Below are 141,748 nucleotides of genomic sequence, written 5' to 3' on the forward strand. Positions count from 1 at the left end.
CCGGGGCTTCTGGACGCAGCCTTATCTGGGTTTGCGTCCCAGCCCTGTCACCCACCAGCAATGCAACCCCACGGCAACCCCCCCAGCACACACTGCTGCTCCTTCTTCCCTGTGACCCAGGTAGCAGCAGTCCCTGCCCCACGGGAACACATGCACAAAAGGCATTCAGCCACAGGACTGGAGAGCAGAGGACCTGGATAAATGTGAACGAATAAGAATAATAAATAATGCGGAGCCATCGAGGGGTTTTGAAGCTGGGAAGTGACAAGGTCAAATCTGTATTTTAGAAAGACCCCGCTGGAGGAGGAGTAGCCTTGGGGAGAAACTAAAAGGTCGTGCACTTCTCGAGGTATTTCTCTGAAGTCTGTGGGAAGTTTGTAGTGTCAGGTTAAGGATTTTATTGGTTCCATGTTTGGTTTTTGATTCGGCTGCTTCCTCGGGTCCTCACACGTCGGATGCCGGTCTTACTGGCGGGGCTGCTGAGTTGGGTCTATCTGGGGCTCTGAGGTGTATTTCAGGGATGAAATGAAGGGGCAGGAAAAGAAAATACAGAAAAATAAATAAGTAACTGGGGGGGGGGGGTTTCGGGGAGGGAGAGGGGTGGCCCGGTGGCACCCCCGCCCCACCCCGTTCAGAAGATGCTGCAGCAGGGTGAGGGGTGCTGGCCGAACCAGGAAAGGGCCGGGAAAGTGACTCCTCGTGAGATTTCCTGGTCGGCATCCAGGGATGACCTGCCACTGGGATCCACACGGGTGAGCTGCCCTCACACCCCTCACGGCCTCATCAGGGAAAGCTTCCATTTAGGAACGGCATGGACCCATCTTGTAGGAGACTCCTGGGCCCACGCTGAGCCCCGGTGGGGTTAGAACTGGGTGAGACGCAGCAGTGGTAATAGCACTCACGGAGGCTGTATTGTGTTCTCACTCGCCATCCGGCCGCACGGCTCTCTGATGAGACGGACGCTGTTATCTGTCCCATGACACCGAGGAGACGGGGGCTCGGGGAACGCTGTTTGCCAGAGGCCTCTTGGAGGAGACGCCCACCTGCTTTTCCATCCTACTCTAGGGACCCCGGCCTGTGTGGAGCCCTTCGCGGGGCCTCCCCCATGAAGCCCCAGGGAGGCTGTTTTTTCTCTGCCAGTCACTCAGGCACAAAGTAGAGAGCGCCCAGGGGAGCAGGTGGCCTCCCCTTCCAGCACTCTGCTAGCCTGCTGTGTGACCTTGGGCAAGTGCCTTCCCTTTCTGAACCTTGACGGCCTCCTCCTCAGTCATGTGACTCAGCGTCCAGTCTTGGTAGAGGGTTGGGGGGGTTGGAGGTCTCGCTGGCTCCCGCCTGCCTTGGGCCTAGCACATAGTAGGCGCTCCACAGAGGCCCGAGCCCTCTTCCAGGGCTTCCCTGTCAGGGCCGATTATGTCCATGGAATCCACACTGTGAAAATAAACATGAACTCAAGTGGCCCCGGTCTCCGTGGCAGCCAAGGGGAAGCTGGGTCCCCAGCCTGTGTCTGTTCTGGGCAAGAACAAAAGTTTCCCTGTGAAGTTGCCCCCACCCCCGCTTCCCTTCTGGAGCCAGCTGGGATGGGAGGACGGGCGGGGGGAGGGGGCCCCGCCAAGAGCAGCCCAAGAGCCCAGCTGCCTGTCAAAACCCAGTCTCCCTCCCCCGCCCAAGCCCATCCCAACACACACCCCCACCCTCCAGGGGTGGCTCAGGTAGGTGAAGGGCCCCTAAACTCAGGAGCCCTAGGGGCAGAAAGCTGAGTCTGGTTAAGGATTTGAGGAAGAGAAGGTTCCCAGGGGTGGTCCTAGGTACAGAATGTGTGACACTATAGAGTCCAGGGATGCAGGTGGGAGAAGCTGCCCGGTTACTCTTGCACCGACCGCCATCCGGTCCATGCCTCTTACAGCCCTTTACCCCCTACCCGAGCCTCTCAGCTCAGAGCCTCTCCCAACCAGGGGGAAATGGCCAGTTCTGGAGGACTCGGCCGAACCAGCACAGAACTTGGCATCAGAGAGAAATGGCACAGATTCTGGCTCCATCATAACCTGCAGTGAGACCTTGGGCCGGGAAGGTGCTCTCTGAACCACCGTCTCTGCCTCTGCATCACAGAATGGATTGGGGCCGAGCGGCAGCCGCGTCCAAGTTCAGTGACACGCCTCTGCTCAGCAGCTGTTGTGCCCACCGGGGACCAGGCAGCGTCGTTGGGTGGACCTGGAGCTCACCCACCGGGGGGTCAGACGTGTGACATGAGACAGCCTGGGAGAACATGGGAGCGGGGTGCCAGGAGGAGCAGAGGGCCCGGGAGAGAGGGAAAAGAGACAGACTGAACCCAGGGCCAGAGGAGCAGAGGGTGACTTGGACAGGATATGGCTGCTGTCAGTGTCCAAGCAGCAATCCTAACACCCACGTGGACACAGCTCTCCTAACAATGGGATTGCTCCCTGAGGCGGGGGAAGAACTGTGTGGAAGGAAGCTTCACTTCACTCTGCTCCTTCCTGGGCCCAGGCAGCGCTGCTGCAGGGCCCCCTAGCCAAACAAAAGCCGGAGGAACAACCTCCCTTTCCTTTCCAAGGTCATCAGGGCGGGAGAAGTCCACAGGGAGCAGCATCTCTGCGTGGCCAGGGGCCATGGGGGAGAACTCTGCTCAGCAGGGCTATGACATAGGTGAGGGAGGGGGAGGAGATGTCAAATGACAACCAGGACTTGCATGAATTGTATCTCAATAATGCTGTTGAAGAAAACATAATTGTGATCGCTCATTCCTAGTTTATAGAAAGACAAGTGATTTGGGTTTTAGAAAATATATATTTATTTATTTATTTTTGACTGCACTGGGTCTTCGTTGCTCCGAGTGGGCTTTCTCTAGTTGCAGTACATGGCCTTCAGTTGTTGCAGAGCGTGGGCTCAGTAGTCGTAGCTCATGGTCTTAGTTGCCCCTCCGCATGTGGGATCTTCTGGGACCAGGGATCGAACCCATGTGCCCTGCAATGGCAAGTGGATTCTTAACCACTGGCCCACCAGGGAAGTCCTGATTTTTGTATTTTGATGTAGTATCTTGCAACCTTACTAAACTCACTTATTAGTTTTAGCAGCATTTTTTGTAGATGACACTGGATTCTTCTACATAGATGATCATGTCATCTGCAAGTAAATCAATGCTATGTTTTCTTTTCAAAATAAAATGACAACCAGGACTTACCTGTGGGTGCACATTCCACACCCCTCGGGGTCTCCCTGAAACACCTCGAAGGATAGGGCCCTGCAAGGTACAAGGTCTCCTGAGTGAAGAGACTGATGCTGAGAACTAGCAAGATCCTGGTTAATGTCATCCTAGGCTGATGAAATCAGTTTCCGAGATCATGGTCTCTGCCCTCTAGGGGTATCATGAGAACTCATGATGTCAGAGCTGTAAAAGCGTCTGATGCAGAGAAGACTGGGAGCCCACAGAACTGGGATCCTTGCCATCTGGAAAAGAAAGTCATGTGTTTGATAACATTACTGTGGGCTCAGTGTTTGTATCCCCACCCAGATTCTATGTTAAAGCCCAATCCCCAACATGATGGTATTTGGAGTTGGGACTTTGTGGGGAGGTGATTAGATCATGAGGGTTCCACCCTTCCAAATGGGATTAGTGTCCACAAAAGAGAGACCCCAGAGAGCTCCTTCGCCCCTGCCCCCACGTGAGGACACAGGTGGCTATAAATCAGGAACAGAATCCCATCCCCAGACACCAAATCCACTGATCTTGGACTTCTCAGCCTACAGAACTGTAAGAAATAAATTTCTGTTGTTTATAAGCCACCCAGACTCTGTTATAGCAGCCCCCGAACACTAAGACATGTTTTAATCAAAAACTAAACATTCCAATAAAAATTACAAGGTAGGTTTTCAAATCTGCAAAATTTTTGATTGTGCGATCTTAGTCTTAGAAACTGATTATAAGAAAATTATGAAATGCACAAAAATACAGGTTAATTAGTTGACAGATGATGGAAAATGCTATCACAGCATCAATTTCTACAAAAATGATTTGGAGATAATCTGAATATTCAACAACAATATAGAATGCTATGCAGCTGTGCTGCTCAGATATAACTTTGTGATGCATTTGATTTCTGAGTGCAATAGGTTACAATACAGTATTAGAGAAAAATCTCATTTTGCTTTATATATGTGCATGCTAAGTCGCTTCAATTGTGTCCAACTCTTTGTGATGCTATGGACCATAGCCTGCCAGGCTACTCTGTCCATGGGATTCTCCAGGCAGGAAAACTGGAGTGGGTAGTCACTTCTCCAGGGGATCTTCCCGACCCAGGGATCAAACCCGTGTCTCTTCCGTCTCCTGCATTGGCAGGCGGATTCTTTACCACTAGTGCCACCTGGGAAGACTTCATATATGTCACTAAGAGTCAGACACGACTGAGCGACTTCACTTTCACTTTTCACTTTCATGCATTGAGAAGGAAATGGCAACCCACTCCAGTGTTCTTGCCTGGAGAATCCCAGGGACGGGGGAGCCTGGTGGGCTGCCGTCTATGGGGTCGCACAGAGTCGGACACGACTGAAGCGACTTAGCAGAAGCAGCAGCAGCAGTCTCAGTTCAGTCACTCAGTCGTATCTGACTCTTTGCAACCCCATGTACTTTATATATGTGTATGCATATACACACATATATATGAAATGTCCGGAAGAAAAATATTTAGCTGATTATTCCTAAGAGATAAAATTAGGAATAATGGAATAATGTACACTTTTTTCCTCTGGTATTTTTTGCTTTTTCTGAATTTTCTTGCTTTTCTACAAAATTATAATGACAACAGTATAAACAACTACCATTTATTGAGCATGTACTTTGTTCCACACTGCACTGAGGGCTTTCTATATGTTTCCTTACTTAATCCTTACAACAATTCTGAGAGACAGGTACTAATCTTTACTAGGAAGGGTTCTTTCAATTGAAAGTGACAAAATACCCAACTCAAAAGGGCTTCCCAGGTGGCTCAGTGGGCAAAGAGTCCACCTGCCCATGCAGGAGACACAGGACTCAAACTGGTTTAAGCCAAGAAAGAGGATCAATTCACTTGGAAGTGTCAAGTGTCAATGGAAAAATCATGATTGACTTCAAGCAGGGACTCAAATGTTTCCCACAACTGGTGTCTCTTGGCTCTGCTCCCCTGAAGCACACTCCCATTTGGGAGCAAGATGGCTTTGTAGCAGGGACCAGTCACACCCTCACAACTGCAAGGCTTTATGGAAAAGAAGTGGTTGACTAAAGCCCTAAGGAATACTCCATTGGAATGGCATGGGTCCACATGACCACCCACCAACCCATCTCTGTGGCCAGGTGATGGGTGCACTGAGTGGCTTAAGCCCAGGTCACATGCCCGAGAGAGTGAAATCATAGTTCAGGGTAGAACAGAATTGGTTTTCTCAAAGCAAAAGCACAAACAGAGTAGCAGGTGGATGGGAGGGGGAAAAGCTTTTCACTGCAACCATCATCTCCAACTTACTAAAGAAGAAACTGCAGCTCAGAGATGGGAACTAGTTTGTTCAAAATGGTACAGATAGGGGAATTCTCTGGTGGTCTGGTTAGGACCCTACACTTCCACTGTAGGAGGCACAGGTCTAGAAACTAAGATACCCCAATCCCACAAGCCACCCACATGGCAAAAAAAAAAAAAAAAAAAATCTCAAAATGACACAGATAGTAAGTAAGGAGGCAGGGACTCATTATCTAGTTCCAAAGACAGGAAACTTAGTTACTATGCGATATTGCCTTCCAGGATTACTCGCGTAGTATTTTGGTGAATTTAGAAACAAAAGAAAGTCATAATTCCCACATCAGTGGGTTTAGGGTGCCTGGCTGCTTAAGGTCAGGGTGGGGTCAGGGCACAGCTGAGACACATGTGCCCCAATGCTTCCTTCCAAGATGGCGATCATCCAGTTGCTTCACATCCTTCCATCAAGACGAGCTGTCAGAACAACCCTGACACCAGAGAATGGCCAGTGCAGGTTGGGAAAAAAGAGAAGACCCTCCAAACACAAGTTATAATAATAATATCTGATATTTATTGATGGCTTATCCTGGGCCAGGCATTGTGCTCTTGTGTCCTCGTGACCCCTAGTGGACGCAGGAGCAGGTGCTGCCCTGGGTTACAGATGAGGGAACTGAAGCACAGAGAGGTGAAGCTCCTTACTGAGATCACACAGCCATCTCAGGAGGACCCAGCTGAGAGTCTGACTCCGGAGCCAGCCCCTAATCACACACTCTGATGCCAGCATCATAGCTCCTCACCAGCCAGGAAAGAATTTTAGTGGTACCTGCAGAGATCAGAACTGTAGAGAGTGAATGTGCTGATAACATAACGCTGAGCCATATAGGAGCCAAGTAAGGCTGATGTCTCCAGCTGATTTCTTGAGGCATTTCCCTGGGCCTTTGTGGGAGAAAGGTTGTGCAGTCAAGGCTGAGGCCCGGTACCCTGCTTAGAAACCTGCTTAATAGTCTTCCCATTATGATATCCACCTTAGTCTTGAGTTTATAATTATTTTATGTGGTAAAGGAAATCGTCACTGGTGAAAATAAATCCAACCTCTAAGTAGACCCTTAAGTCTGAAAAGATGTTCAATTAAGAAAATGTTCATGATACACTGTTAGTGATTTTTTTAATGCAAACCACAGAGCTATTTACATATATAGAAAAGATCCAAATGTTGTTTCTTAAACAAAGATATCCATACATAAAAAAGACCAAAGGAATAAACAGAAAGACTAACTCCAGGGGCTAGTATTATGGATTATTTTTATATTCTCATTTATGCTGTCTATATTTTCTATAATTTTCTAATAGTAATAAAGTATATTATACCCATAATTTAAAAGTTATTAAATTTTTAACAAAGTTTTCTGAGTATAAGTGACATAAGACTTCCATAACAACCTCAAGCTTTGTTCTTTCAACCTCCTTTATTTATTTATTCATTCAACAAACATCACTGGCTTCTGCTGTGTGGGGTTCTCGCTTCGAGTGGTGCAGACAGAGTCCCTTGAGGCGCTCCCTGTGCAGTGGGTGGAATGACAGACAAATGCTCAGACACGAATGATGCCCTAGGTGTGAGCCTCATGAGGACAGGAGCCTGCCTAGTTCATCTCTGTGTCTCAGCACCTGGGATGGAGTCTGAAACAGAGTTAGGAGCTTTGGAAATTCTCACAAACAAATGGGGGAAGTCAGGGAGACAAGAGTTCAAATCCTAGTTCATTAAGTTCCAGTTTCCATTTCTGCAAAATAGGGGGATAACAACTACCTCCTGGGATTGTTTGAGGGCTCCACTAACATGCAGGCATCTTTTTATACAAAACTGGAAATAACAGTGGGCCCTCAACAAAGAACAGAAATAATGTATTTCTAGTTGGATGGATTCTGACAGTGTACAAATTCTGCAAACAGCCGACTCATTGGAGAAGACCCTGATGCTGCGAAAGACTGAGGGCAGGAGGAGAAGAGGGCAACAAAGGATGAGATGGTCATATGGCATCACTGATTCAAGGGACCTGAACTTGGGCAAACTCCAGGAGACAGGGAGGAACAGGGAACTAGCATGCCGCAGCTCATGGGATATTGAAGAGTCAGACACAACTTGGCAACTGAACACCACCAACAACAACACGAAGTCCGGGGTCAGCAAGTATCTGGAACTTGGGAAGAAATTGGGTTTAAAATTTGGAGAAGAGTGTGTAGACTATACTCTTATTTATCTAAGAAAAGAGGAGGCATTGTATTTTTAAATGAGAGGATAAACTAAAAACTTGAAGCAGCAAAAGTTACCGAACAGGAGAGGAACAGCATAGAGAAGCAGAGATGGAAGGTAGACTACGTGTAACATCGCATGATTTGTGGACCTGACTTGGAAACCAGGCAAATATTTTACATAATCATGTGTTAAATGTTTAGAAAAGGAATTCCAAATAACAAAAGCAAAGCAAAGAAACAAAAAGCTAACTTATGGCAAGTTGGTGATAAAGCCATGGAGAGGAATTGTTCCAAATAACTAAAACACAGTACTTTGGACTGTCCATCCCTAATAAGATATTCCCTGAAGGCAAAGCAAAAATAAACTGCAAAAGACAAAAACACAGTAATTGCACTGTGGGTGGTACTGTATTCTCATCTGAGAGCGTCATCTGGAATGCTCATGTGTGCTCACTTGTGTCTGACTGTTTGAGACCCCATGGACTGTAGCCCACCAGGGTCCTCTGTCCATGGAACTTTCCAGGCAAGAATACTGGAGTGGGCTGTCGTTTCCTACTCCAGGGGATCTTCCTGACCCAGGGATCGAACCTACACTCTCTTGTTTCTCCTGCATTGGCAGGCAGACTCTTTACCACTAGAGCCACCAGGAAAGTCCATTATGTGGAATAGGATTCAGCAAACGAGTGCATCTTTCTCTGGGAACTGGGGAGAAAGGACAGGCAGCATGGGGAAAAGGATATGCAGATGTAAAATGAATGAGGCTAAGTAAAAACACTGCAGCCCTGACTTTGAATGAGAAGTGTCAATCTGAATTCATATTTTGAAAATAAATTAATGGATCTTATTTAACTTACATGCAGAGTACATTATGAGAAACGCTGGTCTGGAAGAAGCACAAGCTGGAATCAAGATCGCTGGGAGAAATATCAATAACCTCAGATATGCAGATGACACCACCCTTATGGCAGAAAGTGAAGAGGAACTAAAAAGCCTCTTGACGAAAGTGAAAGAGGAGAGTGAAAAAGTCGGCTTAAAACTCAACATTCAGAAAACGAAGATCATGGCATCTGGTCCTTCATGGGAAATAGATGGGGAAACAGTGGAAACAGTGTCAGAGTTTATTTTTCTGGGCTCCAAAATCACTGCAGATGGTGACTGCAGCCATGAAATTAAAAGATGCTTACTCCTTGGAAGGAAAGTTATGACCAACCTAGAGAGCATATTGAAAAGCAGAGACATCACTTTGCCAACAAAGGTCCGTCTAGTCAAGGCTATGCTTTTTCCAGTGGTCATGTATGGATGTGAGAGTTGGACTGTGAAGAAGGCTGAGCACTGAAGAATTGATGCTTTTGAACTGTGGTGTTGGAGAAGACTCTTGAGAGTCCCTTGGACTACAAGGAGATCCAACCAGTCCATTCTAAAGGAGATCAGCCCTGGGTGTTCTTTGGAAGGAATGATGCTAAAGCTGAAACTCCAGTACTTTGGCCACCTCATGCGAAGAGTTGACTCATTGGAAAAGACTCTGATGCTGGGAGGGATTGGGGGCAGGAGGAGAAGGGGACGACAGAGGATGAGATGGCTGGATGGCATCACTGACTCAATGGACGTGAGTTTGAGTGAACTCCGGGAGTTGGTCATGGACAGGGAGGCCTGGTGTGCTGTGATTCATGGGGTCGCAAAGAGTTGGACACGACTGAGTGACTGAACTGAACTGATTTTTTTTTTTAGCAATTTTAGGGTTACAGAAAAATTGAGCAGAAAGTACAAGAGTTCCCATATACCGCTGCATCTCTCCCTCCTCCCAATGAACCCCATTATTAACATGAGTGGGGTACACTTGCTACAGTTGATGAGCCAATATTGATGCATAATTATGATCCAAGGTCCATAGTTGATATTAGGGCTCACTCTAGGTGCTGCACTTTTTTTTAAAGAATCATTTATTGTTTTTTAATCAGAAATATTTTATTTATTTATTTATGGCTATGTTGAGTCTTTGTTGCCATGCAGGCTTTTCTCCAGTTGTGGTCCATGGGCTTCTCACTGCAGCGGCTTCTCTTGCTGCCGTGCGTGGGCTCAGTAATTGCAGCATATGGGTTTAGTTGCCCCAAGGCATGTGGGATCTTCCTGGACCAGAGATCAAACCCATGTCTCCTGCACTGGCAGGTAGGTTCTTAACCATTGGACCACCAGGGAAGTCCCTAGGCGCTGCACATTTTAAGGATTTTGACAAATGTATAATGACACATATCCATCATTGTAGAATCATTCAGAATAGTTTCAATGCCCTAAAAATGCCCTGTGTTCTGCCTATTTATCCCTCTTTCCACCAGCTCCTGGCAACCACAGATCTAGTTGTCTCCACGGTTTTGCCTTTTCCAAAATATCAGATAGTTGGAATCATACGGTGTGTAGCCTTTTCAGATTGACTTCTTTCACCTAGCAATATGCATTTAAGGCTCCTTTATGTCTTTCCATGGCTTGATACCTTATTATTTTTTTTTTTTTAGCACTGAATAGCATTCCATTGTGTGGATGTACTACAGTTTGTTTATCCATTCACCTTCTAAAGGACACCTTTGTTGTTTCCAAGTTTTGGCAGTTATGACTCACAATGTATTCTACCTGTAAAAAACAAATGTATTTCCTAGCTCTGTCTACTGAAAATGCCCAGAAACAATGACTAGCCCAGTGGTGCTAAGCATTACTTAAACCTTGACTGTAGTCTCTAAATGCCACTCCCCACTCAAAGAAACCAGGGTTCCTTGGAGAAATGGTTGATTTCTGGTCTGGGCAGAAAATGTCCAAGGCAAATCCGGGAAACTAGGGTATCTTGCTGTTCCAGAAAGCAAGAAAGTATCAGAGCCTACTAAGGTCAAAAGGCTGCAGGAGCAAACCTGAAGAGCTTCACTCTGGCCGAGGGGGAATCGTTTGAGTATCTTAAGAATAATCATTGCAGGGGATTAAAACACACCAAGTAACATTCAATTTCTATGTTTGTAATGATTCTAAAACAAAAAACTCCATTAAAAAATAACTTCAAGGATGTCAGGAAGCCAACTTATTATTTGAACACTGTTAAAGAGTCAAGTATTTTGTACTATCTGCATTATATGTATGAAGGATATTGTATTGTACCTCGGGGTAACTAAAGAGTTGAAGAAGAAAGTTTCTCTTTTACAAGCCTTCTAGCTAATAAATGAAGAAGGAAGACATAATTAGAATATCATCCTTTGGCAATCCTTAATTAAAGAATGAACTTGGGCAGTGAACCTCCATGAACTGCTAACTTCACAGAAACAGAGATCACAAGATATTATGGGCCACCTGATGAAAGGATGCAATAGCTCCTGTGAAGTATTGTGGCCAAAAATCGAACCTGAATCTGACCAAGCCTTAGATCTAATTACAGGAAATACAGAGGACAGAGGAACACGTTAAAGGACCCCACAGGAATACAATCCAGATTGAAGGAAAGTCTACAGGACAAACAACCAGGTTCCTTCAACAAATAAATGACAAGGGCAGAGAGGGAGGGAAGGGGGATGCGGAGGAGACTACAGATTAAAAGGGACTTAAGAGACAGATATGGTCTTTTTCACAAGGTGCAAAAAAACATTTATGAGACAGTCCAGGAAATGTAAACAATGGCTAGATATGTGTGATGATGATGATAATTTCTCTAGCTGTGATAGTGGTATTATGGCTATAATCTCTTTTTTTAAAAAGATTTTTTTATTTTTAGACATTTTGTTTTATGGAGTATAGCTGACTAACAATGTTGTGATAGCTTCAGACGCACAGCAGAGTGCACACATACACATGTGTTGTACACACAAACATACACGTATCCATTCTCCCCCATACTCCTCTCCCATCCAGGCTGCCACATAATATGCAGCAGAGTTTCCTGTGCTATACAGTAGGTCCTTGTTGGTTATCCATTTTTTTTTAACTTCTTATTTTGTCTTGGGTGTTCTTGCCTGGAGAATCCCAGGGATGGGGGAGCCTGGTGGGCTGCCATCTATGGGGTCGCAGAGAGTCAGACACGACTGAAGCGACTTAGAAGGAGGAGGATAGCTGCTTAGTGGGCTTCCCTGGTGGCTCAGTGGTAAAGAACCCGCCTGAATGCAGGAGATGCAGGAGACCCAGTTTCAATCCTTGGGTCGGGAAGATCCCCTGGAGGAGGGCATGGACACCCACTCCAGTATTCTTGCCAGGAGAATCTCATGGAGAGAGGAGCCTGGTGGGCTACAGTCCATAGGGTCACAAAGAGTCAGGCATGACTGAGCATGCCCGCATGCATGCACACATAGCCAATTTGTACACCCATGGCTGATTCGTGTCACTGTATGGCAAAAACCACCACCATATTGTAAAGTAATTAGCCTCCAATTAAAATAAATAAAAAACAATGTTGTGACGTTATGAGTTTCAGGTGAACAGCGAAGGGACTCAGCCATACATATACATGTAACCATTCTCCTCCAAACCCCCCTCCCATCCAGGCTGCCACATAATATGGAGCAGAGTTTCCTGTGCTATACAGTAGGTCCATGTACTATCTGGTAGGTCCCTGATGGTTATCCTTTTAAATATAGCAGTGTATACACGTCCATCCCAAACTCCCTATCTCTTCCCACCACCCTCCCCCCCATAACAATGAGTTCATTCTCTGAGTCGGTGAGTCTGTTTCTGTTTTGTAAATAAGTTCATTTGTATCATTTTTTTTTTAGATTCTGCATATAAGGGATATCATAGGATATTTCTCTTTCTCTGTCTGACTTATTTCACTCAGCATGACAGTGTTCTAGGTCCATCCACGTTGCTGTAAATGGTATTATTTCATTCTTTTTAATGGCTGAGTAATATTCTGTTGTATGTAAGAACAACATCTTCCTTATCCATTCCTCTGTCAAAGAAAAATTTTCTTATCTTTTAGAAGGATATAGCCAAATTGCTATGGTTGAGATGTTAAAGGGTCTTGGAATTGCTTCAAAATAGCCCACTGGGATAGAGGAACTGGGGTAGAATATGGATAAAACAAGACTGGGCATGAGTTATAATTGTTGAAGCTGGGTGATAGGTATATTATTCTCTTGACTTTTATGTATGCTTGAAATTTTCCATAATAAAAAAACAAGCTTACCAAAAATAAAAATATTAGCTCCTTCTAACAAAATAAGAGGTAACCCAGAGTCTCCTGTGCCTCTGATGTTTTTATGTTGTCACCTCTTTGTGTGAAACTGACCTGAATGGTAACTTTCTTCTCTTTTATCTTCCAAGTGTCTGATGGTGAGTTGGTTCTAACCTGCCTGAGCAGAAGTGAGGAAGAACCTCCTGTGATGCCCCCTTCCTGTATCAGCCTGCACCCTGGGGGCAGACCACCAACCAGCAGGCAGAAGGAACCAAGCCAAGGGTGGGTCCCAGCCCTGCAGCCAACTCTGCATGAGTGAGATAGGAGGACTTTAACTCCCACCAGTACCTGAACGGGCTCCCCTCTGGGTCACCTACAGTGCTGGGCACTCACAGCCTGGCACAGGATGGATAAAAGCAGAATCGTGTAGTGATTAAGAGCTCAGGTTCTGAAAGACACAGGTTCAAATCCCAGCTCTCCCAGCATGTGTCTTCACCTGCCTGAGCCTCAATTTCTCCATCTGTAGATAGGGAACAATATGAGCCCCTTCCTCGTAAGGCTGGTGTGTGGATTCCATGTGAGAATGTGTGTGAAGCAATGAACTCAGTGCCAGGCTGGAGTAACAAATGGTGGTTATTTCTGCTGCTACTATCATTGTCAGTATTTTATAATAATTATTCTATAGGTAGAATATAAAGTAAGGCTTTCCCCCCGTCCAATTCCTTATATTTGCCTCTTTCCAAAGCATGGTGTATTTTGGGTCATTCTCTCAAGTATTTCATTTGACCAACAGCGTGTTGTTTGGGGAAGACACATTGGCCTGAAATGACCTCACTGGGTGCTCATTTTGGGTGTTAATTGCAGTAAGCTGACAAATGGGTTAAAGGAGATAAAGTCATTTCGTGTAGCTTTAGAATTTCTCCCGGGAGTGTGGCCTGGCATACATAGGGGTTGGATACTGTTGCAAACAAGCCTTTTACAATTCACTTTACGATGCAATATAGCAGCTCTGCAGATTATGAATTTGTACCTACAAGGAGAGTAAGTATAACCTAGTGCCATAATATGTGGCCAATCAGTATTTGTGGCTGGCATAATTACTACACCAAGCATGAATTTGTCTGTCAAGCAACTTAGAGAAGTAAAGAGAGGTGCTCTGGAAAGTGATGCTGGACATTTTGAAAGGTGGCTTTGTAATGACAAAGGTCACAGACTCAAAAATGCAGGTGTGGCACAGGCAACAAAAGCAAAAATAGGTAAACTGAACCTCAAAATTGAAAATTTCTGTGTATCGAAGGACTTGAATCAACAGAGTAAAATGCAACCCACTGGATGTGAGAAATATTTGCAAATCATATATTTGATAAGGGGTTAATATCCAGAATATATTAGGAGGAGAAGGAGGAGACAGAGGATGAGATGGTTGGACGGCATCACTGACTCAACAGACAGCAAGCTCAAGGATATAGTGGAGGACAGAAGAGCCTGGTGTGCTGCAGTCCATGGGGTCACAAAAACTCAGACACAACTGAGCAACTGAACAACAACTCCACAACAACCAAGATCCCCACCAAACATGAGGAAAAGACCTGATAGACATTTCTCCAAAGCAGATATACAAATGACCAATGAGCTCATGAAAAAACGCTTAGCATGGCTATTCGTTGTTATCACTGTTCAGTCGCACTATTTATTAGGGACACGTAAATCAAAAGTACCAGGATACCACCTCACATCCATTAGGATACTACTATCAAAAATGGACGACATGGAGAAATTGGAACCCTGGTGCACTGCTGGTGGGAATGTCAAATGGTGCAGCCACTGTGGAAACCAGCATGGCGGTTCCTAAAAATAATAATAATAGAATCACCATATGATACAGCAATTCCAATTCTGGGTCTATACTCAAAAGAATTGAAAGTGGGAATTTGAAGAGATATTTGTATACTCATGTTCATAGCCACATTATTCACCTTAGCAAAGAGGTGGAAGCAACTCAAGACAAATGAGAAATGGATAAACAAAATGTGGCATATATATGCACAATGGAATATCATTCAGTCTTAGGAAGGGATTTCTGACACATGCTATAACACAGATGAGCCTCAAGGGCATTATGTTAAGTGGAATAAGCCATTCGTAAATGGACAAATATGTATGATTCCACCTAATGAGATACCTACTGCTGCTAAGTCACTTCAGTCGTGTCCGACTCTGCGCGACCCCATAGACGGCAGCCCACCAGGCTCCCCCGTCCCTGGGATTCTCCAGGCAAGAACACTGGAGTGGGTTGCCATTTCCTTCTCCAATGCATGAAAGTGAAAAAGTGAAAGTGAAGTCGCTCAGTCATGTCCGACTCTTAGCGACCCCATGGACTGCAGCCCACCAGGCTCCGTCCATGGGATTTTCCAGGCAAGAGTACTGGAGTGGGGTGCCACTGCCTTCTCTGAATGAGATACCTAGAAGAGTCAAATTCATAAAAGACAGAATGTTGAATGGTGGTTGCCAAGGGAGTCAGAGAAGGAAAGAAGAAGAGATTATTGTTTGATGTGGACAGAGTTTCAGTTCTGCAATGAAGAGCTCTGGAAAAGGCTGATGGCTCCACAGGCAATGTGAATACACTTAAGGCCACTGCACACAAAGATAGTGAAATGGTAAGTTGTCACACAATTAAAAACAATTTAAAAAAGGAAGAAAGTCAAGTGAAGAGTCTGAAATTACACTATGTCACCAACTGTAAAAAAAAGCAATATTTATATGTACTATCGCTTCTTAACCCATTTACTAGGTTACTGCTATAAACATCCAAAATTATAATAAAATTTTTGATTATAATTTTACAGATAATACCCAACTCATAATATTAATATTTTAAGTAGCCATTTGAAAGTTTCATTGTCTTGAGCTCCTATACTTAAATTGGCCAAAAACATTGGAGGGTAATCCTCTCATTAGGCAAATGTGGAAGAAGTGGAAGCAGTGATGAATTTTATTTTCTTGGGCTCCAAAATCACTGCAGACAGTGACTGCAGCCATGAAATTAAAAGATGCTTGCTCCTTGGAAGAAAATCTATGACAAACATAGAGAGCATTTTAAAAAGCAGAGACATTACTTTGTCAACAAAAGTCCATATAGTCAAGCCTATGACTTCTCCAGTACTCATGTATGGATGTGAGAGTTGGACCTTAAAGGAAGTTGAGCACCGAAGAACTGATGCTTTCAAATGTGGTACTGGAGAAGATCCTTGAGAGTCCCTTGGACTGCGAGGAAATCCAAGCAGTCACTCCTAAAGGAAATCAACCCTGAATATTCATCGGAAGGACTGATGCTAAAGCTGAAGTTCCAATACTTTGGCCATCTGAGGCAAAGGGCTGACTCATTAGAAAAGACCCTGATGCTGGGAAAGATTGAAGGCAGGAGGAGAAGGGGATGACAGAGGATGAGATGGTTACATAGCATCACCGACTCAATGAACATAAATCCAAGCAAACTCAGGGAGATAGTGAAGGACAGGAAAGCCTGGTGTGCTGCAGTCCATGGGGCTGCAAAGAGTCGGACATGACTGAGCAACTGGACCACAACAAGTGTGCTCACCGTTCCTCTTCGCGTGTTCAGGACACAGTGGAACCATCTCCCGTCACTGCTGTTCCCTCAACCTGGCTCTCCTTGGGCAGCCTGGACTGTTCTGGGCTCCCATATAGACTAGAACCTGGAGCTCAGGGCCCCAAAACTCCCACAAAGCCTCTGTCTCCCCCGTGGGGAGCTTCCTAAACACAGAAAACATTTATTGTCTAAAATGCTCGTGTTTGTGTTATGCTTCTTAATGTTCCTTTATTAAAAAGAAATGAGTTTCTGAAAGAAATGGTTGGAAACAGATTTTTTAAATTGCTGTTGTGCCCTAACACCCTGAAAATACAGTTTTCCTTTTGGGGGGTCCCCTCTGGGCTGTCACCCTCCAATTGCCCCCACAATGAGCTCCTTCCATGGGAATCTGGCTTCTGCTCAGCAGTGGCAGACAAAGGCCTGAGGCCCCACGGGTGAAATCCGATGGTCATCACCATGCACGGGGTGCTTATGAAGGGACCAGGCTCCTGGCTACCTCTTCTCGTCCCCTTGCACTGTGTGAGACACCACCGCACCCCTAGGAGTTGCCTCTGTGGTCGCCATCGAGAAGCCTTAGGTAGGGACACTCCCCGACAGTTCAGTGGTTAGGACTCCGTGCTTCCACTGCAGGGGTGATGGATTCGATCTCAGGTTGTGGAATGAAGATCCTGCATACTATTTGGCCAGAGAACAAAAACAAAGCCAATATCTAACCTATGTAACCAAAAGATCTCATTAAACAAACCCCACTTGGAAAAATAAAAATAAAAGAGTCCCCAGGTATATCAACTATGTGTGCTAAGTTGCTTCGGTCATGTCCGAGTCTTTGGGACACCATGGACTGTAGCCCGTCAGGCTCCTCTGTCCATGGGATTCTCCAGGCAAGAATACTGGAGTGGGTGGCCAAGCCCTCCTTCAGGTAATCTTCCCCATCCAGGGATCAAACCTGTCTCTTATGGTTCCTGTGGTGGCAGGCAGGTTCTTTACCCCTAGTGCCACCTAGGAAGCCCATATCAACTATGAAGTGAAGTGAAGTGGAGTCGCTCAGTCGTGTCCAACTCTTTGCGACCCCATGGACTGTAGCCCACCAGGCTCCTCCATCCATGGAATTTTCTAGGCAAGAGTACTGGAGTGGGTTGCCATTTCCTTCTCCAGGGGATCTTCCCGACCCAGGGATCGAACCTGGGTCTCCCGCATTGCGGGCAGAGGCTTTACTGTCTGAGCTACCAGGGAATCAACTATAGTGAAGTTCAAGTAGCTCAGTCGTGTCCAACTCTTTGCGACCCCATGGACTTAGTCCATGGAATTCTCCAGGCCAGAATACTGGAGTGGGTAGCCTTTCCCTTCTCCAGGGCATCTTCCCTACCCGGGAATAGAACCCAGGTCTCCCACATTGCAGGTGGGTTCTTTACCAGCTGAGCCACAAGGCAAGCCCAAGAATACTGGAGCGGGTAGACTATCCCTTCTCCAGTGGATCTTCTCAACCTAGGAATCGAATCGGGGTCTCCTGCATCACAGGTGGACTCTTTACCAACTGAGCTATGAGGAAAGCCCCATATCATCTATACCTCAATCTTAAAAGTACTTTTTAATTTAAAAAAGAAAAAAAAGAATTCTAGAAACAGAGAACAGCCTCTCCTTACCTCACCATCTTCCACCCCCATCCTCAGGCCTTTAAGCTCCTCCCCACCCCCAGCTCTGCTGCTGCAGTCTCCCCAGACCATCCCACCCTCCCCTAGAACCTAGCAAGCCCAGGTCTCCATTCGCATGTTTTCCAGCCTGGCCTGTGAGTCCAGGTTTTCTTCTCCCACATCCTTAGGGCTCCCCGGCAGAGGGAAGGGCGGTGAAAAGGGACAAACTGGGGCAATTATTCAGTGCAATCAGCCTCATCTCATGCCATGAGAAGTGATTTCTTGCCTTGAGTCCTCAGCTGGTCTATGTGGGAGACATGTATCTTCAACCACTGAGCAAGCACAATATGGCCCGTGTTATATTTCAAGAGCCCTTGTCCCCTCCCCATCGTACAGATCCCCTTCCACCCCCATCCACCGAGGAAGTCCTCCCCGTCTCTCCTTCCTGAGACCGTGGGACTGTTGAAGAGTGGGGAAGACAGATAACCCATCGCCCCGTGATGAAGAAATACACATTGCTGAAAACACGTAAGAGGAAGACCTGAGCTAGTCCAAGAAGTGAAGGAAGACTTCTGGGAGGTGGTGACATTTACACTGAGTCCAAAAGGATGAATAGGAGTAAGCTAGGAAAACGGAATGGAGAAAGCCTGCCAGGCAAAGGGAACAGCCTGTTCAGAGCCTGCAGGCAGGACAGAGTAGGGCTGTCTGAGAAGCTGAAATAAGGCCAAAAGTTTTGGAGAGTAATGCAGAGTGGAGGGGAAGGAGGTAGGGCTGAGGCCAGGGGGTGGACACAGGCCAAGAAGCCTTAGAGCCCATTGGGAGGATTCTAGTCGTGGAGGATTTTCCTAGGTTTGGAAAGCCTGAATTGCCAAGCTCTTCCAGGGAGAATAACTGCCGGGCAGATTATGTGGGCTGAAGTGAAGGTGGAGGCCAGGGTGCCAGGTTGCAATTCTCTGGCTTTTCTGTGCACTGGAAACAGTTGCAGGGCTGTCTGGATGCCACAGAGTTCAACAACACACCAGCTTGCCACCCTTCTGGGGCGGCCCAGCACCCACAAGTGGCAGTGTAAGGGCAGTGGCTACTGCCCTGGTTCTACCACTCAGTAACCATGAGCAAGGCATTTCCCTACTCTGGGCCTCGCTTTCCTCATCTGTATAATGGGTATCCGTGCCAGCTACCTCACAGGCTTATTTTAGGATGTCATGAGATCACAGGGCCTTCCTAGGTGGCACTAGTGGTAAAGAACCTGCCTGGCAATGCAGGAGACATAGGAGACGTGGGTTTGATCCCTGGGTCGGGAAGATCCCCTGAAGAAGGGCATGGCAACCCATTTCAGTATTCTTGCCTGGAGAGTCCCATGGACAGAGGAGCCTGGTGAGCTACAGTCCATAGGGTTGCAAAGAGTCAGACATGACTGAAGCAACTTAGCATGCACACAGGCACGCATAAGATCACAGATGTTAGAGACTTCACAAAAGCCTGGAATGGTCATCAATACAGGTTAGTTGCTATCATCATTACTATTACTGTTATTATTGGTGTTTGCAGCCTGTCCCAACTCCTAAAACACTGTTTCATCTGTTGGTTGCTGGATGGTTTCAGGGACAGACACCGCCAAGGCCCAGCACTGCAATGCTCTACTTTTTTGCATAAAAGTGCATTTTGCATTCAGAAGAGCCCCTCCTTCCACAGAGGGTCCAGCGGGGTTGCTCGGGGGACACATTCCAGAAAGAATAACTCTGTGTAACATGAAACCCTGAATCTGGAAACACAACCTCTATGGGAAATTAGAGGATAAGGTCTGCTCTGCGGACCGCCCAACCTCATTCCATACAAAAGGGATATTGAAACCCAAAGGCCTCGTCACTTGGCCTCTCGCTTATGGTCTCACCCTTCATCACAGCCAGAAAGATCTTCCTAAAAAACAAACTTGACTGTGGCATGATGTTGTTCAAGCCCTCCCATGGCTCCCTGCTGCCCTCGGATTCAAGTCCACACTCCTCGTCGTGACCTAGGATGTCCTGCGGTCAGACTCCTGTCCACACCTGCAGCCACGGCCTTCCTCTGACCCAGCCATTCGGGCATCCAATGGATCGAGTTCTTTCCCACCTCAGGACCTTTGCATATCCAGTGACATTCTTGCCCCCCCTTCTAACAGGCCACCTCCAATTCTTCCAGACTCAAAAGCCCATAGGTCTTGTTGAACCTCCAAATAGTAATGAAAAGTAGTAATACTATCCCCATTTCCTAGATGAAGAAACTGAGGTCCAATGAAGTATCACATGGCTCCTGAAACTAAGCCTCAGACTAAGTCAGGCAAACTCCAGAAACCTTTGTGCACCCAAGAGGACGTACCTGGGTGCACCTCCATCGTAACAGGAGAGTGGAGGGGACCAGATAAGAGGGTTGAGCCAGTGTGGCACAAAGGCATACCACTCACACATTCGTAGTTCAAGGCAAGAAATGTGACCTCTTTGAACCTCAGTTTTCTCATCTGTAAAGTGGGGCTAAATAACATCACGTACCTCATAGGCACCTTGTGAATCTTAGGGAACAACATACAGAAAGTGCCTGGCATGTGCTGGATACTCAGTGACTGGCACAATGCCGCCCTCCCTGGCTGCATCTGGGAGGCTGCACCCGTCCAGACCAGCCCTTCCCAGACTAGACTTGCATCCCTCGAGGTTAGGCTGCTGGGGCCTGGGAACCATCCCTGCCCTGTTTTCTGTTTTGGGTTTTGTGTTTCCCAGCGTTTCCTTTGGAAAAAGTCCAGCTTCCTCCCTGCTGGAAGGAGGCAGAGGGGGATTGTTCACGCCTGGGCCGGGATGCCCAGGGGAGCCATGTGGGGAGGCGACAAGAGCCTGAGGTTTGGGGTCTGGCCAATCCAGGTTCGAATCCAAGATCTGACACTTAGAATGCTGTGTGACCCCGGGCAAGTGACCTCATCTCTCTGAGGTGCTGATTTCCTCACCTGTTAAAAGGTCTCATGATTTCTACCTCAGAGGATATTGGATATGGATGGAGGGACTAGGATAAGACTCTGGATCCACTTCCCCAGTGTACATACAGTAATTCCTTTGGGGGAAGGGGCTGAAGAGCAGGGGAGAAGCCACAGGTTTTATAGCAGGAGTCACCAATTCATACACTCCCTGACAAACTGAAGGGGATGGGTGTGTAGGGGTTAATTAGGGGCTGGGGGAGGGCACAATTCAGCTGCAGATTATCAACACCCCACTGGAATAAGGATCCAAGATAAGCAGACCTCTGGATTATCAGGAGAAAAATCCCTATTTTCATGCAAAACCCCATGATTAAAGTATGGTTAAGATGTACATACTCTATGATTCTGCACATATAAAATTCAAAACCAGACAAAACTCATGTATGATGATAGAAACCAGATAGCAGTTTCCTTCATGAAGGGGGTGGGCAGTGCCTGGGAGTAGGGCTGCGGAGACATTCTGCATAGCCAGAACATTTCCTCTCTTGATTAGGGTCTTGGGGGCATAAGTGTGTCCCCTTCATAATTTTATGCATTGTGCACTTCTCTGTATGTTTTTGTTGTTGCTGTTTAGTCACTAAGTCGTGTCTGACTCTTTTGAGACCCCATGGACTGTAGCCCACCAGGCTCCTCTATCCATGGGATTTCCCAGGCAAGAGTACTGGAGTAGGTTTGTCACTTCCTTCTCCAGTGGATCTTCCTGACCCACGGATCAAACCCAAATCTCCTGCTTGGCTGGCAGATTCTTCACCCCTGAGCCATATCATACGTCAATAAAAATGCTAAAATAATTTGAGAACAAATAAATCAAGACGACAGGGCTGGGAGGAGAGACAGCCAGCATGAACCAAACCTGAGCGCACCTGCAGGCCTCTCAGGCACCAGGTGGACACCTGAGACAGGGACACAGATGCTTCTAGCCCCTGACCCCCTGACCTGGCTCCTGGCCTTTAGGGAGCTCCCCTGCTTCCCCGGGCCACACAGGAGGAATGCCCATTCTGCTTCACCCTGCTCACCTTGTGCTGAGAAGGCTGGGGAGCCACATGCCCATTCAACCTGCCTCTCCACCGGATTCCGCTGAGCTCAAATTCCAGAGAAGTAGGTCTACCCTGCCACTTGGATGATAACATGATACGTGAAAAACTTACCCTTATTTTTTATTCATTTTTCTTCACCAAGAATATCCAGAGGACAGTAATCAAAAGGCAGGCAGATTCTGTTTCCAAAAAAAGCCTTCCTAGAATCTGTGCTTCACCCAACCCGCCTCCTAGCCCAGGGCAACTCCATGCAGCAAACCCAAAGGCCGCAAAACTTATTTGGTGGCATCCCCGGTTCCTATGAGCCCTCAGCAGAGGGTGGTGGTCTGCAGGGGGACGGCCTTGGCTCTGCCCCTCTGCCTGGGCCGGATATCTTGGTTTTATTTTTATTTTCACTCTCGTTCTTTTCTGAGGGCCAACAGAAGACGCACACGCCTCCTATATAAAGCGGCACTAGCCAAAACAAATGCACATCAAATGCATTTATTTGCACAGACACTCATAAAAACTTTACTAGACACCAAATAATTACAGGAAGAGGCAAACCTCCAGCTCTGCCGATTCCCCGCTTTTGAAGTGGATTTAAGATAAAGATCAAATAGGCTGGGCGCTGGCCCCTGCATCACACCCAGCCCCCCTTCCCCAGTCACGGACCCTCGGGGTGGAGACCAATGAACTTTCTTGCTTTTGTGAATTTGTGTCCAATTCATATAAAATGTCTTTCTGCGAGTTATTCTTAAGTGTCCTAATGGGGGTTTTATGGCTCGAAATATGGTCCTGGGCCTTTTCTTTGTTCTGGCTCAGGTCCTCCGTCAGGGAAGCCCCGGTTCTATAGGAGCCGCTGAAATACCCCAGCCTGTCCATTTGGCAAGAAATGCAAAGATTCTTGAGGAAAGTGCCTTTTAGGAAATAAATATAAATGGCACCTTGGGAGTCCCACACGGACAGCTTCGACGCATTGGGCTGAAGCCCCTAATTCTGTTGCTGTCTGAAAAACCCCTCAGCCTGGGCTCCACAGCCAAAGCAAGAAGTGAAGGCTGAGACTGTGCTGGGCTGTCTGGGCACTGCCTGGGTGGGGGGCAGGGGGTCTCCTGGACCCAGCCCACAGCTGCCTGGACCTGAGTTTCACCTCCCCTAAAGGAAGATAGATTGTTGAGCTCAGCATGCGTTTGGGCAGGAAGGGGGCAGCTGCAGTCTCCCCTAAGTCCTGGGGACTCTCTTTCCTCCAGACATCTGAGTGGAGACGCACTATGTGCCAGGCACTGTGGTGAGCGCTTGTAGTCCATTCTCCCAACGGCCCTGCAGGAATTCAGGCTATTACGCCCACTTTACAGATGAGGAAGTTGCAGTACAGAGCGAGGGGAGGGCCTTCTGGAGGTCCTGAACCAGATCTGGGGGGACTTCCTGAGACCTGCTCTTCACCCCGGTTCTAACCCACTGCTTGGCCAGTGAGAGATCTCAGCCCTGAGCCACCTGACTGGGGCACTGTCCCTCTCCAGCCCTGAGGGCTCAAAACAGCCTTTCGATCTGCAATCCTGAGTCAGGATCTCCTGACCCACCAAGGAGAAATCTCATGACTAGTGACCCAGACCTTGTGCTGAAAAGTCATGAGTCTGTGGCCAGAGACCCCCACCAGCTGGTTGAGGATGGTGCTGGGGCTGGATGGTCCCCACATTGCACATGGACACACACCCGCACACAGCCTCGGAGCCACACACACTGTGCCTCACCAGCAAGTTCTGACTAAAGTCTTGTCCCCTGCCACCTCAGTCTAGAAAACCCCAGATGGGAGAGTGAGGCCTGCTCCCAGTCCTGAGTCAGAGGGACCCCCCACACACTTGGAAACCGCACCGCCCTCCTCCCCCAGTCATTCCTCTGGGCACCTCCACGGGACTCAGGGTCTCTGAGCTCTCCGCAGACATGGGACGACCACAGAGCCTCTTCCCTGGGCTGTGGGAAGGTGACCAGATTACTTATCACACACATGCATCTCTCTGCTAGCTGAGAAGAGACCTGAGCCTTTGACCCCTGTGTCCTGAGGGTCAAGTACAGCCGGTGATCCAAGGAGTCAAGGGTGATCACATCTGGCCCCAGAGGCCGGTACATTCAACCCCTTCAGTGCCTGCCTGCTTCACTTCCTGAGCACCCAGGTCTTCAGAGCCCAGGCTAGGTCCTGGGAGGAGCAGCCCCCAGCCTAGGTCTTGGCTGGGGGCCTCAGCTCTGGTCCAGGCTGGCTCCCCCCACATGCACACATCTGAGTATCTCAGGGGCCAGTGGCCAGCAAGCAAGGCAGGACGGGGTCTGCGTGCTCTGGCAGCCCTGACTCTACCCCTGGCTGGCAGGGTGGAATCTCAGATCCGCACAGCTCGGCGCCCGCGCCTCCAAGCTGCACGGCACCAGGCTGGGCCGCGCCCTGTCCTCCACCCCTGCCCAGGATTCTGGCTTCCAGCTGGGGCTGTAAACTGGGAGGGGACTCACGGCTGGCTCTGGTCAGAAGCACAGCTGGGGGAGAACAGACTGGGCTCCACTGCCCGGAGGGTGGGGGTCCTAGGGCCCTGCTTGTGGGCCGCTGGTAGCGCGCAGGCAGGCGGCGGGAGCACTAAGCCCTAAGGAAAGGAGCAAGGAGGTAGAGAGAAAGGCTCAGGGGAAATGAGGTGTCCGTAGAATTGGGGAGCTAAGACTCCCGCCCTACAGCTTCCATCTCAGTTCTTGCTTCTTCCCAAGCGATTCTGCACAGTCGACTGGGTCTTCCCTTAGGTGGAGAAAACCCGAAGCTGTTTCTGACACCTTAGTCCAAGCCCAGGAGGATCCCGGATCGCCAGAGGGCCCGGGGTCGCCTTGGGGAGGAATTGGCGGCTTCTGTCGGCCCATTCGAGCAAGACAGCACTCGCCAGCTACCGGCAGTATCCAACTTCAGGCCGAGGCCCCGTTTCTACAGTGCAGTCCGCCAAGTTTTCAGCAGCGGAAGCCCGTCGGGAGACGCAGGAGCCACGACTGGGCTTGAAAGAGACCTGGGGCCTCGGCGCACAGCGCGAAGGAGCCGGGACGCCACCGACTCAGCTAGGGGAGAGGGGGAGCAGAGACAAAAGGCAAGGACAGGATCCACGGGTTGATCCAGAGGGTGGGGTGGGGTGGGGAATTAATGCGCAGCAAACCGAGAGGAGGAGGAGAAGGAGATGGGAAACCAGGTTTGTGGCCTAAGCAACCCCACTCCCAGATCAGAGACAGCAGACTGCGGCCTGGGTCCAAGCCCGAATCTCAGCTGCTGCCGACAGCTCTGGGCACCCGCCTTGGCCCTGGTGGTGTGGGCTGTGAAGCCAGCAGGAGCACAGGGTGATGGGCCAAGATTCTGTGCGACCCGGGGGCCAGGTGAGCCATGTACCTGAAGGTGGGTCACCGGCTCACCCTTCTGCTTGGAGATGCGGCCTTTGACCCGCCCCGGGAATGCGACCCTGGGCACAGTCCAGACCCAACTCTGTACATCAGCCATAGAGTCCCAGAAGCTCAGAGGTCTCCATTCCGACAAAGGGGAGAAGAGAGGTGTGGAGAAGAGGCTCGGCACAGGGAAGGCGGGAGTGGGAAACAGGAAGAAGGGGATGACCTGCTGTTCCCGGAATTTGGAGTCTGGGGTGGGCCTGCAGGACCTGTGATGGAAGAGGATTCCTAAGTGATGGAAGAGGATTCCTAAGTGATGGAAGAGAATTCCTAAGTGCGCTCTGAAGGAGGAGAGGGTCTGGGCCTGGAACAAGGACCCTCTCTCCTACAAGCAGTCGCCCGACAGAGGGTGCAAGAATGCAGCGCTGCCAGCAGAGGGCAGAATGTGCCCGATCGGTCCGCCAGCCCTGAGCCCGGCTCTGCGCCCCGGGCTCTGCGCGCCCGAGCCTAGTCCACCCGGCTTCACCCGCCGCTGCCTCGCCCCCCGTCCCAGTCACCCTGCGGGGACGGTCCAGGCCCAGGCCCAGGCCCGGGCCCGGCTTCGGGAGCTCAAGGCCTGGGGTTCCAGGTTGCCCAAGGACAGGGCACCAAGGGCTTGTGGGAGAAACTCCACACCCACTTATCCGCTGTCCTGGATACAGACACACAAAGACGCCAAGAAATCAAGAAAAACACGGAGACACAAAGACATACACAACTCGGAGACTCGCGAGCACAATGAATCGTTCGGAAACTCGGAGGTACACACAGACACACAAAGGTGACACCAAGACACCAACAGAAAAGGATCCCACACACAATGCGGAGGGTGAGAGTCACACAAAGACCTTGGGACCCGCATAGCGTGACAGGCGCAGGGGCACACACAAAGACCTACAAAAACGCTAACTATACGGAGACAGAGAAGGCCCAGCAGACTCACATCCAAACACACACGGATGCGGGGATATCAGACACGGATTCAGAATCACATACTCGGAACCCAGACATTTGTAGGGACACAGAGAAATCGTATGTGCACAGAGACACGGGTGCACAAGCATGGCAGAACCTCAGAGACGGGAGCATCGAAACGCACAGACACACACACACACGCAGATACCCACCGACATACACGCAGGTATTGGGATAGGGAGGGAGCTTTCTAATCCTCCACAAAGCCGGGCTCCTCCGCGGGGCCCCGCGGCACAGGGGGCCACTTCTTACCAAGCCTCCCGCAGGCTTCAAATCCGATCCGCCCTCTCGCCTCCAGCGGGGTCAGGGGACCCGCCTCCCTTGCCCTCCGCCCCCGCCCGGCTCCGCGCCGCTGCTCCGCTCCGGGAGGGGCCCGGGCTGCCCCCAGCGGCGCGCAGGGTCAACCTGCGCCTGCCCCCGGGCCGCGTCGGCCCCCCTGCTCCCGGGCGAGCCGTGCCTCCGTGGGGACCCCGGGAGCCGAAGACACAGCCGGCCCGGGCGCGGTGCGCCGCAGCCGGACGCAGCGGCCTGCGTGCGGAGTGCGGGTGCCAGACCCGTGGGAGCCAGGCCGGGCGGGCGCCCGAGTCGGCCGCTCATTCTCGCCGGCCTCTCCTTTCCCGATGCCGAGGCCCACTCTGCCCAGACTGGCCAGGGCCCTGTCCCTGCCGGGTATGGCCTACTGACCCCCAGCAGGGTCCCTCAGCCACCCAAGGTAGCTTATATTCCAGCGATCAATCCGGTTTCCTTCGCGCTCTCCAACGCACGTCCTCCGCGACCCTGGGGCCACCACCTTCTACCCCTGCCCCTCATTGTCAATCCTGCGAGGCCAGGAATTGTCCCCACCCCTAGGCACGATCGCTTTCTCACTCCTAACCATCCTCTAAACTCTATGTCGCCTGCAGCCCGGCCTCACCTTTCTGGCCCGCCCCAGTGTTCCCATTCTTCATTCCGGGGGCATTTCTCAGATCTTCGCTCACCCGTCCACCCACTCTCTGCCACGTCTGAAGCTTTCCCGGACCCCCACCCCCAAATCTGGAGCCAAATCCCACTCCCCCCACCCCGGGCCAGGGCTTTGGCAAGTCCTGGGCCAGCAGCCCTTCCCTCCTGCCCTCCGGTCCCCGAGCTTCGATCCCCGCAGCCAGCCCTCTCCACGGAGCACACCAGATCCGGGAAGGCGCTGGCACCGGGGTGGCTGGGGTCGGGGGGCGGGTTCGGGGGGACGCCAACTCAGCCCGGTGCGACCTACCTCGGCCGACGGTCGGGGTCTCCCTCGGGCGGCCACTGCGGGTCGGCGCCGTCTCCTGGTGGAGCCGCTGCTCTCCCCGCGGTCCGTGAAGAGTCTGTCCTCTCTCAGGGCCACTCCTCTTAGCACTGAAGCTTTACAAAATATTAATAATAAAGAAGGCAAGAAGAGGGAAGAAAAAAAAAGTAAGAAAGAAAAGCTTTCATTCCCCAACTCCCAAATCAATTTTTCAAGGGGGTGGGGCAGAAGGATTTGTTTCGAAGGCGACCCAAACTTCTGCGAGGGACCCGCGGGGCGCTCGGCCTGGCCGGGGGCGCCCGGGTCCGCACTCGGGGGCCCAGCGCAGCGCAGGGAGCTCAAGCCGGGGGGCCGCGGGGAGCCCTCCCGCCGGGGGGCGGGAGGGTTGGAGAGGTGGGGGGGGGGGCAGCGACGGCACTATTTGACGTGGAGTCGCCGGCTCATCCCGGCGCAGGGATACGAGGCGCACCAATGAGTTCAAATGTCAGGAAGTTTGAGGAGCGGTGAGGCGGCTCCCGGCCGGGGTATCCCTCCGCCGCCGTCCCCACAGCTCTAAACTGAGCGGCTCCTCGGGCGCACCATGGCACTGGGGTAGCGCGGGGAGCGCGCCTGGAAGCCCGCGGCCCGCTGCGCCCCGCCCGGGACCCCGCTGCGCCGCCCGCGCGCCCCCCCCCTCAGCCTGCGGGGCCGCCCCTGCACCCCCACCCCCTCCCCCGCCCGCCGCCGCCGCCGCCGCGGCCGCCGCCGCCACCACCACCACCAGCACCGCCGCCGCCGTCTCCTCCTCCCCGCGCGGCTCCGTCCGCCGCCGCCGCTCGCCGCCGCTGCATCCCGGCTGCGGGGCTGACAGGCAGGTGACTGACAGAGGAGCCGGCGCGCGTGCCCACGAGTGCCCCGGGAGAGAGCGCGGCGCGGGCTGCAGCCGCCCCGGCCCGCCCGCACGACGCCGGGGCCCGGGGCCAGCGAGTGGCCGCTCCGCACTCGCCGGGGGCAGCCGGCGGCCCCAGCCGCAGCTCCAACCCCGCGGGGGCCGGGCCTCCCCGGCTCCCCGTCTCCCCGGCGGCGGCGGGAGGCGAGCGGGCCGGCAGGCGGGCGGGCAAACACCCTGGCCGGCGGGGCCCGCAGCGCGCCCTGCGTCCCATGGATATAGCAACAGGTCCCGAGTCGCTGGAGAGGTGCTTCCCCCGCGGGCAGACGGACTGCTCGAAGATGTTGGACGGCATCAAGATGGAGGAGCACGCCCTGCGCCCCGGGCCCGCCACTCTGGGGGTGCTGCTGGGTGAGTGCGGGGTCGGGACGCCCCGAGTGGTCTACTGGCAGGGGACAGGGGCCTCGGCCCCTGGAGGTGGACACGGGGGGTCCAGGCCAACGGATAAAGGCAATGGTGTTGCAGAACGTGGGGGTGTCGGGGACACAGAGAGAAGACTCCTGGAGTGATCACCAGAGGGACGAGAGGCACACCTAGACAGGCATCCTGAGGGGACAGAGGTACGCAGGGACACCCCCTAGGAGGAGCGAGGACAGGCACAGCTCTAGCCGCCACCTCCCATCCTCACTGGGCCGCAGTTCTAGAGCTGCCACTCGGGAGGCGAGAGGTAGGAGGCGGTGGCAGGGGTGATGGAGAAGACAAGAAGTCACCTTGGCAAGCTTGGGAGTGGTGCCGGGTCACTTGGGGAAGGGCCGTGTCTAAGAGAGAAATGTTCCCTGGGTCACCTAGATTACAGATTTGGGGGGAGATGTGGGAGAGAAGACAGCGAACGCCACCATGGGGCGTGCGCCTAAGCCCTCACCTCGCCTGTCTCGGTCCCGGCCGGCTGCCCCGCGCCGTGCTCGTTCCTCCTCTCTTGTATTACCACCGAGCGCTGGATCTCCGGAGAAGGGGAGCGCGCAGCGCCGAGCCGAGGCTCCAGGCCCGCGCGGCCTCTCGGCGCCGGAGTCCGCCGACCGGGATGAACTCACTGAGTCTGCCCGGCCCCTGGCGCGGCGGCCGGGGAGGCGCAAGCATGCGGGCGGCGCTCCCGGGCTGCCCTCGCCTTTGGGGCCGGGGGCCGCGGGCACAGCGCGATCGGGACGCTGGGCCGGGCTGGTCGGCGCTGACGGCCCGGCTCTCGCCCTGTGCGCTGCAGGCTCCGATTGCCCGCATCCCGCCGTGTGCGAGGGCTGCCAGCGGCCCATCTCCGACCGCTTCCTGATGCGAGTCAACGAGTCGTCCTGGCACGAGGAATGTTTGCAGTGCGCGGCGTGTCAGCAAGCCCTCACCACCAGCTGCTACTTCCGGGATCGGAAACTGTACTGCAAACAAGACTACCAACAGTAAGCGCCTCGCGTCCTCCTCCTTCCCCGCCGCCGCCCGGCACTCGAGCCCGGCAGCCCCTCTGCCCGGCCGTGGCCCGCGTACGCCCTGCAGCCGGCCCCGCGCGCAGCTGGGCCCGTCAACTCCAGAGAGAACTCCGCGGGTTGCGCGTCTCCCTCCAGGGCAGAACCATCCCGGCCCGGCTAACCCCGGTGGGGTGGCCGGGACCCTCCGGCAGCCCCTAGTTGCCATCTTTTTTGTTCGGGAAACCTGCGCTGGGCTGCTCCCATTGGAGTGCGTGGGACAAGGCCCTGAGCGGAGCGGAGGATACGATGCTGCGGTCGTGGGACCAGGGCCTAGCTTCACGGAGGCCTGCACTGGGGACCGAGAATTGCTTTTCAAACGAAAGCAGTGCTTTAGGGAGCCGGGCCCTAGCGGTGTGCTTCCCCAGCCCCAAGGCAGGGTTTGTGTCGGTTGGGGATTGCTGAAGCAAGGGGGTGGAGTGCCAGGGTGCTGAAGCGCGGGAGCCCTCGGGCATGCCCCCTTTCTGCCAGGCTCCCTGCTGCCGTTTCAGTCCCCGATGGAGAGAAAAGGGTGTGCACCCTCCCCAGACCGTTCCATGCGGGAATCCTGCACACATAATTATTGTTGGCTGGAGACGCTGTCTAGGAAGAGGACCTTAAGAGGTGGCAAACCACAATCTGGGCTCCCCATGGGGTGAGGAGCTGACCAAGTCAACCTTCCCCAGCAGGCCCTCTTTCTTGCAATGTGTGTATGTTGGGGAGGGCTGGCCTGCTTTGGCCTCCTGCAGCCCAAGCCTGCTCAGGGTTGGGGCCAGAGAGTGAGCTGAGCCCTACCTGCTTGGCTTTTGTTTTTAGCTGAGACTACGGATTTGTCTGGCAGGGGGCATGGGGTAGATAAAAGTAGATCCAGGTTTTTGTTTTGTTTCTTTTGACCCTCTGGGTTTTTTGCCTGGTGGTGTGATTAAGAGGGAGGCGGAGGGGAGCAACAGCAGGAAGAGGGGTGTGGGGATGCCCAGGGCAGCGACTACTGGGTGCCTGTGAGAACTTTGCAGTGACGCCCAGAAAACCATTTCTGATAGGGCTGTGGGGTGGGTAGGCTGCTCAGGTGGTGTGGCGCTCAGAAGGGGCTGTGTGTGCCCAAGCCTTTGAGAAAAGACAGGGCGGCCAGTGCTTAGTATCAATAGCAAGGGCAGCCTACCTGCTCTGCTCAGGGACTGTCCCGAAATCCACGCCCTGATGGGAAGGGGAGCAGCTTGACCGAGACCTGGAAATAGGGGGGCTGCAGGCCAGAGCCCTGGAGAGGGCATCGGGTTCTACTTCAAAAGACCCCGGCTGAGCCCTCCACTAGCACCTACTCTGTGCTCCCCTGGTCCAGGGGCCCAGCAGGACCTGCTTTTTGTGCCTTGCTCTTCCTGCCAGCTGGGGGGATCTGCAGGCAGGAACTGGGGCCCTGTCCTAAGCCGGCTCTTCTGTGGTCCCCAAAGACTGCCCCTGTCTCTGGAGCATCCCGGGTTAGGCACACTACCATTCATGGGGTTTGTGCTGTGCCCCGGACTGATATGGTTCTAGTTCCAGAAGAAGGTGAGGCCACCAGTCAGCTCAGCCACAGGCAGGCACAGAGCAGTATAAAGAAAAGGAGGAAAGTAGTTGGAGCTAGGTGCAGTCAGAGGCTTTGGGCTGGCCCCAGGGACTGGCCCCTCAGCAGGGCTCACCAGCCTCCAGTCCACATACATCCTGCTATCCTGTACCCCTCCCCTGGCTCTGCCTGCCCAAGCTCGGCTCTGGTGGTGCCACTGCCCAGGGCAGCTCAGCCTGGATAACTCAACACATGGGGGCCGGAGGCCCAGAAAACTGGAAATGAGCCTCCAAATCATTTGTGCAAGTTTCTGGGGGGGGGGGGGAAATTTTTTTTTTTTTTTTTTTTTTACGTTTTGTAAAGACTCTTTCCAGCCACTCATACCCATCTGCCCATCCTCTCCTCCCCACACTCCAGTCATTCATAGCAATTTTCTTTAAAACAAGGAGAGGGTGCTCCCCTGGTTCTTCAGAGCAGGGAATTGTAAAGTCACACAATTTGAGCTGGATGATCCTTTAAAGCTGAAAGGCCAACTCCCTGATTTTACAAAACAATTAAGCATTAGACAGCTATTGCTTTGCTGAAAGTATATTTGTTTAAAATAGAAAAAAAGGTACCTAAGAGCTTTCTCCCTCAGTGCAGCAGGGATGTGTTTGCAAGTGAATTTTGGGTCAGGGTGAATCTCCAGCGCAGAGTCTAGGTCCTGTGGGCAGCAGGCGGGCATTATTCATGCCTCTCATGGTGTCGTCCTCCCTCTGCTGTCGCCTCTTTCTTCCAATAATGCCAAGCAGGTATCTGCACTAGGCTGGCCGGTGGAGGAGGGGGCAGAAGGGGGGTTGTTATCAAGACAATTCTGGGGACAAATCCTCCGGTGGATCTCGCATCAGCTTTTCTCTGGGAGAGCAAGGGCAGAGAGGCAAGCAGGGCTCACTGGGAAGCGATGTTCTTTGCACAATAAAAATGTATTTCACGATTTATTTTTTTCTTTGAGGATCGCAGATGCATATTTATTGCATCTGTGCCTAAATGCTTTTCAGACGAGAATGCAGGCAAGTGGGCGCAGCAATGTGCCTTCTTGATTTTGTAGAGTCTTCGTCAGCGGTACAGGGAAATTAACACCCCCCCCCCAAAAAAAAAAAACTTTTGAAAACTGTTTCTTCGCCTTGAGAGGAGCTGAAGGGCTCGATCCTTGGAAAGAGGTTCCTATTTTTATTAAGCGTCTCTTCCTCCTTCCGATTTATTTTAAAGATCCGGGACACTCAGAGGCACAACGTTATTTTACGCACCACGGGGGTGATTAATTGACGTTCGGGCGCATTTAATAACGTTTGATAAAAATCCACCCGGACATCATGATCCTGCAAAGTGGAGAGCGGGCCACGGACATTTGGGCGTTTTCACGCATCACTCGAAGTCTTCTTTTTCTCAGTTACGTGTTTTTTTTGGGGGGGGGGGGGGTGTCTCCTTCAGGGGAGAAAAAAAGCATCGGATCGTTCAGCTGTGCCCCAGACTTTGGCCCCTCGGCAGCGCGAGCTCCGTTTCGGGTAGAAAATCGGGTTAGAAACCGGGAAGACCCACAACCTCCAAACACAAACACCCTCTCCTTCCTCCACCCCCAGAACACATTTAAAAATGACGTTACCAACCTCCTCGGTTTTTTTTTTTTTTTTTTTTTCTCTTTTGCCGCTTAGCCAAATAGAATTATGTAACTCTCTTTTCCTGCCGTCTGTCGCTCGTCTGGAAAGGGTTTCTATCATTCTATCCCGAGGAGATGGCGAATTCCTGGAGGAGGCTCCGGAAGGGGGGAGGGTCGTTGGCAGAGTCCAAAAATCTGTCACAAAATGGAGCCTAATCGCTTGGAAGACAGCTCCCAGATCTGGCCACCGGAGCCTCGTCGGTGTGCGGCCCGCGGGAGCCTGCGTGCGCTGTGCGCCCACCTCTGCGTCCAGGGCTGGCGGCGCGTTTTGGCTGCCAGGCCGGCCGGGCGGCCTCACCTCTCCGCCGTGGAGCCCGCGCGGTGCCCTGGGCCTTGCCTGCCCAGGTAGGATGCCCACACAGCGGCGAGAGTGGGGCAGCGAGGCTTTGCTTGAGTTTCACCAAAAAAGCTGTCTGAATCCTGGGGTGATTTTCTTTCTTTCTTTCTTTCTTTTTTAAATTTACCCCAGCTGACTGTGGCTCCAGTGCCCCAACCCCAGTCTTCCCCAGCGCATTCCTTTCCTGGGAAATGTTTACACCAGGAAGGGCCTTCCTGGGAGAGTCACCTCACCTCCCAGCACCGGGTGTGGCGCATGGGGAGAGCAAAGTCAGGCCTTAGCCTTTGCTGGCGGCTGCTTCTCCCTGCTTGGGAGGCCTCCTTTAGGAGGGCGCCAGTTACACCAGCAGCATGCCCTCCACCAGTGGGTACCCCAGCTGGCATCACTCCCAGCAGACTAGTTTCGAGCTATGACATCCCTGCCCACAGCCTGGGGTAGAGTAGTGGGTCTGTCCTGGAAACGGATTTCCTTAGAAGGAAGAGCCAGCGCTTTGCCTTACTTAAGAGACTTCTCAAATGCTCTCCCTGGACATGGAAGGGCTGAGGGGCTCCCTCTGCCAGCCCAAATCTAGGGACCCTCTGGCCCCCCGGGAGGGCACCTCCTTGATTAACCCCAGCAACTTGGCTGCAGGCAGAAGGGTAAGCAAGGGCCTTCCTGAGGCTGCAGTTCTCCGCTGCTGAACGGATGCATTATTCACAGCTGACTCCTGGCTCACCCTGTATTCCCCAGGCTCCTGGCTGGTGTAGCCTAATTTGTTTGCTGGGTTTTTCCCGAGTCGGGGAAGCAGGCTGTGAGACTCTCCTCTGGGGTATGTGAGGCTCCCTCCTGTGTGTCCTTTGGAGCCAGGCTTAGGACTACAGAGCCCCAACACCTACCTGAGCCTCTTTTGTAAAATGGGGGACATACCTACCTGGGAAGGGAGAAGTATTTTTATGAAGATTGGAGATATTGTGCCCCAAAGGACCTGGCATCTTGCCTGGCACATTGTTAATACTCTGGAAATTGTTGTTGTTGCTTTATCACCATCAGCATGGCAAGGAATGCCTTGTCTCCGAGGCCACACACCATACCACCCATGGATTCCATGCCAAAGAGAGGGCAGCTGGCATGCTAGGCTTGCCATAAGGAAGGATGAGGGACACCCCTGGGAAAACCATTCCCTTTGCCTGAGTGGGACACTGAGGCAGACCCGGGTTTACCTCCCGGCCTCAGCACTCAGCAGCTGTGTGATCTTAGCCAAGCGGCTGCCCATCTCTGAGTCAGAGGTTCTCCATCCACAGAATGGAGGTGACGATATAATTTCTCAGGGAGGTTGTGAGGATTACACCGGGTACCCGAGTAGGGGTGAGGAAGCTTCAGTAAATGTTCCATACTTCATGGGATCCAGTATCCTCTCCTGAACCTCCATAGAGGCAGAAAAGCTTCTGATTACATGAGTGAAAACAAATGCCAACTGTGCATTGTCAAGAAGGGCAGCGGGCAGCAGAGTGGGCCTGGCCTATCCTTCTTGTGGCAGGGCGGGCGGGGTGGGGGGCAGCGCGTGGAGGTTGGGCTAAATCAAAGATCTTTCCATTGAAATCTCCAGGGTCTACATATAACTTGGAAAAGCACACTCAATAATATAATTTAGTATTTGGAGAGCTGTTCATGTTCATTTGCTCTTGTGATTCAAATGACAGAAAATAAAGCTCAACCGACATCTCCCAGGCTGCAGGGGGGGATTCCGAAGAGATGGTATGTGTGGGAGATATCCAGGGATCTGTGCGTTTTTCAGGTGAGAAACACCAGCGCAGGCAGTCAGAAGGCTCTTCCAGCCCAGGGAGGTTTTTTGGTCCATAAGAGCTGGCAGTGCTTCCCCAAGGAACTTCCTCTATCCTGCAGCTGTGAGGTTTTTAAAACAGAAAAGGGAAAACACACACATACACACACAACCACCCAGTCCTACTTTGGCATTAGTTAGGCGGAGGGATGGAAGATACTCTCAGTGACATGAGTTATAACTTCCAATTTGTTGGACACCACAATCAGGCCTCAGCTTTAGGGGAGGGAAGAAAGAGGGATGGTCCACTCATCCAAGGAGTTCCTGTGAGCTGTCAGTCAACGGAGGGTGCTGGAGGACCCAAGGCCCTTGGCTTTCTGGCTGACCCAGCCCTCTCCAACCTCCAGATTCTGTGCTGATGGCAGCAGAGAGCAAAACCAAAATTATATGTATTTATTGCCACGGCAGTCAGAAGTGGGGAGGCGGTGGTACGGAGGGGAGGGCAAGGCTGAAAACCATATTTGAAAAAGTTGATTCACGAAGGCAGAGGAAGCAAAGTGGCAGACGTTTGCCATTTCATCGGCCGGCTGGTGTTCTCCATTCATGTCATAAATGTCTCCTGTCATTTGAAGCCAAAAGCAACATGATTTGGTTCCCTGGTGGCCTATAGGGTTTTTCTCCATTTTCTTTTTTTTTGCAGTAAATGTTTATTTGTTAATGATATACTTTAAACAGCCTAGCCTTGACCTCAAGTCTCCTGAAGCATCCATCTCCTCTCAGAAAAATCTTTCAAAGTTTGTGTAATTTTGAGGGGAAGGTGTAACTGACAGGGCAGTGAAGGGCCTGTGTTTGCTTTAACTACTGCGGTGTTGGGAGTGGAGGGGTATAAGGGGCCACTGTGCTCCGAATGGCAACTTTCTTGAGTTTCAGGCCTGGCTGACAGCACTTCCTCGCTGCCCTTTACCTTTGGGTCGCCTGATCAGTACAAATAAATTTCTGCAGAGGCCCTTCCTTTGTAATTCCCAGGGCAATATTGTATCCATTTCTGTTCAGCTTTTTGATTGGCAGCCGCTGGATCTGCCTGGTAGACCCTGGACCCTGAAAAGAGGTAGGGGAGTCTCAGGGTCCAGGGGACCTGTGTGCGCACACTGGGGAGGGAGGGGGCTTTGTCTCAGTCAGGAGCCAGGCCCAGACCAGGACCAAGTGTGCCGGCTGATGGCAGAGCACCTGGCTGGCCTGGCGCTTCGTGACCTGGGGACGGTGGTGGAGGGAGGGTAGGGACCCAGTTCCTGGAATCGGGTTCCAGGAGAAACAAAGATGTTTGCTTCCTGGCCAGCCATGCTGTCAGAGGTTTCCTCAGGAACTGTGAGGTGGGTGCCAGCTGGGGAGGGTGCTGAAGGCTGTCCAGAGCAACAGAGGTGCCCACCGGGGCCGGGGTGAGGAGCCCGCTGAGCAGCGCGCGCTAGGTGCAGTAAGATGAGTGAGCATGCTGGAATACCGAGCTGCCAGGGCGCCCCCCAACCCCAAATGCCTCTGCTGATGCTGCCCACCTCTGATGGCAAGCGCAGCATCGCCACCGGTCTGGAGGAGCTGGGTGTGACCGCCCTTCCCCTCTCCCACCTCTGGCTTTCAAGGGGGACTCCGTGACTGTTTGTCATGTGACTCCTGGATTGCCATAGTTACTGGGCTGCCGGGGTGTGGGCACCCGCCCGGGCCTGGAGTTGCCCAAGCCCGTGCAGACGGAGAGGAGCAGGGTGCTCTGGGGCCACCTCCTCCAAAGGGCGGCCCCTCGGAGGGGGACACAGTTTCTCAAAGGAAAGAGCAAGACGGCAGTTAAGATGGGGGCTCGAGAATGTCTTTGGCTCCCAGTAACGCAGGCCAAGGGCATTTAGGAAAGCTGATGCCTCTTCCGGAGCTTCAGTTTTCTTTCTCTGTGTAATAGGGATGATCTTTCCAATCTCACTGGGTTGCTCAGAGGAAAAGTGAAACAAACCCAAAGATGCCAGCCTACCTTCGGCATCCAGTCAATGTATGTTTCCTGCCTGCCTGCCTGGGATGGAAGCCTGAGGCGCCCTGCCCAGCAGGAATGCATTGTCTGCCTGAGTGGGAGGCCCAAGGAGCGCAGCCTCCTAAACCGACCTCCTAGAACAGCCCTGCCCACCCTCTTACTTCTCATCCGGGTCTGGACTGGTGTTTGGGGGTTTTCCCCTTGCAGAACCCCAAAGCCAGCACAGGGCTGACCATCAGAAGCTGGTCTTTGGAGGCAGGCAGTCAGCAGCCTGTGGATGGACCCCTATTACTGTGGGTGAGGCACATAAGTTCCCAGTTTTTCCCAGCAGACCCTGGCAGTTGCCAGGGTAGGTGTTACTAACACCTAATAAGGTAGGTTAGCTGTACTAACCCCAGAGCATCAGGCCACAGAAGTGCATCTGGAAGGAAAGCGACGGGTGTTTTTTGAGTGTCTAGATGGACACTCACCTTTTTTGCTGCAGCTCTGTGTATTGGTGAGAAAACCCAGGCTGGGAGAGTTAATAACTTCCCCCAAGTCCAGAGTGACTCTGTAGCAGATTCTTCCCCAGATGGGGCTAACTCCCAAAGCGGTAGGGACCCTGCACCCCTTCACTCCTGACCTTCTGGAAGCTCTACGTTCCCATCTTGGACCGTTGTGACCCTCCCTGGAGCACCCAGAGGGAGGTGGAGGAGCGGTGTCACCGCCGGAGGTTTGGAAGGGGTGGAGTTGGGTGGATCACTGCTCTCTTCCACCGGAATGCCCCAGTAAGGCCAGTCCTGGCCAGAGAAGGAAAAATAACTGCCTTTCTCGGGGCGGGAGAGCTGCCTTCAGCGCCCCCCTTCGGCGCTCAGGTGGGGCGGCTCTCAGTGGTCTCCACCCGCCTTCTCCTTCAAGCCCCCCTCTCGGAGAGTTCCTGCTCCTCGTTCTCTTTTACCCTCGAGTTGGGGCAGCGAGGTGCACGAGCTCCTCGGTTCTCCGGCTCCTCGGCTCCCGGGATCCTTGGCCGAGCCACGGGGCGCCAGCCGCGGTTGATGAATTTCGGTGTCACCAGGGGTTTAGCCCGGATTTGGGAACCGAGCGCTCTAATACGCGCACACGGTCCTGCCCTTTCTAAAGCGCAGCCCTTTCACCCAGCCGCTGATTTATGAAGGAACCCGATCCCGGGACGGGCTGGGCTGGAGCCGGGAGCCCGGGGCCCGCGCGGCAGCCTTCGGGCTCCTTCTCGTTGCGGGGGCCCTTGGCGGCTCCGGGCGTTCTCCTGGGCTGGACTCGAAGAGCCCTGCCGGGCGGGGCCTCCCGCGGCCCAGGACTTCCCTCCGAGCCACTTAAACCCCCTGGAAGGGAGCGAGGCTGGTGGAGAGAGTTCGCGTTTTCATTCGGAATTGAGCAAAGCCCTCGCCCCTCCCCAAGCCCTGCAATCGACCCCCTCGGGCAGGCCCTAAAGCGGCGAGATCGGGAGGTTTGTTTATCGAGGGAATAGAAAACTGGGGAGGGGGGGGGGAGCGTCCAAGACCTTTTTTCCCCGCCGCAGAAACATGCCAAGTCCCTCAGCTCCTGCAGGCGGCGTGGCGCCCCGATAGCCAAGTTCCCCGCGCGCCCACGCGGGGCCGACCCAGCGCCCTCCCTCCTGCGCCCCTGGCCGAAGCACGGCGGGAGAGCGGATTTTTTTTCAGATTTGGTTTGCAGGGGGGAAATGGGGTTGTATCAATCCACAAATATTTACTCTTAACAGACTTGTATCTGTGGAGATTTCTAACAAAGACAGTTTAGGGGGATTACAAAAACCCTAAACCCCGTTTTTCTCCCGGACTTGGTGCTTTAAATGCCAATTACAGGCGAGCCATATCCAACAGCAACGGGGGGGAGGCGAGCAGGGTCCGGGGAGGGAGTGGGGGGCGAGTCCAGCCATTAAATGTAACTTTTCATTATGAAAAGGCTTTCGCCGGTTTTATCTTCTAATAAGATTATGTCACGAACACAAGTACCTAGGATGGTGCTGAGTGACAGGGCTCTGTCGTTTAATCAGAGGCTGCGCCGCTCAAACTGCGGGGCCCTTTGTCCGAAGGAGTGAACGACGGAAACTTGCCGTCCTAATCCCCTTATTCATGTCAGGCAGAGAAAAGAAGCCGAGCACCTTACAACCGTGTCCCCTCCACCCCTTCCGAGGGCGGAGAGAGGAGGAGGGCTCCAGCCCTGTGCCCCCCACCCCACCCCCAGGCGCCTTTCGTTTCCCGTTGCGCTTGGGTCTCCGGAGCCCACCAGGCATTCCAGCAAAGGTGGGGGAAGGGGATGCTTTTCGGGAGCCTCAATTGTCAGCTTCTGGAAAATGGGGGCAAAGGCCCCAGGACCAGAGGATTCAAATTGGTGGGATTTTTTTTTTTTTTTTTTTGCCTCCGTTGACAGAGGACACAGGCCCTGTCAGTTGTTCCCTTTCTCCAGGAGAAGTGGCATTGGGCAGTGCACGCCCATCATCCCCTGTAAAGCAGGATTGAGAAGCTGGGAGGCCGGAGGGAGATAACCAGGCTGGGGCCCTCCGCGGGGCGGATTTCGTTGAGATCCCTGGGACTGATGTCGCCAAGCTGGTACCCCTGAGAGTCTCAGGGTTGACCGTTCGCAGCCTACTCGCTGGGCCCCTTTCTTATGAGGGCGAATTCCTTTGTTCAACCCCTGCGGAAACCTGCTTCTCCGCTGGGCCAGTGGCGCCTTTATTCTCGCCTCCGCCGCCTCCACCCCTGTCCCACAGTATGCAGATCTTTTCAGAGGCGCTCGGGCCGCCCATATCCAGCCAGGTCCACCGACCGACCGGACCCTCGACGTCGCTGCCCTGCCTGAGCTCTGGCAATCAGCTAGATTCTCCAGCCCAACAGCGGAGGCGCGGCTGCGGACTTTAGCCGCTGGCGCTCGCCTCGGGGCGCAGTGGGAAGCCGCGGGCTTACGAGAAGTCGCGGCGCACGGCTCCGGGTCGCTGCACAGGCTGAAAAACACCAAAAGCAAAACCAACACCCAGCAAATGAAACCCCCGCGCCCCCAGGGCTTCGCTCAGCGCCCCTCCAGGGGACCATGCCGGCGACCTCCCGCCTGGCTTCTAGGATCTCAGACCCAAAGCCCTAGAGTCAACGGAGCTGGTGTGGGGGTAGGGGGTGGGGGTACTTCGGAGGAATTTGTCTCTCGTATACCCAGCTCTTTGGCCTCCTTTTAAAGCTCTTAGGCTGTGCTCCGGGGCAGCCTCCCGGGGATCCCATTGCGCCCTGGGAGCGCTCTGGAGACGCCTGACTGCACGCAGTCTCCTCCCTCTCTAGCCCAGGCTCCGGGGCGTGGGGAGGATCGGGCTGAGAGCAGGGTGTCACCTCGTAAAAGCGACAGGCAAGGGCTGTTTTATGGGGAGGGAGAAGGGGCAGGAAGTGATGCTTCCATCTCTGGTCACTCTAGGACAGAGAGCCCCAAGGAGGGAGCCCCATCTGAGCAGGGGACAACCAGGGAACCCGGGCAGGGTCAAAAAACAGCCAGGGCTGCGGCTGTGAAGAAGGGCATGGGGACCGGCCAGAGCTGGGAAGGGGACCAGCGGACCTGGGAATTCGGAGCTCACCTCCCGCCGGTGCTCCGCCGCAGCCCCCTCTGCAGTGCCTGCTGCAGCCAGCAGCCAGCCCCGGCCCTTCCTCCCAGGCCGGGGGTGGGGGAGAGACTTTCTCCCTCGAAACACTTGATACCAACTTTGTTTTTTTGGCAAGAAAAATAAGCCTTGTTTGGAAAGGGGGGTTGGTGGTCGAGCGAGCAGGGGGAAGGAGCGAGCCGCCGGCGGCAGAGCAAACTTTGCGGATTAGGTTTCAGCGCCTCCGCCCCACCCCCAGCCCCGCGGCGGTGATTTGTGCGCGGGGGTCTGTGACCCTGAGAGGCATCAAACGGCCCGCGGGAACCGGCCGAGTTCAGAGGGACAGTGGGCAGAGGGGCGGCCTAAGACAACGCAGATGGTTCATATCAGCCCAGCCGGGCCAGCCTTGGGCTCGCAGCGTCTGCCCGCTAGCCTGGGCTCCTCCGGCAGGGGAGAGGCCTGGTGTCTTCCAGGGAGGCCAAGGCCTCAGCTGGTGATAGGTGGCCAGCAACGGAGCAGTCATTGACCAGCGGGTCACAGCTGAAAGAAGGCGAGGCAGCCGGTGACAGGGTTCTTCCACCAGGCAATCCTGACCACGTCCAGCTAAGGTGGGGCCTGACTTCCAGGGTAGCCTCCGAGAACTGAGTGATGCCCAAAGGAGACCCTCCCACGGCTGCCCTATGGCAGCTGGACTCATCCAGGTCATAGTGCCCCTTCTCCGGGGACCGTGAGTGGCCTTTTTCCTCTCCAGGAGGTGCCCTGTCCTCAGCCTGCCTGCTGTAATGGGTTCGGAAAGCCCTCTCCGCTGACATTCATTCACTCATTCATTCATTCTACCACTAAGGTAGACTGCCCTTCCTCTCTCTGCGGACCCTAACCCTTCTGCCTGATCTGGGCAAACTCCTTCCTCCCTCCTAGCTCTTAGGGAAACCTAAGACAGAGGCTCACTCTCAGGTTAGCCCAGAAACTAGCTTTGGGGGCTGGGCCTTGGGTGGTCAGGGTGCGAGAGGTCCTTACCCATACCAGCCTTGGCTCTGAGCCTGCTGCACCCCCACCCCAGAACTGGAGTCCTGCGCTTGGCAGTGGCATGCCCAGGCCTCCCTGCCCTGGTCTCCAGGACCTGGCTTTCTCCTTGGCCTCCAAGGACCTCAGAGGACAGGATCACACCTGCCACTGGGACCTTGGGCTGGTTTAGAGTATCCCAGCTGAGGGCCTCTTTAAGATCCTTGTAGAAATGGGAAAATGAGGCCCAGGTGTAGCCAGGTGTAGCCCAGCATCTCAGTGGTAGCAAAACAGAGTCAGGAACCTCATTCCGCTGCCTAGTTAGGGGTCTATGTGCCAACTCCACAGTTCTTTCTAGAACCCTCTTCTAAGCTCTGGCTTTATCAGTGACCTTGTCAGTTCCCCTGGGCTGAGGCCACTGAGGTGGTGGGCAGAGGTTGACCTCAGACAGACCACTGAGAAAAGGTCCTACAATTCCAGTTCGTAGAGGGGGTTAACAGGCCTCTGTGATGAAATGATTTTGCAAGCTTTCTGGATAGCATGGGGTTGTGTGGGTTTGGGAATTTTATCTTCTAAATTGGGACACCAAAGGACAAGAGCCAGGTGGCACAGTGCCACATCCCATTATCTCTCTGTCCCCCAAGTGTCCGACTCCAAGACCCCCTGGGCTTGGCCCTTCCTCTCTACAGCAGGTCACAGGGAGGCCAGCCGCCTGGCCAAGGCCACAGAGGGCCACTGGGCTGCCAGGACCTCTCGGGGCTCTGTCTCCCAAGGTCCCTGCCTCGGGGGAGCAGCCGGCTGGGTCATCTGTGCACAGAAGACACATCTGTCTTCCACATGTTGGAGGCCGAGCCGAGGACATGTGGTTTGGGACGTGTTATCTTAATCATATTTATTAACCAATCCTGAAATGTAAAAATGTTTGATATTGTTACGATTCGGAAAAGATCCCTGAATCTACATGGCAACAGATCGGGGAACCCGCCAGCGTCAGCCAGGTTTCTTTCAGCTGGGCTCAGGACACAGCTTTGGAAGTTCTCTGAGTTGTTCTAGTGTGGTGGGATCTCTGTGCTGTGAAGTAACACTTCCCGCTTTCATTTTCCCAAGCAAAGATCTGAAGCAAAATTAATTACCCGCCTTGACTGATAGTTGTTCTGTTGGAGTATGGTTCTAATCCTTATTAACATTCTCTAAAGTCAGGCATGAAATATGACTTTTGCACCACACTCTTTGGCATATGTTTTTCTTTTCCAGGATATTTTTCAGGCTATCTCTGAGCCTCGCTGCTGTTCATTATTTCTGCCATAGGTCTAAAGTTGCCGGTCCCGCACTGAGCGCAGCCAAGGGGGTGGGGAGTGGGAATGACACGTCTCCGCTCACAATGCAAATTGCTTCTGATTATTGAGCTTTGAATGTTTTCCTCCATCATGTTTTTATTAAAAACTCCAGCATATTTACGCTCAATGGTGTCTTCAATTAGGATTTTTTTTTTTTAAGCCAGGGGTTCCCCTTTCTATAGCCGTATGTAAAGAAAATAGTTGTTATGACCGCAAAATTACCGTCCAAACCTGGTTTTAGTAAATCTGGCCCTGCTTTGACAAGCCCAGTGGGCTTGGAGCTTTTTTTCCCTAAGTGTTCCAGCTGCTGGGGAAACAGACAGGGAGGAAGCCCACAGAAGCCTCTGTTCTGCAGGGTACTCGTTGCGCCTCTCAGGGGCGAACACTTCCCAAGTTTGGGAGCTGCAGAAGGGGGTCTGGCTGCAGGGGGCTGGCTGATGGGCAGACCCAGGCCAGCAGCACACAACCTCAGCAGCAACAGTACTAATCATGGCCGATGCTTGTTGAGGGGCCATGGTTTGTCAGGTTCTGCTCTAAAGGGTGGGTGTCCCAGGTGGCTAGTGGTAAAGAATCTGCCTGCAGATGCAGGAGCTGCGAGTTCGATCCCTGGGTCACGAAGATCACCTCGGGGAGGAAATGGCAGCCCACTCCAATATTCCTGCCTGGAAGCCTGTGGACAAACCCTTGGACAGAGGAGCCTGGTGGGCTGCAGGCCACAGGGCCACAAAGAGTCAGACACCTGAGCAACTGAGCGCGAACGCGTGCTCTAAGGGGTGCTCTTATCATTTATCTCGCTTTCAGATAAGGCAAGAGGCACCGAGGAGTTGAGTGACTTACCCAGGATCACACAGATAGTAAGTGGAACTGGGATTGGAGCCCAGGCATTCTGGCAGGAGAAAACTTTCAGCCATCCCATAGGAGGCAAATTCCAGCCCCTTGGGTTCTGTACCCTCGTGGTGGCCTGGCACCAAACTTCACATTATTCGTTGAATGAACACTTTATAATTCAAGGCCAGTGCTCACGGTGTGCTGCCTGTGGGAAGGGTTTCATGGGGATTCGCTCATCGAATCTTCTCACCACCCTGGGGCAGGTATTGTCATCTCCCATTTTGCAACTTTGACCTGAGAGGTGCAGTGATTTTCCCATGCAGCTTCAGGTGGCAGTGATAAAAGCTACCATGTATTCTGGGCATCTGTTATGTCCAGGCTCAGGGCTAAGCCCTCGGCACCCCACATCTTAGCAAGAGTTCTGAAAAGCTCAGTTGTTGACCCAGATTTCCAGGTGACAGACCTGGGGCTCAGAGAGGTGAAGACACATCCCCAGAGTCACACAGCCAGCATGGAGCTGCACCAGCATCTGTAGGTGCCAAGACTGGACCATTCCTCAGCCTCGAGGGGCTCGGGGTTGGGGGAGCCCTGGGACCAGCCTTCATGGTGGGTCTCACTTGGGATGAATAACTGTCCTGGCAGGAGGCAGGACATATTTTGGAACTGACCGGAGGAGCATGTCTGTGTCCAGCCTTGTGCAGAGTGGTCATGGCATCATCCCATCCTAGCCTCCCCTTGCAGATGGGGAAGGCAATCACACAGAAGCTGTGTGACTCACCCTGGGTCACACAGCTAGTGAGCAGCTAATGAGATCCCCGCTCCAGTGTTCTGGCTTTGGGGTGGTGTTTCTCAGACATTCTGACTCATCATTACTGTCATTGACATCATGCGTGACCATCCTGAGTGCCTTCTGAGTGCTTCGCAAATACACAGTGACAGCAGGGTGGTTCCCAGAGGGAGGGTGCTTTTCCCAGTGTCACCCTGCAAGATACAGCCGGCCAGGGTGTGCCCGCCTACTCAGGGACAGGGGACAGGGGAGCAGGGGCCAGCCGCTCCCTAGTGGATGAGAGAGGTGGATGGGAGCCCTGCCAGCTCTCCCAGGGCTGCCTTGACTCCTGCCCTGCCTTCCGGGCTCCGGCTGCCGGTACGGCAGCTCCGGGCAGGCTCTGTCTGCCCTTTGAAGGGGGACAGCCTCCTGAGCCTGTCACTTTGAACTGCAGAGGAGCCTGCGGTGAGGGCCTGGCGCCCTCCCACGTGCCCCCACCCGCCCACCCCTCCAGGTCTGGTTCCAGTCGGCAGGCCTGGAGCCGGAGGGGCGGGCAGGGCGACGGCCCCCCTGTGGGATGTCAGCCTGATAAGTGAGTAGCGGCAGACCCCTGGAGGAAGATGGAGCAGACCGCCCACTGGTCCAACTGTCCCACGTGGTGAGAGTTCAAGCCGGTCACCGAGGTGGCATCCTCCACAGACAGGCCCTGGTGACTGCAGAGAAACATCTCCCCAAACATCAAAGATTTAAATTAAAATAACAGTAATGATCGTAATAATAATGATAACTTACAAAAGGAAACCTCTCACCCTGGGGCACAGGGAGTATCATGGCTTCATCCACGTGCTCTGTTTGGAGATTGCTTGGCGGCAGGAAGTCAGCAGGGCTGGTAGGTAAGAGACGGGTGCACTTGGGCAGCTTGTTACCAGGAACACAGCTGGGGGCCTTTTAGTTGTTCAGCCAGGTCCTGGCTAAACTGGGCCAGGATGGGGCAGAACCACCCTACCCTCTCAGAGCTCCTGGGTAAATTGGTATGGTGGGGGTGGGACAGAGTTCAGCAGAAATCATGCTTGCACAGTCCTTATGCCTGGGAATGCTGGCCTCTTCTCTGATTTTGTGACCCCAGAACTGATTCCTTGGGAGGCCAAGAACTTCTCCAGATTCTTAGGTAGAGAGAGAAAAGATGCCAGTGCTTTGGAGCTGCAGGGTTTGGAGTTTGACCTAGGCTCTGCCACTTCCTGGCTTTGTGACCTTGGGTTAGGTGCTTTACCTGTCTGTGCCTCAGTTCCCCCGGGGCTTCCCAGGTGGCACTAGTGGTAAAGAACTCGTCTACTCATGCAGGAGACCTGGGTTCGATCCCTGGGTTGGGAAGATTCCCCTGGAGGAGGAAATGGCAACCCACTCCAGTATTCTTGCCTGCAGAATTCTATGGACAGAGGAGCCTGGAAGGCTACAGTCCACGGGGTTGCAAAGATTCAGACATGACTGAAGTGACTTAGCACGCAGGCACGCAGGCCTCAGTTCCCTCAAAGTCTGTTGAGACCCAAACACCTGCCTCAGGGTAATGATGAAATTCAAAGGCAAAAGCGGGTGAAAGGGTCAAGGTTATGTGTATGGCTTTTGCTGATATTGTTACTGATGCTCCCATAGTCCTTTGCGTTGGGTCTGAACAGGCACCTGGCTCTGGTTATATGTGTCAGGCAGGCTCTTTGCCAGGCTTCTTGGCGTGCATCGTGCCTCGGCTAGAACAGGGCATGGTGCATATAGTAGGTGTCCAGTTAGGACTGAAAGAATGTATGAAGCGATAGTTTATGGCTGGGCTGACTCACCTGGATTCCAGGCTCAGCCTCTTTCTAGCTGTGTGACCTTTGGTGAGTTCCTCAGCTACTCTGAGCCTCAGTTCCCTTGTTGCTAAAACAGGGATAATAAAAAAGCCTAGCTTCTCAGGTTGTTGTGTTAAATGAGATGATGCATACAGAGAACCATACTGGTAGATGTGAGCTTTTTTTGTTGTTGAGAACGGGCCATGAGCAGGGGTCTGGTTAATCACTCAAGACAGAGTCTGTGTGCAGGGTTATCCTGGAGGGTTTGTAGAGGGCATTCCAGGTAGGGGCACTAAGAGCAGGAACAGTAGGGGTTAAAGTGGTGGGCCGAGAACAGTGGGCTGAGACAGTGAGTCTGGCTGGAGGGATTGCCTGGGGACTGCTGGGACATGGGGCTGCAGAGTGGGGTAGGGGCCAGTAGCTATGCAATGGGGTGTGGATTTATCCTGCGGGCAGGAGGGAGCCATTGAAGGTTATTGGATGGGGGAGTGACAGGGCTGGAGAGGCACTTTATGGAGATGACATTGGCGGCGTCTGCACAGGATTGGAAACTGGAGACAGGCAGGAGGAGGCGAGGGCAGTGGCAGGGACTAGAGACAGGACAGGTTCATGCCAACTTGAGGCAGCGCTGAGGGCCAAGGGGAGGGGGTGGGGCAAAGGGAGAGTCAAGGGGGCCTGGGGCTTGGAGCTGGGGTGACTGGAAACCCCAGATTCTGAGCACTCTGGGCTGGACACAGCAAGAATGAACCACTTGGCTGGGTGCTGGCCAGATCCAGCTTCATGGGCAGGTTGACTGTTCAGTCACACTGGGCCTTCCCCTTAGAAGAGCTCTTGTACTCAGTTTAATGCTCTACCATCACCCTCTTGAAATTCTTAATGTGTTTTGAACAAGTGCCCTGTATTTGCATTTTGTGCTGGGCCCTGCAAAATTATGTAGCTGATCGCAGTCCCTGAGTCTCAGGCTCTGGGCTCTTGGAATGGAGGCCTGGGAGAGCTCAAGCTGGAACCAGGCCTGCAGGAATTAAAGAGACCTGCCTGTCTACCACAGAGCTGAGGCTTGTCCTCAGGTGGCTTCTTCCTCCTGGCTTGGCCTTCAGAGCCTTCCTAGGTCAGTTTAATGCTCTGCCATCACCCTACCTATTCTGGTATCCTCTGAGCTCAGCCACCAGCTCACCTGCTGTTCCCCACACAGACCCTTGTCCACATCCAGGTCTTACTCAGTCTGTACTGGTGGCCTCAGGCTCTGTCCCCTGGCTTCTATCGTTCTGTCTTCTCCAGGGAAAGTCCTCTGAAGGCCTGGCATAGGAGTCGTCAGTGCCACACAGTGTCCCTGGCTCTCCACCCTTCCCTCCTCCCCACTGAGGCTTGGGTCAGTCTTGCAGTGCTTCATAAACATGCAGATTCCTGCTCTAACCCTCAGGGTGACGCTGTGAATCTGCATTCCCAGCTGGTCCCCAGGGCTGCCTGTACACACTGGGGTAAGAACCTCTGCCCCAGGTAACCCCAAGCCCAGCACAGGGCCTGGTCCTGGCTAGATGCTCTGTGTACTGAGTGAATGAGCTGTGGTTGTCTCGTCCTCTTGATGTACGCAGCCTCCCTGGGGCCTGCGTGGAATGGCATTAGTGGGTGGCTCTGGGTGGTGGTGGGATGGAGCAAGTGTGGGTCTGAGGAGGGTTGAGAGAACACGTGAGCCATCCTGGGGACTGTGGCTGGGCCAGGGTTCTTCCTCTCTCCGTGAAGCCTTCTGGGTGTCGGGTATGCCCTCTAGGAGACAGAAGGTAGGCAGGACCCTTCCCCTCCCGCTCCTCCTAGAGGGCTGTCTGTTCCCGGTGTGGTTCCCTATGTGCGTAATCACTTTGTTTCTTTATACTGTATAGGCACTGAGTTAAGGACTCACGCTATTTCATTAAACCCATACAAGTGCATGAAGCAGGGTCTGTTATTATTCCCATTTCAGAGATGTGGAAACTGAGGCACAAGAAGGGAATGTCAGCTGTCCAAGGCCATACAGCGTAGCTCAGCCTTTCCACCATTTGGCCTCTGAGACATCTGATCTCCCTGTGGCTCCTGTCCATGATGTCCCAGGAGAGCAAGTGTTCAGTGAGTATTTGGGGAAGGGAGGGAGAGTAGAAGGAAGCCCAGCCTAGCCTCCCTGCCCCTATCTAACTGGAAGGACTCCTGCTCCAGGCAGGGCTGGAACCCAGGGTGAGCTGAAACGTCGCAGCCCGGTGCGTGTAGGGATGGAGAGCATGAAGAGCTCAGAGGAGAGCAGCTGGCAGGTGGGACAGGCTGTGCAGGTACATTCAGAAAACTCTGTGCTGGAGGACCAAGGCCAGGCAAGCCTCTTTGCCCAGTGGTGCCAGGGCTCTGCCAAGAGACCCGGGTGAATCCGTTCCAAAGATGGCATTCTATGGATAAAGAAGATGTGGTACCTATATACCATGGACATAGGTATGCTGCTGCTGCTGCTGCTGCTGCTAAGTTGCTTCAGTTGTGTCCGACTCTGTGTGACCCCATAGACGGCAGCCCACCAGGCTCAGCCATCCCTGGGATTCTCCAGGCAAGAACACTGGAGTGGGTTGCCATTTCCTTCTCCAATGCATGCAAGTGAAAGGTGAAAGTGAAGTCGCTCAGTTGTGTCTGACTCTTAGCGACCCCATGGATTGCAGCCTACCAGGCTCCTCTGTTCATGGGATTCTCCAGGCAAGAGTACTGGAGTGGGGTGCCATTGCCTTCTCTGGATATAGGTATATAATATAGTAATAATATAATATTACTCAGCCATTAAAAAGGAAGGAAATGCCATTTGCCACAACATGGATGGACCTAGAGATTGCCATACAGAGTGAAGTAAGTCAGACAGAGAAGGAGAAATATCGTATGACATCCCTTATATATGGAATCTAAAAAGAAATGATGCAAATGAACTTACTTACAAAATAGAAGCAGTCTCACAGACTTAGAGAATGAACTTATGGGTTGCTGGGGGAAGGACAGTCTGAAGAGATAGTTAGGGAGTTCAGGATGGATGTGTATACACTGCTATATTTAAAATGGATCAATGGAGAGGTGGCAGGAACTAAAGCTTTCAAGTCCCTGCTTCCACTGAGTTCATATTCTGATAGAAAATGCAAATAAATGTGTTAAAAGGAAAAACCAAGGAGAGTAAGGGGGACAGGAGTCCCCCTTAGTCCCCCAACAAGGACCTGCTGTGTAGCACATGGAATTTTGCTCAATGTTATGTAGCAGCCTGGATGGGAGGGGAATTTGGGGGAGAATGGATATATGTATACATGTGGCTGAGTCCCTTTGCTTTCTACTTGAAACTATCACAACATTGTTAATCACTTATACCCCAATACAAAATCAAAAGTTTGGAAAAAAACAAAAATGGCATCCCAGAATCTTGAGTGGAGCCCCCTTGATGCCAGGCCCATGTAGGGCTGGGAAGGTCTGAGGAGCAAGACAGATGCAAGTCTTGCCCTTGGGCGGCTGGGGGGTGGGGGTCATGATCCAGGAGGCAGACAGCATGGAGGAGACCCAGCTAGACGGGCCCTGAGGAACTAAGTTGGGTGGGTTCCAGCCAAGAGAAGACAGGTGCCAGGAGCAGGCCTGGCACATAGTAGGTGCTCAGAGACCTTCCCCATGACATTTCTCAGTTGTCCACCTACTGCAACAGCCCCCTTAATTGATACCCCAGAGGACAAGGCTCCAGGCCCTCCCTAAAGCCATGACTATGAGCTGCTGTCTTGAATGAGTCCTTTGATTTTTCTGAACCTCAGTTTCCTTAACTGTAAAATGGGTACAACTATTCCTCCTCTCCAGGTCACTGGAAAGATTAACCATAGGAGGATGTGAAGCTCTTAGCACAAAGCTCATCACTCAAAAATAGAGGGACTTCCTTGGTGGTCCAGTGGCTAAGACTTTGAGCTCCCCGTGCAGGGGGCCCAGGTTCAATTCCTGATCAGGGAACTAGATCCCACAAGCCACAACTAAGTATTCACATGCTGTAACTAAAGATCCTGCTGCCGCAGCAAAGATCGAAGACCCCAGATGCCACAGCTAAGACCCAGCACAGCCAAATAAATAAATATTAAAAAAAAAAAAAAAAAAGACCAAGGTATAAACGTTAAAAAAAAAATAGAACAAAGAAATGTTTCTTTTACAACTATTGTGGTGGTCATTGTTATTTTTGTTATTAATAAGAATTCGAATAAAATAAACCACAGGAAGGCCAGTCCACACCCTCTGAACCCTCCAGGGACTGACTTAGCTCCCTTTCTCCCCTCCCTCGCACCTCCTCAGGGCCAGCCTGGTCCCCCATTTCTGCCTCCACCCTTACCCCCACCCCTGCACAGGAGCAGAGGTGACTCAGCTGGCCCCCCCTTGCTTGTGCTCCAGCCTCTCAGGGACAGAGTAGGGGGTGGAGAAAGGGGGGGATGGTGGGCATCATTTAATCCTATGGGTGGAGGGCTGTGATGAGGGGAGGGTCCTTAGGGAAAGGGCATCTGGAGGAAGGGGTGGGGAATGCTGCCTGGGGAGGCGGGAAGCTTTACTAAGCGGGGAATATTTGGACAGAACTGGGAGAGGCAGGAGGGAGTGCTTTCCAGGCTCAGGGAATGGTGAGAGCCAAGGCCTGGATACGTGGAAGACTGTGGCCTGTTAGGAGAAGCAGTGTCCCCTCCTTCCGCTTCCCTTCCTGCTCTGTCCCAGGCTGTCCTTCCCTTAGATCAATGCGGTCTGGCCGATTTGATTCAAGGTCTAGCACCCACTACATGCCAGGCTCTGGCCTAGCTTGTCACATATACCTGTGAAGCCCTCTGACACACCTGACAGGTCGGTGTGATTATCATGCCCATTTTACAGATAAAGAGGCTGAGGCCCCGATGTGATAGGCAACTTGCCCAAGGCCACACAGCTGCATCACAACCAGATCTGACTGCAGCCCCTGCCCCTCCATCACCCCTCCCACTCCCCTTTTAGTGAACAGCTTGCCATCCACTTGCTCATTGCCCACACCCTCATGTCACCTGGGGCTCATACACAGAGGGTATGAACTCTTGGGACTGGGGAGATTGGGAGCAGGTATGGCGGAAGTGGACACACAGGAAGTGTGTGTCTGAAAACCCACTTGCAGGCAGAAGAGATGCTGGAGTAAGGGTGCTCCAGGGTGAGGGGACTACTTGGGCAGAGGCAGAGGCCGGCAAGCCCCGGCCATACCAATAATTCTGTGCACATAGCTGATGACACGACCCAAGCGCCCTGACCTTGGAGGTTCAAAGGAGTGAGTGTGTTTCAGAGCCTGGTGCTCCTTATCTTGGTCTCATCCCTTTCTGCCATTTAACTCAAGTTCCTTCGCCTATGAATGGGGCAATCTAAAACCCCAAATCAGGATTTTCAGCAAATGAAGAAATGGTAGCTGCTATTTTTAAAGTAGTAATAATAACAGTAATAACAATAATGATAATAATAGTAATGAAAGTCTCAGAACATTACAGCTGAGGAAATTGGAGCTCAGAGAGGTTAAGTAGCTGCTCTGAGGTCACCCAGCTAAGGAAGTGGGTGGTTTGGATTCAGGTCTGAGGGCTGTACCTCTTGGTGCTGTGGGCTGCTGCTTCCCCAGGGAAGGGAGGGGAGGTGAGCCAAGGCCTGATTTGAACCCAGGCAGTCTGAGCCAGTACCTGCCCTGTGGGCTGCCAGCCTCTTGGTGGTGGACAGAGAGGCATTTCACGCCTATGGCCCAGGAACAGGTGCAGGAGATGAGGAGTTTGGAAAAGACTCTGATGGAAGAAGCGTGGGACACTGTGGACCCTGGGGAAAGGGCTCCTCTCCAAGACTAGGGCGCGTGGAGGAGGACTTCCTGGAGGAAGAGCTGTCCACACTGAGAGCTGAGGGATTATCAAGCTAAAGAGAGGAGGGGAGCAGCTTTGGGGCATCTGGAGGCGGGCCGTGGTTGGGGTGCAGGGAGAGGTCAGATCACACAGAGTTTTGAAGGCCATGCTGGGAGTCTGGCCTTTACTCTGGGGGCCACTGGATTCAAGGCAGGAAGGATTCAAGGCAGGGCGGTGTCCTGGTCATATCTGAGTGATGAAATTCACTCTGATACTGTGGATTGCAGGGGGAGCAGAGGGAGGGCAGAGAGGAAGTTGTACACATGGAGAGGGGGCCCTGCAAGGCGTTGTTCACCTGTGCACACCTGAATGCACATGGCTGTAAGCACAGGTGGGTGCTGGCATCTGTGTCCGTGTCACGGGACTTGAGCTCCATGAGGGCCTGGCCCGCGGTGGGGACTCAGTGAGTACGTCAGCAGGCACTGGACACACCCACGTGTGTGTGCATGTACCTGGCATCCATCTGTGTAAGTCCATCAGTGACGGTGGTGTGTCCCTGTGTGTTTCCAAGGGTGTTTGTGTGTGTGCACACATGGCAGGTTGTGGGGTGGCAGCTCTGTCCAACCATGCTGTCCGGGAGAGGCCCATCCAGCCTTGGGCCGGCCCAGCCCGCGTGGATACCACCCAGTCTCAACACCCTGGCCGGAGGCTATCAGCTCCTCCTCCGCTGAGCTTTAGTGCCTTGTCATCTGAGGGGGTTATCGCTGCTGTAAATCATCCCCCGAATAGTTTAATCACCACCGAAGTACCTGCCTGGCTCCCTGCAGCTGAGCTGATGGCAGGCGGGTGGCGGGTGGCGGGCGCAGCGCTCTGGAACAGACAGCATCTGGAGAGGCAAGCCCTGAGCCTCCTTGGGGACCCTGGCTGATTCTCCCACATCTGAATGCCCGTGCATATGGAGGGCGGGCAGCAGGGAGGGACAGTGCCTGTGTCGGTGTGTGTGTCAGTGTATGTGCACATGTGTGTCCCTGCGTGGGCCGCTGTGTGCCTGGGCGTGCCGCGCTGCAGGTGTGTGTGCGCCTGACATCAATCCTCTGCCTGCAACCGAGCGTGCCTGCCTGTCACCATGTCAGTGAGCACGGGTGTCAGGATGCACACGCACATTTTTACCTGTCTGCCTGTGTCTGTGTGTGTCAGCATGGGAGGGTGTGCTGCTGCGTGTGTGTGTGGACACTAGTACTTCCATGACGGAAGGGTGTGTGCACATGTCGCGTGTGGGGAGGTCATGTGTGGGTGTGAGTGTTGGCCCCTGTAGGCTGATACGGCAGGGCCTGGGGAGGGTGGACACACGTGTCAGTGAGGGCACTGGTGTGTGCACGCCTGTGTGCACGTGTGTCTGGACACAGGGAATGGGTGTGATGGGTGGAGAAGCAGATGGCCCCTCCTGGTCTGTGACGTCCATGGCCACGGCTCAGAGAGCCCAGCCCAGGTGTGGGCAAGAATTTCCTCTCACCTTCATCATGGTCAAGAGGGTGGAGGGCGGGGTGTGATGAAGGATGAGACTCTGGGGCCGCGGGCAGCAGCGGCAGGCAAGCGCCCTCCAGACTCCCTTCCCAGGTGGGAACAGTCAGCAGCTCCTCCCCTTCCTCCTCCCCTGCCCCCTCCTCCTCTCATCTCCCTCCTCCCTCTTCTCAGGTGCTGAGCCCAGGCTTAGCTCCAGGCCAAAAGGTGTGGATACCGGGAGAGGTCAGACCCAGACCCTGGGAGGAGACAGACGCTCCCGGCTCCTCTTCCATGGCCCTGACCAGGGGTCTGCTTTGGGCCTGTGGTCAAGGACTTTCATCAGGGTGCCCAGGCTGGCGCCGCAGGGCCTGGAAGCACACAGAGAAGGGGTCACACGGCCTGTGCCCAGGCAGGGGGCAGGCGGGCAAGTTGCTAGAAGCCCAGGCAGGCCTCTGTGGGTGTCCCTGGCAGGCGGGGCACGGCAGGTGTGCACCAGCGGATGTGTCCCGGTGGGTGTGTCCTCACAAGTGTGTCCCAGCCCGTGGTTCGCCAACAGGTGTGCCCTGACAGGTGTGCCCTGCCCCCAGTTTCCCTGGGAGGAGCCAGGGGAGCCGGCTGCTGGGCCTGCAAGAGTGGCTGAGCCTCCAGGGCTCCCGGTATCACCCCCTCCCTACCCCCTCCTGCGGGGAGGCCAGGACCCTCCCGCCGCTGCTGCCCCCCGCCCCCGGCCGCCGGCGGCCTGGCCACCCCAGGGAGCTGACCCCGACCCCACTCGGCCCCCCACATCCCAGCTCAGGGGCTCACAAAGGGAGAGAAGAGAAGAGAAAAATCGCAGAGATTTGTCTTGTCTGGGGCTGACAGCGGAGCGAGTGATTGCCAGGCCCGCTTGGCAGTTTTTAATCATTTTATCTCTGTTCTCGGCTCTCCGGGGAGACAGCCAGTGCTTAGCAGTCTGCTCAGAAAGACCTCGGGGCGCGTGGCGCAGCGGCGGCTCCGAGCTCCCATTATTAGCTGTGCTCTTCGGAGCGCGCTCCGATCTCTCCCGGGGGAGCCGGTGAAAAATTAACACGGGCCGGCGGCGCGGGCGCCCGATGTAACTGTAATTACTCCATTGATATTCCTCACACAATAGCGCTGTCATCAGTCATTTACATAAACTTTCTCTCTGCGAAGACGGGCGGAGGTGCCTAATCCTATTGGGTGCTTCCACTGCATGCATTATACATGGCAGGGGGGCCCCTAGGTGCGGAGGGGAGGGGAGAGAGAGGAGGGAGGGTCGTAGGAGAGTAGAGGAAGGGACTGGGAGGGGCCGGGAGGAGAGGAGAGGAAGGGCCAGAGCCTTGGGAAAGAAGTGGAAGGCAGGGAACCAGCAGGAGAGCCGGGGACCGGATGGGCGGGGCAGTGGCCAGAGCCACAAGCCACACCCTGCAGGGGGCGGGGTCCCGGTGGGCTGGAGCCCAGTGGGGCTAGGGTCCCGCTTTGCCTGATGAGGGTCCCACTGAATCCGGAGCCCTCCCGCCAGAGTCGGGCAGACGAGGCTCTGTTGTGTCGGGGTTGGGGGAGGGAGGGAAGGTGGACCCGATCCCCCCCAGGGATCCCCAACAAAGCCTGTGCCCCGATTCGGGAACCATTCCCCACTTCCTTACCCACCGGGAGGGCCAAGCCCTAAACCCTGCTGGGCATCTGGGCTCAAGCTGGAGGCTCTTCAGCTCCTAAGGAGTTAAAAACCTCCCTGGAAATTACCCCTGTAATGACCTAATTAAAGACTTCAGGGCCACCTACTCCAGGGTGAAAGCTAATAACACCCTCCCAACAATAATAATCCTGGTGGAGCCCCCTCCCTCCACCCCGTTATTGCAGCAGCCTCAGCCCCCCTTTCCACCACCCCCACCTGACTCCCCCCTCCTCTGGTCCTGCCTGCGCAAGCTGGTGGTGTCTGGGGGCGGGCCAGGGGCTGAGCCCCCAGCTGGGCAGGGAAGGGCTCAGGATGGGACCAAGGGGAGAGGCCTGGGATAGTCAAATTTCCATTGCTGAATATTTAATGAAGCCCAGCACAGTTTATTTGGTTGGCCTGTCGATTTTTATTCTTCTGTCAATAGCTTCTCATATGTGGGGCTGTAATGATCTTTAGCAGGGCCTCTCCAGGGACGGCTGCCACTAAATGCAATTATGGATTTTATACCTCAATGTGTTTGATATTTCCACTGATCTAATTTGCAGCCTGGTAGTTTATTGTTTGGCATTTTAATGGCGTTCAAATGCTATGGGAAATTTGATTTCTTTTTATAATTCCTCCTTAACGCAGTTAATGCGGGTGGCGGGTTGGCCCAGATTTTTACAGCCCAATGTATAGAAAGAAGAGAGAAAAAAAGATCACACCCTGTATACACTTAAGGATGTGTCCATTGAAGGATGTGCTCCCTTTGAGGAGTAGGGCCCAGGTGCCTACCTGCCTTGGGGTGGAGACCTCTGTTGGCTGGTGTAGGGAGCTGGGACTGAGATGCAGGGAAGCTGGTGTGACTCATTGCTCCTACACGCAGTTCCTTGCTCCCTCTGAGCCCCATGGTCTGCTGGCCTTGTCCCGAGACCTCTGCAAGTGGCTTTCAGGTCATTGCCCTGCTCAGTTCTGAGCAGCTGCAGAGTCAGAGAGGCCAGCCCTCCCACTGCCACCAGTTTTTGTGGCCTGCATCTGAGGACAGGGGCTACACCCAGTCCTGGGCCTTTGAGACCAGGGGTGATTTTGTGACCTGCCTGTCATCGGTGTGACACGTCCTCATGGGGCCTCAGTCACATTCACCAAATGTGTCCACTTCCAAGTCCCGGGTCAGGGCGGTCCCCACTTCTGCCCCCCATGCACATCTCCTTCCTGGCCTGCTCGGGAAGGCTAAGTGTGGGGGTGTGGCCAGGATGGGCCCTGGCTGCTCCGTGTCCCAGACCTGGGTTCCTAGAGGCCGTGCTGGTTCTTTCCTAGGCTGGACTGGAACAGAGAGGAAGCCAAGGTCCACAGAGCTGGGTGGAGGACCCCCGCCTCCTTGGGGCAGCCTCCCTGAGCAGAGCCACTTTATTTCCTGACAGTGAGTCCATCTGCCAGGCTCTGGCCACGAGGGACCTTCTGCCCTTGATTAGTGGGGTATGCCCGTGGAGGACACTGGGTCGCTGTGGCCCCGCCCATGGAGGACAGCTTGGGCCAGTCCACCAGCAGTTGCTCTCGATTTTCTAAGACACCTTCTGGGGAAAAGGGTCCAGAAAGGCTCAGGAATTTCTTCCAAGTGGCCTGCCTGGAAGCGAGCGAGGCAATGGTCCACGGCAGGTAAACTGAGTTCCTGTGTCTCGGGCAGCCTGGCCTGGGGAGCAGTGAGGGAACTCAGCCTCAGGCCTTCCAGGAGGGTCTGTCTGGTATTCCTGCGGCCTGCAGACCCCATGTTCTGGTTTGGAGGATGCCCTTTCCTGGCACAAGTGGGCCTGGAGTCCAGTTGCTGGGGATGCAGAGTGAATCCGGCCGCCTTTTACCGGACACCCACTGTGTGCCGAGCAGAGTGCTGAGCACTTGGCATACGTCATCTTGTCACAGCCCCAGGAAATGCAGGTACCATTGTTATCCCCATTTCACAGAGACATAGACTGAGGCTCTAGGAATTTCACAACACCTGCCTGAGACCATAGTAATGGCGGGGCCAGAACAGGAAGCCAGATGTGAGTAGCTTCAGAGGTGATGCTCTTGACCACGTGTCTCATAGTACAGCGGTCCCCAATCATTTGGGCACCAGGGACCAGTTTCATGGGAGACAATTTTTTCCATGGACCAGGAGTGGTGGGGGGAGATGTTTAGGGATGATTCAAGACCATAACTGGCTTTCCCGGTGGCTTAGCAGTAAAGAATCCTTTTGCAATGCAGGAAACACAGGAGATGGAGATTCAATCAGTGGGTCAGAAAGATCGCCTGGAGAAGAGCATGGCAACCCACTCCAGTATTCTTGCCTGGGAAGTCCCATGGACAGAGGAGCCTGGTGGGCTGCAGTCCATATGCAGGGTCACAAAGAAACACGACTGAAGCAACGAAGCATGCATGCGCTCATAAGAGCATCGCATTTATTGTGCTCTTTTATTTCTAATTGAACACCACTGCTGATCTGACAGGAGGTGCCGGTCTGCGCCCAGAGGTTGGAGACCCCTGTATTACATTCTTCCCAGGGCCAGGCTTAGCGTGCCTGCGTAGGGAGAGATGTCACCCCCTAGCTGGGGTCCACCTCTTCCTCACCTCCTCCTCCTGCTCGTCCTCCTCAGCAGAGCTGACCCTAGTTTCTGTCCCTGTGCCTGGCTACCCCCATAACCCACAGGGCTGCTGGCTCAGGCACAGTGGGTGGGTTCTGTCTTGAGAAGTTTTGTACCTTCCGGAAAGGAATGGCTGTCCTTCCCTCCTGGGGGATTCTAACCCCCCACCTCCCCCAGGTTTCTGCTGTGTCCAGTCCATCTTCTGCACAGCTGCTGTTCACAGTACTAGCCCTGCCAGCCTCTTGGCCTCTTAAATGTAAGCCATCGCAGTAAGAGCTCACACTCATGAACCCCTACTCCGGACCAGGCCCTGGGTGAGCACTTCTCACACATTCTCGTGCAACTCCATGAGGCAGGGACCATGGTTATTTCCATTTTACAGATGAGGAAACTGAGGATTAGAGAGGACACATTCCTGTTAGGGGACTAGTATAACTCAAAGCTTCCCTCTCCAACACCCCCCACAATTAGAACAATTAATTATATTACTCCATTGCTTTCTTGTGTGTCTCATGCCACCTAATGCCATGGCAATTTGTGTTCACGTGGTGCTAGTGGTAAAGAACCCCCCTGCCAATGCAGGAGACAGAAGAGACACGGGTTTAATCCCTAGGTCTGAACAATCCCCTGGAGGAGGGCATGGCAGCCCACTCCAGTATTCTTGCCTGGGAAATCCCATGGACAGAGGAACCTGGTGGGCTTGGTCTGTGGGGTCTCAAAGAGTTGGACATGACTGAAGTGCCTTAGCATGCGTGTGTCTCCAGCCAGCCTGGGAGGCCCAACAGGCCGGGGCAGGGTCAGTCCTATTCATAGTCTGTCTGTTGCTATAACAGGGCCTGGCAACCCCCAGACACCAGAAAGCTTGTTGAACAAATGCACGAATGAACAAGTAAAGGCCCAGAGCCCGTACTCCTGACCTCTCCTTACAGGCTTTCTAAGATCTCCTGGCACCTTCAGGAGAGATCCCAGTCTGGGTACCAGGTGCCACGATTTCCCTACCCCTTAGGTCCCACTGCCAGCCCCTCAGCCCCACTCCAGATGCCCAGTTTTCACCTCCAAGCCTCACTTTCCCCAGACACTCATCTCTCCATGTGCCTCTGTGCCCGGGTCCACACCGTCCTCTCCATCAAACAGCTTCCCCTCCCTTCACCAGGCAGACTTCACTCATCCTCATCCTGCACCACCCAGCTCTGGGGCCAGCACCCGCCCCCCCCCCCCACCTGGCGGTCTCTGCAGTGCCCTGCAAGGCTGCCCTGCCTGCACCCCTGCTGCCCCAGCCCTCATCACATGGCTCTGCCAGTGTCCCCTGCTGCCCTCGCATTGCTTGGAGAGAGAGTCTCCCACGACCGCACAGGCACAGGGGAGGGTCTGCTGAATGAACGAATAAAACAGGGAAAACAAGGAGAAGGAGCACTTCTTCTGTGGGTCATCTCAGGCAACTCCCCTGCCCAGGCTGGAGGTTGACAACACATTGGCCCCCTGCTCGCCTAAAAACTCCTGCCCTGGGATGGAAGGTAAAATGGATTGAAACTCTGTTGGCCTCCAGTGTGGACAGGACACTATCAGTCAGTGATGGATAGCAGCCCCGCTTTGGCCTCACCCTGTCCTTAGAGCTGAGTGTTAAGTGGGCTCCCCCCCTTCCCAGTCCCAATCAGTAGTGAAATCAGACCTGAGTAATCTGATGTTCCACTTAGGAAAGAAAACAGGATTCCCCAGGTGGAGAGGAGGCTGAGGCCTGGTGGGCAGTGGAGGACAGCCTGCTAGCATCAGCGTCAGCCATCAGGGGCCTGATAAGATCTTCACAGCTTGTTATCCTGGGTCAGGCTGCCTTGTGTGCTTGGCTTGGGGGAGCTCTCCAGGTAGCTGGATCTGCTCTCTGTACATAACCCACCTGAGGAGGGCTGCAGGGGCTGTGTGTACGTGTGGAGACAGCTGCAAGAGAAACTGGGTCCCAAGGGTTCTGTCTGTCCCCAGAAGCACCAGCTTTTCATCCTTGAGCCTTCAACTGCATCTCATAACAGAGCCCAAGAGAAGGGGTGAATGCCCGCAGTGCGGTTCGGTGGGGTCAGTGTGAGCCTAGCTCAGTCACTCACCAGCAGTATGCCCTTGAGAAAATCACATACCCTTTCTGAACTGCAATTGCTACTCTGTAACTGGGGAGTACAATTCCTACTCCTGGGTTGTGGAGCAGACTTAGTGACATCTTGTTTAACCCTGACACAGCTAAACAAAATGTAGGTGACCAAGCCACTCATTGGCCAAATCAGGCCACTTTCAGAGTGAAAGGGGAGGTTATTAATAATTGTGTTGGAACCACAGGTATACACCAGGACCCTCCCAGGAATCCTGGGATATATGGTCACCTGTCAGTAAAATGGGCTTTCCTGGTACCTCAGCTGGTAAAGAATCTGCCTGCAATGCAGGAGACCCCAGTTCAATTCCTGGGTCGGAAAGGTCCCCTCAAGAAGGGATAGGCTACCCATTCCAGTATTCTTGCATTTCCCTCGTAGCTCAGATGGTAAAGAATCCACCTGCAATGCAGGAGACCTGGGTTCGATCCCTGGGTTGGGGATATCCTCTGGAGGAAGCCATTACAACCCACTCCAGTATTCTTGCCTGAAAAATCCCCATGGACCAAGAAGCCTGGCGAGCTACATACAGTCCATGGGGTCACCAAGAGTTGGACACAACTGAGCGACTAAGCACAACATCAGTAAAGCACTTTTCAGGGATCAGGGCCATGGTATCTCAAAGTATGCCATTAGGCTCCCATATCATTCCCTAGAGCTTATTGGCAAAGGGCTCCTGGGATCAGCTGAAAACAATACTCTGTAACAATGATGGAGCACTTAATGCATGCCAGTCACCATGCTGTCTCATGGGATAGTCACAATAACCTGATGAGATCGGTACCACTTTTATGCCCACTTTACAGATGAGGAAACTGAGGCTCAAAGGGGTCATGTGACTTGCCAAGGTCTCACAGCCAGGAAGGAGCAGGACCAGGGCCTGCAAGGAGGTCTGGTTGACTCCCAAGGTGAAAATGTGACCAGTGGACTGCACTGCCCGTGATCCCACCAGGTCTGCCCAAGCAGCCGAGGGGAGAGGAGGTTGGACTGATAAAGGGCCATCTGGAGGCCAGGTGGGAGCCATCTCGCCCTGCCAGGTAACTGGGCTGCCAGCTCTTGGGCCTGCACGGGCCTCCCCAGGCCCTCGGTGTCCTGCCAGCAGGGCATCTGCAGAGCTGGTTTCCCGGCTGGAGGGTCTCCCCCATCAGCTCAGCAGCTGTCAGGATTAAAGAATGAGATGGGGAGAGAAATCTATAAACTGCGGTTTTGAAAAACCTGTTTGTTGGGCGAGCTATTGATTGACTGGAAGGAAGCCTCCTCCCAAGTCACCATTTAAACTTAACGGGCTACAGAGGATGGTGGGTCAACCGGGTCAGGCGCAGAGAACGGGGAGGGAGGTGGTAATTTCCCCCTGCCCCAGCCTAGTCCCCTCCCCAGAATAACTTGCTTGGGTTCCCTGGGGGTAGGGATGCCCCTGCAGCCTTAGGACAGCTGTCTTTGGGGATCAGTTGTTCCCTACACAGGAGGCTCCCTGCTTCCACTGCCTACATCACAGGATGGTGCTTGACCTGGGCAGGGGTAGGGCCCTCGCTGAGACAGGGCAGGAGAAAGAGGGGCTTTGCCCTTCAGCTGAACTGAATGAGAATCCTATTGTGCCCCTCCCCAGGCCTCAGATTCCCTTTCTGTAAAATGGGACCACGACCCACCATGCAGGGCACTGGGTGACTTAGATGCGTGCCCAGCTGGGCTCAATGCGGAGGGCGAACGGTTCCAGGCGCATCTTCCTGAGTCAGGTGGAGAACGGGTAGGGGGTTTCACTTGGGATTCTCTGGATCAAGAGAGGCCCTTTCAGCAGCTGAGTTCCTCAGAATCCCTGCCAAGAGCTGACAAGGACGGGGGCTGGAGGGTTCTCCTGCCCCCCCAGCCCACCTGCTGTCAGTCACCCCCCAAAGAGGCGATCTGCCCCCCTTTCCCACCTGCCGCCAGCAGCAGCAGGCATCCGCCCTTGTTGCATTCTTCCGACTCGCTCCTGATTTGTGTTCATGTGGTTGGGTCGCCCCCCACCCCCCTGGAGGTCCTGCTGAAGAGCCTTCCTCAGATCAGGGAGGCCACCTGTCAAACAGACCTCCCCCTGCCACAACCAGCTGGCGCCTTTCTCCAGAACTAGCACCTGACCCTGGGCAGACCCCTCCCTGGCACCACCTCTGGGCCCCGTTGGCCTTGTGGAAGAACACAGGGAGGACCCTGGACCTGGATGCTGTCCTTGGGGAGCCCTTGTCTGACTGGGGAGAGGGATGGACACTGGTGACACCAAACCTGGGGTGGTCCCTGCTGTGCTTGAGGGATGTCCTGAGGCCCTGCAGGGAGCAGAACCCCTTCTAACCCAGCCCTCCCACACAGGTATACGCAGGCTGAATTTCAACCCACTCACCCCTCTCAGGAGCATCTTGTTCAGTGAACAACCTACACAAGCATACAGAGCAGCCTGGGTGATCCATGGAGGCAAAGTCCATAGGCAAGGCAATTACATAGACTCTTTGAGTCAGAGATGGCACTCCCAAGGCTGAAAGGTGGAAGAGTTGTGCTTCCCAGAGCCCTTGAACCCGCAGAGGGGAAGGCAGGGGATGGTGTTGGTGGAGAATGGCTCCAAGGGGACCTGGAGGGAAAGTGGGCTTGTCCTTGGAATCCTCAGATGCCATGGTGAAGCATTGGATTTGACTCTAGAGTCCAGAGGGGGGTTTGAGCAAGGGAGCAGTAGTGCCCAGCTGCTTCAAGGAGGGTGTGCTGATGAGGGAGGAGGGTTAGGGAAACACTAGTCCTGGGATGGGAGTCCCACGAGGGCAGGGTTTGCCCTGGCTTGTTCTGCAGGTAATACTGTCCTTGGAGCCCAATAGGCACTCGTTAAGTATTTCCTGAGAGAATTTTTGACCCAGAAGACAGCGTTAGAATCTTGGCTCAGTTCTTGTCATTTGAAGCCAAAGATTCCTGGCTTCTTGGGAGTGCTACCAGGGCAAACCATGGGGCTGAATTCTCATCTCCTTTTGAATAGAAGAAGAGACCCTCAGTTTGCTCCCCTGTGATGTGGGGTGAGGCCCCAGAGTCGAATGTGGGTGTTGAGAGGAATGTCTGAGTGCCTAGAAAAGCATAAAAGAATACTGACCCCTCTTATCTCATTTGTCCATTCTCCCACCCACTCACCCACCTGTCCATCTACCCATCTGCCCATCCATCCATCTATTTATCCATCCATCTGTTCATCCATCCATCCAATCACTCAACCACCTACCTATCCATCTACCCATCTGTCCATCTGTTTGTCCTCTGTCCATCCTTCCATCCATCCATCCATCCATCCATGCACCCACTCACCTATCCATCCATATATTATTTACTGAGAGTCCACTCTACACCAGATTCCATGTTAGACAAAGACATGGGAGTGAAATCTACATGCATAGTCTGCCCTCGTGGACTCAGTCCAGTGGGGGACACAGACAAGTCGTCAGGTGACTAGGTGTAGCAGTATCCAGTCCCATGAGGCCAGGGCCAGTATGGACATCTGTTAGGACAAGTCTCTTGGCTGCTGGGTTCCATTTTGGGGAGATGAGCAGAGTCCAGCCCTTAGAGCTGGCGTCCCCAGAATCAAACTCTTGGTCCAGTCCACACATAATTCTTGAGCTCCTCCCCTGTGCCAGACCTTGCTCTAGTGCCAGGACACTGCAGGCAAGGTCCCTGCCCTTGGAGCAGGGGGTGTGGGGCACATGCTCACGCCTTGTGCTGGTTCTGCAATTGCTGAGGTGAACTGAACAAAGTCATGGGCTACGGGGGGACACAGACAGACTGACAGCCCTGATAGCTCCAAATCAAGGTTTGGGGTTTGCTAAGAGGGCAAGCACGTTTTACTTTGCTGGATCAGAGAGGGTCTAGGTAAGAGGGAACAAATGAACTTACTCTATTGAACAAATATCGTTTTAGCTTTATTATTATCATCATCATCAAAGTATTACTATCATCACCAAAGTGATACATGCTAGGGAAAAGTCAAATATAGAATGTCTAAACAAAGAAGTGTAAGCCCTCTCCCCACCCTCTGCCCCCTCCCCTTGGAGATCAACTCCTTTAGAGGTGGGACCAGTTCCTCCAGACACTGCTCCACAGTTACATTCAGTTCTGCATGCAAGACTGGGACAGGGTAGAATCGTGCTGCACACACTCTTTGGCAACTTGCATTTGTCACTTACTGGGCAGTTCCTTTCCTGTCGGTGCCCCCTCGTCCCTGTGCGCTGGCCCAGAGTCCCTTTGCGTGCATGCATGCTTAGTCATTCAGTCGTGTCTGACTCTTGCGACCCCATGGACTGTAGCCCGCCAGGCTCCTCTGTCCATGGGATTTTTCAGGCAAGAATACTGGAGTGGGTTGCCATTTCCTCCTCTGGGGGTGGGGATCTTCCTTACTCAGGGATCAAACCTACGTCTCCTGTGTCTCCTGCATTCCAGGTAGATTCTTTACCCACTTAGCCATTGGGAAAGCTCCTAGAGTCCCTTTAACCAGCCCCTAATGATTAACAAGTGGTTTGCATCCAGTTTTCCCTATTACAAACACTGCCATGGTGAGCATCCCTGCACAACAGCTTTGCACAGTTGCAGGAGTGAATTTGGCTGTGAGTTGGGAGAGTAGGGGACCACCAGGTGGACTGGAGGGGAAAGGCAAACACCCATAAATGTGGAGAGGCTTCTACCTGGTCCGAGAACTGGTCAGTGTCTCCGGGGGGGTGCCTGGTAGGGGAGGATCCCTGATCTGACTGATCCGCTCAGAAAGCCGCATTGGGAGGAGGCAGAGCTTGGGACGCCTGCTCGGGACTCTCCAGCTTCTGCCCCTGCATGGGGATGCCAGGTTCTCAGGGAAGTCCAGAGATCTCATGCAGCCTCAGGCCTAGCCTCACAAGCCCATGCTCTGTCCTTCGGAGCGGCCAGTCCAGGGCAGTCTTGGGAATGGACTTGCTGAGTTCCTGGGGACACAGACTTCTCTCCCCAGAGAGCCAGTAGCTGCCTCCCCCTCCATCCTGCTGTCTCCAGGGAGCTGTCATCCCCATCCTCCCCTGCCTGCTCTCCTGACCCTGACAGCTCCTTGGGCGATGGGAAAGGCAGCTTTCCAGCACGTGGCCCTGACGCGGTGCTGTGTGCATTTCTGTTTTTTCCGCATGTTGTGAAATTCATAAAGCCTGGTAATGACTTCCTTGCTGTACTGGGTAAAGAGAAGGAAAGGGGGGGAAAAAATAGAAAAAGGCCCTTGAAGAAAAATGAACCATGGCAGGCATGGACTCCATTTGTAACAATATGGAAATTGATTGTTGAGTCAGAGGAATATTTTGTAGTTTGCTTAGCTGTGCTCAGCACTAATAGCCGGGAACATTAGCGAACCCAGGGAATGAGTTATGGGCACATTAAGGAGGCCTCGAGGCTCCCATGCCTCCCTCGAAGGCAGGTCCCAGCCCCCCTCGATTCTGCCCACCGCCATGGGCACTAGCTCCTTTCTCCCCTGGGAAGACCGGACAGGTCTGCGACTCCTTCTTGAGGAGGAACACAGGGCCATCTGGTAGGGTGGTGGGGGCTGGGCTTGGGTTCAAATCTGAACGCCTCTCGCTTGTTTGCTGTGTTACCTTGGGCCGCTGACTTGACCTCTCTCAGTCTTAGTTTCTTCTCATCCATAAAATGATGTTCATCATCCCTCACTTAGGGAGTGTGGGGAAAATAATGAATTTGAAGCCAGGAGCTCAGGGACGGGCAGGGCGGTGGCTCAGCCAGCCAGGGGCTCAGATGCGGAAGGGGGTGACTGTCCAGCTAAAGATGATGCTGGACTCAGTGGAGAGATGCTGAGTGGCCAGTGGAGGCCCTGGGAGGGAGCCACCAGGCTGCACAGGACCGTGAGGAGGCTGCAACCATAGCGATGGGGAGAAATCGGGTGGAGGGGGGCGTGACTTCCAGCCCCCTCTACACATCAGCAACTTCCCGATCCGGAGCTCCCTGCCAAGACAGAGCGTCAGACTTCTTGACTTCCTCACATGAGGGTCTGCAGGGCCCTGAGACACTACTGACCCTGAAGTCGTGGTCCCCACCCTGACCCATCGACCCCTCTTTACCGCCTCGGCAAGAGGCAACCGTCGTCTTGTCCTGGTGCTCAGGTCAGGCTCCTTGATGCCTCCTTCTCCCTCACCTCCTCCATCCCTGCCGTCTGCCCTCCTGACTGTCATTCAGACCTCTGCCCTTCTCCCTGTCCCCTTGGCCACCCCCGGCCCAGGCCTTCCTTCTTTCTTCCCACCCCGGACAGCTGCCTCAGCCCCTCTGCCTGCCAGCTGCTCCCCTCTGCCCCGAAGCATGCTTTTTAAAATGTCATCTGACTTTATCACTCCCTCGCTTAAAACCCAAGTCCCTTCCAGAGACCTTCTGGGAACCCCCTACAGGCATTCACCTGCTATACCTCCCTGTGTCCCCTGCCAACTCCCCTCCTGTGTATACTCTGGCACCAGGGTTCTCAAACCAGACGAGGTGTCAGAACCACCGCTCCACCCCCCACTACCCCGCCTAGGACTTGTTAAAATAACCACAAACCATAGTTTGTACAAACTACCAACAAGCTAGTGTGTTAAAACACTTCCCCAGGGTTTCTGATCCAATACATTGGGGGTGGGGCCTGAGGATTTTGCATTTCTAATAAGGTTCCAGGCCTCCAGGCTGTGGTCACTGTTCTGGAAACTTCACCCTGAGAACCACTGTTCTAGGCACATTTTGTTTTTTTTTTCAGTTGTTCTCAAACATCAGGTTCATTCTCGACTCCAAAGGTCTGCACCTGCCGTGTCTGCCAATGAGACTGTTCTTTCTTCCTCTTCTCAGACTGGTGAGCCCCAGTCCATCTTCTCTCCGTGTCCCCAGGCAGAGGTCCACCATGAGCCCCTCTTTCACAGCAGCCTTTATCCTTGTTGGTCCGCACAGCAGGAGCTCTTGTCTGACTGCCTCTGAGTCTCCAGGAGGGCCAGGCCTCAGATAACGGGCTTTCTGCTTTCTGCCCTGCTCAAGCGTCAGAGCAGCTTGTGCTAGCAGGTCAAGCACAGAACCTGGCTTCCAGGGGGACAGGCTGTGTGTGGGGGACGCGGACCCTGGTCAGCCCTCCTAGAACCCAGAGGGCGCAGAGGCCTCTGGGAAGACAAGGCCAGAGCCGCAACGCGGACCGGTCAGCTGAGAGGCAGGCAGGGCTCCGGGGGACAGCCCAGTGTTTTGTTTTAATCACGAACGAGATACTGACGTACGCCTCCCCAGGGGACAGTGAGGGGGAGACCGGCCCCGCCGGCTGTGGAGGCGCTTCTGCAAACAGTGAGGAAAACCCAAGTCAGCATCGGCGGGGGAGAGAGGGCCAGCGGTCCTGGAAAGAGAACATTCCTTACGCCAGGAAGGCAGCGGGAAAGCCCCGACACGGCCCTGCGGCGCGGCCTCCTGGCTGACTGCTCGGCTGCCCAGCGCTCGGGCCTGGCCTGGCACGCCCGAGGGGTCCCCAGAGCAGTGTGGCCGCTGGCTTCTTGAGGGGGCCCCGTTGGGAGCCACCATGCAGTTGGAAGCTGTGGCTGCAGCGAAACTTCCAGCGCATCCTTTTCCGTGGGTGCCCTGGGCGGCCCTCCGCGGGCGGGGAAACTGCTCACCATACCTATTTTAAACACCAGTGTGATGGTTTATGGCCCATCGAGGGATAATTACGGAGTGCAGAACCCGGCTTTTATGGCCCCTCCTCCCCGGGGCGCACTTAGAGAACAGTATGTGTCATGTAGCCAATTTAGATAATGATTCTGATAAAGATAAACGGAATTGTTTATTATAAGTAATTGGGTCTGCTAAGGCCCAGATGAGGTGGGGGTGGGGAGGATGCACTCAGATGTGGGGACATGGGGACAGGGGCCCGGATGGGGCTCCAGGGCGGAGACAGACCTGCTCCCCTCTCCTTGTATCTGTGCATGTCTCTCTGTCTCCCCTTCTCTGCTCTCCTTTCTTCGTCACCTCTGGGGCCTGAATGGATGGATCCTCCTCCATCTGTATCCTGGGCAGAGGCTGCTCCTGGGCAGAAATAAATCATGGGGTTTTCTGTCGAGTCAGCTGAGCAGGGAGGCACCTGGAGGGAAGGCTGGGAGGATCAGGAGAGGCTTCAGACCCGCCTTGGGCTCCAGGGCAGCCCCAGCCTGTTGGCCACAGACCCCGTGCAGGTCCCTGGACCCCTGAGGGCTACTGTCCTGCCGGCAGCTGGCAGGTGTGAAGAGAGGGTGCAGGGAACTGGGGGCAACCCGGAGCTGAGCGGCAGCGCTGTCTCAAGGGGGACAGTGGCCCCCTGGTGGGGGTCTTTGTGAAAGATAAACAAAACGAAGGCCCTTCCAGCCCAGCCCCACCCTGCAACACACACACACCTGAGACCTCTAATTATGCCGCAGCCCCGGGCAGGCCGTGGGAATGCTGCCCCTTTAACCTGCTCGCCTGACCCCTCTCCCCCAGGCCCGTCCTGGGTCTCAGTGCCTGGCTGTGTGGGGCGGGGCGGGGTGGGAGTTGGGGACGGGATCCTGAAGACCCAGCTTCTGAAAGATGAAGGCTCAGAGATTAGAGCTCAGAGAACAGGGCCGAGTTCCCCAGGTCTCTGAGATGAGGACCCACAAAGCCAGGCCCTGAGCTGAGGGTTTAACAAGCCCAGGTGCACACCCACAGGTCCGGCAGACCAGCCCCCTTAGGGGTGGGGCAGGGACCTACAAGCCAGGGTCTTAGATAGATCCCACAATGTAGTTTGAATGGGAAACTGCAGAAGCAAGGCATGAGCTTAGGGGACCCCACAAAATAGGGGAATCCTATAAACCAGGGCCCTTGAGGAAAAAAAAAAAAACAAAGCCGTAAGCCAGGGTGCCTTAAGCTTGGGGGTCCCCGAGAGCCAAGACCCTTGAGGCAGGGTCCTCACCACAGAGCCCCCCTCCCAGTGGCCCATCAGACCCAGGTGTAAGGGGCCCCAGCTAGGTTGCCCGAGGCTGCAGCTCCCCCGGATTGAAACCCAAACCGGAGGAGCGGCCTGTCACCTGCCTGTGATCCTCGCATGATTGAGAGGGGGGGCAGGGGCTGCAGGCCCGCAGGCAGCTCCTCTGCGGGGAGCAGCGGCGCAGCAGGAGTCTGAGGAAAGAGCAGGGGGATTTCTCTTTCTTCCCCTTGCGCTTATCTGATCACAGCCCAGGGGAGGGCTCCGGTTCAAAGGCAGTGTCCTTATCAGCTGGGATTTGTTTGGGGCGTGATAACTGCACCTGGCAGGGAAGCCGTCCTGCAGGTGGGAGGGGGGCGGGCAGGCAGCCTGGGAGGGTCTGGGCTTCAGGGTTGCGCGGGTCCCCATTGCTTCTCTGTGAGTGTGCACACATCTTTCCGCACCGACTCTCTGCATGAGCATGTCGGCGTGCCCTGTGCGTCTCCCTGTCTCTGTGCGTGCGCCACACGGCTGTGCTGGGTTCTGTGCACGTCTCCCGCCCATGCGTGACTTTGTGCACGCGGGTGGGCACGGTGCGGACCTGCTCTGCACAGACCACAAAAAGAAGGGGCTCAGGTCTGTGCCTGGGACCGGGCTTCCCCAGTGATGCTGGTCCTTGCCCGTCCGCACCCTCCCGTGGGAACCAGGGGGTGGGTAGGTAAGTGGCACCCCAGGTCACACAGATACAACGAGGACAGGGGGAGTGAGGAGGCACACAATGCTGAGGTGTGGCCCTGGACACGCTTATGGAGAAGAAAGAACCCCAGGGAGAGGCCAAATCAGGTGAGGGAGACGGTCCAGCCCGGGGCCAGGGAAGACTGAAGAGCGAAACCAGCTGCAGGGCCAGGGTGCCTAAAGGCAGGGACAGAGCAGGGGGCCCAAGGGTGTCATGGGGCCTGGGTCCTTTTGTGCTAGGAGTTGAGTTCGCTTGAGACCCATCCCCCATCCCAAGCCCCTGATTCCCTGGTTTGGGTTTTATTTCTTTAAAGTAGATATTTTTAAATTAATTTTTTATTTTGAGATAATCGTAGAATCACAGGCAGTTGTGAGAAATAACACGGAGCGATCCCTCGTACCCTTTACTCAGTTTCCCCCAGTGGTGACATCTGAAGTACAGCCTCTCGACTCAGAGATGGACACCAGTACCATTCCGATTTCCCCGTGTTACCTGCGTTCGAGTGAGTTCGCGGCAGTCTGATCACTAGTGCGGATTCCGAGTCCACCACCTCAGATGAAGTACAGACCGATTCTATCACAAGGACGCCACCACTGTCCTTCTGTAGCCAAATCGGTCTCCCTCCTACCCCTACCCCTAACCCCCCAGCGTTCATTGTTTTGTCTTAAAAAAATGGCCCCTCTGTCCACCAGGCTCCCGCACTGAAAAATCAGCGTATTGTCTTGGTACTTTCATCTCCACTCCTCATCCTGTGCATCCAGTCATCAAGGCCTGGACGTTCACCTGACCCCAGTCGTTTCTAGAACTCTCTCTCCCGGGTAGCTCCAACAGTAAAGAATCTGCCTGCAATGCGGGAGACCTGGGTCCGTTCCCTGGGTCGGGAAGATCCCCTGGAGGAGGGCATGGCAACCCACTCCAGTATTCTTGCCTGGAGAATCCCATGGGCAGAGGAGCCCTGTGGGCTACAGTCCATGGGGTCTCAAGGAGTCAGACATGACTGAGCGATTGACACACACCGCTTCTCTCCAACCTCCCATCACTCTCCCATCACTGCCTCGTCTCTCCATTGTACCTGGGCTCTCCTGCTCCGGGCTGGGCCCTGCCTACCCACCCACCCACAGTGGCAGCTGTAACTGGGCCCTCCTTCTCCACCACAATGTCAGCTCCATCACCACGTACCCCAGAGGTCCCGCAGCTCCACTGTTAGGATAAGAACATGAAACACTCTGGCTCTGCCCTGCCCACCTCCCAGCTGCCACTCTCTTGCACTCTGTGCTCATTCTGAGCTACTGGCCAGGCCCCCGAAATGCCACCCTCCCAAGCCCTCCCCTCTGCTGGGACCCCGTGCCCACTGCTGCCTCCTTCTCTTGGGTAACACCGCCCCTCCTGCAGGTTTCGGCTGGAGGCCCACAACCAGGGGCCTTCCCCGGCACTCCGCCTGGGTTTGCTGCCCCTCGGCTGGGGTACTGCAGCCCCCGTCCTTCGTATTGTCACAATCTGTTTACTCACTGGTCTTCCCCAGAGACGGCAAATAATTTGAAGGCAGAGCTGGTGTCTGTTGGTGCTGAGAGCCTGGTGTCTACATGGCTGGGAGCAGGCCCCCAAATCGAGCTTGTGTGAATGATCAGTGGACGGGTGGGTGGGTGGTCGTAGGTGCCCAGGTGGGGACAGACAGCCGGGGATGGTAGCCAGTGGAGGGAGAGAGTTGCTCTTGCCAAACTGTAGCCACATGTCCCAGAAGCGGGCCTTTCCCCATGACCACTCTCAGCTGGGACCTGAGTGCCAAGGCCTGAGCAGCTGTCTCTGGAGAAGGAAATACAGATTAATAAATTATTGAGTGCCTTCTGGATGCCGAGCAGGGAGTGTGCCCCAGGAAACGAAGCAGGCTGGTGGAAGAGTAGGAGCCGTTGTGACACACAGTCCTGGGTCTGTTTTTGCCTGCTGGGTGACCATGGACAAGTCCCTTCACCCTGTGAAACGGTGGGTTACGATACCGTGTGTGCAGGGCCCAGGAGGAGCCAGGGAGGCAGTGGGCACGACTGGAATAAAGCTGTGCTTTCGTAGTGGAATAGTTAACTTTTGGGGGGCTCCTAAAGATGCCCTGGCCTGGAGTCAGAGCCAGGAGGGTGTCCCCAGCTCAGCCCTGAGGACCTCTCCAGACCTGCCCTCTAGTGTCCGCATGTGGCCCCCGTTGATGGGAAGGTCTAAGTGCCCTCACTGCCCCGGACACCCAGCTGGTTCTCTTGAAGAGCAAGGTGGAACACTGATGGGTGGGGCTGAGGGGGCTACCCAGGGTGCCAGACGTTGTGGGTCCCCTCCCCAGTGCAAGGGAATTCCATCCCAGGAGAAAACACAGGCAGATGGAAGGGGGGTTCCAGGCAGGGATGACTGGCATCCCAGACAGGAATCCTGGCTTTGCCTCAGACTAGCTGAGAAGCTCTGCGCAGCAGAAGCAGCACAGAAAGAGGGGGTTTGCTATGTGTTGGGTTTTTTTTTAATTATTTGTTTTGGGGGGAAAGATTGAAGGCAGAAGGAGAAGGGGACAGCAGACGATGAGATGGTTGGATGGCATCACCGACTCAATGGACGTGAGTTTGAGCAAACTCTGGGAGATAGTGATGCACGGGGTAGCTTGGCGCACTGCAGTCCATGGGGTCACAAAGAGTCGGACACAACTTAGAGACTGAAAAACAACAAACATTCATTCATTTATTTCTGGCTGTGCTGAATCTTGGTTGCTGTGCAGTGTCTCCCCTAGTTGTGGCGAGTGGGATTGCTCTCTAGCGGCAGCACACAGACTTCTCGCTGGGGTGGCTTCTCTTGTTGGGGAGCGCGGGCTCTAGCTGAGCGAGCTTCAGTAGTTGCAGTGCATGGGCTCCCGAACTCGGGCTTAGTAGTCGTGGCACACGGCCTTAGCTGCCCCGGCAGCATGTGGGATCTTCCCGGGCCAGGGATCAAACCTGTGTCTCCTGCATTCTCAGGCAGACCCTTCACCACTGAGCCACCAGGAAAGCCTGGGTTTTGCTGTTTTGTTCACTGTTCCCTAATTCTCAGAACAGGAGCTGCTCAGAAACTATTTGTTGAATGACTGAATCAACCTTTGGGCAAATCATGTCACTTCTCTAAGCCTCAGTGGGAAATGGTTTTGCTGCTGTTTTGTCTGACAGATAATTCACATCACATAAAATCCACCATTTCAAAACATGCGATCCATGGGTTTTTAGCAGAGTCGCAAGATCGGATGCTGCCATTCCAGTCACTGAATGTGATACCGAGGGGTGAGCGATCCATAGAGTGACTGGCTTGGCCGCTCAGGGACAGGGCTGTGCCTCTTTGTTTATGATGTTTACCTGCTACTTCCTCAAAGGCGTCCAGCTTCTTAAAAGCAGTGACTCGGCTCCCTGGAGAATGCATGGGAAGTCAGTTAAGCACCCAAGCTGATACTTTCCCTAGAAGAGAATTCCACTGAGCTCTGAGCATCCTGGCAGCTGAGACAGAAGGGGAAACAGGATGGAGTAGAGAATCCCTGAGGTCTGACCACAAGAGGCTGATAAGTTCATTGGGAGAGATTTTTTTTTTCCTCTTCCTGTTAACAAACTCGGTTTTTGCAGGTGCCTTTGGCCACCTCATGCGAAGAGTTGACTCATTGGAAAAGACTCTGATGCTGGGAGGGACTGGGGGCAGGAGGAAAAGGGGACGACAGAGGATGAGATGGCCGGATGGCATCACGGACTCGATGGACGTGAGTTTGAGTGAACCCCGGGAGATGGTAATGGACAAGGGAGGCCTGGCATGCTGCGATTCATGGGGTCGCAAAGAGTCAGACATGACTGAGCAACTGAACTGAACTGAACTGTATGAGGAATGAAAAATGGGCAGGTGTCAAGCCCTCAGCCCTTGCCTGGTGCCTGCCCATCAGAGGCTCCTTCGATGAAGTGAAATACTGACCAAGCCCTCCAGAGGAGGCTGTCTACTCCCCATCACACAGTGTCAGACAAGGACGAACGGCAAGGAAACTGCTTGGAGAAGGCCTTTCTGAGGGTCATATGCCAGGGAAGGAAGGGATGTGACACTTCAGGGAACTCGAGAGACCTGGGGCAGGTAGGGCTTGGGTGCCCAACAGGAGGGTGGAGGCCTCCATGCCCTCTGCTGGTCAGGCCACTGGACTGGGCCCTGTTGCTCTGTGTTGTGGGGGATGGTCCTGGAAGTTCAGCAGCATCCTAGTCTCTACCCACAAGATGCCAATATCACCACTCCCCAGCCATGACAATCCAAGACACCTCCAGACATTGCTGAAGTCCCCTGGGGAGGTAAAATCACCCCTGGCTGATGGGGTGGACCACTGAGACGGAGGGATACCAGACTTTCTGACCTTCCCCTGTGCTGTGGCCCCATTTGGAGATGTGGTGTGCTGGTACCCAAAACTGCCCTCTGTCCTTGATCCAACTCTTGCCCATCACCTGATGGAAGAAAAAGTCACACTCTTGTGAAGTGGCATTGGCCACTTCCCAGCCACTCACCTGGCCCCATCAACTTGTATGCATTTTGGAGGGACTACTTTATTACACTTTGTTCTGAGCTTTAAAAAAAAAAAGTAAAACAAGCGCTTCCCTCACACCTCAGTGGTAAAGAATCCGCCTGCCAATGCAGGAGACGTGGGTTCGATCCCTGATCCAGGGAGATCCCACATGCCGCAGAGCAACTGAGCGCTTGCCCCACAACTACTGAGCCCATGCTCTAGAGCGCGTGCTCTGCACCAAGAGAAGCCAATGCAATGAGAAGCCCACGCCCCGCAACTAGAGAGCAGCCCCCACTCACCACAACTGGAGAAAAGCCCACACAGCAATGAAGACTCAGCACAGCCAAAAGATAAATAAATACAAAGAAAAACAAGTGGTCAAAATGAAAGCACTACTACTAGTGAGAAGAAAGCTTCTTCTCACAAAGGTAGACGTGACCATTTGACAAAGTGGACCAAAAACAGTCCGATTGTGGGAAGTCCCTGGCAGTCTGGTGGTTAGGACTTGGTGCATTCACTGCCTGGGGCTGAGGTTCGATCCCAGGTCCGCGGCGATCCCTCAGGCCATGTGGTGCAGCCAAAAAAGAGACTGTCTGATTGTGAAGGAAAATAACGACGTCAAAGAACACAGACGCGGTAGGTAGTGCCGAAGAAACACTGGAGGGCGTTTTTAAAGACTGGGTAGGTATTTGATGATACACAAAAGGCCCAGAAGAGGCAAAGCGTGCTTGGAAACCTGACCATACTTTCAGGTCTCTGCAAACAGAACTCTGCTCATCTGTGCTGCCCAGCAGGGACCTGTGGCCAGGGGCTGCCTGCCTGCAGTGGGCAGGGCTGGGGGCATGGGAGAGAGAGCGAGCCGTGGGCTTTGGATCCCAGAAGCCTCTCGAGGGAGAGCAGCAGAGTGTCCCCCTTGTGGAGCCCTTGTCACTTCACAGGGGTGTGGACACCCTGCAGCCCTGGAGCCAGAACTCTGGAAGTGGGAGGATCTTAATGCATCCATTCATTCAGCAAGCAATCAGTGAGGACACGCTGTGTGCCAGCCTCTGTGTTAGGCGTGGAACACACAGAGATGTAAGACAGCCCAGGGAGCCCCTGAGGCTGTTTGGTGAGTGCTGTGAGAGCGCCCAGGGCTGCTTATGAACTGTTAGTACAGACTGTTTTCGCTGCAAGGGGTGAGTGGGAGACTGAAACGTATCTCACACTTTTTTACCTGGTTCAGGTCCAGAAGAAGGGGTGCCACTCTCATTTAGTGTCAAGGTCCAGCATGGGCCAGCAGTGCAGAGGAGGGATGGACAAGGGGCCTTGGAGCTTCGCTTGCGGGAAGGAATGGTGGGATAGAAGAAGCCTTCTCAGAAGAGGGGGCTATAGGACCTGATATGGACGTGATAGCCTCCTTGCAGAGTCCTAGATGTGGAAGGCACGGAGGGAAAGCTCCCGTGAGCGCAAAGGTCAGGGAGGCCTGGATAAGGAGACTGTCTTATTCAGTCTCCTGAATAAGTCTCCTGTCTTATTCACCCTCCTGAGAGGGTGGCCGGGTTGTAGGAGTTGGGGGAGGGGTGAGAGGTGAGGCCAATGGGACAGGAGCCTTGAGCCTGCAAAGGGTACCACCTGCCAGGTTTGGAGTCTGGGGAGAGTGGGGAAGGGTCTACAGCCAGGGCGGGACTTGTCAGCTCGAGATCCTTTGGGCAGGGGCATTGGTGGGGGTGGGACGGGGAGGGGGGGATCTGGAAGCAAGCCAGCCTCCAGTTTGGCCTGCCCCCCTCCCACGGGCAGCCAGGCCTCCAGGGGCCTGGGGGCACCCTGCCTGTTGACCCTCTGCCCTCTCTGCCGCCCACCAGCACCCTCCCCCTGGTCCAAGTTCCCACCTCCTGATTAGATTTGGGAAGGACTAATTAGATATAATTCATTATCCCCAGAAATGAGATCAGAAATCAGGAGCTCTCCTCAGAAGAAGGTGGCCTCGCCCCTCATCCATCATGCCTCTAAGTAACCAATTTAAAGCCAGGCAGACGCACGCGGCAGCGTTATTACCTTGTCATAAATAGTTAGGGGAAGGCCCCCCGAACCAGGCAGCTTTATAAATGGTTTTTATCACATTAGTTTGCAGTTATTTGTCATCCACTTTGCTTAAGATAAATGCCGAACAAATAATCAAATTATCAAGCCAAAACCTTGGAAAGTCATTTGCATTAATTGCAGCAGGAAAGGCCAGGCATCCCAATCCAGAGAGCACCCCTGCCCCTCTCCAGCCTAGTTTGGAGAATAGGGAGCCAGCGCTTCCTGGTGGGGGTGGGAAGTCTCTACTGGGGCTGGAGACACCTAGAGGTGTGTCACGATGGACAGGCCGGCCCAACCTGGGGCTGGCAGGAGCCTTTCACAGGGCCAAGGGGCTGTGCTTCCGGGGGCTGGAGCCAGGGTGTTAGGGCGGGTCTGTTGGGGCCTCCTCTCCCTTATACACACAGAACTCACACAAATATACACAGATATACACATAGATGAGTGCAAACACATGCTGTCTCTCTCTCTCTCACACACACACACACACACACACACACACACATGCTCCTCCCTCTCCGTTGCTGGGAGCTGGTTGGTGCCTTTTGTCTGGTCCCAGAAGGGCCTTGTCACAGGCCTGAATGGACCCCCTGCCCCCGCAGAGCATGACAGCTTCAGGCGACTCGTGCCCCAGGCCTGTCTGGTTCCTGTCCTGGCCACCAGTGCTGGGCAGGTGGTGAGGAGGTTCCTGGGCCCGGACGGAACACGTCCAGGGGCGCCGACTGACCCCCTCCCAGCTGGGCCCGGAAGGCTCCCTCCAGCAGCAGCCTCTCCGTGACGAATGGTAATTTCACGCCACACCCCCCCACCCCCGGAGGCCCTCCTGCACCCCAGCTGGGCCAGGGACCGGCCAGACCTGTGGGCACCCGCCCCTCCTCCCCACCCAAGCAGGGCGGGCCCTGGCCCATCCAGCCTCCTCCACATTCAGGTCAGTGCAGGGGCCTGCTCAGTCATCTGGCTACAGATACTGGCCTGACTTCAGAGATGGTCCAGTGGGTGGGTGTCTACACTGACCTCAGAAGTCGTCTTACGTGGAGTGGTCTACACTGGCTTCAGAGGCTGTCCTCTCTGTGAACGTCTCCACTAACCTTAGAGGTTGTCTTGGTGTGGCCAAGGCAATATGAACTTTCTCTGGTCGGTGTATACCTTCTTGGAGCTGCCCAAGAGGGAATTTCTGAGGCCAGTGTAATAATAAAGCAATTAGCATGGACTCTGGAGCCAGATAGGCTGGGTCAAACCCCAGCTTGACTGCTGTGAGACTTTGGCAAGTTACGTAACCTCTCTGTGGCTCAGTTTTCTCATCTACAGTAGCGGTGTTAGTGGGTCACTCAGTCATGTCTGACTCTTTGCGACCCTATGGACTGTAGCCCTCCAGGCTCCTCTGTCCATGGGATTCTCCAGGCAGGAATACTGGAATGGGTTGCCATGCTCTTCTCCAGAGGATCTTCCCGACCCAGAGATTGAACCCGAGTCTCCTACACTGCAGGCAGATTCTTTCTGTCTGAGCCATCAGGGAAGCCCTTGATTTCTTATCTATAATCAAGTCTATAATCAAGGTAGTAGCAAGACCCAGCTCCACAGGGCACTGTGAGGGTTAATTGGGTTCGCAATTTGTAAAGCGCATGTACCGAAGTCTAGAACACAGTCAGCACCATAGCTGGGCTTGAAATCCTAGAGGTCACAGTGATCTCCTGGCTCGTGTGAGCATTCAGGTGATCCGTCTACCTGTCCCTTCTTTCCTTCATCTAATGCTCATCTTCTCTGAGCATCTCACGTGGGCTGGGGCTGCAGCTGTAACCAAGCGAGCCAGCTGTGGTCCACGCCCACTGTGCTTCTCGGGTTGGGATGGGGACACAAGCAATGAAACAGGCAGTGTCGGGGCCTTCGGTGGGTGTCATCACAGGGGACGCATAGGCAGGTGCGGTGGAGTCAAAGCAGGAGGGCTGAACCAGTTAAGGGACCCCACCGATGTCCCTGAAAACCTAAGATCTAAGATCTAGCCTCGGAAGGAGATAGCCCCGGGAACCAAGAGTCGAAAAACTTCTCCATACAGGACAATCTCTGAGGCCAGTGTAGACACCCTGACCCAAAGTGGCTTCTGAGGCCAGTGTGGACACCCCAAGCAGGGTGACCTCTGGGGGTATGGACACCCCCAGCTGGGCTCCCTTTGCAGTTCCGTTGGCTTCTCGCCAGGAGCTCGTGCAGCATCAGGGCAGGTTCTGAGCAAGGCAGCCCAGGGATGCGGCAGTCGGCTGGCAGCAGCTTCAGCGGTTGGGCAGAGGGCTGGCGGGTGGGAGGCGCTGAAGCTGAGCCGCAGCACATGGTTGCTGTCTGTTTATTGGGCAGCGGAGCAGGTTTAATGGGCCAGGCTGCAGGCTATGGAGAGGTGGCCCTGGGACGCCCATCCCTCCGCCCCGCCTGCCCCAACTCAGCTGGGCCGCCAGAGCCTGGGGCTCTGTTGGGGTCCCTGCCCACTCCTCCCTGCCCACCAGCCTGCGGTGGGGCTGCGGCCCGGCCCTGAGCAGGCACCTGGAAAAGCCAGACCCCAGTAAGAGGGGCTGGCCCATCCCTCCTAGGGGTCCCTGCAAGGTGTGGCCGTCCCAGCTGGGAGGAGGACACCTGGCCAGGTGCGACCTTTGCCCTTACCCGGGCAGGCCTGCAGCGCCCCCCAGCCCGGTGGCCTCGCAGCCCCCAGCCGCCTCAATCACTCATCTCCCCACCCTCCGAACAGCTGGTGCTTCCAGGGAAATTACCTAATGAATCAACAATGCGGGGATTGTGGAGGCAGAAGGGCTGGAAACAGGCCTCTCCCCACACTAGGCCCACTGGGCGTGGAGGGTACCTGAGGGCTCCCTGCACCCCTCGCCCACCCACAGGCGCCTCCCCCCAGCACCCTGTGGGTTAAAGAAGTCTGGAGTCAGGCAGACCTGGGTACCACCGCTAGTCTATCACTTGCCTGCTGTATGGCCTTACGAGAGTCACTTAATCTCTCTCAGTTTGTGTTTTGGTGAATGGTGTTCATTTAGTATCTTGTGTTGGGAGACTGTGATGATTGAGAGATATGGCTTAGCGGGGGCCTGGCATGAGTGACTGCTCAGGGCATGGGAGCCTAATAATAATTATAATTACTCTGCCTGGGTTGGGAAGATCCCTGGAAGAGGAAATGGCAACCCACTCCAGTATCCTTGCCCATGGACAGAGGAGCCTGGAGGGCTACAGTCCATGGGGGTCACAAAGACATGACTGAGCCGCTAAACAGCAACATACCTGCCCAGGAAATGTGCATTTATTTATAGTTACCAGTGATCTCGCCAGAGAATTCCCTTCAGCCTCACTTTCCCCAGCTGCAAAGTGGGACCAGGAGCCTCTTGGCTTGGCGTCGCAGCAGGGACTGAAATGTCCCAGCCTGCACATGGCGTCTGGCCTGGTTCCTGTCCCTGGAGACCTCCTGGCTCCCAGCCTGGGAGCACGGCGCTGGGAATTCTGCAGAACCAGTTCCCTGGTCTTGCTGCCGTGCGACTCCCACGCCCTGCCCTCAGAGGGAAGGATGCCTGCTCCCAGGGTGGGCACCATGGGGCCTGGGGAGGTACTGCGGAAGTGTGTGGGGCTGGGGCTGGGCTGGGAGCCGGGGGGCAGCCTGTTAGAGCAGGCCCTGCGCTGGGCACAGAGGGCCCATTGTTGCTGGGCCCAGCCAGGCCAGGCCCTCGAGAGTTTCGAGAAGTGTCTAGACGGGGGCAGCCCCAGGTCCTGGCCTGGCCTGCCTCTGGGCGGGGCTGTGTCACAGGGGACGGGCGGCGAGGCTGGCATCCTCAGCTCAGAGACACGGATGGAGGAGGCTGGGGTGCGGGCAGGGCTGCCCCATGGGAAGAACAAACAGGCGCAGTTCACACACTGCTGGCAAGGAGGACGGTGCTGGCTGTGGTCACCCGCTTGGGACCTGAAGAAGGGTCCTGGACCTGGGAGTCAGAAAGCCCTGGGTTCCAATCCTGGCTCTGTGGCTGTGTGACCTGGGGCCGGTAAATGCCCCTCTCTGAGACGCAGTGACCTCAAGGGAACAACATAAGGTTTAACAGCTCTGAAGTCAGAGAGACCTGGGTTCGAATCCCAGCTTTGTCACTTCCCACAGCTGTGTGCCTTTGGCAAGGGACCTTTGTGAGCCTCAGTTTCCTCATCGGTAAAGTGGGGTAATTTTTTCCTCATTTCTAGAATGGGATGAAACACATGAGATGTTGAGAAGGGTGCCTGGCAGATAATGAACGTGGAGTAAACGGCAACGACTGAAGTGTTGTTATCCTCATCACCCCAATCTGTTTTGGAGGAAAGCAGACCTGCAGATCACTTGCCAGGCAGTGCCTGGCACAGAGCCAGGCCTCACCGTTGAGAGAGCCTTCCCTGAGACCACGTGCTAGGGCCCTGATCCTCGCCTTGGCCTTGGTTGTCCTGCCTATGAAATGGGCTCATCCCTGACCAGGCCACCCACATCGCAGGGGCAGCGGGCCAGGCTGTCTGTGGGGAATTCCCCTCCCAGCCTCTCCGCCTCCCAGCATGGGCCTATTTTTAGCCTGGTGGGTAGAAGTTGCTGCTCTTATCTCTCCTGGTATTTTTGGCACGTCCTGACCAAAGGGGCTCCTCCACCCACCTGTGCCAGCAGCACCCACAGAACCTGGTCTGAATCCTGTGCCAGGGTCTTGCCTCCCACCCAGCCCAGGAGACACCAGGTGGAAGAGACACCTGTCCAGCCACCTCTCATTGGCCTCCAGCGGCCTCCAGGCCACCCACAGCTGGCCCCAGGTCTGCGGCTATGGGGGTCTTCCAGAGCCTGCCGGGCTCCCCTCCCCCCAACGCTCTGTGTGGTTTCCACGGCGATGAACACAAATCCCCCAGCCCTGCACAGAGGAGCCTTGTTTGTTTTGCCTGCATAACTCTGGAGACCATGTCACAGGCCCCAGCCCCCCCAAGTCCCCCACTCAGCCCAGCACGCTCCGGGACCCAATCAGACGGACCAGCTCGGAGTGGGGGGTAGCACATTCTTCCTCCTGTGGATCAGGGGGCTGAGCTGCATCACTTCCCGGTCCCTTCCGCACTTGGAGGCTCAAGTCCCTCGTCTGTAGAATAGGGATGTGTCACAAGATAGAACACGTGACGTGGCCTGTGGTGTTAGTCGCTCAATCGCGTCCAACTCTTTGTGACCCCATGGACTGTATCCCGCCAGACTTCCCTGTCCATGGGACTTTCCAGGCAAGACTAGTAGAATGGGTTGCCATTCCCTTCTCCAGGGGATCTATACCAGGTGCTTAATAAATGCACAAGTTGTCCAGAATTGTTCCAGTCCTTGACCAAAGTAATTTGCCTTTCTGAGCCTCAATTTCTCCACCTGGGGAGATAGGGGATAAAGATGGGGATAAAGATCTCTATCTTATTGGAGGGGATGAAGCATGACATAAAATGTTGCCCCTTCAGTGCTTAGCATGGTGCTTGTCACCGAGCAAGGGCCCGCTCTGTGAGGATGCTTTCTTGAAGCCGGTGGTGCTCCCGTGCCATTATTATTATCATCCCCAGGTTGGGGGCAGGGGGTGTTCCCACCAGGCCCTTTGGCCTCTCTGTCTTCCTCCAGCTCGGGGGCTGCCTGAGCCCAGCCCACCTACCCACCTACTCACATCCACCACCACCGCCCCCCCACCGCCCCGTCACCCCTCCCCCATAACCTGATGGGGGAGGGGCAGCTCAGCCTGGCACAGCCCATTGTTCAGTGTCCCCCTCAACCTGGGGCGGGGTGGGGTGGGGGGTTGGCGGGGGCGGGGCTGCCAGCTGTGTGGTGACATTCCGCAGCCCTCCTAACCGCTGCTCCTGACTCTGGTGGCTAAATTGAGTCTCGGTTTCCTTAAAATGACTATTTATTGCTTTAATGCAGTATTGAGTATTTACTGAGTGTTGGCAAAAAAAAAGGCTCACCCAGCTTGGGGCGGTGCGGCAGCCAGCAATGGGGCTGCTCCAGGAGGGCTGTCTGGAGAAGGGAGGCGGCCCCTCTTTTCCAGAGAAACAAAGGCCCCTTCGGTGCACCCCCCCCCCCGCCCCCACCCCCATGCTGGGCTGCAGGGGCGGGGTCGCCAAGTCTCTGATCCCCACCACCCCCTCCCCAGGTGGTGTGTGTTCAGCAGGAGTGGGCCTGCCCAACACCCCCCACCACCCATCACCAGCGTGGAGAATCGCTGGCCTTTGAACAGATCAGGCACCAGCTGCCCCCTACCTGCCCCTGGGCAGCCTGCCTCCTCTCGGGGCCAGTTCATGCCAGCCTGGGGCATCTCAGCTGTGTGCCCACACAGAGACCCCCACATGCCCAATGAGAGGGGCGTGGGCCCTCCCTGAGGGCGGCACCATTGTCTCCAGGGTTAATGCAAGCATTGACCAAAACCCAGAGGGAGCCGTGCATTGAGAGGCCGCAGTGTGCTGGTGAAACAGAGATGGGAGGAGAGGCAGCGTTTGCATCAGAGCTCACGAACCCTCCTGACAACCTGTGAGGTAGCTACTAGAGTTGTCCTATTTTACAGATGGGAAAACTGAGGTTTGCGAGACCAGATCTGAACCCTGTTCGGGCTGCTCGGCTCCCCACCTCTGTTATGACAGCCCACAGGAGGATGCCAGGGACACGGGTGGGCTCCCTAGAGGAAGTGCCCATTGAATAGTCCTGAAGGACAGAAAGCATTCAACTGACAGTCCTGGAGGGGCCCCGGGCAGGCCAAGAGGAGGAATGTGGGGAGCACAGGCGGTGAGTGAGCTGGACTGGCAGGGATTTCAGAGTGTGGAGTAGCTGTGAGAGTGAAGCCGATCAAGTGAGCGGGGCCAGATCAGGGAGAGCTTGCCTTTGTGCGGCTGGAGCCTCAGATCCACTTTGAGAAAGAGAGGAGAGGGAGAGAGAGGGCAGAAGGCTGAGGGCAAAGAAAGAAAGGACAAAAGGACAATCGGAAATGGAAAAGAGAAGTCGCTGAAGTGGCCGCGATCATGAGGACCTTAGCTCAGGTGTCTGGCCTTTTCTCTGAGCTGGCACCACTCTGGGTGCTTCACGTATTAAAAACATAGGCAGCGACTTTCCTGGTGGTGCAGTGGCTAGGACTCTGCAGGCAGTGGGCGTAGGTTCGATCTCTGATTGGGGAACTAGATCCCACATGCTGCAACAAAAAATCAAGCATGCCGCAACTAAGACCCAATGCAGCCAAATAAATATTAAAAAAAAAAAAAAAAAAAGAAAGAAAGAAAAACATGGACGGAGAGCTTGGGCTGGCCGAGGAGGACATCAGCGGCACGCTCAGACTGCGGGCTTCTGAGCATCTTGACACCCTTTGACTTTCATTCCCAAAGAGCCAAGAGGAGGCGGAGAGGGCCAGGAGGACAGTGTAAGGCCTGGCAGGGAGGGCATATGGGGACAAGGGCCCCCAGCGGTGCCACCGGAAGAGGAGTGGACCAAGGGCCTGCAGTTCTGGACCTCAGCCCTGGGAACTCAGTAGTCACCTCCAGGAGAGCTGGTCAGATGAACTGAGCTTTGGGGGAAAGACAATGGAGTTGGGGCATTTGGTTTTCTTTTTTATATTATAAAAGTTTTTCTTGCTTGATCAATAAATCCCAACCAAGCAGAGGTAAGCCAAACAAAGTGGGACGGTCCTCACCCCTTCCTCCATCCCTTTCTCAGAGGAGGTCAGCGACTGATGGGGAACATGCCAGACCTTTCCTACATGTGCGCGAGCATGTCCCGTGCACATGCAGCTGGCTTTCCTTTTTACGGGATCCATATTTTCTCCGCCCTGCTCCGCGCTTTGCCGGCTCCACTTGGCAACACGCTGAGGACATCTGCCTGTGTCAGTGCACGTGGATTTACCTCTGTCTTTGTAACCACGACCTAACAGTCCAGGGAATGGGTGAGCTTTGATTTATTAACCCATCTCCCCCACTGACAGCCCCTTGGGCTGCAGCCAGTGCTTTGCTGTCACACGCACAATACATCAGCAAACATCCTGGTTCATAGATCTTTGAGCACATGTGCCACATGACGGGAACTGGGGTGTAAACACATTGGGCAGTGCTGCCCTGGGGGCACCTTCTCCGAGCAGTCCAGGAAGCAGGTGGGTGAAGGGATCTGGAGCCCAGGGGAGGAGGAGGGGGGCCTGAAGGAGGGGTCAGTGCCACAGAACTGGAGGTGGTGGCTTGAGGGCATTTGGCATCAGTGACAATCGAAGTCAGAAAGGGACTGAACCCTGGGGGTTCTGGCATTAGAAAGCAGGTGGAGAACCAGAAACCTGCAGATGTGGGCGGGGGGATGGGGACCAAGACCATGCGCCATCAGCGTTACCAGGAAAAAGGGATGGCTAAGCATAAAAGGCAGAGGAGGGTGTCTAGCTCCTTGTATAGTCCTGGCACATAGAAGCTGCTCACAAAACACTGGCTGGTTAAAGGAATGAATGAGTGAGTGAATGAGTGAGGCCCTTAAGTCTAGAAGGCGTTGTGTTTTTATCTGAGTGGTAGTTTGGCGCAAGTGGATACAGCTGAAACCAGGCTATGTGGGGAAAGATGCAGTGGGTGTGGACAGTCTCCTTGGAGCCTGGCTGGCCAGGGATGGGGAGAGGTGGGCAGGTTGAGGAGGTGGCGGAGGGGTGGGGCTGAGTGTCCTGGCAGGTTAGGATGGGGAGGGAGAGGAAGAGATGCCGAAGAAGTTTGGGGCTCAGGGACAGGGCTCTTCTTGGGGCCAGGGACCCACAGGAACCTCAGTATTAGGGGTGCTTGGGTCTTGGACTGGGTGTGGTAGTCCCTTCCTGAGCACTGGGCTCTCAGCACTCACACTCTCCTTGTATCTTCACCAGAACCCTGCAAAGGCAGGTTACAACCTCCCATTCTACAGAGGAGGAAACTGAGTCTCTGGAGGTGAAGTCATGAGCCCAGGGTCACAAAGCTAAGATGAATCCACAACCCACGGACTCCAAAGAAGCCCCCACCTCTGTGCCCCTGACTCTCAGGGCCCTGGCCCTCCTGGGGTGATGCTTAGCAAGGAGTGATACCCCAGTGGGAGCCAGGAGCCCTTGGGGAGCCAGTTCCCTGTACCCACAGAGCGAGTTTGCATTTTTCTTCCTTTCTTAAACCACCATGGATGCTTTGTTGGGTGAAAAACCGAGATATAGTTTATCTTGTTTGCCATTTAGAAATGGAGTCAGAGATGGTGACAGGCCTGGGGTCCAGTCCAGCCAAGGGGCTGTCTAGACACCTCAAGCACTGGGCAGCCCTGGCCCCACAGGCTGAGGGCAGGGATGGGGAGGAAGAGTGTGGCTCACACAGCAGAGAAGATGGGTGGGCACCCCAGGGAGCAGACGGGCAGGAGTGAAGGGTGGAGAGGTGACCACATGTGCAAGGAGCAGCAGAAAAGCACAGCAGAGTCCCTGTGAGGGCTGAGACCTCCTGTGCCTGAGATGGGGCTGGGCCAAGGGGTGACAGATGGAGGGCAGGGAGGCCTAAACAGTGCTGGACTGAGAGGGCAGAAATGGGGATGAGGGCAGAAATCGCAAGGGTATGAGGATGGGGAAGGTTGGAACCCCGGGCAGAGAGGAGGCAGTCAGCAAGCTGGGGGGCTGGACCCACCACCAGCCTGGCCTGTGGGCCGGCCACGCCCCTCTCTGTTGGGACCGCATCCCACCCAGCATTAACCATGTAGCTGCTTTCAGGAGAGCCAAAGCTTCGTAGACATTTTCTCCTGAAAAAGAGCTTCACTTGGGCCTACAGTGTGTATTGATGTGTGCATGTGTGTGTATACCAGTATGTCTAGTGTGTCCCTGGGCACCTGTGTGAGCCGGTGTCTCTTTTTCACGTGTCTGTTCGTGTCCAATTGTTTGTCTAGCATCTCTTGTATTCTTGTGTGTTTGTGTGTGCCTGGGTTTTTGTGTCCTCTGTGTGTGTTTGTGCAAACTCTGTGTCTTCAGACGCCTGTGCATGCCTTTGTATGTTCATGCAGGGTTCCCTGTGCAAGTAGATGGCATTTCAGTCTCCTTAGGTGTGACTGTGTGTCCACATGTGTGTATCTGTAGGTACGTATGTGGGTTATGAGTGTGTGTCTCTCTCTGTGTGTCTATGTACTTGTGAAGCCATGTGGCGCTGGAGCTGGGGCTCAGCTATATGTAGGGCAGGGCAGAAAGGGAGCCCAGAGTCCCTTGGAAACCGGGTAGCCCACTTTCCTGCCCCCAGGATGACTGCCCCCAACGTCCCCAAGGCCTCCTAGACGTTGGCAGAGGTGAGGGAGGCCGGTGAAGGGGAGGATGCCAGCAGAGGAGGCTGAGGGCCAGGCTCCTGGGCACGAGACTGCTGAGCAGCACGCAGGACCCACCCAACTGACAGGGACCCCAGCCTGCTGGCTCTTCCCGGTACTGGCCACGGGGAGGTCTCCTGGATCTGAATTCCCAAGAGTACCTCTGGCCTGTGCCTCAACCTCCCGGAACGGAGGCCAGCAGAACTGACCCTCGATCTGGTGACAGCCCGCTAAGGACAGACTCCTGGAACAGCCCCGACCGCCTCCCGCAGCTAGGCACGCCTACACAATGTCTCCCCCCAGTGGGAATGTACATGCATCCGTGTCTGTACACAAGAATGGAATGTGTGAACATGCTCAGAGACCAGCCTGTAGATGCAGTGGTGTGCAGGCCTAAAAGGAGGCACGGGTTAGTGTGCATGTGAATTTGTGTGGACAGTATGTGTGTACACAGGGGTGCAGACGCTCATGTGTGTGTGTGAAGTCGTGTGTGAAGGGCAGAGTGGGGCGGATACAGATGTTCCGGTGGCTGTGAGTGGCTGGTGTGTGCATGTGTACGGATATGTGCCCATGTAGTGCCAACATACACATCCATGCTGTCAGGCTTAGGGAGGTGGATATGGTGGGGCACTGTAAACTATTGGTATATGCAACCCAGGCACGCACACAAGCGTGTGTACAGGTAGGGGTGTCTATGTGTGGAGTCCTGTGTTCCATGGTGGAAGCTGAGCTCACAGGAGACTTGTATGCACTTAGATCTCTTCTCCCTTACCAAGTTCACTGCTGCCACGGTGGTTGTCTGGTGCGGAGTGCAGGACAGACAGACAGACACATAACCAGGGGGGCATTCCAGTGGCAGAGTTGGGGGTGAGGGAGGCTCAGGCTGAGGACACCTCCCCAACAATCCCAGAGCCAGACATCCCGGGCCCACGTCCCTGCCCAGCTCACCCTCGAATTGGCAGGTTCAGCCCCACCCTGGTAAACCCAGCTCTGCTCCACCATTGCCACCAAGCCATGAGCTGGGGGAGGGGGCCACGTGCGGAAATCGACCATAAATTTCTCAAGATGCTTTAATTTTTTAAAAGCCCCACGTAGATGCTTTGCATTGCGAAAACCCACAAATATTGGCTAAATGAGGTGCGCCAGCGGAAGGCCTGGCCAGGCCCGCCGCCCTCCCCTCCCAGCAGCTGGGCCGGGGCTCAGCTGGGGCCCCTGGCCGGGCCAGTGGGGCCGAGGGGCCCATCTTTGTTCCGAGCAGGGCTCAGACTGCAGAGTGGCTGGGTAAATAGTCGCCGCAGTAATCGCAGGCTGATTCCAACTAATTAAATCCTGCGCCAAGAGCCCACTCCAGTCAGTATCCCGAGAGGCCACGAAAACACAGACACCCCAGACAGGGCTTTGCTCCAGGTCGGGTCTGCTCCTCTAATCCCGTATCTTTTGAAAGATAGGCGCGTCCCGGGATGAGGGGTCAGCGGGCCTGCCCTGCGCCGAGCGGTGGAATTTTTCAATAACCAGCAGCTGGGTCACCAGGCACACAAAGGCAGTGTAATATCCTGTGGGCTTACGCAAGGAGAGAGCTCAGGCCGCTCAGCGCCAGCTCCCTCCAGGCCCAGGGCAGTGGCCCCCCACAGCCGAAGCCCCCAGTGGGCCAGGCCTCCACTGCCCTCCCGCCAGAACAGCAGGGACAGCCTCGGTCGTAGCCTCTGCTGCCCCCGCCTTCCAAACCCGGGCTTCCAAGAAAATTCATCTTCCTTATTAAAAACCAGCCTTGATGCTCTCAGGCCCCAGCTGTAGGCTGCAAGGGGACCTGCCCAGGGCAGGGCTGTGGGGACCAGGCCCCTTCCAAGGGGGCAGTGGATGCTCCTGGCCTTGGGGGGATGCCACGCTAAGCAGGGCAAAGGTCTCCAGCTCTGGAGTCGGAAGGGTGGCGGTTCAAATCCCAGGGGGGCCTGTCGGCCTGAGGGGGGCCTGGCTCGTCCGTGCACCAGCTGGTGACCTTGAGCGAGCTGTCCCCTGGTCCCCTCTGTGAGTGGTGGCCAGGGCCCAGTGGATCTCTGTGCCTCCCCCAGCTTCAGTCTCTTCCACCCTATAATGGGGATCAGGGCCCTTCCTTCCCAGACTCTGGGGAGAAGCAGGGTTTGTGCCCCCGAGGGGCTCCCACACTGTAGAGGGCTGTCCTCGGCGGGAACACATGTGAGAGTCATTAGAAGCTGCAGAGACCCAGTTTATTTTATTTTATTTTATTTTTTCCCTTAGAGAAACAATAGTTGCCCCCTCTCCCGAGTCTGGAATGCTTTACGCCCAGGTCTGGGACCCCTCATTTAAATTGGCTGCGAAGGGACAGGCGCTGTGAGCCCCGGGAGGAGGTTGTTAGAGATGGAAGCCGGGGCCCAGGAATTTACAATCCGTTACTTGAGAGGTGTCCTGCCTTCCCCCCTCACCCCATCCAGGCCTTCACAGGCCCGGCATGTGCCGTAAAGATGTCACATTGGGTGGGGGTGCCGAGGAGGGATCTGGGGCCTGGCCTTCAGGGGTGGGGTGGGGGGTACGCAGCCTAGGACAGAGTCCCTGCGGCACCGTGTTTGGCAAGATGAGCCCGGACAAGAGCTTCCTCTCTGAGCTCTCAGTCAAGCAGGGCACAGGACACGCAGGGTAAGCGGGAGTGTGTGCTTTTATCAATCGCCCCTCCACCCCAGTAATGCCAGCTGTGTGTCAAGTGATGACCTGATGTGATGAGATCCACAGACCCCTCTCCCGGGGGCACCTCGCAACAGGGACTTGTCGGAGTCGAGCACTTCTTACTGCCCGCCTCTGCCAGGCACAGTGCCAGGAGCTCTGCTCACTTACCAAGCCAGCGGCTCTTCTTGTCCTTTGCCAAGTACACACAGACCTTCTCTCTTATTTGGGGCTCTGCAACTTTGTAGCTGAAAGGCTTGCCACAAGGCACATGGCTTCTCTGGGCCTCAGTCCGCATCTGTGAAATGGGTTGTCATTTCCCCTGCCTTACAGGATTGAGGGGAAGTGAGAGAGAATGTGTGGACGAAGCCCAGGGCCAGGCATGCACACAGGTGCTCAGCACACAGTGCTCTTGGTGCCGAGGCAGGGGGAGAGCCTGGCCCTGCGGGGCCACCTCCCAAAAGAAAGGGCACTTGAGGGGACCTGAGGCAGTGAGTAGGGCCACCAGCAGAGTAAGGGGAGGGTGTGGCATGCCGGTGGCCAGGCCCCCTGGGGACCTGCCACACCAAGTCCACTTAACAACTCACCCCTCCCCCGTCGGGAGGGTTAGCTCAAGAGCCACACGGAGCCTGATGATGAATCAGAAGTGGTGACAGGTGTGAGGGGAGAGGGAGGACCCAGGGGTCGCTGAGGCGGAGGGGCAGGCTGGTTGGGGGCGGCCTTGGGGAGCTGGAGATGCCTGTCTGGAGACCAGTTAGAGAGGTCAGCTTCTCTTGAGGCCTCTGAGGAGTCAGGGTTGGGACGCTGGGCTGGGGCTGCCTGGGAGCTGTGAGGATCAGGGCAGAGGGTGGGCTGATGTGGGGCCCAGATGCCTGGAGAGCCCGCCCTGTGGAGCCCACCCTGGGCAGACGTGTCCCCAGGTAGGCCATCTGAGGAGGCGATTCCCCAGACACACCAGCTTCTCCAAGTCTCCGGATCCTGAGAAACACTCTGGGCCAGAAAGTAGGCATTGGGCAGCATCGCCAGGAGCCTCCCGGACAGAGAGTGGGCGCCCGGGACCGAGTTCTGTGGGGCCTCGGGCTACCATTTCAGCCACCAACTCCTGGACCCCCTCCACCCAGATCAAGGACATCCTTTTCTCCTGGTCAGTTGCATTTAGGAATCTTCTCTGGGGTGGTGGGAGGAGCAGGGGTGGAGGGCTCTGTGTGTGTGTGTGTGTGTGTGTGAGTGTGACTGTGTTGGGGGAGGGAAGCAGAGTAAACAGCCATTGCCCTGCCCTCTCTGCGACTGTGGCCAGGTACACAGGCCTGTTTGGACAGCTGCCTTGTCTGTCTGTCTGTTTGGGAGATGCTGGCTGATAGATGGGGGTGGGCCGACTGTTAACCCCTAGCTGTCTGCAGTGCTCACTGCCTCCTTCCATGGGGTTCAAGCGGGGCAGAGGGTGGCTCTGGCTGCCCTGACCCCAGCTCCTCTGGAGCGTGTCTTCTGAGTCATGGAAAAGTTTAGCGGGCTCCAGGACATGGAGTCTGCCCCCTCACTCCCACCAGGGAGCCACGGGCAGAGGAAAAGGGTGTTCCCCCTCCCCAGTGGTGACCAGGGGCAGAAACTATCCAGAACCCTCCGCCTCACACCCATGCTCTCGGGGCCAGCTGCCGGGGTTCTCAGGGCTGCCTTCTCTCTACAAACACAGCCTTAGCCTGGCGCAGAGAAAGGGGGGTTCGGGGCCACCAGCAGCAGCAGGCCTGGCTAAAGTGAGAGCAGGCAGAGATGGGACGTGAGGCTGGCTGTGGGGGTCCTCAAAGCCTGCCGTGGAGGGAGATCCCAGTCCCCGTGATGAATCAGACACGCTGGCTGTTGGTACTGCGAGACCAGGGTGCCTTCAGACCTGGCGTCTTCATGCTGTCCCCCGTCCACCACTATGTGTCCCCACCCCGTCTCTTGCATCCACCATCTGGCAGGATCCATCTGGCAGGATCTGGGCAAGGAGGCCACCCCGGCCCCCTCCCACCCAGCCCAGAGCCCAGTAGGTCTCCTGCCCTACTCTCTCAGAATAATCCGCTCCCTTCTCACACTCCTGCGCCCCCGGCCGAGACCCCCTGCGCCTCTCACTGGCAGGGACCCACAATGATCCTCTTAGCTGGTCTCCCTGCTCCCACTCTGTGCTCCTCCCCGCAACTCCCCCGACCCTGGGTCCCTGCTCAGGGGCCAAAATAATCTTTTAAAAATGTAAATCGCTCCAGCCACTCCCCACTTAGCACATTTCAATGGCTTCCCATGGCTCTTGAGATTAAGACAAAAATCCTTTAAATGGCCCACAAGGCCATCAACGGGGCATGGGTTAAATAAATCAGGGTTTGCTCGTACAATAGAGTATCCAGCAGCTGTAAAAGGAGGTACTCCGGGCCAAGACTTGGACGTTCTTTCCAGCAGGTGGCGGGGGTGGGGGGACGCGGATATCAGGAGTACAGTGTGTAGTGTTTGCGTAAAAAATATAAATTTGAACCAAACTCCCAACAAGTCCTCCTTTAAAAAAAAAAAATGGAGGGAGGGGAATGATGGGCCCTACAGGGACGCATGTATTCCTTGTGTGGGATGTCTTGGGAAGGGGGCTTGACTAGAAGACTGGGCTGGTCTCTGGGGAGGGGACCTGCACTGCTAGGGACTAGGGACAGAGTGGCGGAGACTGCAGTGAACAGTCTTTTTTACATTTGAACATGAAACAGGCAAAGCACTACCTATTCAAAAATACATCCAACTATTTAAAAATAGCCCCAATTTTAAAAGTCGATGGGCTCCAAGACCCTGTTCACTGGCTCCTGCTACTCTGAAGCCTCCCGCCCTGTCTGCATCTCCGTGACTTTTATTTCTGGTTGATGCTGGTCTGTCTCTGGGCCTTTGCATGCAGTTTCCTCTGCCTCCAGGATTGTTCATCACTTCCCGTCCTCACCTGGCTGAGTCTCCTTCCTCCCTGGCTCACACCTCTGTCTTCCAGAGAGTGGCCTTCTCTGACGCACCCCCAGCCTGGGCTGGCTCTTGGACCATCGTTCAGTCTTCCTATACGCTTGCCTCGCTTCTCGGCTTGTAGGTCCGTGTGGGGCAGAACCCACTTCTGGCATGTCCACAGCTGTCCGCAGCACCCACCACTGCATCTTACACGCAGTAGGCACCACATCGGCATTTGGGGAATGGGTGAAATAGCAGGGAGAGAGGGTGTTCTTGGAATTCCAAAGAGGTAGGTGGGTGGGTGGGTGAGAGGGAGATCTAGGACGGAGAGGGTATATGTATAGGTATAGCTGATTTGGGCTTCCCTGATAGCTCAGACAGTAAACAATCTGCCTGCAATGCGGGAGACCCAGATTCGATCCCTGGATCAGGAAGATTCCCTGGAGAAGGAAATGGCCACCCACTCCAGTATTCTTGTCTGGAGAATCCCATGGACAGAGGAGCCCTGGCAGTCCCTGGGGTCGCGAAGAGTCGGACGCGACTGAGCAACTAACACATAGCTGATTTCCTTCCTTGTACAGCAGAAACTAACACAACATTGTAAAGCAAGCATACTCCAACAGAAAAATAAATTGCCAAAGCGAGGGCTGTTGCCATGGAGTTGGTAGGTGCCCCACCTGGGCCTTAAAGCAGGAGGATTTCCGCCCGACTGACAAGGTGCCTGTGCACCAAGCAGAGGGCATTCATTGCTGGGCGCAAAGCCCAGGCAGCCGAATTTCTCTCTCCCGCACCCGATTTGCCAGTTCCCAGGCTGAGCTGTGTGTGTTGGCCCAGATAACCTGCCCTCTCTGCGCCTCAGTTTACTGGCCCTTAGCTACATCCAGACGTGGTCGGGGGTCAGTCTGCAGTTCTAGGGGCGGGGCCTGCGGACCCCCAAGGGGAAGGCGTGCACACAGTCGGCGCTCGATAATTGCCGAGGGAACGGCCGAGGGCGCGGGGAAAGGGTTAAAGCCCGGTGCTTTTTAATTGTCAAATGACTGCGGGCGATTAGCGCTGGCAGCTTCCTCAATAATCGCTCTTCTCTGTACCTGCTGGGAGCTTAATTAAAAAACAAAGAGGCTCAATTTAAAGGCCATTACTATGCTAATGCGGCCGGGCGGGCGGTGATTAAGCGGCTGGGGCGGGCGGCGCGCGGCCGGGGCGGGGCGCGGGGCGATCAGTTACCCGCTAAACGGGCGGCCGGGCGGCGGGGCCGGAGCGCGGTGCGCACCGGGGCCCTGACCAGCCCGCGGCGCCCGAGCGAGCGCGGAGCCCCGGGAGCGGAGGCGGCCTCCCGGAGCCTCTTCTTCCTCCCTAGCGAGAGGCCCGGGCTGAGCGGAGGGGATGAACGCCACCCACACCCCCGAGGGCCGCCTCCCCCAGAAAAAATCTCCTCCGACCTCCTCCCGATGCCCCCTCCCCGGTCCGCTCCTTCCACCCACTTCTCAGGTCGCTCAAGCCCTTCAGCCCCGGACCGGTTCTGCCCACGCCCTGTGGCCGTGTCCAGGCCCTGCAGAGTCCAGCCGGGCTGTTGGCTGAGAGCAGGTCTCTGGCTCCCAAACGCTGAGGCCTTAGCTCTCAGGAGGGCAGGGGTGGTTACTAGCCAGACTCACCTGACATGGAGCCCTCGCTCTACACAACTAGCTGGGTCAACCTAAGGAAGGGACTCCCGCCACGAGGGGGGTCGGGAGGCACTGGGAGGCCCCTAGCAAGCAGCTCTGAGCACAGGGTGCCCAGGTTCCTGAAAGCAACAGTGGGAACAGATGCCAGGGTGTGGTTCGGAAACGACAGCAGGAGCACACAGGTGTGTGTGTGAGAGACAGAGGAGTAGGAGGGGACTCGGTCCAGACCTCAGGAGACTGGGCAGTGAGGCTCTCCGTGATTGAACTAACAACAGTGTTCTCTCTGGCTGCATCAAGAGGAGTATAGCGTAGGGAAAAGGGGAGGAGATGGCTCTTCTTGCCCCTGGAGGCCTGTGCTGAGTACTGGGCTACTGGGTACCAGCTTGATTAAGGGCTATTTTGATAAACTCAGACTTATGTCCAGAGTATAGAAAGACAGCCATCAGAGCCTGGGAGTTTAAGTGGGAGAGGGAGGTGTCAGGGGAGGGGTCATGGTCTTTGAGAGAGAAAGAGAATCGTGGGATCCCAGCTGAAGCTGGACATTCGCACCCCCTTGTAGGACACCACAAGGCTGTCTTGACCCATGGTTTTGACCTTGAGTGGGTTTTCATTGGCCACCTGGTAAAATCTGTGGTCATAAACTTTGTAAATTTTGTTGGTAACATTAAAAACCATCCTACCTGAGCCTGGGGGGAAATTTAACTTGGTAAATTAAGCAGTACAAAATACAACTGACGGCAGTGAAACAACCTGTGCTAAAAATACGTCACTGGCTACAAATTAACTGAAGAGCCAAACCCTGATAATCAGTAGGGTATAATACAAGCACAAAGCTGACAATGGAGCAAACCATTATTGAAATTTTTTCATGGGAAATAATTTATCTCAATGAAAATAATTTTAGTAAAATAAAAATGGAAATGGAAAAAGTTGTAAATTATTTAACTGCACTAGAAAGAAAATTGTTCAAAAAATTAAATTGCCTTAATGGAGTTCGTTCCGGAAAACACTTGCTCAAAGGAAGTTTATCAATGTTGTTATAACCCTAATTAAAATGTTGTGGTCTGTGTATAGAGAGTCCAAATCCTTGAGATCCAAACAATGTGGCCAGACTGTCAGCGCGGCCAGCTGTGAGGCTCTCCACTGGTATCCGGGATTTCTCCTTCCGAGACCTCTTTTCCCCTGGAATACCCTGTCCCCCATTACACCAGGAGCTCACTGAGAGGAAGTGAAATCCCCATGGATTTCTCATCCCCTAGCATGGTGCTTGGTCGTGGTGGGTATTTGGTAAATGCTTACAGAATCAACTGGCCTCCCTTGTGGCTCAGCTGGTAAAGAATCCGCCTGCAATGTGGGAGACCTGGGTTCAATCCCTGGGTTGGGAAGATCCCCTGGAGAAGGGAACGGCTACCCACTCCAGTATTCTGGCCTGGAGAATTCCATGGACTGTGTAGTCCATGGGGTTGCAAAGAGTCAGACACGATTGAGAGACTTTGACTACAGAATCAACGAGCCTTACAGTAAAGCCTTAAAAGGCAGTTTCTGCTTTCAAGAGGAGGAATTGTGACATAGGATTTGGCACAGAGTGAGTGCCTGAGTATGTGTTGGATGGATGGATGTGTGTGTATGGTTGGATGGATGGGAAATGGTCGGATAGCCCAGCAGGTGGATGGATGGGTGCATGTACGCATGGGTGCACGGATGTGTGTGGGTGGACAGACGGATGGATGGATGGATGGATGGTTGAGAGGGTGGATGGGTCAGGGATGGGTGGATAGATGGATAACTGGCTGAGAGGCTATGTGAGTGGGTGGGTGGATGGCGAGATACAAGGACGAGTAGATGGAAACAAAAGAAACCTGACCTCTCTCTTCTTTAGCCCAGCATTTAAAGCCTCTGGTTTGAGCCTTCTCCTTTCTCACCTACGCTGCAACCTTTCTGACCCACTGTCTCCCTAACCCTGAAAACGGTCTCCGTGTTCTTCTTGCCTTTGCTTATATTCAACCGCTCCATCTCAGAATGGCCTCTCTGCTCCTCTGCCACTGCCTACACAGAGCCCAGACTCTGGAATTAGACACAGTCCTGTTGCCATCCCAGCCTGCACTTGCCCCATTCAGTCTTTTGCACTCTTTGTAACCCCCTTCTCCAGGAAGACAGCCCCCCCGGTCCTGCCCCCCACCCCGCTGACCTTACACCTCCTCAGGCCCTGTCCTGGATCACTCAGCCCTTCCCAGGCACGTAGCCTTGAACCCGGCCTGTTCTGGCCACACGGGACCCTGGAGAGAAATCCAAAGGCCTCTCCATCCCATGGGGTGGGGTTTCTCATCTTGCACCTGTGTTGTTGGCCCTCTGGACCTTCGGCTCCCCCAGGCCCAGCCCAGGTCACAGGCCCACAGCTCTGAGCTGATGGAGCAAGTGCAGTGGCGGGCAGGGAGGATGAGGCTGAGGCAAGAGAGGGCCTCGAGCACAGGGAGGTCCAGGCATCAAGCAGGGAGCCCACTGTCCCAGCTTTGAACCCAGTTCTGCCAGTTCTGAGAGGTGGTGGTACCCTCTCCAAGCACCACTTTCCTCTCTTGTGAAAAGAGTGGCAGAGCCTGTGTCTAAGGGGTCTTATGGGGGAGGAGTCTGCGTGCAAATAAGGCCCAGGGCCTAGGATGTAGGAAAACACTTAATAAATCTTAGCAAGAAATAATAACAATAATAATGGCTGCTGGATTTGACAGCTAGGAGCTGGTGACTCAGTGAGAATGGGGGAAGGCAACATGGGATCAGCTCAGAGGGGTTGATGAGCAGGTGGAGAGTAAGCCATTTGGCCTGGTTCGTAGTAGGTACTCAGTGAATGTTAGGTGGATGGGTAAATAAATGAGCCATCAGATGAATGGGACTTGCCAGTGAAGGGCAGACAAGGGAGGAAAGAGCATCAAGCCAAAGGCCTGGCCTGGAGTGCACAGACCGCTGGCGCACTAGGCGCTGGCTGGAGGGCAAGCACGTGGTGGGTGGGGGGGCATGGTCAGAAGGACACGATGCTTCACCTTCCACCTGCCCTGCACCATCGACAGGCCTGGTCCCCAGAGAAGCCCCAGTGTCCCCAAATGGAAAAAAATTCCTGGGGCTTGCCCCTAGTCCCCCAGGGGTCAGAGCCCCAGAAGTGAGAAACTAGTCATCAGGTGCTGACAGTGTGTGTGTGTCTATACTGGGAGCTCCCACACGGCACCTCCAGCACGGATCTCTGTCTGAAGTCTAGATTCACACGGGCCGCTGCCCTCTGGACACGTCCACATGACGATCAGAAGGCAGCTCGGGGGTAACAGGTCCAGAACCGCACTCCTGATGCTGCCCTCCCCTACCCAGCCTCAGTCTCCATTTCATTTAGTGGCAACTCCATCCTTCTGGTTGCTCAGGCCCCCTGATCTTGGACTCACCGACACCTCTATCCTTTCTCTCACGTCCTCTCGTGTCCCTGTCTCCCTTCAAAATACATCCCAGCGAGGGCAACTTCTCAGAAACTTCCCTGGTCTCAGCCGACACCATCTTTTGCCTGGATTATTGCGATGAACTCCCAAAGCATCTCTGGGCCCCCACACAGCTGTCTGAGGAACCTGGTTAAAATGCAAATCAGATCACAACCCCTCTCTGCTCAAGACCCTCTCTCCAAAACACCGGGTGACTTGCCCTCCCCCCTCCCCCAGTGCTTCTGCACCTCCTAGCCCTTGCCCTGTTGATCACCTGTCCAGCCACATCATCTCCTTGCCTTCTCTCCAACACCTCAGGTACAGGTACAACACTCAGGCCTCAGGACCTTTGCACTTGCTGTTCCCTCTGCTGGGAACTCTTTCCCCCAGATATGTCAGGAAGGCCTGAGACTGTTCTTGCTAACCCCGCTGGCCACTGCCTTCGCTTTTCTTTGCTTCATCGTGATTCATCATTGTCACTATGTGTTATACTCTGCTAGAGATGTATCTCCTGTCTGTCCCCTCACTCTTTAAATTGGAAGCTGGGGGCGGGGTGGGGGAGGTGGATGGTTGGGAGAGACCATCACTTTGACTCACTGTGCTACCCCAGCCTCCAGACAGTGCCTGGCACGTAGTAGGTGCCAAATGAATGTGTGTGGAGCCACCGAATGTGTGCCGGCCCGGCCGGGCTGGCCCCCGGATGGTACCCCGGGCTCCCAGCTGGACCCATCCCTCCCTGCCCCTGGCCCCTGACCCCCAGCCCCGGGCTGCGGGCTCCCAACAGCGCCCCGGGCCGGGATCAAAGGGCCGTGGAGCCGGCGGCCCGCACAGCTGGGTCTGTGCGCCCGCAGGAAGCGCCGGGGCAGCCCTCGCGGCAGGCCCGGCCCCGGCGCGGCGAGGCTGCGGAGAGGCCCGCGCGCCGCCGCCGCCGCCGCCGGTCCCAGCTCCCGGCCCCGCCAAGCATTCCAGCCGCGTGATTGACGCGCGCACCGGGGACCCCGCCTGCGGCTCCCGCCGCCGCCCGCCTGGCCCGCCGCCGCCGCCGCCGCATCAAAGCAGATGTTTGCAGCTGGTTTGAGTTGGATCCCCATCAACAGGCCCCTTTTTGTCTCAAAATAAAAAACAGCTACGCCCGGAATGATAAGGACGCAGCAGGCACGTGGGGGAGATGTCAACAAGTCGGGGAGGGAGGCGGTCAGGCAACTCCTTCTGCCTGCTCTCACCCCATCAGCTCCACCGAGGGCCAGGCAGCCGCCAGCAGCTGCAGCCCGGCCCCCGAGAGTGTCCAGGGTCTTGTCCCCTCTGCTCCTATGAACACCAGCTCACCCCTGACAGACACCACAGTCCCAGGAGCCATTCTGACAGGAGTCACCTACTGAGCACTCAGCACCTGGGGCCTGTCCTGTTGCTCTGTGGCGGGTCCAACCTGGGGTCCTACACCAGCCTGTAGAGGTGTGGCACAGAGGGGTCAACACGGGGTCATGATGACCTGTGAGGCAGGGGCTGTGATCCCAGTTTTCAAACTGGAAAACAGGTTGAGACAGGAGAGGTGACGAGCCCCAAGGTCAGGCAGAGCTGGGACTGAGACTCTTCAGACCGTTCCTTCTGCCTATAGGACTGGGTTCTTTTAACTGTCGTGTCACCTTTTCCAGGAGCTCTCCTCCGGATTGGCTAGCGTGCCTTTCTATGCCCCGCTCCCAGCCTGCTGAGTGTACCCCATCAAAGCACATGTCGCTTTCTACCAGCTCCCACCGGTGGAGATTTGGTCTGACTCTGTTCCCCAAGCGTCTTGCACAAGCCTGGCACGGTCAGCCTGCTTGGGTGTGTGCTGGGTGAATCCGTGAAGGTGGGGACAGAGGGGCTTCAGTTCCAAGCGCCAAGCCTCGTGGTCCCTGGGGAGGGACTGCTTCCAGGGACTGTAGGACTTGGGCCTGGAGAGGCCCTAAGGCAGTGGTCCCTGACCTTTTTGGCAGCAGGAACCGGTTTCATAGAAGACAGTTCTTCTGCAGATTGAGGCAGGGGTTGGCGGGGGGAGGTCTCAGGATGACTAAAGTGCTTTACACGTATTGTGTGCTTTATTTGTAGTATTGCTACATCAGCTCCACCTGAGGTCATCAAGCACTAGATCCCGGAGGCTGGGGACCCCTGCTCTAAGGGAAACCAGGTTCAAAAGCTGCCTGATCCCCAGTGTGACCCTGGGTGAGGATCTCATAGAAGCACATACCTCAGGGAGAACTCAGACCCAACTATGTGATGGGGACTTCAGACTGAAGTTGAAGGGCAGAAGAGGTTCCAGAGCTGCCTTGGGCACCACATGAGACATAGACTGGGGAGAGAGAGGGGGCACACACCTCCTGAGACACCCTCTAGGCTTAGCCCTCTCACATCACCAGGTGATGGAGGGATTAACACCCGCATTTTATAGAAGAGGAAACTGAGGCTCAAAGAAGGAACGTAAATGACTCAGGGTCACATAGCTGGTGTTGGAGTCATGGGAATCCACACCTCTGAGGACAAGGCTGAGGATTGGGGGTGAGGGGTTAAAAGGACCCTTGAATGAGCAGGGGAAGGATGAGACACAGGACAGAGGGTCCAGTTGGCCCACCTTGAGTCAGGTGTCCAGGTCTGGCCCAGTCACCTGAAGGTCAGAGAAGTCATTTTATACCAGTAGGGCTTTCCCTGTGTACCATGGGTGAAGGTGCCATGCAGCGTAGGAGGTGTTACTGCAAGACTCCCAGCCTAACGGGAGGCATGCAGAGAACTTTGTTAATAAAAAATTGGGACACTGAACTCCACGGTGTGTGGTTGTGAAGGGGGCACACGAGGGCAAGTTCAACTTCTCTTGTTAGCTGGTAGTGTTCTCTGACTCCCCCAAAAGCAGAGTGTCCAATATTCCCTTGTCCTTCTGTTATTCCCTTGAAATGACTGCCCATTTCATTTCTCCCAGGGTTATTCATTCATTCGATAAATAGTCACTAACCACCAACTCAATGCCAGAGCAAAGGGTAGGGGATTGAATTAATTCCTTCTTTCTAAGAGAGTGGGGAGTTCAGACACACAGATATCTGGATCTGGAGGCATCAGGGAAGGCTTCAGAGAGGAGGTGACACTTTGAATTGTGTCTTGAAGGCTGAAGATAAGTTCAACAAGAAAAAAAAGGAAGGGTTTGAGAAAACAGGTCATAGAGTCAGATGGAATTTTAGGTGCTAAGGAGGCCAGAAGGGACTTGTGTTCAGGGAACAATGAGAAGCGTGGCAGCTAGAGCAGAGCACTGAAGGCCAGGTGTGGCAGGGTAGAGTGGGGCCTTGAATGCCATGGTTAGATCTTTGCGCTTCTCCTAAAACCGTTGGGAGCTCTTGGACTGAGAACCCAGCGAGGAGCTGCATAAACTGTAAGGTGCAGTGACGGGAGTCCAGGAATGGCCATACAGTGAGGAGGCAGAGAGTGAACTGGTGCTGGAAAGGCTTGGATAGATGATGACAGTGGTCGTGATCTGCACTTATCAAGCCTTTCTCATGTGCCCAGCTGTGACCCCACTGGACAAATGGGGTCACTGAGGCTCAGAGAGGAGAAGGGACTTGTGTGGGATTCCAGTGTGAGGAAATGACAGAACCAGGATTCCTAGCCTAGTACATGCTGTGTGGCCTCCAAGATCTGGGGATGAAGACCCATGAGGAGAGGCTGGAGGGACCCTGGGACATTAGGAAACCAGCTTTATGAGAGGTAAAAGAATCACCTGTGTTGCACGCATCTCTGCAGGTATCAATGGTTTGAAAGTGTTCGTCGCTCAATTGTGTCTGATTCTTTGTGACTCTAGGGACCATAGCCTGTCAGGCTCCTCTGTCCGTGAGATTCTCTAGGCAAGAATATTGAAGTGGGTTGCCATTCCCTTCTCCAGGGGATCTTCCTGACCCAGGGATCAAACCCCAATCTCCTGCATTGCAGGCAGATTCTCTACCATCTGAGCCATCAGGAAAGTCCATCAATGGTTTAAGAGAAATTAACAAATCAGATTTGTAACCCGTGTTCACATGCTCCCGAAAAAAAATGGTTTTTTGAGTTTTGTTTATTAGCTTTATGACTTTAATACATTGAGAATTAAACAAATAAACCCATGAAAGCTCAGAGGAGATGGAGATGTGTTGTCCTAGCCTGGGACACTTTAAGGGATGGACATCCTGAAAAGAGGAATTTCTTACTCTGCAATTACAGATGATCCTGGGGGAAGGGGATGTGTTTGCTGCAGGGGGAGATATTCAGTTTGGTTTAAGGAAAACCCATCCAGCCACCTTGGCTGGAGAATCTCATGGACAGAGGAGCCTGGAGGGCTACAGTCTATATGGTTGCACAGGGTTAGACACAACTGAAGCGACTTAGCATACACACGTGCACACACCCAGCCACACTTACTAGGTACTGGGCTTATGTCAAGTGATAAAAACTTGGAGTGTTCAGAGCCTTGAGGGCAGACAGACGTGGGCATGGCAAAGGGCCAGGGTAATTGATGAACGGAAACATTTGGATACACAGAGCAAAGAGGGAGTATATGGCGATTCTGCCATGTGACTTTGAACCTGCCCTCTGCACCTTCCTGTGCTCATCTGTGAAACAGAGATGGAAACAGTGTCTTCCTTTTAGGGTTCTGTGAAGACTTAACGGGGTGATGCAGCTAGATGTTAATTGAGATCAATGATACTAATGAGACAGCCAGAGAATGAGCCAGGAGCACTCTGTCCAGCCTCCAGACAGAAGCTGGAAGGATGGATCCAGAGCCCAGGATGGAGATGAGAGGGAGCATGGTTAGCATCTGTGTCAGGAAGCCTGCGCCCAGGAACTCCTGGGAGATCCCAGCGAGGGTAATCCAGGAGAGCATGTTGGACTCGCACAGAACAGGAGAAAGGCAGACACCAGCTGTTGTGAAATGCCTTTTAATGCCAGCAGAGGGCTGAGAACTTTACATGGGTTTAGCCCTCCCAGCAACCCCATGGGTGGGTACCATCATTCCCATTTTACAGATGAAGAAACTGAGGCTCAAAGAGGTTAAAGTGTCTTGACTAAAGTCACACAGGGAAAAGTTATGGAGACAGGAGGGAACACCAAGCTGCCCGGTTCAGCACCCGCACTTCCCCACACAGCTCCCCGCCCAGGGGGCCCTGTCTCCCCAGGGCAGGTGGGTGGGGCTCCCACAGACCAGCTTGCCCTGCCTCACAGGCTAAACGGCACACTATTGGCTGGTTCAGCAGTCATTCAGCAAACATTCACTGCTCACCTTTAGTGTGAGTGGGGACTTGGGCTCAGTGCTTAAGACACAGAGGTGGCCCTGGGGAAGGTGTACCTGGAAATACATGAAGTGTGTCTGCGACTGGAAAGGAGGAGGGGGCTTTGGGAGGAAGGGATGCCCAAGCTAAATCCTTCCAAATTAGCAGGTGTTTGCCAGGCAAAGGTTGGGAGTGGGGGGAATGGCCTTCTCGGTTGTGGGGACAGTGTGTGGAAAGGGTGGTGGTTTACGTGGAAAACAGGGAAGAGGGTTGCGTGGGTTGGCAGCAAGTGATGTGGCCACGAGTTTTTCACGAGTCTTTGTCTAGCTTTGGAGCTTCTGGATTGGGGGAGGGGCCAGGGCAGGCAGATTGGCACCAAGAGGGCACAACCGTTAGAGGGGAAGCCACAGGTAACTCTGCCTTGGCCAGAGCTTCGGAGCCACCCCACAGTGCCCTCCATCCCTGACCCCAGGACCTGCTGCATCCAGGCTTCTCAGCCCCAGTGTGGGAAGCAGAAGCACACGCATCTGGAGTCCCCAGCCCAGTGCTCTTACAGAGGAGGGAAGTGAGTGAAGTTCAGACTCGCCCAAGGTCCCAGAGCTGGGAGGGAGGGAGAGCGAGTCCAGGGCTCCAAACCCAAGGCCCTTGTTGCTTTCCCGGGCCCTCATGCCAGGCTTTGGGGCGGGAGGGGAAGGGAGGCAGGGAGGTGCGAAGCTTTTCAGCCCTAGCCATTCTGCATCTCCAGTCAATATTTGCAGCTTCCAGGCAGTGTTCACAGAGAGGCTTCCCCAGCCCCCGCTTCACTCCCTTTGTGCCCACAGCTTTAACCTGACAACTCAGTGCATTTTCACACTGAGAACCCAGCAGCGTTGTTGAGCCCATTATACAGGTAAGCGAGCTTAGAGGGAAGAAATTACTTACAAGCCAGCAAGCGGCAGAAACAGGCATTGAACCTGAGTCCATCTGATTCCACTGCCACCCGCCTCTGCTTGGGGCTGCTTCTCAATGGCTGGTTCCACCGATCCTGTGTGGTGGGAGGGATTCAGGGAGGGAGTAGGGGCTCACAGAAAGGAGGGGCTCCCGCTGGCGCCTGAGCCCCTCCCACACACGCTGTTTGTAGCTCTCACCCTGGCGTGGTAGACAAAGGCAGCCCCATAATTGGGAGCAAGTATTTCATGCATCCCCCCCGATGTTTTATTGGGTGGAAAGATGCTTGGAGACCAAACGGATGGCCCATTCCGTTTATAAAGTGTGCACGGTTTGTTTTATTTCCCGAGTTTTTGCAATCTAGATAACAGATGATGCCCCGAGTGGCTGGCGCTGCCTCCGTAATGGCGGCACCGAGCCTTTGGAGAAGTATTAATAATAGATTGTGTTGATGAGTTTGGAGAAAGTAGCAATCGACCCCCTGCTGCCAAGGCATTAGCGCGGCTGTTCTGAAGGAAGCCTGCATGGTGGCAGTGCCTGCAAATGCAGGTCACCCCCCACCGCCGCCCCCTCCCCTAGACTCAGGGCTTCTTCTCTGGGAACCACCAAAGGCGTGCCAACCTGGCCTGGGGCCCCAGCCCTGCCAGGTGGACCCAGAGGTGCCCCAGCACTTATCTGCCCATGGGCCACAGGGACCAGGCTGCAGCCCTTCATGGGGCCCCTAGGTCAGGAGGTAGAGCGTGGGGAGGAGGACAGACAGGCAGTGAGAGGGGCAAGGCAGAAGTGTCCCCCATGTCAGAGCAGCAGGTTCTGCGAACCTGGCTTCTTCCCTAGCCCCTTGGCAGAACTGGAGGACCAGCCCGGTTCCTAGGGGCCTCTGCTTAGGGCGCCATGGGCAGTTGGGTGGGTTGCACCCTGAACAAAGGTCTCCAGCCAGAGGGCCAAATTGGAGCTGACTTCGGTTCATACTCCCCTGGTGAAGCCCTGTGCTGTGTGGGCCAGTAGGGTCCTGCCTGCCTGAGCCAAGCCTTTACTTTCAGACTTTGCAGACACTGAGGCCTCCTGGTGGATCAGGTGGGCCTCCGTGGAACTAGGAGCTGACAGGGCCACGTGCCATCACTCTAATGCGGGACTCATTCATTGAGTTAAATGCTCAGTCCCCTTGAGTCCTGACAACAGCAGCCTTTGAGGAAAGTCCTGTTGACATCCCTGTTTCACAGTAGAGGGAACTAAGGCCTGAGGTGAGCATAGAGGAGGCCATCTCCCCCAGACTGGGGCATCAAAGAAGGCTTCCCAGAGGAGGTGGTGTTGGAGTTGGGCATTGCAGGATGAGTAGGAGCCTGCTGGATAGACTAGAGGTGGCTGGCAGGGGTTGCTGGGGTGTCCCCAGTTTGAGTGCCCTGGCCAGTGCCAGGGCAGCAGGCAGAGCTGGGATTGGCCTTGCCCACTGCGTCCCACCCGCTCACCGTGGGTGGTGTGGATGGCAGCCCCGGGAAGGGAGGCAGGCCGAGAGCCTCGCGTTTATGGCCGTTTCTGTTCCAGAAGAGATTAGTAGGGAATTGCAGCTGTAATCTGCGCCTGTGATGGCGGGCCATAAAGAGGGATGGGATGCGCGCAGTGCTCCCAAGGTGGCGCCCGCAGACGTGGCCCGGGGACGCGGGGAATGAAAAATGGTTTTAATTCCCTCCCAGCAGCAATAATTTGATTCTTCATAAATTTTTCCATCAAAGTGTTGTTGAGGCTGAGTTCCCACAGAGCAGGGCACGTGACAGGGATGGGGAGCCGAGAGGAGCGGTCAGTAGGTGCAGGCCGGGGCAGGGCCCTGCTCAGACCCTTGTGCTCACTCGCCAGAGTCGCGAAGACCCACCCACCCCACCCCAAGCATTGTCTCCCGAGATGAAAGATGGATCTTCTTTGTCACGGAGGGACAGGATCAGGCCCCGGACATTTACTCCCCACGTGACCCTGAGCACATGCCTGCCTCCCAGCACCTCAGTTTTCTTATCTCTAAAATGGGATTAATATTTCCTGCCTCGTAGGGTTGTTGCAAGGATGAAATGCACTTCTGTACACAGAGTGCTTGGAAGAGCAGCTGATACTGCACATGTGTTCTGTGACTATGCGTTCATGGGGGAGATTCCTAGGCTGAAATGAGAAATAAACAGGTGTGGCCGAGGCAAGGGTCAGAGGAAGAGCATGCCAGAGGGCCATGGTGATGGTGCCCTGAAGGGCTTAAGGCAGCAGCGTCCAGGAGTAGAGGGGTAAGACGGGAGGCGGGACTGTGAAGGGCCTGAAGGCCAAACTCAGAAACTTGGAGGTTCTCCTGAGGGCACGAGGGAGCCATGGATGAGTCTGGGGCAGGGAGGCAGCGTGATCACATGTGTGCTTTGGACAGACCCCTCTATTTCTCATCCTGGAGGGTGAGTCAAGGGTTGGAGAGGCGGTGAACCAGCGAGGACACTGGGGCAGCCCCTCAGGCAGACAGGGAGGGAGCCAGGCTGGGTGATGGGTTGGGCAAGGATGGGGATCACTTGGATGTGGGGGAGAGGCAGGGCCAGGGAGGAGGAGCACAGATGCTGGAGGGCTGGGGGATGGGCCCTGTGGGGTGCCAGTCCTTCCGCTCAGGGCAGGGCCCACCTGGCTCTCAGGGAAGGTGGAGGCTGGCCCTGCACTCTGCCCTCTAGTGGTCGCTGTGCCTCTGAGCAGGCAGGCTCTTGAGCTGACATCTCTGGGCAGCATGCCCAGTGCCCATCTTGGGGTCGTCAGGGGCCCTGCCAGCCAAGGGGTTGGGCTCCCACTGTCTGGCTCTGTGCCCAGGGAGGGCCTCTCCCACTTGGGCCGGGTGGCTCCGGGTGGCAGGAGGAAGAGGTGCTCCGTGGGCAGTGCCTCTGGGAGGGACCCCTGAGCCCCACCAATATGCCCTCCTTCTGTGTACCCACAGGCTCTTTGCGGCCAAGTGCAGCGGCTGCATGGAGAAGATTGCCCCCACCGAGTTCGTGATGCGGGCACTGGAGTGCGTGTACCACCTGGGCTGTTTCTGCTGCTGCGTGTGTGAACGGCAGCTACGCAAGGGCGACGAGTTTGTGCTCAAGGAGGGCCAGCTGCTGTGCAAGGGTGACTACGAGAAGGAGAAGGATCTGCTCAGCTCCGTGAGCCCCGACGAGTCTGATTCCGGTGAGCTGCGGCTGGAGCCGGGGTGGGGGACTTGGCACGCACGCCGCGGAGGGTCGCCCTGCAGGAGAAACCCGCTCCTGACCCTGGGACCCGTAGCCCACACAGACACTGCACCCACACCCACAGCCAGTGCACACATGCACGGAGGTGTTCACATGCGGCGTGCACACAGACACGTGTGCACGGCCCCCCAGGCCCACAGACGCACCTGGGCACGGTCACGCACAGGGATAGGTGCGTGTGGTCATACATGCGCACACAAGCACATAAGATGTGTGTGTGGATGCCTACGCCCGGGAATGTGAAAACACGGACACATGTCCACTAGACATGTGCTTACATGCCCAAGCACGCCAAAGCCCACACCCATGTAAACGCACATGTGTACACATGCCCTAGCACACTCGTGCAGTAAGTCTGGCTACACGTTTATCCATGTGCTACAGGTACTGTAGTTTGCACACACACGAACGCATGCCCCCTGCTCTCCCGCCCAGCAGTCCCCCTTTCCCTTGCTGTGACCCCACCACAGCCCTACCTCACAGGGGTCTCTCCCAGCACCGAGTCTGCAGGCATCTGATCCGACGCATCCTGTCTCCATCACGCCCCCCCAAGTCTTCAGCAGTGGGCAGACTGGGGTCCTCGGTAGTGGAGGGAAAGCCTCCATTTCCTGGGGTGAAGGCTCCTCTCCACCCTGCTCCAGCCTCCCAAAGACTGCCAGTTTGGAGCGTTCCTGGCAGGAGGGGCAGGGCCAACCAGGGACAAGTTCTTAAGGAGGAAAAAGTCAGGAAGCAGGCTGGCACCTGGTCATTCCTGGGGGTGGTAAAGACAGACTGGAGCAGGGGGCGTGGGGAGGAGGTGCCCTGGTCTGCCAGGCCCTTATGGGGAACCTGGAGCCCATGGCCAGAGGACCTGCCCACACAAAGGAGCCGTGTCCCTGCCAGAGCCCTAGAAGGGGGGGCATGAGCTGCCCATGCGTCTGTCCCTCTGCCCACCCCTGGGCAGGGCACCATGGTGGCCAGGCTGCCTGGGCTCCTGAGGGAGAGTGGGGTCCAGCCAGCTGCCATTGGCACATTCCTGCCAGGCCTAGGAAGGGGGTCTCGGAGGGAGGCCCCCCTCCGCAGGGACTCATGCCCGGAGGAAGATGGGCTGGGGGCAGCAGGAGGCATGGGGGGCGGGGGAGGCTCTGCTGTCTGTTTGGGGCCGGCATCTCTGAGACCCATAACTCGGGCGTGCAAGTGGGTGGGGGGTCGCTGGGTGAAGACGCATGCTTCTGCATTCAGGGGTGTGTGTGTGTCCAGACGTGTGCATGCCTGTATGTCCCTGCTTCAGAGCATACACCTGTGTGTATGTGTGTGTGAGTGCGTGTGCATGTCACAGTCATGAACACACCCGAGTGAGAACATCCAGAGTGTGTGTCTTTGTTTGTCAATCCTTAGTCCCTGGAAGCTCCTTAGAGCCTCCTCTCTGGGCCCCGATGCCCGGCTGATGCTGGGCTAGTGCCATGGGAACTGGTTTTCCTGAAGGCCAGCATGCTGGGCTGGGGTCCTCTAGGGCCTGGAGGCCACAGGCCGAGGCGGGGCCCAGGCAGGTTGGGTCAGGGGAAGCCCAGGGCCAGACTGAGCACAGCTGCCAGCTCCTCTCATCAGGAGGGCCGTGGGCCTGATGGCAGATCGGCTGCCTGTGAGCGTCAGCATAGCATTGCTCCCTTCCGTGTGCCAGCCACACATGTGCGTGCCATACATGTGCACCTGCGTACTTCTGCAGTGCCCGAACCTGTCCCCATGTGGGCCTGTCTCTCTGCCCTTCTGAACGCGTATGCATCTGAGTGGGCAGCGTGTGTCCGTGCCTGCTCACCAGGGTGCCCTCCTCTGCCTGTCTGGTCAGGAGGGCAGGTCTGGTGGCTTTGGTTCAGGTCTCCCCAGGGGGCTGGGATAAGGGCGCGAGGACCATTTGCTGAGGAAGGGAACACACCGGGCTGGGTGGGGCAGTGGGTGGATAGGAGGTGAGAGGTGAGACGAGGCAGGGCCTGTGGCCCAGGGAAGGGGGCAGTCTCTACCCTAAGGGCCCTGGGGAGTCGTGCTGGGTGTTGGCAGGAGGTGACGGGACCCCAGCAGCAGCGGGTTCCTGAGGATACGGGCTGATCCGCTGCATCGTGTCCCCCACAGTGAAGAGCGAGGATGAGGATGGGGACATGAAGCCGGCCAAGGGACAGGGCAGCCAAAGCAAGGGCAGTGGGGACGACGGGAAGGACCCGCGGAGGCCTAAGCGGCCCCGGACCATCCTCACGACGCAGCAGCGCAGAGCCTTCAAGGCCTCCTTCGAGGTCTCCTCCAAGCCCTGCCGGAAGGTGAGGGGCGGCCGGGGTGGGGCGGGGGCTGACACCCCCACACCCGCTGCCTTTCCAGACTCCTGCGGGGACCTGGGCGTTCCTGCACCTCCCCGCCCAACCCCCCGGACCTGCCACCTTCGGCGCCTGCCTACCCCCGGGCCTGACCCTTCTCCCTCTCTCTGGGCAGGTCCGAGAGACGCTGGCGGCAGAGACAGGCCTCAGCGTACGCGTGGTCCAGGTCTGGTTTCAGAACCAAAGAGCGAAGGTGAGGACCGGCCACTGGCCACCCTGCTGGGCAAGGGAGAGGGCGGGCAGGCGGAAGACTGGGGGCCTGATGAGGGTGGGGCGGGAGTGCGTGGGGGCCGAGGTGGGGCTGGCATACACCGTATCTCCTGCAGATGAAGAAGTTGGCACGGCGGCATCAGCAGCAGCAGGAGCAGCAGAACTCCCAGCGGCTGGGCCAAGGTGAGCCAAGGGCCCAGCGCGGGGCTCAGCCTGTCACAAGACTCCCAGGAAATTTCTCCCACCCCGGGGGTCAGATCTCAGGGAGCCAGTGCCTGGGAACCTGCTGAGATCCACAGACAGGCAGTGGGGACCACGGGACACAGGAGGAGGAGAAATGGCAGGGGAGGCGGCCCGGAGCGGGGACAGAATTTCCACATTCACCCTCTCTCTGTGCCAGGCACGGTCCTCACCATTCAACAGCTTCCATCTCACTTAACTCACAGATCCCTGAGAGGAGGGGCATTGTTATCGCTCATCTCACAGATGAGGAGACTGAGGCTCAGAAGACTAAGGGACTCGCGGGGATCACTCAGCTAGTAAGGGGCAAAGCTAGGCTTTGGCCCTGAGTGTAGGGCTCCTGCGTACGTGCTCAGTCGCTCAGTCGTGACTCAGCAACTGCATGGACTGTAGCCCTCCAGACTCCTCTGTCCATGAGATTCTCCAGGCAAGAATACTGGAGTGGGTTGCCATGCCCTCCTCCAGGGGATCTTCCCAACCCAGGGATCGAACCCGAGTCTCTTACTGTCTCCTGCACTGGCAGGCAGTTTCTTTACGACTGGACCACCAGGGAAGTTCCTGTTGGGCTCCTAAACCTGTGCTTTTAACACCACCACATACCCTCTTGCCCACGTAGAATTCAGCAGAAGTCTCCAGAGAAATCTCCAGAGAAAGTCTTCAGGGTGTTGAGAGTCCAGGATGGACTAAGCTTTGCCCAAATGCTGTTTCCACATCTTGGACTGGGGCTGGCCTCCCGGACCCCAACGGGACCCCATTGGAGCCTTCTAGGCCTTGGAGGGGGGCCCAGGTGTTCCCCGAGGACTGCTGGGCTGGGGTGGGGGTCGCCGCTGTCCGCTCCCATGGGAGACGAGCACCCTGAGGCAGATGCCAAGGCACTGATGGGCAGCTCAGGACTCTGAGGCCAGACCAGTGTCCCAGGCTGGACCCGGGGCTTCAGGCCGTGCGTGGCCTCAGAGCCCAGCTCTTCCTGTCCTGTCCCTGCCCCCTCTGCTGAGACAGCCCAGCCTTCGGGGGCTGCTGCCATGGCCGCGGGCATCTCAGCCCACCCCTACACTCTGTCTCGCTCTCTGGGGTTCCCAGTTGCCCCCTGGACACAGTCTCCCCAAGAATATTCCAGGTCCCCTCGAGCTCATCATAGCCTACACTGTACTTCATGCCATTGTTCCCGGGCCACATGCATACAACACCCCCTGCTGCTCCCCAACCGCACCCCCCCACCCAGTACCCACACCAGAAACCTGGGCGTCACCTCTGACCTGTCCTGTTCCACAGGCACTGCATCTGCTAAGTCACCCAGTCGGTCGGTGATTTCTTCTCCCAGGTCCCTCATGCCCCTCTCAGACTTCCCTGCATCTACCTTGATGGGGACCCAAGCCCCTCGCCCCACCTGTCTCCTCTTGATGGGCCCTGCCTCTGTCCTCCACCCTCTCAGCCTTTCTCCACAGTCCCTCCACAGCCAAGACCCTCCACTAGCTTCCTACAGCCTCATGGGACACCCTGCCCCCCACTCAGCTCGGGTCCCCAGGGAACCATCTGTCTCCCCTGGCATGACCTTCTCTTGCCCTCATGTCCAGCCCTGTGGACTGGGCTCCCTGCTCCCACCAGGCAGTTTCTCCCTTCTCTGCCTTTGCTACCCTTCAGCCTGGCATCCTGCCCCTGGCTAGGCTGGTTGAACTCTCTGCTGGTTCTTGAAGTTACATGGAGGTGGAAGGCCCTTTCCTCCAGGAAGCCCTCCTTCCCTGAGCCTTGTTGGCCCAGGTGCAGGCTCCACCTTGGTGCTGCGGGTGCAGGGCACTCAGTGCACCCACGTGTCATGAGTCATTACTGGCTGTTACCGGAAGCCTCTGACTTTGGATAAACTAGTTCTTCTAGAGGCGCTGGAGTGTGTGTGTGTCTGGGGCAGGTTGGTGGAGTCAGGTCAGATATGGAGGCTCAGCGACCCTGGAAGGTCATGGGCAACCTCAGCAGGGGGAGGGGCTGGGAAGGAGGAGGTCAAAGGGACGGCAGCGGGCAGCCTGGACTGGGTAGCAGGGTGGGGGTCATGTGGGATGGGAAGCCATGGGGGACTCCTGGGGTACATCTGTGAGGTCCCCTCTAGGCCAGGACAACCCCGGGCGGTTAGTGAGGGCGTGGTCTCTCCCCAGAGGTCCTGTCCAGTCGCATGGAGGGCATGATGGCCTCCTACACGCCGCTGGCCCCGCCACAGCAGCAGATCGTGGCCATGGAGCAGAGTCCCTACGGCAGCAGCGACCCCTTCCAGCAGGGCCTCACGCCACCCCAAATGCCAGGTGACCACATGAACCCCTATGGTAAGCTGCCCCACCCCTCATGGCCCAGCACCGCCCCTGCCCCCCCAGCCTGACCTGGCAGGCCCTTCCAAATCAGCCCACCTGCCTCCTCCTGTCAAGAAGGGGGTGCCCTGGAGACCCCCACCCGCAGCCCCCCAAACCCCCGCCAGCTGGCAGTCATCCTTTCCCTCCCTCACCTCCAGCCACACGGCCTGTAGGGCCAGTGGGGCCCCCAGAAGCCCCCTGCCTGGAACCCCCGGTGCTGACGCCCACCCCCTCTGCCTGCCTGCCCTCCCCCATCTCCAGGCAACGACTCCATCTTCCACGACATCGACAGCGATACCTCCTTAACCAGCCTCAGCGACTGCTTCCTCGGCTCCTCGGACGTGGGCTCCCTGCAGGCCCGCGTGGGGAACCCCATCGACAGGCTCTACTCCATGCAGAGTTCCTACTTCGCCTCCTGAGAGCCAGCCGGGCGGCACGGACGCTTGGGCAAGGGTCCTGGAGGGGAGGACTGCTGGCCACAGACGCTGCCTCACCAACCCCAGCCCCACCGCCCTCACAGACTCTGCAGACAGCCATACGGTGCCCTCCCCTCGGCCAACCGGGCCTGGCTAACGTGCCCACCGGGCACAGCCAGACAGGCAGATGGGCGGAGCCTGGGCAGGGACTGTGTCCTGCCCCCAGAGACCGTGTCACCCCCAGGGACCCAGAACTCTCGGACAGCCACTCACCTTCCAGCCCCACCTTGGCTTCCATCGCCTCCCTCCCCCTCCCAATCTCTTTTATGGGAAGCTTAAATTCTCTCTATTTTTTTAAACGTCCCCTCTGTGTCCAGGCCACCTCCATGGTACAGGCCTAGATCAAGGCAGGCCCCCCCCCCCCGCCATGCATGCCCCAGACGATGGCGTGAGAAGCCTGTGTACCCTGTGCCCTGCACTGTGCCCACCTCCCCCCACCTCTGGGGCAGGCCCACCAGCCTAGGATCACCCCTTCTACCTGGAGCCTGGGGCGGGAGTGGGGATGAGCCTGGCAGGTGGGCCAAGCCCACCACAGCTCTCCCCTGGGGAAGGGGGAGTCACGGGGGCGCCAGGGGCGGGAAGGTTGAGCCCAGGCCGACTCAAAGGGATGGAGACATACACGCACACACACACACTTCAAGGCACACCCATGCGGATGTGCACACGGGTACCTAGACACGCTGAGAGAGACGGAGAGGCCCCTGCGGGTCAGCCCTGCCGCGTCAGGAAGGGGAAGGAGGCCAGACGGGCAGGGGGGCCCCTCTGACAGCAGTAGGAGGGGCGGGAGGAAGGGCAGAGGAGGTGAGCTCGGAGCACATGGATGCAGATGTAGCTTCGCCTCCGCCCAGATGGGGCTGCCTGGGCAGTCAGAGGCCCCAGAACCAGGCAGAATCAGGCCACATGGCGGAGCCTCCAGGTGGGAAGGCGTCTCAGAAGCACCCCTTGTCACTCCATCTGATGCTGGGCTCTCACCCAAACTGCTGCTGCCTCTCCTTGCACACCTCCAGTGACGAGGAGCTCACTACTTCATGGGGCCCCAAGTTCAGCTGCCTTCTCTGCTGATCTCACCTCTGTCCCTTTTCAGCCTTTGTCCTCGCTTCTCAAAGCCAGGCTTTTCCAGCTTCCTTTTAAAAGCCCTTCCTTTTCCATCTCTTCCTTTTAAAATTGGACCTCCCCTGCCCCCACCCCCACCCCCCCAGCCTGGCTCCAGCTTTCCCTCTAAACCTGCAGAACAGATATAACCCAGTCTGCCCACTGTCATCAACCAGCCTGGCCCTTCCGGGCTTTTCTTCTTCCACAAACTTCCACAGGGTCTCAGTCGTTGTCCCGCGTCCTTCTGCAGCCTCAGGCAGCCCAGGTTCTGTGCCATCTCTTGGTCCTGGATCTCCACTGGTCCCTTAAAGCAGCCACTCTGTCCTTTTGAGGGTTGGTCCCCTTTCTCCTCTTGGGCCCATATAGTCAAGTCGTGCTGGGGGCACTTGGAGCAGGTCTGGGGTAGATGCTCCCTGCCCAGTAGACCTGGCCCTTCTCTCCCAGACTCTTTATGTTGAAAGAAACCTCAGGAATGGATCAACTAGTCTGCCCGTTATTGCGCAGCTGGAAAACTGGGCCAGGAGAGGGCCAGGGACAGGCCTCTCAGTTAGTCAGGAAGAGAGCCGGAGCAGAGAAAAGGGGCACCACGCCAGCTCCTCGTCCTCTGTGCCTGGTGAACAGCCTCCGGGTTGGGGGACATGACTCCTCTTAGTAGACTTGCCCCCCCGGGCCTCATAAACCCCAAGTCCTACCTGGGCTCTGCCTCTGCCATGACACTGCCCCCTGCCAGGAGCTGGTACAGGGCACACATGCCGATAACCTGCAGGTTGTCAAAGCCAGAGGGTCCTCAGCTCCCTGTGCCAGAGACACCCCGTCAGCTGGTTTAGGTTAACTCCTTCGCGCTACTGCGGCTTCCTCCAGGCTCTGATGACCACGCTGCCCGACCCTGGGCTGGGTGTCGGGCAGATGAGCAAGATGTAGGGCCCCGTTTGAGGACCTCTCTCCTGGGAGGAGAGACATACACATTCTGTCCCAAGCCTTTCCAGACATTGTTGGGGACCCATTTCTCAGATGAGGAACCTGAGGCTCAGAGAAGGCTGCCCAGCAGAAGCACACGGGACCAGTCAGGCTTTCTGGGGTTGGGGCGAGTTGAGATGACTGGGTTCTGTCCACTTCATGTAGGAAAGCACAGCCTTGACCTGGGGCGGGGAAGGTGAGTGGCCAGGACCACCCCCACCCCTGCTGTGATGTGGGGCCACCATCACATGGTGCCTGGGTGGGAAGCCAGGGGAGGGGACATGACAGACTGTTCTCTGGAGGAAGAGGGAGAAAGTGAGGGGTTGGGGGGAAGTGTCAGAGGAAAGTGGAGTTCTGCTTCCCTTTGGGAAAGCTGAGGCTCAGAGGGAGGAAGGGATCTGCTCCTGGTAACACAGGGAGTGTTACCACCTCCGCCATGGAGCCCTCCAGGGAGGCCACACAGAAGGACACTGGTTCTAAAGGTCAGACCACAGGCCCAGCAGAGCCTATAGAGAAAGGGCCAGTGCCAGTGGGCTGGGCATCTCGGGAGGCTTCCTGGAGGTGGCGACGTGGGGAGTCCACCATGTCCAGATGAGCAGGCCCTGGCAATGAGGTTCGGGGGAAGGAGAATTGGCTGACCTCTGCCCGGCCCCAGCCTGAGCTCTGGGCACCACCTGGGGTGAGACTCTCACCTCCCATCTTTGAGAACCTGCAGCTCTGGGGCTCACTCTGCCCTGCGGGCAAGGGGGAGGGCCATGCTCACAGATGTGCACACAGATACACACACACACAGCCAGACACGCACGAAGGCTCACAGACCCACATTCACAGACACGCCGCCTGGGGGCTGGGGAAGTAGAAGGGACCCCCAAACCTTTGGCCCTTGGACGGCGCCATTGCCAGTGGGCCTCTCTGCCATGGCTGCCCCACCGGGGTCCCACAGGAACCCAGCTCAGCCAGGTGTGGGGCCCCGGCCGCCGGCCATTCCTGTTCTCCTTGTACAGACTCTCACTGTCCACCCGCCATCCCCAGACACATTTTATTTAATAACTTGTCATTGTTAAATTATTTATTAGCGTTTACCACATCACCACCCCCACCCTGCCCTCCACTCTCACCTTCTGCCTCTTCCCACGAAAGCAGAAAATGGAAACAACAGAAAAAGACGAGACATCAGTATATTTGTAAATAAACCAACCTGTACACGCCTGTGGTGCCTCTCCTTGGGGGGAGGGGCTGTGCGGGGCCTGAGCCAGTCCTGCCTGAGACGCCAGCAGATTTCTCAGTGGGCGCCAGGGTCAGCAGGTCAGGAAGGGAGAGCCTGGGGTCCCTGGTCTTGCCCAACACATTCCCTTGTTCCATCCTATAATCATCACCTCCCCATCCTCGTCCTGTCCCAACCCCGACCCATCACCATCCTTGAAACAAATGCCTCCCTCCCGTTTCAATCATCCCTTTCCCCAACACACTCAACCAACCACTGCAGGGGCCCCTTAAGTGCCAGCCACTAGGCTGAGAACTGGGATTGGTCCCTGCCTCATGGAGGTAGACAATGTGATGTGAGCTCAGCCTTGTTACAGGGGTACCCAACCTCATCTGGAAGGACGGAGCATCATGGAAGGCTTCCTGGAAGAATCTGCATATTAAGCTGAGATGGGAAGTTGGCTGGTGCAGGGGGACTGGGTGAGGAGGAGAAGGAGTGTCTGCAAGTTCTTCAAGCTTATGCAAACACCTCAGGTGCAGGCAGAATCTTGTGACTCTCCTAAACTGCAAGAATAGCTAAGTTTGGGGCTGGGGGAGAAGCATGAGGCCAGAGGCAAAGCCAGACCATCCATGGTCTTGCTGCTGAGTGGAGAATGGATCCAAGTAGGTCAGGTGGACTGGACAAAGATGGGAGTCAATGGGTCACCTAGGCGACAGATGATGACGGCTCTGACTAGGGTGGTAACGGGAGAAAGAAGGAAGGAAATCCTGGAGATTCTGTGAGAGGGGAGTGAAGGAAACATCGAAGTTACTGGATCGCCAGGATGGGGGTCCCTGGAGCACTCTGATTTGGGGCACAGGGAGCTGATGGTCTCTGGGGCATCCATGAGCTTTCAGGGGCAGGGCTGAGCCTCAAAGGGGCCAGACCTGAGCACCCAGGTGTTCAACAACCAGATAGCTGGTCACTGAGACACAAGGTGGGTGGGATCACTCGGGGGACTGCGACAGGGAGAATGAAGCTGAGGCCAAATCCTGAGGAATCACGAGGGCTCGAGACTGGATCCAGGGGAGATGGTGGCCCTGGGATCCAGGGGAGATGGTGGTTAGGGTGGGGTCGGGTGGTGTGCGGAGATGGCAAAGACTCAAGGAATTTGGTTCTCAAAGTATATTCCTTGAGGTCTTGAGGTTCCCTAGAGTACCTTGGGGAATACCAGTGTGTGCACATGTGCAAGCACATGTTGATGATGGCTCCGTGGGTCGGTTTGCCTGGGTAGGTTGTGCAGGAAGCTGGGTGTCTGCAGGTGATCAGTGTCTGGTGTGCAGCTGGCTGTCTAGATCTGCCTATGGAGTCAGGAGTCTCAGACTTGTGTCTGTGCGTAGGTGAAGACGTTTGCGCATCCACTCCTGGGTGTATCATTGTACATCTCTGCCTGGCTGTGCATCCAGGAGGCCCCAAGGCCGCAGACCTGAAGTCCTCCTCCCCACCTTGTCTGGCTGCTCCTTCTCAGCCACTTCCCCGTTCCCACAGCCAGGAGCACCTGGGAGCATCTGGAGCCCCTCTCTCTCTGCCCACGGGCACAGCACCCCCTGGGGAAGGCTGCACCCCACCTTCTCCTGCAGCCTCGGGCAACTCGCAGCCCCGGGGGCTCCTGGGCTTGTTCATTGCCTCCCCCAAGGTTCCACTTTCAGAAGGGAAACCCAAGGCTCAGAAGGAGGACATGACCAGCTTGGTATGACAAAGCGAAAAAGGGGCAGCAAAAGCATGGCTCAAAACCAGGTTCAGCTGCAAACCCATGGCCTGGACATCACCCCGGCTGCCTCCCCAAGCCCGCACTCTGGCCCTGCAACCTGGTCCTCCAAGGTCAGGCCCAGGGACCCAGGAACCTCTTCCCTTCCGAATGGCCTCACTGAGGCTCAGAGAAATTGAGTCACTTGGTCCAGACTGCAGCAGCATGGAGGCAGGACTATCTTGGGTCTTCCGTCCACATCCCAGGCCTGGGCTTCTGTGAGAGGCGCCTCCCAGACCCCTCCCCATCCCACGCCCCAGCAGTGAGCTGACAGCTCTCTCGCCGACAGCAATCATTTAAAATCCTGTCACTAAAACATGTTTGGGTGGGGGGTGGACAGTGGGCTGTGCTAATCCACTGCTCCCCTCTCTCCTGCCTGTCTTCTCCCCCCAGCCCAGAGCATGAAGTCAGGGGAGATGGAGGAAATGTAGGCCCGATCTGGAGACAAGAGCGTGTGAGACAAGGTCTTTCTCCAGGCCCCTCTTTCAGAGGACCGATTCTAGCCAAGTCCATGCCACTGCCAGTGATAGACTTCAGCCTACCGACCCTCACAATCCAGAACAGCTCTTATCCCATTGTACAGATGAGAAAACTGAGGCTTGGAGAGCAGTAAGTTGCTCCAGGGTGATTCTTCCCAGGAATCTGGGGTTGGAGAGGGTCTAGAGTCGAGGAGAGGGGTGGTCCCAGGAGAGGAATATGATTCTGAGCCCACCTTAGAAAGCTGGTCCTGAAGGGTGTGAGGCCCAGCCAGGTCCTACCTCTGGAGCTCACCACTGTCGCCTTCCCTGAGAAAACTTCGGGTGTGAGGCCTGGACTGGAGTGGGTGAGGTCTGGGCAACAGCTAGGTGGAATGTGAATCTACCAGGACAGGTGGTGGTGAGACGCGTGGTCCGACAGGCCTTAGGAGGGTGGTCTGAAGGAGAGCGGCTGCAGTCCCCCAGCAGGATGAGAGGGGCGCCCCCCCGGGCTCGGGCAATGTAGTTGGCCGGCCTGTCCATGGCTGACCTGCTAAAAGGTTCGACGGGCACTGAAGCAGAGAATTAGGTGACCGAGGGGCTCCACTCACTGCTCTGGGTACAGCCACTGGGGGTGTTCGCCATGAACCCCACATTGTGCTGAGCCTCACATGTCTTGTTCCACTTTCCCCTCAAAGCCCCATGGGGCGGAAACAATCGCCACTTCCACTTGACAGTGAAGTCTTGCTCTTCGCAGTTCCTCTCACTCTGCCAGGCCAACGCTGCTCTCCTCAGATGCCCTCTTTGGCCTCTGAGTGTCCCAGACCCCATGCCAGGCAGACCTTGACCCTGGGCACTGACGGATGGACAGGGAACTCTATGTATGGCTTTGACTGCAGGGCAGCCCCTGGGGCTTGGAGACAGCCCACAGATTGCTCATCCCTTTTGGTCTTCATCCTTTGCACGGCAGACCCTCCCAGGACCCATGCCCATCTGGGAAGAAGACAAGAAGGAGCTCGGAGAGAAGCACCAAGGCCTCAAAGCTGGGGGAGGGGGGCTCATGGGCTGTGCCTGGGGAATCAGGGGAAGCCTCCTGGAGGGGGGGATAGCACAACAAGTGCTCAGAGGTGGGAACTGCAGAGGGACCACTGAGACGGGGCACACCCAGGGTCCTAAAGCCAGAGATGGCAGGAGGTGAGATGCCCTCGCTGGGCATGCCAGGGGCAGTCAGGCCCTTGGCAGTGGGAGGATGCCTGACACAACCCACGCTCTTGATTTAGCTGAGAATAAAGCGAGCATGTTTGAATAATAGAGAGGGCATATGTGAAGTACCTATATGTGGCATGCGGGCTCAGTCACTTCAGTCGTGTCTGACTCTTTTGCGACCCCATGGACTGTAGCCTGCAAGGCTCCTCTGTCTGTGGGATTTTCCAGGTAAGAATATTGGAGTGGGTTGCCATGTCCTCCTCCAGGGGATCTGCATCACTCAGGGATCAAACCCATGTCTCCTGCATTGCAGGCAGATTCTTTACCACTGAGCCACTGGAGTAGCCTATTTGTGGCCTAAAGAGGAATCATAAAAACAAAAAACCTCTGGACCCATTCCTTCAATAAAGAAGATATAACTTTTAATTCCTTGGAGACCATGATGTGCCCCGCCATGGTTCCAGAAACCCCTATCGCTTCATTTGAAAAACTCTCATCCCAATCGAAGCCAAATCAACCTTGGAATGAAGCTTAGGAAGTTCCTAGCACAGAATCTATTAACAGCAAGAAAGGGCAGGAGTCCCTCACGCAGATCCTGTCCCTCCTGTCTGCACAGAATATCCAGGCGCCTTTCTGTGGGCAGCACCCTGCTTTCATTTCTTACGTCCCTTAGGGGTACTTTGCTACTGAATAGGAAATCCCAACATACTGGAAGCTCATTTGAATTTTTCTTCTGAACCTGCAGTCATCCATCAGGCCACGAGGTGGCGACCGGGAGTCAGGCAGGTGAGAGCTGAAACATGGGTTAGGCTCAAGAGACGATGCAGCCTTCAGATCTTGGCCAGAGAAGGGAGGAGGGAAGAAACTCTCCTTCTGGGACGTTTCTGCATGCCAAGCCCCATGCGAGAGCTTTATATGGACGATACCACGCATTCTTCAGCATTCCAATTTTGTAGAACAAGAAAGTAGGCTCAGAGATGTTAAGGAACACTCCTGAGGCCAGCACAGCTCGGAAATGGCAGAACTGGGATTTGAACCAGAGCTGGGGCAGTGACAGAGACAGAGGAGGAGGAAAATGAGGGGAAAGGGAGGGGGAAAGAGCAGCATCTTCTTGCTTCAGAGATTCCCAGCCTTGTTTGTCTGTCTGACTCTTCACACTCACCTGCGAGGCGCCTTCTGGCACTACCCCCATTTTGTTGATAAGGAAACTAAGGCTCAGGGAGCTGCGTATCCTCAGCGCCCCAGCTCCTGGGGAATCAGCCCTCCCTGAGCAGAGGGAGGCACACAGGGGAGAGGGGAGGACTGGCAAGCACCCCGCTGCCTCGCTGGGCCCCTTCCCCTGTACCCCTCCTTCAAGACCCAGGAAAGCCTCATTTCCAGGCACACGAAGGGGACCCCCTCACCAGGGCAAGACCCAGCTCCACCCTCAGTGTGCAGAGACCCTTGTGTGCTTCCAGAACACAGGATGCAGGTCACGGCTGGGGGCCCCGGATGTGAGGGTCAGTATCTCATTCTGATCATTTCAGTCCCTGTGGTCTACCAATGAGGGGGCAACTGTTCTGGTGGGTGCCTGGGGCTCTGGTGTCTGAGGGGACCCCACCCTGTCCAGCTTCAGAGAATGAGAAGTGAGAGCAATGTTGTCAAGTTCCAGTCCCAGCTCTGCCACTCGCTGGCCACGTGACCTTGGGCAAGTCGCTTAACCACCCCCAGCCCTGGTTCCTTTGTGAACCGAAGGATGAGCACAGAGCCATTGTGAGGGTCACATGAGCAAGTGAACCAGGAGTTCAAACAGTGGGGCTGACTATTCATGGATACCCCTCCCTCTGCCTAGCCCGGAAGCTAACTCAGCTCAGAACACTGAACCAAGAGGGGCCTAAGGGCCTTGAAAAGTCAAAGTGTTTGTTGCTCAGCTGAGCCCAACTCTTTGTGACCCCAAGGACTGTCCACCAGGCTCCTCTGTCCACGGCATTCTCCAGGCCAGAATACTGGAGTGGGTTGCCATTCCCTTCTCCAGGGGATCTTCCCAACCCAGGGATCGAACTTCAGTCTCCTACATTGCAGGCAGATTCTTTACCATCTGAACCACCAGGGAAGCCGTTGAAAGAGGTGGATATGGGGTGGTCTTTGGCACTGACACTGGCAAGGCTCCACCTACCCATTAAAGCTACAGTGTAAAGCTCTCGCATGGGGCCTGGCATGACAGGGAAGCTTCCAGGAGCTGGGCTTCCTGTGATACCAGCCTTCCTTCCCCATGCTCTGAGACTAACAGACACCTGGGCCTCCAGGGCCATTCCAGAAGAGGCATTGGGGCACAGTCAGTGGGAGCTTGTCCCTGCCAGTCAGCCAGGCCTGAGCCTCAAGGCACAAGTTACAGGGATGTTGGTAGCTGTCATCTCAGGTCTTGGCCACAAGTACCTGCCTGGTCCCCTCTGGTCCCACACACACGGAAGGGAATCCTCTCTGGTTCACCCACAGCTGGAACTGGGAGGCTGTGCCGCAGGGCCAGGCAGTGGGGGTACTTCATAAGCAACAGCGTTCAACTGAAAAAGTGAATTACTGGTGCCGAGTTACTAATGAGCAAATAATCAAGTTATACCCCTCAGAAAAATGTCCACAAACAGAGTGACTGTGACATGAGCAGAAACCTGCTCTGCAAAGCAAAGTGAAGCTGCAACTCTGGAAGAAAGCAACTTACTGCATCAGGTCTTTTTTGCTTATAAAAATACTCTGCCAACAATAAGTCATAATGCTAACAATGATGATAACCAGAATAATGATAGCTGCTGAGTCCTGAGTAGTTATCATAGGCCAGTGCCTCTAGATATGATCTCATTGCCTTTTCACTCAAAGTATTATCATCCCCATTTTACAGATGAACATGCTGAGGCTATGACAGGTGGAGCCTGTTCAACTTCACAAAGCTGGTGAGTGGCAGATCCTGAGAGCAACTCACCAGTGTAAACAAGCAACTCTGCCTACAAGGAAGACCAGGACAGACAGGAAAAGCCCCAAAGATGATGCAACTCTGCCTTTCTGAGGGGGGTGGGGCAGACTTCACCAGACCAGGTTCCAAGCCAAGGAGTGCAATGGAATGGCCAGAGAGACAGAGGTGGAAGCTGTATCCCAGGACAACAGGAGTGAGGACTCAACAGCAGGGCTGTGAGGTGTGGCCAGTCCTAAGCTGCCTCCCAGGTGCTGGCCAGCAGGTTGGCTCAGACAGGCCAGGACAAGAGAAGCAGGGAGAAAGGGAGACTGCCAGCCAGAAAGCCACCCTCCCTCTCATGGCTGGCCCTGTCTATCACAGACAGGACTTCTGCCTGTGCATCATTGCCTCATGCTGTCCAGAAGGGAACAGCAGAGCTTAGAGTGGTGCAGCCACTTACTAAATTCACACAGCCAGTCTAGACTAGGAACCTAGAAAGTTGATGAACATCAGGCAGGTCAGGAGAAGAAGCAGGAAGAAGTAGGGGTCATCCATTGGGGAGGCCAGTAGAGAAGCAGATTAGGAGCTGAGCTGGAGGCTGGACTGGGATCCCTGGGAGCCTGGCCACACTTCCTGAACCCTTTCCAAATCCCTCCGGAAGGTGGGCACCTGTGATGACTCCTCAAAGCCACCTGCTCAGGAGTGGGCCTGGCCAGCAGCACCATGGCAGGGCGGACTCTCCTCCCACTGAGCAGGAAGATCATTAAGACAAACTACTGAGGTTTTTCCCCTGCAGTTTTTACTTTATATTAGTTGGCCGCTGTGTTGCTTGATACAATAAAGTTTATGATTATCTTTCCCAGGAAATGTAACTTTCTTCATTAGCTAATGTTCCTCTTTGTTCTGTTTAATGCTTTTGGCCTTGAATTCTACATTGATAATAATGCTGGTACCCCTACATTCTACACGTGTGTGTGTGTGTGTGTGTGTGTGTGTGTGTATGTACACTTTCAGTTCAGTTCAGTTCAGTCGCTCAGTCGTGTCTGACTCTTTGCGACCCCATGAACACAGCACGCCAGGCCTCCCTGTCCATCACCAACTGCCGGAGTCTACCCAAACCCATGTCCATTTAGTCGGTGATGCCATCTAACCATCTCATCCTCTGTTGTCCCCTTCTCCTCCTGCCCTCAATCCCTCCCAGCATCAGGGTCTTTTCAAATGAGTCAGTTCTTCACATCAGGTGGCCGAAGTACTGGAGTTTCAGCTTCAATCAGTCCTTCCAATGAAGGACCATCAGTCCTTCCAATGAACACCCAGGACTGATCTCCTTTAGGATGGACTGGTTGGATCTCCTTGCAGTCCAAGGGACTCTCAAGAGTCTTCTCCAACACCACAGTTCAAAAGCATCAATTCTTCGGCACTCAGCCTTCTTCACAGTCCAACTCTCACATCCATACATGACCACAGGAAAAACCATAGCCTTGACTAGACAGACCTTTGTTGACAAAGTAATGTCTCTGCTTTTTAATATGCTATCTAGGTTGGTCATAACTTTCCTTCCAAGGAGTAAGCGTCTTTTAATTTCATGGCTGCAGTCACCATCTGCAGTGATTTGGGAGCCCCCCAAAATGAAGTCTGACACTGTTTCCACTGTTTCCCCATCTATTTGCCTTGAAATGATGGGACCAGATGCCATGATCTTAGTTTTCTGAATGTCGAGCTTTAAGCCAACTTTTTCACTCTCCTCTTTCACTTTCATCAAGAGGCTCTTTAATTCTTCTTCACTTTCTGCCATAAGGGTGGTGTCATCTGCATATCTGAGGTTATTGATATTTTTCCCAGCAATCTTGATTCCAGCTTGTGCTTCTTCCAGCCCAGCATTTCTCATGATGTACTCTGCATATAAGTTAAATAAGCAGGGTGATAATATACAGCCTTAAGGTACTCCTTTTCCTATTTGGAACCAGTCTGTTGTTCCATGTCCAGTTCTAACTGTTGCTTCCTGACCTGCATATAGGTTTTTCAATAGGCAGATCAGGTGGTCTGGTATTCCCATCTCCTTCAGAATTTTCCACAGTGTATTGTGATCCACACAGTCAAAGGTTTTGGCATAGTCAATAAAGCAGAAATAGATGTTTTTCTGGAACTCTTTTGCTTTTTCCATGATCCAGAGGATGTTGGCAATTTGATCTCTGGTTCCTCTGCCTTTTCTAAAACCAGCTTGAACATCTGGAAGTTCACAGTTCATGTATTGCTGAAGCCTGGCTTGGAGAACTTTGAGCATTACTTTACTAGCATGTGAGATGAGTGCGATCATGCGGTAGTTTGAGCATTCTTTGGCATTGCCTTTCTTTGGGATTGGAATGAAAACTGATCTTTTCCAGTCCTGTGGCCACTGCTGAGTTTTCCAAATTTGCTGACATATTGAGTGCAGCACTTTCACAGCATCATCTTTCAGGATTTGAAATAGCTCAACTGGAATTTCATCACCTCCACTAGCTTTGTTTGTAATGATGCTTCCTAAGGCCCACTTGACTTCACATTCCAGGATGTCTGGCTCTAGGTGAGTGTGAGTGATCACACCATCATGATTATCTGGGTCATGAAGATCTTTTTTGTACAGTTCTTCTGTGTATTCTTGCCACCTCTTCTTAATATCTTCTGCTTCTGTTAGGTCCATACCATTTCTGTTCTTTATTGAGCCCATCTTTGCATGAAATATTCCCTTGGTATCTCTAATTTTCTTGCAGCGATCTCTAGTCTTTCCCATTCTATTAATATCTTTGTCTATGTCCAGCCCTTTATTTTACAATCTTTGGTGGGGTTTTTTTTTTTTTTGTCATTGTTATTCCTTATTTTTTTAAATATATAACTGGATTTCATTTTTATTTTTGTTATATTTTATATATACACAAAACCTATAACTGATATAAGTTGTGAAGTGTAATAAGATAAATACCTATGAACCCAACTAGGGCATTACCAAACACAGGAGCTAGGACACACCCAGGACCACTGAGCCTTCCTGTGTATTCCAGCCAACTTTCTCTACACCTCATCCCAAAGATAACCACTATCTTGTATTTTGTGTTTATCATTGCCTTGCTTAAAAAAAAAACTAATTCCCGATCCCATAAAATTATTTTTTTTTCAGCTTTCCATGTTTTTGAATTTTATACTAGCAGTATACTATGTGGAGAAGGCAATGGCACCCCACTCCAATACTCTTGCCTGGAAAATCCCATGGACAGAGGAGCCTGGTAGGCTGCAGTCCATGGGGTCGCGAAGAGTCGGATACGACTGAGCGACTTCACTTTCACTTTTCACTTTCATGCATCGGAGAATGAAATGGCAACCCACTCCAGTGTTCTTGCCTAGAGAATCCCAGGGACGGCGGAGCCTGGTGGGCTGCCGTCTATGGGATCGCACGGGATTGGACACGACTGAAGTGACTTAGCAGCAGCAGCAGCAGCAGCAGTATACTAAGTCGCTTCAGTCGTGTCCAACTCTATACGACCCCATAGACAGCAGCCCACCAGGTTCCCGGGTCCCTGGGATTCTCCAGGCAAGAACACTGGAGTGGGTTGCCATTTCCTTCTCCAACGCATGAAAGTGAAAGTGAAGTTGCTCAGTCGTGTCCGACTCTTAGCGACCCCATGGACTGCAGCCCTCCAGACTCCTCCGTCCATGGGATTTTCCAGGCAAGAGTACTGGAGTGGGGTGCCATCGCCTTCTCCATACTATTCATAGTCTTCTACTAGTTCCATTTTTATACAATATTGCTGCCGACATTCATCCATATTACTGCATGTGGCCATTATTCGTTGCTATACAATATTCCATTTATTAATTCTCCTATTGCAGATACTTGGGTTTTTCCAATCTTTCATTAAAATAAACAGTGCTACCATGAGTGTCCATCTACATGAGTCCTGATGCACACACACTCGAGTCTTTCAAGAGCATAGCCTGGGGGGGAGTTGCTAGGCTGCTGGGATATGCACGGGGTCAGCTTGTCAGACAGCGTTTCCCACGTGATTTTACTGTTTACACTTCCAACCGCAATTAAGACGAGTTCTCATTGCTCCACATCCTTGACAGTACTTACCCGTTTTGATCTGCCCCAAAGGATCTACTATTAGCGAGGCTGAGCATCTTTTCAGATGTGCATTCTACATCGGTGTGTTTTCTTTGGGGATATACCTGTTTATGTCTTTCACTCAATTTTCTTTTGGGTTGTTTGTCTTTGGTGTATTTATTTATAAGGTTGTTTGTAAGAACTCTATTCTAGATACAAATTCTTTGCTAGTTATATGTGCTACAAATAACTTCTTCTAGCTTATGGAATACAAGGTCTTTAATATATCCATCTGAAGGCAGAGTTCCAAAGAATAGCAAGGAGAGATAAGAAAGCCTTCCAAGTGATCAATGCAAAGAAATAGAGGAAAACAATAGAATGGGAAAGACTAGAGATCTCTTCAAGAAAATTAGAGATATCAAGGGAACATTTCATGCAGAGATGGGCTCAATAAAGGACAGAAATGGTATGGACCTAACAGAAGCAGAAGATATTAAGAAGAGGCAGCAAGAATACACAGAAGAACTGTACAAAAAAGATCTTCATGACCCAGATAACCACAATGGTGTGATCACTCACCTAAAGCCAGATACCCTGGAATGCGAAGTCAAGTGTGCCTTAGGAAGCATCACTATGAACAAAGCTAGTGGAGGTGATAGAATTCCAGCTGGGCTATTTCAAATCCTAAAAGATGATGCTGTGAAACTGTTGCATGCAATATGCCAGCAAATTTGGAAAACTCAGCAGTGGCCACAGGACAGAAAAAGGTCAGTTTTCATTCCAATCCCAAAGAAAGGCAATGCCAAAGAATGTTCAAACTACCACACAATTGCACTCATCTGGTGGCTCAGAGGGTAAAGCATTTGCCTACAATGTGGGAGACCAGGGTTTGATCCCTGGGTTGGGAAGATCCCCTGGAGAAGGAAATGGCAACCCACTCCAGTACTCGTGCCTGGAAAATTCCATGGACTGAGAAGCCTAGTAGGCTACAGTCCATGGGGTCGCAAAGAGTCAGACATGACTGAGGAACTTCACTTCACTTCACTTCACTTCATATTCTAGCAAAGTAATGCTCAAAATTATCCAAGCTAGGCTTCAATAGTATGTGAACCAAGATCTTTCAGATGTTCAACCTGAACTAAATCCAGAAAAGGCAGAGGAACCAGAGATCAAATTGCCAACATCCATTGGATCATAGAAAAGGCAAGAGAATTCCAGAAAAACATCTACTTTTGCTTCATTGACTATGCTAAAGCCTTTGACTGTGTGGATCACAACAAACTGGAAAATTGCTCAAGAGATGGGAATACCAGACCACCTTACCTGCCTCCTGAGAAATCTGTATTCAGGTCAAGAAGAAGGCAGTTAGAATCAGACATGGAGCAACGGACTGGTTCCAAATTGGGAAAGGAGTACATCAAGGCCATATCTTGTCAGCTTGTTTATTTAACTTATATGCAGAGTACATCATGCAAAATGCCAGACTGGATGAAGCACAAGCTGGAATCAAGACTGCCGGGAGAAATATCAACAACCTCAGATATGCAGATGACACCAGCCTTATGGCAGAAAAGAAAGAAGAACTAAAGAGCCTCTTGATGAAAGTGAAAGAGGAGAGTGAAAAAGCTGGCTTAAAACTCAACATTCAAAAAACTAAGATCATGGCATCCGGTCCCATCACTTCATGGCAAATAGATGGGGAAACAATGGAAACAGTGACAAGACTTCATTTTCTTGAGCTCCAAAATCACTGCAGATGGTGACTGCAGCCATGAAATTTAAAAATGCTTGGTCCTTGGACGAAAAGCTATGACAAACCTAGACAATATATTAAAAAGCAGACATTACTTAACCAACAAAGGTCCGTTTAGTCAAAGCTATGGTTTTTCCAGTAGTCATGTATGGATGTGAGAGATTGGACCATAAAGAAAGCTATGAAAGTCACTCAGTCGTGTCTGACTCTTTGCGACCCCATGAACCGCAGCATGCCAGGCCTCCCTGTCCATCACCAACTCCCTGAGTCCACCCAAACTCATGTCCATCGAGCTGGTGATGCCATTCAGCCATCTCATCCTCTGTCGTCCCCTTCTCCTCCTGCCCCCAATCCCTCCCAGCATCAGGGTCTTTTCCAATGAGTCAACTCTTTGCATCAGGTGGCCAAAGGATTGGAGTTTCAGCTTCAGCATTAGTCCTTCCAATGAACACCCAGGACTGATCTCCTTTAGGATGGACTGGTTGGATCTCCTTGCAGTCCAAGGGACTCTCAAGAGTCTTCTCCAACACCACAGTTCAAAAGCATCAATTCTTCAGTGCTCAGCTTTCTTCACAGTCCAACTCTCACATCCATACATGACCACTGGATAAAACCATAGCCTTGACTAGACGGACCTTTGTTGGCAAAGCAATATCTCTGCTTTTCAATATATTATCTAGGTTGGTCATAACTTTCCTTCCAAGGAGTAAGCATCTTTTAATTTCATGACTGCAATCACCATCTGCAGTGATGTTGGAGCCCCCAAAAATAAAATCTGACACTGTTTCCACTGGTTACATTTAGGCATGTTTAACCACCATTTCTTCTTCAGGAGTATACAGATAGTCTTGGGTTTTTGGTCTTCCACTTAGATTTTACAGTTAGTAAAGTATTTTTAAAAATTCTACTGGGGAGAATCCTCGGGCAGTCCAGTGATTAGGACTCTGCTCTTCCACTGAAGCGGGCAGAGGTTTGATCCCTGGTTGGGAACTAAGATCTCACATGCTTCAAGGTACAGCTTAAAAAATTGAAAAAAAAAATTTTTTTTTTAAATTTTATTAGGGTTTTGATTGGAATGACAATCACTCTGTAGATCGATATGGAAGAATTGATAAAATACGATGAGTCCTTCTCTCCTTAAACAGAATAACTGCTGCTGTTTAGTCACTAAGTCATGATTCTACCATTCCATGGGCTGTAGCCCACCAGACTCCTCTGTCCATAGGATTTCTCAGGCAAGAATACTGGAGTGGGTTGTCATTTCCTTCTCCAGGGGATCTTCCTGACCGAGGGATAGAACCCGTGTCTTCCACATTGGCAGGCAAATTCTTTACCACTGAGCCACCTGGAAAGTCCCGAACAAGATAAATCTCCCTGTTTATTGGTCTTTTTTGATGTCTTTCAGTAAAGTAATATCATTTTCTGCAACAGGTCTTGCACATCTTTGATTAGATTTGTTTTCAGATCCCTTACTTTCTGTTGCTATCCTAAATGTTGTCTTTTTCTGAATTGTTTTATAAACAAGTATAGAAATGAGCAATTTTATTTTGAATATTATCTTTATATTCTGCCACCTTGAAAACTCATTAATCCTAATAACCTCTTGGTATATCATTTTGGATTGTTTTAATGTAGATAATCATCTCACCTAGAAGTGATAGCTTTGTTTCTTTCTAATCATTCTTCTTTCCTTCCTTTTCTTCTCTTTCTTGCTCTTTTTAAATATTAAACACATTGGCTAGGACCTTCACTAAAATGTTGATTAGGAGGATATTAAGATTCTTAGCTTGTTTTGTTAAGTATAATGCTTTTTACCTTTTATTAATAAGTATGATTTTGCTAGATTTTCCAAATTAAGAAAATTCCCTTATATTCCTAGGAAGGTAAGAATTTTAATCATGAAAGAATGTTGATTGTGATTAAATGATCTTTCTCCATAGATTTGCTCCTTTAACCTGTTAATGTCACTGCACATATTTACAATTCTATATACATTAATATCATTATAGACTATATAATACAAGCTGCTGCTGCTAAGTCACTTCAGTCGTGTCCAACTCTGTGCGACCCCATAGACGGCAGCCCACCAGGCTCCGCAGTCCCTGGGATTCTCCAGGCAAGAACACTGGAGTGGGTTGCCATTTCCTTCTCCAATGCATGAAAGTGAAAAGTGAAAGTGAAGTCGCTCAATCGTGTCTGACTCTTAACGACCCCATGGACTGCAGCCTACCAGGCTCCTCCCTCCATGGGATTTTCCAGGCAAGAGTGCTGGAGTGGGGTGCCATTGCCTTCTCCAATATAATACATACTAATATGTAATAAGTATCTATTATATATAACATTATAATATGATAATAACAATAATACTGTATTAATATATGACACATATTAATGTTAAACCACTCCTTATGTTCATTGTAGAAACCCAATTTGGTCATGATTTTTTAAATATTTTGCTGGACTCAGTCTTCTACTCTTTCTTGATTTTTGCATTTAGGTACACGAATGAGGTTGTCCTGGTTTGGGTAATAAAGTTATACTGGTTTCTCAAAGTGAACTGATGAGTGTTCCCTCTTTTCTATTCTCTGAAAGAATTTGCATAAAATTGTAATTTCTGTTCTTCAAATGTTTGAAATCACCTGGGCTTAATGTTTTCTATGTGGGACTAACAACTTATTCAACTATGTTTAGTGATTATAGGACTATTTAGGATTTTTTTTCTTCTTAAGCTGGTTTTGATAAGTCATGTGTTTCAAAGAATTTGTGCATTTTACCTATTTTTAAATTTATTAATACAAAGCTGTACATTCTCTTTTAAATCTTTGCTCTAGCTGTAGCAATATTTCCTTTCTCATCCTTAATATTATTGATCTATGCCTTTTAAAAAATTCTTTTTAAACTTTGCCAGACATTTATCTACTGTATTAGTCTTTCAAAGAACTAATTTTGGCCTTGTTGATTCCTTCTACTGTATCTTTATTTTTCTATTTTATTAACTTATGATGTTCTTTCCTCTACTTTCATTGAGTTCTTTTATTTTTTTTTCTATTTTTGTTAAGTTGGATGCTTAGCTAATTTTCAGCTTTCTTTTTAAAAAATATAAGCATGTAAGGCTTTAAATTTGCCTCAAACTTACCACTTACACTGCATTACAAAAGTTTTGCTATGCAATATTTTCATTCATAAGGACTTTAAACTTTTCCAGTGTGATTTTTTTTCTAATTTAAAAACACATGGAAATATTTTTATGCATTGTTTTATCATAGACTTTTGATCTAGTTGCATTATAGGTTACAGAAACATGATTTGTATGATACCAGATTATTATAATGTATTGAGAATTGTATTATGTTCTAGCATGTAGTCACTTTTTATGCGTTTCCCATGTATGGATGAAACCCTTTGTATTCTCTAATTGTTGGATTTAGGATTTTATCTACATCTATTTGTTCAAGTTTTTTAATTATGTAGTTAAAATCTTCTATATCTTAATTTTTTTCTTTACTTGACATATCAAGAACTATACGAGATATGTTGAAATCTTCCATAACAGTCATGGATTTATCCACTTTTCTCTGTAGTTCTATTCATTTTTCCCTTGTACATTTTGAGGTTATTTTATGAGTTGAATTGTTTTATCTTTCAAGTTCATTAAAACTTTAATCATTATTAGGAACTCTCTTTATCTCTTATAATAATATTTAACCTGATGACTATTTTTTGATACTAATGAAGCCACTCCAACTTTCCTTTGGTTGATATTTTTCCTCATGTATCATTTTGGATATCTTTATTTTCAGCCTTTTACTGTCCTTGTGTTTTTAGGAGTAACTTTTGTAGACAACATACAGCTGGATTTTTTAAAATATTTAATATTTTTAAACATTTGAGGAAGGGCGCATTGTCTCAGCATATTGTTTATTGTATTGCTGACTAACACTCACAGTGGCTTGTTTCCTTGTAGGTCATCACTGATTATTAGCTCATTTTTAATTTAATCTGTGGGAATCCTGAGGGCCTAAATTGGAGGTGCATTCCTACTGAAGGCATTTTCATTTAGTTGGGGCTGCTATTAACCTGAAATTGCTTTAGCCACCTTTAAGAGACCCTGGCACAATGCAGGCATTTCAAGTTAAGTTCTTTCACCTTGCCTCGGCCCTAAACTTAATTTGCCTATCACAGTGCTTATCTCAACATTTAGCTTGACTTTCCTATTTCCCTGTTAGTAACAACGTCATGCTTTAGTTTTAGCTCCCCGTTGCCTTGTTCAGTTTTTCTTGGCAGACAATGTTCAGTCCTTAGAGATTTCCCTTACTTTCTAACAAACCCACCAACGCATTCATTAAAAACAATGGTCCATTCTGCTTTATTTTTGTAATTCATGCAGAATCTAGTTGTATTTTAGTGGGAGGGCCTTTCAGAGTACCAGTTCACCATCTTGCCAAAAGTGGAAATCCCATGATGCTATTATTATCCCCATTTTACAGATGAGGGAACTGAGGCTCAGAAAATCAAATGTCTTGCTCAAGACTACAGAGCCAACCCAACCAGTGGCAGAGTCAAGACTAAGACCCATGCTGTCTCAGTCCAGAACCTGAACCTGAGTTTATCTAGGGGGTTGCTGGTCCCCTAGAAACATGTTTATAGGGTTGCAGCCTTGAAGTGCATGGGGCAGGCTCAGGCCAACACTCTGGGATAAACCCACAAACTTCTATTGAAGTGAAGTGAAGTGAAGTCACTCAGTCATGTCCAACTCTTTGCAACCCCATGGACTGTAGCCTACCAGGCTCCTCCGTCCAGGCAAGAGTACTGGAGCGGTTTGCCATTTCCTTCTCCAGGGGATCTTCCCGATCCAGAGATCAAACCCAGGTCTCCTGCATTGTAGGCAGATGCTTTACCATCTGAGCCACCAGGGAAGCCCTTAACTTCTACTGATCAAGGGACGATGAGGCCCAGTCTGGCCCAGAGCGCTCAGGCTCCAGCCATCTAGCAGTTCGGCAGCAGCTCAGCCAGAGTCTACATAGGGCGCTCAGCCCGCAGCTCCCACCCTGGGAAGGAAGCCAGCAGGAGCTTCCTGCACTCGGGTTTCCATGACAACCAGTCACCAAAAGGGATGAGATGCGAAAGCCACAGGCCGAGAGTAGAACATTTCTGAATCTTGAGTCTTCATTACAGGTGGGTCTTCTCCAGCCTTGGGAGCAATGTGAGAGGGATTTAGAGGAAAGAGAATTTATGTGAAGGAATAATGTTCACGCAAGCCCATAATGCCACTTGCCAGCCCCTTTCTCCTCACCCATACCCCAGTTATCATGGACTAAGGGTCCCAGGTCCAAAGAAGTTCAGAAACAGGCTGGGGCAGCCTGGTGCTAGGTCCCAAACAATACTGGTTCCCCTTCTTCATTTGTCAGTGATCCCTTCCTGCCTCCTCCTTCCAGGTTCTCATGCTCCTGTGTGAAGTGAAGGTCCTGCCCTCGGTGAGCAATCCGTCTAGTGCAAGAAGACCCAGACAGACCCGAACAGCTAATTACAATTAGGGGACAAGAAAGCACAGAAGCCATGAGAGCACAGAAGAGGCATTCCCTCCAGGAAGTCTTCCCAGAGCACAGGTATTTGCACTGGGCCTGGGGTGACAAAATTTTAGCCCAGTACAGAAGGGAGAGAAGGACATTCCAGGCAGAAGGAACCACACGCACTAGACTCAGAAGCACGAAGGAGCAAGGTCACTTTAGTAAAACAAGATGAGGGAGGCAGGAAAGGCAGTCTTGAACTGGATGCTGTGAACTTTGCCTTGATCCTGGGAGCAGCGGGCAGCCCTTACAGGGTTTTCCAAGGGTAGAACAGGGCCCTATTGTCATGACAGTATCGAGGATGGATACGAGCTTGTTGCAATAACACAAGGAGAGACCGCAGTAAGAAGGATGATGACTGAGGTGGCAGGGATAAGAGAGAGGGGACAGATTTGAGAGACGTGTAGAAGGACAAATCCAGAGGACTTGGTGAGAGATTGGTTGTGAGGAGTGTGCAAAACAGGAGTGTTAGCCAGGAGCAGGTGTGGGAGCAGGGGAGGGGCGGCTGTAACAGACCCTTGCCAGGTCGTGTGGAGGTGACCAATTTTCCCCAGGCTGCTGGTTGAGCTCCCTGGAGTGTGCTAGGCAGGACATGTCCTCTCCAGGTCAGTGCAGAAAAAAACTCGTTTCAGAGCCTTCTTCAGCAGCTTCAACCACCAGGTGGACAGTTCCAGCTGCCCTTCTGCCCCCACCCCCTGCTCTGAACCCTGGTGTCCCAGAGGCCCCCTCTGCCCCCCACAAGGGGCAATCTGGGCAGCTGGAGTCTCTCCCTGCCAGGCCAGGCGAGCCAAATTTCTGTTTGGGGCTGTGTTTCCTTCTGGTTATGTGCTAGTCACAAAGTTGTGTCTGGGGCTGCTTGATTGCCTAGCCTGGGCCGTATTAATAAGAAGTAGATTGTAGATAAACCAAGGTAATGATTAATCTTAGAAAGGGGCTCTGGAGTCAGACCCCCTAACTGTGTTCAAACCATTCCTCTACCCTAACTGGCTGGGTGTCTATGGGATCCTCGGATATTCCACGCCTCCCTCGAGCTCCTCTCCCTCGAGCTCCTCTTCTGTCCCACTCACCTCCTTTTCTCCCTCATGCACTCCAGGGCAAGACTCCCGCCCGTCCTCCCCCACACCCCCACCGGACCTGAACCTGGTGAGGAGTCCTGTCAGGCTCCTGAGAGAAGGGTGGGAGCCCACCTACCTCCCCAGCCCCTCCTTTCATCCTCAGCCCCCAACCTGATCCCCAGACAGGTGCCAGGCCGTCAGGGACCGGAGCGTGCCTGCCTGCCTCATCTGCAGACTGTACCTGACCCAGATCCGGACTTCGGGGCACCAGGGAAGCTGGAGTGACATTTGGCAAGGCCGCTGGGGCCCCAAAGTTGGTATCCATTTCTGCTCCTCTGGTTCCCTCTTCCAGTACCCCCCTCCGCCCCCAGACACCCCGACATTAGCTAGGAGCCAGAGGAGGGAGGTGTGGTGGGTGAAGGAGCCCGGAAAGGGGGCGGGGCCAGGCCCGAAGCTACAGGCAAACCCCACCCCTGGGCCCGGACAATCCGGACCCCCCACCTCCTCCGAGAAGGCCCCGGGGAACCAGAGTCCGGGCGGGGGGCAATCTCAGGCTGGCCGCCCCGCAGAGTCCGGCGTCCTGGGCCTGACCCGCGCCCCGCCGGGTGGAGTCACCCCTTGGCCCGGTAGGCTCCCCGACTCCGCACCCGCTTCCTCCCCGGGGCGGGGCCGGCGGCCACAAGCCAAGCGCCGTAAAATTTAAAGAGGTGAGAGAGACACTTCGCAGAAACCTCAGCAGTGCGGGGAAATGAAATAAGGCCTCCCTTCGGGGCGCCCGCCCCCGCCTGCGCCGCCCCGGCCCGAGGTCACCCCGGAGGGGTCCAGGTGCGGCCCCACGCTTAACACACCTCCCCACCCTTCGCAGGGCTGGGGTGGAGACACGCTCCCCTCCTCCCAACCGCCCCCATCGTGGGTGAGTGAGGCCAGGCACCCGGGATCCGGGGAGCCTTCAGGGAGCAACCTGCAAGGGTTCCAGGCTAGGGCTGTCTGGTCACTGTCCCTCATCCCCGCCAAGGCCGAGGGAGCATCCCCTCCCCCACGTGGAAAAGCAAACCCAGAAAAGCCCCACTCCCCCAACTTGTCTTGATGTTGCCTTTCTCGGTGTCCGATGGCGCTTCTGGTTCCCGCCGGCCCCTCCCCGTCCAGACCCCATCTTTCCCCCTCCCCACACCCCATGATGGATGGAGCCTTCAGGGAGCCAGTGCGGGCGGGCTCGGTTCAGGCGGAAATGAAGAGGATAAGATCTGCGAGCCGAGCCGCCGTGACACTGTGATATCCGCCTCGCTCGCTGCGCTCCGGGTGATGGATGGGCGGAGCACCCCCACCCCGGGGCCCGGTACGCTGTGGGGCCGAGGGTCCCCGCCCCGCGGCGCCAGAACCCCGCCCCCCACGACGGAGCTCAAGCTAGTGCAAGAGCGCACACACGCACGCACACACACACACACACACTCCATGGCGCACCTCCCAGAAACACCGCACTGCGGCCACACACGCAGCAGACTAACTCCCCCTTCCCAAACACTTAGCCCTCTACACATCTGGCCGTGCCCCAGGCACATATATGGGACTGTCCCCCTTCCCCTAACACACTCTCAGCAGACACTTCCCTGGCACACACACAAACAAGAATGCCCTTAGCGCAAATCACACCTTATCCATTTGCCCATCTGACTTCTCCTTGCCTGTGGACATACATCCCACATCCAGGCAGGCTGGACCTCCTTGCCCCCAATCCCGGTGTTTCTAGAGTCCCATGGACCACTCAGGAAGAGGGTGTGACCACTGTGAAACTCAGCCCTCTGTGGGGGTTTAGAACAGGGAACAGGACAACAGTTGCTACTTGTACTCGTCGTCTCACTGAGTGGGTCAGGCTTGGCATGGACAGCAGGCAGTACTAAGCCCTCTGTCTAAACAGGCCTCACCATCAGTGTTGCCATGGTTACCATCTTCTTAGGACTATCACACAGCAACATCATGGTTACTATGGTTGCAGGCACCTGCATCTCCCCCTTTTCTGCTTTGCTGCATTTACTTGCTGTCGCCAGTACCATTGATTCATTCACTCATTCCTGTATTCACTCATCCCCTCAATCTGCTCATCAACTAGGGATACAGAGAAGAGTAAATTAGTGCCCACCTTTGGGAGTACACAGTGGAATGGGGAAGATGAGAGGAAACCAACTAACGAGATTGTACATTCTGCAGAACCCTGAAGATCCATGAGGACTTGCTATATAGATGGTTTGATAGCAAGGACACTCAGGGAATACCATGCAGGGAGGGCAACAATAAGGGCGTGAAGCCACTGACAGCATTGTCGCCTCCACCAGCTGGTGCTCCCCCCTGTGCTTGGAGAGGAGAATACTCATCAGAGCTGGCAGTAAGGAGGGAGGGCCAGTTGGCACCACACTCTGAAGAAGCGTCAGTGACCCAAGATTCCCTGTGGCTTGGATCTGGGAGTCGGTCAGACCTGAGCTTGAATCCTGACTTTGCCAACCCCTAGCTTAGGGACTCTGGACGAATCATTTCTGCCCCGTGTCCAGTACTTAGCAAGTCATTGTTTTCTACGATTGTTATTTTAAACCATGCAAAGAGGCTTTAGAGAATCACCAGCATTAACACTTTTGGCCTCTAGGGGAAGTTCAAGTTCCTCTCCTCACTATCCAACCTCCTAACGCCAACCCCAGAGGAACCAATGTGAGTGGTTCAGGCCAAGGGTATTACTTACTGAAGGATGAAGCCAGGAAGTGGGGCTTTCCTAGAAACCTGTCCACGTGTGCATGATCTTTCCTTTGTCCACAGACTGACTCTCAGAGGGAAGAAATCCCTCTTTTACCTAGTGGAAAAAGGCCCACTCACCTAGACCAGGGGATTCAACATGGTAGTTTGAATCCAAGGTCTTAGGTGACTTTCTTTATCTAGGGTTTCCCATCAGAACAAATAGGATGGATTTTTGGAAACATGCATGCCTGAAAATTCTGACTCAGTAGGTCTTGGTTTGAGCCCTGAAAGAAGCTCATGCTGCTGCTTGGGCTGCTAAATCGCTTCAGTCGCGTCCGACTCTGTGCGACCCCATAGACGGCAGCCCACCAGGCTCCGCAGTCCCTGGGATTCTCCAGGCAAGAACACTGGAGTGGGTTGCCATTTCCTTCTCCAATGCGTGAAAGTGAAAAGTGAAAGTGAAGTCGCTCAATCATGTCCGACTCTTGGCGACCCCATAGACTGCAGCCTACCGGGCTCCTCCGTCCATGGGATTTTCCAGGCAAGAATACTGGAGTGGGTTGCCATTGCCTTCTCCAGAAAGAAGCTCATAGAGGGTTATAATCTGTACCCTGGTTAATTTCCCATATACCTTGGCTGCTTATGCCCTTAGGACCAATACTCAGTGGGTATCTTTGGTTCTGTCTGTGCAGCTCCCCTCTCTTCTCAAGGATACTACCTCCATCCCCAGCCCCGTACTAAATACATGGCTTATAACAAGATCTGCCATATTCTACCATGATGCAACTGATTGATCCAGAAGTGGGCAGCTGACTCAGGATACACCAATTAGACTCCTTCCCCGGGATTCTAAACAATTATTTTATTAAATTTTAAAATATAAAATATTTCATACATATGAAAGAATAGAATAATATAATGACAACCTTATGCTCATCATGAAGCAATCATGAAGATTTTGCTGTTGGACTTCCCTGGTGGTCCAGTGGTAAAGAATTCGCCTGCCAGTGCAGGGGACACAGGTTTGATCTGTAGTCCGAGAAGATTCCACACGCCCGCCACGGGGCAACTAAGCTTGTGCGCCTCAACAAGAGAAGCCACAGCAATGCGAAGCCCCCACACTGCAACTAGAGAGCAGTCCCCACTTGCTGCAACTAGAGAAAGTTCACATGCTGCAAGGAATACCCAGTGCAGCCAAAAATAATTAATTAATTTAAAAAAGATTTTTTCATAGTATTACTTCTATCTGATTTTGCCCTCCTCTTGATCCATTTTCATTACTTTCTTCACTACTACTAACCTATAGGTAACTATTATTATAAATTGGTGTGTATCCTGCCAGCCACATTTTTATACTTTTTACTATAGAGGTATCCATTAAAATACAGTGTTATATATTTTTAATATTTAAATAAGTTGTCACATACCATTATGTACATATTTACATAAATGGAAGCATTCTCAACTTGTTTCCATTCAACATTATGTTCTGAGATTTGTTCATGTTGATACATGTAGCCTGGGTCCGTTCATTTTACCTGAGGAAGAGTAACCTGTTGTATGAAAACACTGTAATTTATTTCCTCCACTAGTAGACATACAGTGGTCCATATGTACAGCAGTGCGTATTTCTTATGCAACGAGCGTACTTGTGAATATCTCTTTGTGTATAAGAACAAAACATCTCTGATTAATATACCAGGGAGTGGCATTGCTGACTCCTGAGGTAAGTAGATTGTCAATTTGTGTTTTCAAATTACTCTCCAAAGTCATTGCATTAATTTGCCCTCCCACCAGCAGTGTGCAAGTCTTTCCCCCACATCTTTATTAATTTAATACATACTTGATACTACCAGACTTTTAAATGTTTGCCCATTTGATGGACATGATACGGTATCTTAATGATCTTTTTGGTGTGTTTCCCCAATTATGAACGAAGTTGAGCATCTTTTTCTTTTTTATGGGGAATTCCATTTTCTCCTCTGTATACTAGCTGTCCGTGTCCTTTGTCTGCTTTTCTTTTAGTTGTTTATTTTTATCTTATGGAATTGAAGAAGTTATTTTATGTAATCTGAATATGAATCCTTTATAGCTTTTTAATTTTGAAAGTGTTTTCTCCCACTTTGTGGTTTTTAAATACTTTAAATTTAGGATGTCTTTGTATACGGTGGTTTTGGCACAGGAACAGGCAAAACAATGGAGCAGAAAAGACAAATTAATCCCTCTCTTCCTTCATGGTTGGTTCTTCTCCTCTCTCTCTCCAATGTTTAAGAAATCTTTCCTAAACAACACCATTAGATATTCTCTAAGACTTAACAGTTATTTTAGTTTGCTTTTTTACATTTACCCTTCAGGTCACCTAGATTTTTACATATGGCCTTACATCAACCCTGAATATTCACTGGAAGGACTGATGCCGAAGCTGAAGCTCCAGTACTTTGGCCACCTCATGTGAAAAGCCGACTCATTGGAAAAGACCCTGATGCTGGGAAAGATTGAGGGCAGTAGGAGAAGGGGACGACAGAGGGTGAGATGGTTAGATGGCGTCACTGATCCAATAGACATGAGTTTGAGCAAACTCTGGGAGACAGTGAAGGATAGGGAAGCCTGGGGTGCTGCAGTTCATGGGGTTGCAAAGAGTTGGACAGGACTTAGCACCTGAACATCAATGTATTTATTAATATTCATATATTATTTTCTTTTGGCTTCCATATAAATGGCCAGTTGTTCAAGCACCCTATGCTACATGGTTCCCTATTTCCTCACTGGTTTGTGAAGTGAGCACTTTCATATACAGACTTCTTACACACTTGTAGGTCAGTTTCTGGGTTCTGCTTTCTGTTCTATTGATCTATTCATTTATCCCTGTGCCACTACAGTTCTGATGATTATATCTGTATAAGAAATCTTGATATATGGCAGATGTGACAAAGACTGGCTCACTCTTTGCCACAACTCTTTTTTCTTATTTCTTGTGACCACAGCTGGGCTCTATCTCACAGTTACCCTTTTAAAAGGCCCTCTTGCAAGTAGGTAGGTGAATTCTGGCCAGTGATGTGAGTGGAAACAATATATACCGTTTCTATTAATACTTATAAAACCGCCCATGCATGATCCTTCATTTGCTCTTTCCCCTCCTGCCAACATATATAGTTTGATGCAAACATATATAATAACCTTGAAAAATGAAAGTCAAATGGAAGATGCCTGGTTTACAAATTGCTGCTTGAAGTAGAGCTGCCCACTGATCAGGAATATCTGATTTGGGTTTCAAACAAGCCAGAAATAAAGTTTTATCATATTTGAGACTTAAATATGTTGAGATTTGTTTCACTAGCTACTGTCATTCTAGTAAATGTGGCTAAGTCTAGTCAAGGCTATGGTTTTTCCGGTGGTTAAAAGTTCCTTTTAAAAACCTTGCTGTGTATTAAATTCCATTTAATTTCTTTTTCTTTTCCTTTTTCTTTAAATTGACGTATAGTTGATTTACCATGTTGTGTGGAATTCCATTTAATTTCTATATTAATTTGTAGAAGCTTCCTATCTTTAAAATACAGAGTTTTTCCATTCATAAACATAATCTACATGTTTAAATATTTTTTAGTAGATGTTACCAGATTTTATTCCCTTCTCCAAGGGATCTTCTCAACCCAGGGATCAAACCCAAATCTCCTGCACTGCAGGCAGATTCTTTACCATCTGAGCCACCAGGGAAGCCCCAGATTTTATTATATCAATAAAAATGTACAATTTATGTTATACATAGGTCTTATATATATTCAATTATTTTTAATCATAGTTACCTTTATTTTTGTTACCATTGTGAATAAAATCTTTATCCTTTTCACATTCTGTGTCCTAATTGGTTGCTACCACTGTACAGGAATCCCAGTGGTTTTTGTATATTTGTCTTGTATCTGACAACCTTGCCAAATTATCTTATTAGTTCTGATAATGTATCTATTTTAAATATACAATATATAAAAGATGGTTCCACTCGCCATTTTTTATTCCCTTGGCCTGGAACTCCCTTATCCCACTAAGTTCACTCTTTCACAACCTCAGGTTTTGTTCAAGTAACTAACCAGTCAGGCCTTCCCTGATCCCTGCGTAA

At 53.7% G+C, this 141,748-nt stretch overlaps 1 protein-coding gene and 2 long non-coding RNA genes across 5 annotated transcripts; 1 reads left to right on the plus strand and 2 right to left on the minus strand.

Moving 5' to 3' along the window:
- Positions 1-2,919: 2,919 nt before the first annotated feature.
- LOC102414092 lies at positions 2,920-29,925 on the minus strand. Of its 2 annotated transcripts, none has more exons than XR_003102425.2 (4): positions 29,599-29,925; positions 27,794-27,924; positions 3,197-3,256; positions 2,920-2,979 (listed from the first exon to the last, which is right to left on the minus strand). It is a non-coding gene; the product is annotated as an uncharacterized LOC102414092 (long non-coding RNA). The 2 variants fall into 2 exon arrangements; XR_006543625.1 differs by having other exon boundaries at positions 2,921-2,979; positions 3,197-3,462.
- Positions 28,808-116,095, plus strand: LMX1B (LIM homeobox transcription factor 1 beta). 2 transcript variants are annotated; one of them, XM_006074522.3, is made up of 8 exons: positions 28,808-29,087; positions 29,935-30,121; positions 106,942-107,174; positions 109,343-109,524; positions 109,694-109,771; positions 109,905-109,971; positions 112,173-112,337; positions 112,623-116,095. In XM_006074522.3, the coding sequence occupies exons 1-8, from the start codon at positions 28,949-28,951 to the stop codon at positions 112,778-112,780; spliced, it is 1,209 nt and encodes a 402-aa protein (XP_006074584.1). In that variant the 5' UTR covers positions 28,808-28,948; the 3' UTR covers positions 112,781-116,095. The 2 variants fall into 2 exon arrangements, with proteins under 2 accessions (XP_006074584.1, XP_006074585.1); XM_006074523.3 differs by having other exon boundaries at positions 28,814-29,087; positions 112,173-112,316.
- Positions 67,611-69,276, minus strand: LOC123328652. The gene is made up of 3 exons (XR_006543624.1): positions 68,965-69,276; positions 68,495-68,620; positions 67,611-68,216 (listed from the first exon to the last, which is right to left on the minus strand). It is a non-coding gene; the product is annotated as an uncharacterized LOC123328652 (long non-coding RNA).
- Positions 116,096-141,748: the final 25,653 nt, after the last annotated feature.

This window comes from Bubalus bubalis, chromosome 12 (genome assembly GCF_019923935.1).
Source record: "Bubalus bubalis isolate 160015118507 breed Murrah chromosome 12, NDDB_SH_1, whole genome shotgun sequence".
NCBI lineage: Eukaryota > Metazoa > Chordata > Mammalia > Artiodactyla > Bovidae > Bubalus > Bubalus bubalis.

Coding starts and splice junctions, on each gene's coding strand:
- LMX1B (XM_006074522.3), top strand. CDS start 28,949: ATGGATATAGCAACAGGTCCCGAGTCGCTGGAGAGGTGCTTCCCCCGC. Junction 29,088..29,934: donor CACTCTGGGGGTGCTGCTGG/GTGAGTGCGGGG, acceptor TGTGCGCTGCAG/GCTCCGATTGCCCGCATCCC. Junction 30,122..106,941: donor TGCAAACAAGACTACCAACA/GTAAGCGCCTCG, acceptor GTGTACCCACAG/GCTCTTTGCGGCCAAGTGCA.